Raw genomic sequence first — 144,179 nt, forward strand, 5'->3', positions numbered from 1 at the left:
CTGTGATGGATGAAATCTGTGCCAGTTATCAAGTGCCCAAGTCACAATCATGTGACTGTGGTGGTACTGCGATATCTGGAACTTCTAAGGACCAGTTGTAACTCCTATTCAGCAGTGTTGTAATTTTGAATGGCTACTGAATGAGTCTTGTTAAATGAGAACCATCTTTGTTCAAATGTTCTAAAGTGGGTCGCCAATCTTTTGGACATCAGGGACACCAAACTCATTATTTTAAATCCCGCATACCACTAATACGAATTTTGACTGACGGTGGCTTGCTGACGTTGGTGGGAAAGTCGGTTCCATATTCCAGAGCTGCAGTAGTTACAGGACTGGCCCTTTGGTCATCTGGGAGCAGCTGCTCCTCCACACGGGTGCACCGGCCTGACATGGACTGGAGGAGCTGCTCCGGGATGACCAAAGGGCCAGTCCTGTGACTACTGCAGTTCTGGAATATGGAACTGACTTTCCCACCAACGTCAGCAAGCCACCCCGGGACAGATTTCCCTTCCCTGCCATTGGTCTTACTTCCAGTTCCAGCTCATGTGGCTCTACTCAAGGTAAGGTTTGTGCTCGGCCAAAGGGTGGGGCCAGCGGGTGGGCAGGCCATGTGGGTAGCGTAGCCTTGTGTTCCTGTGCAGCCTGGATTAATTGCTTTGGGAGGACTGCTTTGGGGGGGGGGGGGACATTTCTCTGCAGACCACCAAAATTTTCTTGCGGACCACCAGTGGTCCCCGGCCCACTGGTTGGCGACCACTGTTCCAAAATACACTCTTTTCAATGGAGCTATCATAAAACAAGCAGCATTTAGTCAGGGACAATTCATGTTTATTTTCACTGACTTGCTCCTGGAGTTAAGTCAACATTGGTATTTGGAATGACATGAGGTCCTTTGCCATTTAAAAGAGGATTCCATTGGTTAAAACCTTTAGAGAGACCTAGATAAGATGAATTCAAATCAGATGGCACATATAAATACATGAAAATATTCAGTTGTATTCAGAGAAATTATGAACGTTTCTAAGTTACAATATATTAAAATTAAGCTTGTTTTGATGTTCTAAAACTGACATTCTGAAAAAAGAAAAGTCATAGTGATAAATCTAAACAGCATATTGTAAGTCTATTCATTTATAAAATCTGGAAAGACCCCCTTTTTAAACTGAGTTGCAAGGTCAATATAATTTAAAGCATGTTTACTTGAAAAATATATTCCACCTTTCAATAAAACTTCCAGAGGAGGTAGAAACTTATATACAATATAAAAAATACATATTAAAAACATTAGGAGAAATAGCTAAATGCCTGGCACTAAAAAGTTAACCGCTAGCAATGTTCACATCTTCAGGGAAGAAATTGTACAGGTAAGGTTCTGCTGTTGACAAGGTAATCTGTAATAAAGGGGTTACTTGGAGGAAAGCCTCTAAATATATTTCAGTACATAACCAGTTTGATTTAAATCATTCAGGTATCTCGGTCCCAAGCCAACTGGTGCGCCATCTATTTGCTTTCTCATATGTCTCAGTGGCTTAGATTTACTCTAATTTACTCTCTAGTCAGTGAATACAGACATGTAGGTTACATGATGTAACCTAAACCTTTATATATATATTAAAAATGCTCATGCTAAAGAAGTGTATTAATATGATTGGTTCTTTAGTTCAGCTTTAAAAGAAACACTATTTTTGTTCTTGTAGTATTTAAAAGATTCAGATGCTTGGGAGATTAATCTGAATGGTATAGACCAGTGTTGGCAAACCTATAAGACATGTTTCAAAGGTGACACCACAACATTTGGATGACACACCAGCATTCACTGACACCCAACAGCAATTATTCTTGAAAGCACATCCCATTATCATGTGATTTTCGAAGGTTGCATAGACTATGTGAGAATTTGGGTGTCCAGACTCTTAAATTGGTGTGTGAGATGTATGCTCTTGCACGGCTTCTGGAGTCTGTGAAAATCACATGAGAACAGGTTGTGCTTTTGCAGTGTTTTCAGAGGCCGTAGAATAGCATTCTCTGAAGCCACTTAAATGCCTTGTGCGAGCAAAGTTGCTTCAGGTGGGCTGCAGAGGTCTGTCAAAAAGAGAAAGAGCCTAAAGGTAAGTGGAATACAGCAGGTCTTAGAGATCACACACATGATTGGACTGCATTCTCTTTTTTTTCGGTGTGTGTGTGTGTATAGGACAAACATCCACAGAGTCAAGTTAGGCATTTTCTGATTTTTTTTTAAATGCCGAGCCCAAAAGATTTGCCATCGCTGCGATAAACCGCCCATCTTCCCTTAAGCTCTCAGAGCAGACACAGATGGTGTATGACTTCCATTCCCCATACTCTTCTTGAAGTATGGTATTTTCAGTTACACTGATCACCAGGAGGGTGTAACCAGTTGGAAGTCATGCTAAACTGCATACTTGAAGTATGACAATTTAACAATTGCCATTCTTTGCTCTGACAGCTTAAGGGAAGTTGGACTGTATATATACCATTCTGACAGTCTTTAAATACAACTTATTGCAACCACTGAGTATTAGAATCTGCGTAGTCTCTAAAGTTAGTGCACTGTATATAGTAGTCATCTAAAGCTCATTTTCCAAGAGAGGGTTCCAACCCCATAGAAAAACTACCTGTGTCTCAGGAGTTCCAATAAGGATGAAACTAATCATCTGATGCCTTCTGGTAGTCAATGTAATTGGAGGATACACCACACTTTTGGGATCCTTTGAGTCAGTTTTTGATTCCTGATGACTGACTGGGCAAGTCCCTGCAATTTTCTTGCCAAGATTTCATAAATGGTTTGCCATTGCCCATGTCCCAGGGCTGAGAGAAGGTGACTGGCTCAAGGTCACCCAGTTGGCTTTTTGCTTAAAAAATAGGATTCACGGTCTCCTGATTTTTAGTCTTAACCCCTACACCAAAACTTTCTGTCTGTGTGTCTCTCTCCTCTCTCTGAACATGTAACATGTTCCAATTTTATATGCATGTATGCATTATATTTTCAGGTAGCTTTAGTGATCAAAACACTAAAGTTGCATCAAATTTTGTGATCCATAGGTGGAAAGATGTTGTCTTTAACATATCACCTTATCAACATGTAGTGATGCAGGTTGTTAAAAAAGTTAAATATAAACACAATACAGCAACTTACGCAAATGTTTCTGTAAGAAGGCCAGTGAAGCTTGGTTGGTAATATCAATAGCTGTTTGGGGATCTATACTTCCTTTCAGTTCAAAATACTTCGCAACTGTGTTTCCGCTAAGGAATGTGAAGTCAGGAAAACTCTGATGTACTGATCCTCTGAAAACAGCAAAAATGCAAAAGGATAAGATTAACAAGTAACCAAACAAGTCTGCCTACAAGAGGGAATATTTACAAACGCTGCTGAAGCACATGGAACCTAATTCAATATTTTTGGTTCTGAAAATTTTTGTTTTCTTCTTTATATCTCCACATGTTTGTTCCAGACATGATATTTTTCCGATTAAAATCGGAATTCCGATTTTTTTGGGAATCGCCTGGGCGGTGCGAGCGGAGCCCGGGCGAGCGGGCGGGCGGGCGAGCGGCGGGCGGGGTGAGCGGCGAGCGGGCAGGCGGGGCGAGCGGCGGGTGGGGCGGGCGGGCGAGCGGCGTGCGCGGCGGGCGGTGCGTGCGGCGGGCGGGCGGGCGGGCGATTTCTTGGCGCGCAGTGGGGGGTCTCTTTTGGCCGGCCCCGATTTTTTTTTCAGAGGGGAATATCATGCCTGTTGTTCCAAGGGTTTTGGTGATGGTGGTAATGTTCTATGTCTTTATTCATTTTTTTCTCAGTGGTAATAAGAATAAGTTAGAATTGTTTTATTATCATCATAATAAAATACATTCAAAAACCTTTTCTTTGGAGATCAAAGGAAGGCAACTACAATTAAAACATGAGTTAGAACTCAGTCCCTGTTGTACAATTACTATTCATGTTTGATTATTGAAATTAGATCAAACAGATTATTCTAGTCACGTATATAGTAAAGATACAATAGTTAAGAGCTGTCCTACACAATCTCTGTATTTTGCTAAACTACCTACTGATCACTCAGTAATACTGTAAATGAACAGAGGGAGGGAGGGAGAGAAATATGTCCACCTTTAAAACAGTGCAAAAGGAAAATTTGATCTCATTTAGAAAGGATGCCTTTGTAGGTCCATGGATGTGATTTTATTCCAATGGAAGTGCTAAAGGAAAATACTAATTGGTGGTTATTAATCCCAACCTCCTACTCATATCACTGACCGAACAGCAAACATCCCAAAGGTCTGGGATTTAGTTATAATAATCCCCCTTTTTAGAAAAGGGAATAAAGAAGCCTCTGCCATAATAAATTGCCCTTAATCTGGTTTAAATAAGGAAGAACTGCAGAAAAGCAAGCAGGTTTTAGGAAAACATGCTCTATGGGTGATAAAGCATTATAGGTACAGCATGTTGCTGAAATGTCTTCATGTAGACCTATTAAGTTTGCATTTGACTCAGCCCCACAGAGTAATCTTTCAAGAAAGCCATCGGCAGGCTTAACCAATTGTGTATTGTATATTAACTGCTGTTTTTCATTTGGAATAGAACACGGAATGTTGGAACATTGGCAGAGGCTTCAGTTATGACATAGTGGCTTGCAGGCCCTAGTTATATTAGTTTATTTATTAAATTTATATGCTACCCATCTCACAATCGAGTGACTCTAGCTGCTTAGGGAGCAGTGTTGTCAGCCCTTCAAAGTAGGAAAAGAAACAGAACCAGCAAGGATTCCACGAAGTGACCTGATTTATTTTAAAAAAAATAAATTTAATGTTTTAAAACATTTCTATGCCACCCATCTCTCCTAAAAGGTGACTCTCACTCTTTGTTGTAGGGTAGGAAACCAGAATCTTGAAAATCTGTCCGAAATTCTTTGTTTTACACTTCCCTTTTCTCAAAATGATTTTTTTTTCCTGAAAGTTGTCCCATTATGGTTCAATAATTCCTTTCCTCTTTCCAAGACCAGCTCTACATTCTTTTCCAACAGCCAAAATTACCCAAATATGAAAATTGTGTAATTAATGGTGCAGTTAGATATGACCAATACGTTGCCTAGTATATGAGGGCTGTATAAAGCACTATAAAGCGGTATATAAATCTAAGTCCTGTTGCTATTTAACAGAGGATCCGGAGATTAACCTATACAGAATAATAGAGTTGGAAGGGATCTTGGAGGTCTTCTAGCCCAACCCCTGCTCAAGCAGGAGACATAGGTATTATAGCTATAGGAGCCCCCATACCATTACATACACACATATTTCTGATCAGTAAGAACACAGAATATTTAGACCTTGAAAGAGAAGTACTCTAACAATATTTTCAGGATGGAAAATTAATCCCAGGAAAAGAATCTCAGGCAGCCTGAGGAAAACGAATTACTGTTTTGAATTACTTGAATTACTTCACTGCTCAATCTTGGATGACAGGTTATGTAATCCAGGCTCCCTGTGGGATAACTAAAATTTAGAGAGACCAATAACAATGTTGTGGGATTATCAAATCTTGCTTTTGTCAATATCATACCTGGGATTTTGTCATATTTTAGCCTTATGAGATTTTTACCATTTAAGATTTAAAAATAATAATTTGGACACCACTTGCAGGTAATATGGGTGCTTATCTCAGCTATATCCGATTAGTTTTAAACTATATAAATTTAACACTCTATAATCCCATACCTCTAAACCCCATTCTAAAGAAACTAAGGCTACTGATATTCGCCACTCACATAATAGTTATCATTTTTCTTTCTCTGCCTTCCATGTTAAGTTTCTTCATCTCTAGGATATTCGAGGCCCATTGGTATTTTTCTGAGTTAATAAACAGCAATGGCTGGTGCACTTTGGGATATACTTCATCAGATAGGGGAAGCATCCAAGCATCAAGAGCAACTCCACATCTATTGAGAAAAACATGTTCTATAACATGTCAGTACCAGTTTGCACATCCTAATCTTGGACATCCTAAAAGTACACATAGATGCTATAAATCACACATAGATACATTTTATTGGGTTCCATTAGGAGAAATTTTCTGTAAGATATGTTCAATGTTAAGAGGCAGTGGGCTCTTGTAACAATAAATTGTTTAATAACGATTGAAAAGCAAAAGGAATTTGTCATGGAATACTCTAGGGCTATCCTGAGTTACAGACCTTTCCGTGAACACTGGGCTGTGGATTTCAAGATGAATCCTTGGAAAGGAGCGTACTATAAAGCTGACATCACTTTAGTGGAAGTGCTCAGAACTGGCCAATATAATAGTGTGTAATATTTTTTTTTTACTGTCATTGTATGTTTATATTTATCGTTCTATGAGGCAAGCTACCTTGAATCTATAGAAAGTAGCATACACATCTATTTACCAATCAGTCCTACACCTATGCATTTATACGCCTTTATTAAGGAAACATTCACACATTGGTAGAATGTTCCACTCTTCGGTACAAAAACAATTTATACCCATTACAATGGAGGATTTCCTACTTTTAATTCAGATTAAAGAGGGATTATCTCTCTTTAGTCTCAGATTAGTTTACTCTATTTAGTCTCAGATTATATGTAGAATATTATTTCCTACCAATAGTCAATCCAAGAGTAGATCAGTAGTCAAACCAACAAATAGTAATTAGAAAAGTGAATCTATAAGCAAATAAAAAGAACCATACAATTAGATGAGGGCCTCTAATTCGGAAGTCTTAAGAGAAATATAACAAAAACAATTCACTTGACTCTTGTTTGGCTAGCAAAGCCACAGTGTCACAAAAAATGATCAGAATTGAGCAATAATTATTCAATAATAATATTCAATACATACTCATACACTTTAAAATTTGCCAGAAATCATTGTGCATTGTTCACCTGTTCCATGAATTTATGTAACAATTATGGAGGGAGGGAGGGAGGGACACAGAGAGAGAGAGAGAGAGAGAGAATGCCTTCTAGTCAGTGTTGACCCCTGCAGTTTTCTTGTCAAGATTTCAAGGACAGTTTAAGATTGTCTGCTTTCTAGAGCTGAGTGAGAGAGGAACTGGCCCAAGGTCACTCATCTGGCTTCATGACTAAAGTGGAACTAGAATCCATAGACTCCTGGGTTCTAGCCTGGCACCTTAACCACTATACCAAACTGGATCTTTATGGAGATACCACTTCAGAAATGAAGCCTTTAAAATTATTTATATTTATCTGGTAAGAACAATATATGGTTTTATAAAATTCCTATGGCCATTAGATGTCAGCTGAAAGCCAGAGATTATTTTATTTTCTCTCTCTTTTAACTATTTAATGGCTGTATGAATCTTTGCAGTCCCAAAAAGGTATCCCTACCTGTATATCTATAGGCTTACTATCAAATAGATGTGCATACAGTATAAAAGGAAAATGGAATGGAGAAGAAGAACAAAGCAAGAAATTTCAGGTGCCAATTATTAAAGTTAAACAAGGTTTTAATGCAAGCTTTATCACATGCTCCTACTTTGGACATATTAATGGAAGATCTAGCTCTCTCATGAGAAGATTCTAATGCTGGGAAAGGTGGAAAGAAAGAGAAGAAGAGGACGGCCAGGATCAAGGTGGATAGTTACAGAAGTGATTACTACACGGCTGAAGAACCAGGTTAGGGACAGGTCGTAATGGAAAAAAATAAATCTGTATTTAAAACTGTCAATGACTTGATGGCATATAATCAAGCAATTAAGCAATCAATGTAATTCAGTTGACAGAATTCTTCTCTTGATATTATGCATAAACCCCAACTTCCTTAACCTTTACAAATTCAGATAGTCCTCAACTTAAGACCATAATTGGGACTGGAATTTCCACTGATGAGCAATATGATCATGAAGAGTGATTTATGTGACTGGATTGCTTAGCAATGGCAATCCCAACAGTCCCAGTTGCCATTATAACTCCAGATGTACAGGTCGCTAAGCGGAGAGAGTCTAAGGTAAGGGGCATGGGGCAGGAGGATAGTGGAGTGGACAGAGGTGGGTAGTGGAGATCCTAGAAGCCTTGCGCAGGTAGAGTTGGGGGGTGCGGCAGTGTAAAGATGCCTGTAATGAGCAAGGGGAATTGAAGCACCCCAACAGTTGTACAGGTAAGCTGCCAAGTGCCCAACTCTTGATCATGTGACTATTGGAGGAGGAGTCTGAAATGGTCATACCTTTGGGGATGGATTGTTGAAGTACCATTGTTTAGGGCCACCATAATTCAAAGAGTCTGAACAAATCGCCATAACTCAAGGACTATCTGTAAAACAAATGTTACTGCAAAGAAAAACAACAATTAAGGTTTTTGTTTACTAGTTCTTACTTGAATCGTGGATCTTTGCTAAGCGTTTCTATGACTGTGGCACCACCAAAAGAATGTCCCATTATTGCTATCTTCTGTAAGTAAATAGAATTCTGAAAAGAAAATGATATTGAATGATATTTCCTTTTGTTTTCAATCTGATGGTTCTATTTTAATTCATCCTATACTGAGGATCCTGATTCCTCTAAATCAAGAATTGATTTAATGCCCTCCGACTATTTTAGAAATCAATCATTACAGCTTTTCTTAAAATTAAACTGCTGCAGGTGATTAGCATGAAGGGAAGTCCATCACAATTTCATAACCATGTCCAGCACATCCTTTAACACAGGGGTCTCCAACCATGGCAACTTGATGACTTGTGGACTTCAACTCGCAGAATTCCTTAGCCAGCCTGCTGAGGAATTCTGGGAGTTGAAGTCCACCAGTCGTAAAATTGCCAAGATTGGAGACCCCTGCTTTAACATTAAATCTACAACGTGACACTATTTCTGGATAACATTCACAGGAATAAAAATATCACAAATAATCTTTGTCTTAAACAGTGCTCAGCTCTAATTAGAAATGGTGAATATTCATAACAGCCTTATTAAAGAGCTTCATAGGGTAAAACACATACAGATCAGTACCAGGGACATAACAGATCTGCTGCAAAGAATTAGATGAGCAGCTGTAAGATCTAGGACCTAGATCTATGTTCAGGTTTGTCTATGTTCAGATGATTCTGCTTCAGGGCTGCACTTGAACACAGAATTCATTGGGTGTCTCGGGAGATTCTCAGATAAATTAATATGTTTTAACATGTAAGAAATCAGATGACACAGGAAGATTGATGTCATGTGAGAAACCCCAGCTGTGGTGAAAGTAAAAACATACAAAAAAGCAGGCTAGTCAATGAAGTGTTAAAGCCAATGCTTTTCATCTAATCAGTCTCTCTCAAGGAAACTCCTGAATGATGCACTTTGCCTAGAAAGATACTGCACTATTTTAGAAGCAATCAGGGATTTTATATTGCTTAACTATAAAATAACAAGTCTGGGCACTATTCAGTTGCCTCAAAAGAAATATATGTTAAAAGGGCAATTATTATATTAATCTATTTGATTTTCTGGTACCATTTGAACCTTTAGAGAAACACAAAATCAGATTCATCCAATATCACAATGGGATAAAAATGAAAGTTTAACTGTTTTACAACAGCACTTCAGTAAACAAAGTGCCAGTCTGAAATACATAATACAACATACCAAATTGTGAATTTCCACTTAACTAGGGGAATCTTCTACTTCATTTACCTTTAATAATTTCCAGTTGAAAATTAAAGGCAAAATGTTCTTATCGGGCTTTCCATAATTAATTTCGAGCAAAAGGTCAAGAGCTCTAATGCATTCATCTGCCCTCTGCTGTACCTACATGAAGAAGAGACAAAAAACCACTTTCAGTGTATAATTTAGCAATCTGAAAAAAATGCCTGTGTATCTATGGCTTCTATCTATATCATAAAATGTGTGATTAGGATTTTTCTAAGCTAGGGGTTTACCTTTAAAGGGGGCACTAATTAGGCCATATGGTTTCATTTTGGAATGAAAAATTCCTTGGTCACCTTATGCTGAGAGAATGTGGAAAATATAACCATGTTCCTTCCCTTAGATTTTTCAATGCTTTTTTAATACCACCAACCTCCGGGGTGCATAAGATTTTGGGTTACATGGCTCTGCTCCTATGCTGACAGTCAATTCCAGAAGCATATGCTGGGGGAGATTTAGTTCAATCCTCTACTATTATGCTACATCATTCCTCAAGATTCATGCCATAGTAATTATCGAGGTCTGAGTCATCAGCCACTGGATTCTAAAAGATTCACAAGAAGAGTTCTCCACTCCTCTACTTGTTGCAGAATACCTGATGCCACCAGACTTGAAATTCTAGACCTAGAAAACCTAGAACCATGCCACCTTTGGTCCGATCTAAGTATAGTATATAAAATTATACATTGTAATGTACTGCCTGTCAATGAATACTTCAGCTTCAACCATAACAACACAAGAGCAAACAATAGATACAAACTCAAGGTTAATCGCACCAAACTTAATTGCAAGAAATTCAGTAACAGAGTGGTCAATGTCTGGAATACTCTACCTGACTCTGTGGTTTCTTCCCCAAACCCCAAAAACTTTAACCTTAGACTGTCTACTATTGACCTCACCCCTTTCCTAAGAGGGGTGTGCATAAGCGCACCAACGTGCCTACCATCCCTGTCCTATTGTTTCTCTTATTTTTTCTTTTATTTTTCTTATATGTATCCATTTCATATATTCATAACTATGTTTATACTTATACCTGTTATCTTATAATCGCTTGAATGAATGAATGAATGAATAAATAAATAATAAATAAATAAATAAATAAATTGGATGACATTATTATATCTACTTTAGCTATAGAGTGTATGACTAGGCACATTGATTTAAAATATAGGGGCTCCTGAGACTGAATCGATGATGCTTCTGTAATGCATTAGGATTTAGAAGATTTGCATGAATACCTGTTGCCGCCTCAGCAAATGTTCATTTTCATTTGGTTTTAATTTTCTATAGAATATCCACTCCTCTTGTAATGCTGGGGGTTTTCCTTTGTCTCCTATGGTGGGTTTTTCTTTATAGTAATATGTAGCTGAAGAGGACTCGTCTCTAATGGAAAAAAACAACAACATCTGTGCTTTGAGACAGCAACACTTTCCCCCCTCAAAGCTCATACAATGCCTTATGAATGTTTAAAATAAATGTTGTATTAATGTGTACATTAGAACTCTTTCCTAATTTAGTACCAGAATATAACATTGAAGAAAACTTGGTATGTAAATGGCAAAGATCACTAAGATTATATGTACAGATGGCGAAATAATGAGTTTACATCTAAAAAAAAAACCCCTTCCTTTTTACAACCCTGTAATTGCTTAATTTAGAGGAGAGTTGAGGCAACTGGATGGAGCTAACTGTTTACAGGCCGGATGCCCTTCCTGATGCCACTCTGAATTCACAGCAGATTTTTTTTTCTTTGCACTCTAGAGCAGGGGTGTCCAACCTTGGCAACTTTAAGACTTGTGGACTTCAACTCCCAGAATTCCTCAGCCAGCTTTGCTGAGGAATTCTGGGAGTTGAAGTCCACAAGTCTTAAAGTTGCCAAGGTTGGACACCCCTGCTCTAGAGAGAAACATCTGCCACTTCAACTCTCAAACTTCCAAACGGGAGGCAAGCGTCTTCACCATTAGACCACCATGCCACTCAAGTTTACATCTAAAACATTACCGTTTTAATTAATAGACTGATTTAGTAATTGATAAAAGGAGTTGAGAATTTCTGAACGTGTGAAAGACTTTTGATAGTGAATTTTGGGGGGAAATTTATAATCAATTCTTTATTTTAGGGTTATGATTTGGTAAATAAACACAATAATTCTAATTTTGGAGAGCATTCAGTTCTTTGCCTAGTGATGATACAGTATTTATCTCCACAGGAAAATCAACTGTGATCATAAATATTATAACTTGCCCATCATCCCTAAGCATTGTAAAAGCCTGTCTGTCTAATGGCTAAGGCAGCTAGAAAGAAAGAGACCTTGAGTTCTAGTTCCATCACCCAGCTGGATGACTTCAGGCCATTCAGTCTCTCTCAGTCCAAACTACCTCACAGGGTTGTTGTTAAGGAGAAAATGGGGGAAGAAGGAGTATTAGATATGCTTGCTATCTTGAGTTATTTATAAAAATAATAAAGGCAAAATATAAACAAATAAACAAACAAATAAAAATTAGTTAAGTGGCTCAGCATCAGCCCATAGGCAACTGAATCCCTACAGTTATTCCATAGTGGATCTCAGTGATTGGTTGAGTGAAATTCTTTGGTATTTTCAATTTATAGTAAGTACAAAGTCCTTTATTAGATTCTATGTACAAATTTCTACCTCAGTCAATTAAAAATTGAGAAATGAGCATACCTATGTTCCACAGAAGCAACAATAAACCCCCGAGATGCCATTTCAATGCAAATTGCAGAATACATTGTCCTAGTAAAATAAATACAAGTTTGGAAATTAAGTCAGTCTTTTAAATCATTTGCATGCTACATTTCCTTTGTTACCATTGACATAGGTCATTAAACAATCTCGATTCCTAGATTTTTAAAAAGGTTAAACATGTCCTCATCAACATATTTATAGGGTAAAATGTATAAATATAAAAAAATGAAAGAGAATGGATCTGGGAAATATACACATCCTATGTTGAAGAACATTCTGCTAGTTTTCCAGTTCCCTTTCCGCATTGTGGGAAATATTTCTTGGTTGTGCCCATAGTCACAAAACCCAAAAGAGACCAAGGTAGCTTTAAGGCTGTTTGTTTCCCTTCCCCAGATTCTATTTACATCTGTAAACAATTAGGGGCATGGAAAATATACTGCAAAACGTTTTAGCCGTCCTCCCTAACCATCTTTTTTTTTTTTTTTTTTTTTTTTTTATTTTTTTTTTTTTTTTTCATGCCATACATAGTGTCTCTTTACGCGCCCTCCCTCTTAGACATTCGTAGACAGTCTAAGATGATACTGAGGTAAAAAGGTTATAAGAAAGGAGGAGCCCCTTTTGGATAACTGCTAACTGGGAAAAGAGCACAGCTCAGGACAGGGAAAATGCAGCTATGAGAAGCTAGAGAAGCAGCTGGGTCAGCAGGTAATTAGAAAATGTGCAGGGCAGATAGAATGAACAGAGACAATAAGGTGGAGTGTGTTGAATGGTAAAGATTGGGGGAGGAGCTGGATGATGGGGAAAAAAAGCTGCCCAGAGTCAAATTGTAGGGGAGATAGATGACATAAAAGTTTAATAAATAAATAAAATAAAATATATAAGGCTGTTATGAAGAAAATGCAACATGGGAATTGTACAAATAGGCAGGCCTGAGAGAATTCCATTTTAACAATCAGAAAAACAAAGGCTAAATGAATTGCCCCTAGTTATAGGTGCATGAATGAACATGGGACAGCTCACACCTGGCCAAAAATTAGAAGCTCTAGTTTCATCTGGGTTCCTCCAGGTATGTCTGACCACAGCTAATGTAGTCAGCATGGCCCAAGGTGGCTCTTGGTATGGAACTATGTTAGTTTTTATTATAACCATCTTCATCATCAATTATCATCTTCCAAACTATAATATAGCAGTTATGAAATGGTTAAATAATAATGGAACTTATTTCCGGATATATTTTTGCCCATTTTGCCATAATTCTGACTGATGACATATATAGGGTGAAACCACGCCCAGGAAAAAAAAAATGAGGATATCATATTGGACTGTCTTGAATGAATGCAAACATTCATGGTAAACCAGACTTGCTTTTTCAGAGATATCAGATATGTAAAAAGGCAGTATTACCTAAATCCTCCAAGTCCATGGGAAAAAATAATGAGGGGATATTTTTCTCCAGTCTTGAATTCAGCATTCCACTTTGCAGGAGACGTAGCTTTGTCTGGAAAGAAGAAAACAAATCTTGTTACTTTTTCTGTTTTTTTAAATGGTTTCACTAAACTGAAGTTAAACTCATTTTTAAAAACTGTGCTGCATCCTTAAACTAGCTTTTAAAGAATAACACAAGAAACACTTAATGCAAAATATTAATTTTTTAAATCCTGAATGGTACTGTCCCTATATAAATATATTTTAGAAAGTTATTTTCAGAATTCTGGTAGTACAAATTGTTCTTATGCTGTGGGCTAACTAATCAGGAGATAACCATTTTAGTGTTCGCACAATGTTTGTAATCATTGAAATTGAACACAATAAAGCAAGGGTCTTCAAACTTGGCAAGTTTAAGACTTGTGGACTTCAACTCTCAGAATTCCTGAGCTAATATGACTGGAGGAGGAATTCTGGGATTTGAAGTCCACAAGTCTTAAAGCTTTCAAGTTTGCAGACCCCTGCAATAAAGCAATCTAAGCTCAACTTCCTCAGTGGGACATAATTGGAACTGAACAAAAAATATTGCCACTTTGCACCCAGAATTCATATGTAAGCTTCAGCAATTTGTCTTGATGATGATGATGATGATGATGATGATGATGATGATGATGATGATGATTATTATTATTATTATTATTATTATTATTATTATTATTATTATTATTATTATTATTATTACCTTTATTGTCAGAGTACAACATGTGTACAATGAGATTGGCTGAGCCTCCCTTCGTGCACCCCCCCCCAACACAACTCACAGTGAGGGCAGAAGTCCCTAACCCAGTCCCAAACTTATTACACTATGTGACCTTGTTGCACAACGCAAGTCTATCATACTATGTTGACAGGCCCAGAAATACTGAAAGTGATGAAACAGGCCCATTTTTCAGCCTCCAAAGGCTTCTCTCAAGCCTCTGGGAGGCCGAAAAAGGCCTCAAACGGGCCAAAAATCAGCTGGGAGGTGCGCGCATGCACAGTGCAGGTAAAGGGGCGGCAGAGAGGAACTACCCGCATGCACAGGAGGTGTGGGGGGGGGGGGCTACGTGCATTGCCTTCTGGGTGCTGGCACACGCATGCAATTTTCCGCACAGGAGCCCAAAAAGGTTAGCCACCACTGCCTTAAATTATTGTACTTTGGAATAGTTTTTGGAATTTGTTTCTATCTTTCAGTGTATATTTTTCTATCCAAATTAACTTTGGATGGGACTAGGACAGGGGTCGGCAACCTTAAACACTCAAACAGCCATTTGGACCCGTTTCCTACAGAAAAGAAAACACTGGGAGCCACAAAACCCTTTTGACATCTAAAATGAAGATAACACTGCAAATATCTTTTTTTTTATCTTTATGCTATGTATAAAAAAACTATAGTGTGTTGGACAGGGGGTCGAAAAGCTCAATAAATCACGTGCCAGTGGATGTCACACAGACAGTTGTGATGCATATTCTGAGTGACAGGGAGCTGCAGCAGAGGGATGAAAGAGCCACATGCAGCTCCAGCTGACTCCTGGACTAAGATAAAAGTGATTTACATTCCTTTCATAGTGTAGTCCTCGATTTATAGCAACAATTGAGCCCAAAAATGTCTGTTGCTAAGTGAGACAGTATTTAGGTGAATTTTCCCCATTTTACAACCTTTCTTGCCACAGCTGTTAAGTGAATCACTGCAGTTAAGTTAGTAACATGGTTGCCAAGTAAATCTGCCTTCCCCATTGACTTTGCTTGATAGTAGTTCGTATAAATATTGTCATAAATATGTGTCTGAATTTGTTCACGTGACCATGGGGATGCTGCAACTGTCATAAGTGTGAAAAATAGCCATAAGTCACTTTTTTCAGTGCCATTGTAACTTTGAACTGTTGTTAGTTGAGGACTACCTGTAATAAGTAACAAGCAGTAACAAACAAGTCTCATTATCTCAACGTATAAGAATCTATTTCTCTAATAGCATTAATCAGAATATTGCTGATATCTACATAATTACTTTTCTAAGAATCAGATTTAGAAAATGCACACACTTGAGAGCTGAAAACGTATCTGCAAAGAACATGCTCATAATGGGCTGGTGCTATAATTCATAACCCCTCTGAAACTTACCAAAAAATTGTGGTAGAATGAACTTTCCAACTATCCAAGAAATGTTAAGAAAACTAGAGAGTCCTTTATAATATTCTTTATTGGGAATCCATTTTGTTTTTTCATAATTCATATAATTTTGGGAAGGATAATACAGACGCAAAAAAGTCCCCTGGTATAAAATAATAAAATTAATTATTGAAAGCTGTTTCTAAATGTTAAGTTTTTTTTAAAAAAAGCATGAATTAATAAGAACTGTTCTTACCCTTAATCCAAAGTTATTTTAAACATTGCCAGTGACAAACATTTGCTTAAAAGTAGTGTTTCAAATTGAACTAGTTTAAAAAATATCCATGTTGGTCATAACCAAAGTAGAATCTGGATGGTATCATTATCTGCATCTGCTGAGTTATGGCATCAGCAAAGTCAAATGGTGAAACTTTGCACTTCATTGCAGTCTGCAATTCTATATCTACTCTATACACAGAAATTTCTTTTATCACAAAACAACTTGAAATCTCTTTTTATATCCCACTATTATAGTGTGTATATAAAATTGCCTTAAAATTGGCTTGAATAGAATGAACACCTTCCTTATTTCTCACAAAATGAATGAGAGTTTGTGAATGAATCCAAAACATGGATTTGTTATGGAGGTTTTCCATAAAAGCTTTTTAAATAAAAGCCAAGTTGTTTTTACAATTATAAAAAGAAAAGAGAATAGCAACAATAAGCCACCAAGGGGCGTCTCAGCAAGATGGGCGACATAGAAATTTAATAAATAAATAAAGCTAAGTATTCGTGTAACAAGTTAGACTTCTGAATGGGACAATAGTAGGATTGTATCATGAGTGGTTCAAAATACATAATGCATAACTGACGGGAAGAATGGAGAAAGTGATTGGCTCAGGTACCTTGATGACACTCGCTTTGTTTGGAAGTGACATTCTGCCAGTTATCTGACTGCAGTAACTAATAAAACTTCTACCCTGAAAACAATAATGTTAGATGGATAATAGGCTAAACTATTTTATATTTTGGATTGGTTTTGTTTTCATGCAAGCTATTTGGCATTCTTACTAATGTAAAATTGGCTGTATTAATAATAGCAGTTATATGTACCTGAATACCATAATCAGTCATGAGGTCTGTACTTCCCACGGAATAAGGGCCTTTCCCTTCAGGAATTTCCATGCCCATTTTCTTTAACTTTTGCACACAAATCTGAAAAACAAGGAAATGGATAAAAGTATGGGAAGTATACTAAGTTAAACAATGCAACAACAAAGTTAAATATTACAATGGGTTTGTCCAGATGAGAAACACACTGAAAATTCAACAGAGAAAAATGAGACTTAAAGTTAAACTTAGATTAATTATTAATTAATGCCAACTACTTTATACATTTCTTATCTCTTCCTATTATGATTACTGATATTACTGATATAATATTATTACTGATGCAGAAAACCTTTGTAAGGAACTATTATAATATGCATATAATTATTACTTCCTTCCCTTCCTTTGTGACTGTAGAAATTAGCTGGGGAAAGATGTTTAACAACATCCATTTATGAATTAACTGCTACTGAAAGAACTCAAAAGGGGACTGTCCAGTACAAATAACATTGTAGATTATGGTTTTTCATAAATGTTTCCCATAAAACAGACACAAACACACACACAAACACACACACACAAAATAAATGTACATTGTTTACACAGTGGTATTTCAAAAGCTAGTAGAAGCCCGAGATGTAGAATTAAATGAAGGGAGCACAATTCTATCACAGATTAATTCATAAAGTTGTGTGAAACACATAGTTATAGTTTAGCAATAATGACCAAATCTGGCTACATTTGTTTTTCAAAAGGTTCCATTATTGTTGTATTAATTTTTCAGCCATATTTTCACATACTTTGAGGTATTATTGATTTTAGGTATTTCAAGGATTGTTTAGAAAATGGGAAGTTTTAGCAAGCTGGATATGTTAGAAACCTGAAATCTATATGTATCTGTATAATAGAATAGAATAGAATAGAATAGAATAGAATAGAATAGAATAGAATAGAATAGAATAGAATAGAATAGAATAGAATAGAATTCTTTATTGGCCAAGTGTGATTGGACACACAAGGAATTTGTCTTGGTGTAAATACTCTCATAAAAGAAAACATACATTCGTCAAGAGTCAAGAATCATAAGGTACGACACTTAATGATAGTCATAGGGTACAATAAGCAATCGAATCATACTAGGAAACAGTCAATATAAATCATAAGTATACAAGCAACAGTTATAGTCATACAGTCACAAGTGGGAGGGGATGGATGATAAGGAGTGATGAGAAGATTAACAGTAATAGTACTGCAGACTTTGTAATAGTTGAACAGGGTTGAGGGAATTACTTGTTTAGCAGAGTGATGGCTTTTGGGAAAAAACTGTTCTTGTATCTAGTTCTGGTGTGCAGTGCTCTATAGCAGGGGTCCCCAACCGCCGGTCCGTGGACCGGTACCGGGCCGCGGAACAACCCTTACCGGGCCGCTGGTTGCTGGGCGCCGCCATCTTTTTGGTAAAAAGCGCTTCTGGTGAGCTTTTCCGGTAGAAAGCTCACCAGAAGCGCTGTTTCGTCATAAAAGATGGCGGCGCCAGCGCTCGTGAGCTTTTCCGGGTAGAAAGCCATTTCTACCCGAAAAAGCTCACCAGAAGCGCTGGCACCGCCATCTTTTTATGACGAAACAGCGCTTCCGTGACGCCACCGGAAGCGCCTTCATAAAAGATGGCGGCGCCCAGTTGACGCCGGTACCGGGCCGCGGCACCCAGCTGATGTCGGAACCGGGCCGCGGCGTCAAAAAGGTTGGGGATCCCTGCTCTATAGAGTTGTTTTGAGGGTAGCAGTTGAAAGTTTATGTCAAGGATGTGAGGGGTCTGTAAATATTTTCACAGCCCTCTTTTTGACTTGTGCAGTATACAGGTCCTCGATGGAAGGCAGGTTGGTAGTAATTGTTTTTTCTGCAGTCCTAATTACTCTCTGAAGTCTGTGTCTGTATTGTTGGGTTGCAGAACAACCAGACAGTTATAGAGGTGCAGATGATAGACTCAACAATTCCTCTGTAGTACTGTATCAGCAGCTCTTTGGGCGGTTTGAGATTTCTGAGTTGGCACAGAAAGAACATTCTTTGTTGTGCTTTTTTTGATGACGTTTTTGATGTTAGGTGTCCATTTTAGGTCATGTGATGTAGTAGAATCTAGAAATTTGAAGGTCTCTACTGTTAATCTATTTGCCATTAGTACAATTAATTAAGTCTTGTGCATATCTTGTTATTTAGTTGGGGAACTCACAACAGTGACTCACAATCTCACTATTATTTGGCTAGATTACTGCAATTTGTTCTGCCTAGATCTGCTCTGCCTTTGAAAATCATCCAGAACTCTCAACTAGTCTAAAATACAATGATCTAGCTATTAGCTGATACGTACTGGTACAAGCCTATGAAACCACAGTGATTTAGCCTTGCACTGTCTCCCTAAATGAAATCCAAAATGTGGGGTCCTTGGTGGTCTCTGAACTTGGTTGTTTTCTTGCAGAAGTTTTATTATCCAATTGGTAATATGATTAGTCGTAGCACTGATGATGTTGCTGATCATAAAATTAATAAAATGTCTGTTAAAAAAACCAACAACAACCAAGCACAGAAGTTCAACTCTGAGCTACAAATATTTTTTTCTTTTGGCAGTTCAAAATGCTGTTTTTTACCCTTAAAGCCCTTGATGGCTTGACTTCAGGAACAACTTTCCAAATCAGTTTTGGCTTCTTAATTAAACCTGTATGCTAGCCATCACACTAGAGATGACTCTATATATATTCCAGGAGAATTTGCTACCTACACTATTGCATTGAGGCTCACGGGCACTGGTTTTGCAGATTTGGAATATCTGCTAAATCTCTAAATATCCCTAAAATTTGATTGGAAGTGACCATAGAATGGGTCAAGCTAAAGTGAAAATAAACTGTCGAAAAGAGCATATGAAAATAATAAAAATGTCACAAAAATGAAAATTAGGAGTGATAAGCTGCTAGAGAAGAGCAGCAATTTTGAGATTAATTTATCAAACTATTTCACTCTATTTGCAAGATTTGGAAGAGATAAATATTACGGACCAAAATGAACAAATAGTCAAAAATGTTCTTGATGTACTATATCTATAGTACCACTGGAAAAACACTTCGTACAATCAAAAATCTCTAATAAAATTATTGATTTAATGAAAAAATAGACAATGAAGAATACTCTTAAGTTTTACTAATAAAATGGAATATGTTGAGTTTTACAAGACCATTAGAAAACATCCAAGAAGAAACATGTCCGTTTAACATGAAACTTGTGAAAAAGGCAATTGAAGAAAACAAAGGAATTAATCAAGCAAAATGCAAGCCTATATAAATACAACAAAAGAAGCTTTTTGCATTAAAACATGAAGAGGGCTCTGGGTATAAAACAAAACAGGAAATGTTAGAAGTAATTGGAAAATTCTATTCAGAGCTATATAAAGATCAAGATCACTCAAAAGTAATAACACCCATGAAAGAGGAAATGTCAGACATCTAGTACACAAAGTATCAAGTGCCATAAAATCAATGAGAAATGACAAATCTTCAGGAAATGACTGTTACGGTTGAAATGCAGAAAACAAGATACCAGCAAAACTATACTCAAGATACCTCAGAGAAGAAATAATACCCAATGCATGGAAAAATGCTGAAGTGATTCTTATGCACAAGAAAGTGGCCCAAGAAGATTTAAAGAACTATTACCCAATAAGCCTTTAAAGTCATCAACAAGATTTTCACCAAGATAATAGCAAAAAGAATATTGAGAACATTAAATGATGCCCAGCCAAAGGAACAGGCAGGGTTCAGAAATGGTTACAGTACAATGGATAATATCCAGGTTGTTCAGCAAGTCATTGAAAGGCACAATGAGTACATCATGCCTCTGTGCATGGTTTCTATTGACTAAAAAAAGGTGTTTGATTCAGTATTCCAGCAAGCAATAACCAATGCATTGCTTAATCAAAGCATAAACATTGTTTAAATAAACTTGCTACAATCAATATATGAAAAAGCAATGGTGACAATTTGCTTTAATTTATCCTATCACCTATCCTTTTCTCAGTCTGTCTTGAAGTAATATTTTGAAAACTCGACTGGGCAAAAGATAGAACAAAAATCAATGACACCTATTTAAGTAACTTAAGATTTGCAGATGATGTTGTTCTCTTCTCACAAGAAAGAGTTACAAAGATACATACAAGAGCTGCACAAAGCAGGAGAACCATTTGGCTTAAAATAAACCTGAAAAAGAGCCAGGTCATGTTTAATAAATTCCCCAAAGAATGAAAAAAAAATTGTATCTGGAGAAGAACAAGATGTAGTAGACCACTATAAATACCTTAGTCAACAGATCTCAATGGAAGGTGGTACAATAAAGGAAATTGAATAGTGTGTTAAATGTGGTTAGCAGGCGTTCGGCAATCTAAGTGTAATTTTCAAGAACAACCTCAGATTATACACTGCTCAAAAAAAATAAAGGGAACACAAAAATAAGACATCCTTCAATGAATGAAATATTCTTATTAAATACTTTGTTCATTACATAGTTGAATGTGCTGACAACAAAATCACACAAAAATTATCAATGGAAATCAAATTTAGCAACCCATGGAGGTCTGGATTTGGAGTTACACTCAAAATTAAAGTGGAAAAAAACACTACAGGCTGATCCAACTTTGATGTAATGTCCTTAAAACAAGTCAAAATGAGGCTCAGTAGTGTGTGTGGCCTCCACGTGCCTGTACGATCTCCCTACAATGCCTGGGCATGCTCCTGATGAGGTGGCGGATGGTCTCCTGAGGGATCTCATCCCACACCTGGACTAAAGCATCCCCCAACTCCTGGATAGTCTGTGGTGCAACGTGGCATTGGTGAATGGGGCGAGACATGATGTCCCAGATGTGCTCAATTGGATTCAGGTCTGGGGAACGGGCGGGCCAGTCGATAGCATCAATGCCTTCGTCTTCCAGGAACTGCTGACACACTCCAGCCACATGAGGTGTGGCATTGTCGTGCATTAGGAGGAACCCAGGGCCAACCGCACCAGCATATGGTCTCACATAGGTTCTGAGGATCTCATCTCGGTACCTAATGGCAGTTAGGCTACCTCTGGCAAGCACATGGAGGGTGTTAGTGTTTGGGGATTAACCCCTAGAAGAGTATTGCAGCAGTAGTCAAGCCAGGAAGGGCCCCAGAGTATACACACACTGAACACAAACACTGTTTGTAGTTTAAATAGTTTTTAATCCATTTAGAGCTTAAAGCATTGTCATTCAGTCCAATAGTCATTCACTATATTTCCATCCAGTAAGACTCACTATTACAGTCCAAGTTAAGAGTCCTTACAATATCTTTATCAGCCGATAAAGATATCTTCTCATCCTCCGGTGCCTCTCTCCAGAGGAACTAACGCTGGATATTCAGCAAGACGCTCAAACAGTAGAACAGTTGAATTCAGCAGTAAATCAGCAAACAGTAGCAGACAGGATCATCTCAGTAGTCACAGTACAATCAGTATTCACAGTTAGTCACAGTAAGACACAGTTAGTCGCAGTAAGCTTTCCAGCTTCTAATGCTTCCTTATATTGTAACTTCTAACCGCACCCTTAATCGGCTAATTGCCTGCAGCATTGTGCTTAAAGTGATAAGCACTTAAACCATGATATCTAAGTTTTATATATTTATTCACCCAAACCATATTTGGTATCAATGTTATACCTAACAGAGGGCTCTGTGGCCCTCTAAAGAAACGCCACCCCACACCATTACTGACCCACTGCCAAACCGGTCATGCTGGAGGATGTTGCAGGTAGCAGAACGTTCTCCACGGCGTCTCCAGACCCTGTCATGTCTGTCACATGTGCTCAGTGTGAACCTGCTTTCATCTGTGAAGAGCACAGGGCACCAGTGGCGAGTTTGCCAATCTTGGTGTTCTCTGGCAAATGCCAAACGTCCTGCATGGTGTTGGGCTGTAAGCACAACCCCCACCTGTGGACGTCAGGCCCTCATACCACCCTCATGGAGTCTGTTTCTGACCGTTTGAGCAGCCACATGCACATTTGTGGCCTGCTGGAGGTCATTTTGCAGGGCTCTGGCAGTGCTCCTCCTGTCCCTCCTTGCACAAAGGCGGAGGTAGCGGTCCTGATGCTGGGCTGTTGCCCTCCTACGGCCTCCTCCACGTCTCCTGATGTACTGGCCTGTCTCCTGGTAGTGCCTCCATGCTCTGGACACTACGCTGACAGACACAGCAAACCTTGCCACAGCTCGCATTGATGTGCCATCCTGGAGGAGCTGCACTACCCGAGCCACTTGTGTGGGTTGTAGACTCCGTCTCATGCTACCACTAGAGTGAAAGCACCACCAGCATTCAAAAGTGACCAAACCATCAGCCAGAAAGCATAGGAACTGAGAAGTGGCCTGTGGTCACCACCTGCAGAACCACTCCTTTATTGGGGATGTCTTGCTAACTGCCTATGCTTTCCACCTGTTGTCTATTCCATTTGCACAATAGCATGTGAAATTGATTGTCCATCAGTGTTGCTACCTAAGTGGACAGTTTGATTTCACAGAAGTGTGATTGACTTGGAGTTACATTGTGTTGTTTAAGTGTTCCCTTTATTTTTTTGAGCAGTGTATATAATCTATATACAGTATAATCACCTCTATGCCTGAAAAGTTTTCTTTTTTCTTTTAATAGAAAAAACCTTTATTAAACATTAAAAAAGAATATATACAAAAGACAATACAACTCATTAAAACGGAAAATACTATCAAAACATTATAAACATTACAAATTATTTTGACTGTGCTTACATCCTTATTATTGTTCCAATACATATTTCTATCCTTTTTAGACTATTCCTTCCTTATTTATTTGTTCACTTATTTCTGTCATTTATCCATTTGTACCAGTTTTCCCAAACTGTATAGTATTTTAAGTCTTCCTTTTCTTTTAATTTTAGAGTAAATTTATCCATTTCAGCACAGTCTTGCTGCAGTGACTATGTGCAAAATTAAATATTTTATCTCCTTTGTGTAGTTTCCTTTTGTTATTCCCAGTAGAAAGACTTCTGGTTTGAATTCTATTTGGAGGGTCGTAATTTCTTTTATCTATGTTCATATTTTTATCCAATATTTCTTAATTTTCGGGCAAAGCCACCAGACGTGGAAGAAGATGCCCTGTGTCTGCTTACATTTCCAGTAGACTGGGCTTAAATTGGGGTATATTTTAGCTAATCTCGAAGGGGCCAGATACCACAGATAACACATTTTGTACTGATTCTCTTTATTTATCACCGATTTTGTTATCTTGTAATTCCTTTTCCAAATTCTTTCCCAGTCCTCCAAATTGATATTATGTCCCACGTTTCTTGCCCATGCTATCATTGGGCCTTTCACTAATTCCTCTGCCAAATCGAACTCCAATAAACAATTATAAATCTTTGAAATTAATTACTCTTCTATAACCCCAAGGAGTTTATCTAATTGATTCTGTTCTAATTCAATTCCATACTCCTCCTGATCTTTTTCATATCTTGTTTTTAACTGGAAATATGGCCACCAATCTATATTCAAACCTTGGTCTCTAAGTTCTTGATTTGTTTTTAATACTTTCCCTGGGGATCTAAAACTTCATGATATCGAACTATTTTTCTGATTTCCAAGGTATTGGGGTATATCAATGCCTCCATGGAGGATACCCATCCTGGAATTTTTATGTAGTGTTTATTTTTAATTTCTCTCCATATTCGTATTAATGAGTCTCTCATTATATGTTTATGGAAGTAAGCTTGGGTCTTACTTCCTGGGTTCCACATGAAGGCATGCCAACCTGCATGTAAATTGTGCCCCTCTAAAGTTAAAGTTCTTTTATTTCTTAAATTGGCCCAATCTTTAATCCATGTTAAACCTGCTGCTTTGTAATATGTTTCCCAGGCAGGGAGTCCAAATCCAATTCTGCTCCTATTGTCCTGCAATGAACTTAGTTTAATCCTTGCTCTTTTACCTGCTCAAATGAATCTCGTATTCATTTTGTTTAAATCTGAAAAAAACTTTGTATCCAATATTACCGGGATTATTTGAAAGAGGTAATCTCAGTAAAATATTCATTTTAACGACCGCGATCCTTCCTAACAGAGATAGTTGTATCTTCTCCCACTTTTCTAGGTCTTTCTTTATTTGTTGTACTAAGTTTATGTAATTGTCCTCTTTTATTGTTGAGCATCTTGCTGTAAGCCAGATGCCTAACTACTTCACTTTCTTTGCAATTTGTAGTCCTATTTCTTCCACTAATTTTTTTTCTGGTTATCTGTTAAATTTTTTTGTTATCAATTTAGTTTTATCTTTATTAATTGTTAGACCAGCTACTTCCTCAAATTTCTCTATCTCCTGTATTAATTTTGGTCCCGATTCTATTGGTTCTTCCATAAAGAATACAAGGTCATCAGCAAATGCTTGAACCTTATATTCTTCCTTTTTAATTTTTAAGCCTTTTATTTCCTGACTTTATCTAATTCTTATCAACAAAATTTCTAGTGTCAGGATAGAGAGCAGAGATGAAAGTGGGCATGCCTGCCGTGCTCCTTTCCTTATTTCAAATACATTTGTAGACTCTCCGCTAATTATTATACGTGCTTTCTAAACCGAGTAAATCTACCCTATCATTTTTTTGAATTTAAATCCAAACTTCAATTTTTTTATCTCCTGACTCATAAATTGCCAGTTTACCCTATCAAAAGCTTTTGGGGCATCCAGAAAAAATAGCGCAGCTTGTTTTCCTGGATGGGCCTCATAGTACTCCAGTATATTGATTACTCTTATGTTGTTTTTTATTTGTCTTGTCGGTAAAAAGCTATTTTGATCAGAGTGTATTTTACTATTCAACATTTTTTTCATTCCTTCTGCCATGATATTCATGAAAATTTTGTAATCGGCGTTCAATAAAGAGATTGGCCTGTAATTTTTTATCTGTATGGTATCTGTGCCTTCCTTCAGTATTAGGGGAATATAGGCTTCTCTCCACAATTCTGGTAACCTTGCTTCCATTAATACCTCATTGCAAACTTCCAAAAGTATCGGATCAATTATTTCTCCTAAGCTTTTATAGATTTTCCCTGGCAATCCATCCATTCCAGGCGTTTTATTATTTTTTTGTTTCTGGATTGCCTCCCTTAATTCTTCTATTGTGATATCTCTATTTAACCTTACCCTTTCCTCTTCCATTAGTATTGACTTGGTCTCCCTTTTAAGTAGTGATTTTTTCCTCTGTAGTATCCTCTTGTTTATAGAGTTCTTTGAAGAAGTCTTGTGCAATCTCTTTTTTCTTTTCCATATTATATTGTATATTCCCCTCTTTATCCTGTAATTGTTGAATCATTCTTTTTTCTCTTTCTTTTCTTAATCTATAAGCAAGCCACCTGCCTGGCTTGTTGGCGTGCTCAAAGTAGTTTTGTTTAACAAATTTCAATGCCCTTAGATTCTTTTCCTGTTCCAATATATTCATGTTTGGCCAATACTCGATTACTTATAATTTGCTCATTCCCTGGTTTATTTTGTAGTTGGGTTTCCAGATCTTTAATCTCATCCTGTAATGCATTGTATTCTTTTTCTCTTTCTCTTTTCCTTTTTGCATTGTAAACTAACGTTAACCCTCTTATGTATGCTTTCGTTGTGTCCCACAAATTCTGTAAAGATGTGTGATATTTTGCATTGTCTTTAAAAAATAGTTCTAATTCTTTTGTTATTCGTCCAATATATTCCTTTTCTTTCAGAATTTGTGGGTCCAGCATCCATCTCCCTCTTTGCCTTTGTAGTCCCTTCCATATTAATGTTAGGGGGCTATGGTCTACCCATACATTTGGTGCAATTTCTATAGTTTCTATATCTTTCACTAATGTTTTGCTTGTCCAGGCCATGTCAATTCTTGACCAGGATTTATGGGGGCTAGAGTAAAAGGTAAACTTACTCTCTTCTAGGTTATGGATTCTCCAAATATCTATCAAATTTAGTTCTTCTGCCATGTCAAAAAAGGATTTAGAGAGGGTATTCTTTCTTTCTTTTTGGTCACTGCTATAATCCTTCTGTGTATCTACAATTGTGTTGAAATCACCTATCATACATAGGTACACCTATCATACAAAGATACACCTATCTTTGCCTGTCTCTATTATTTTCTCATGTACTTTCCTATCAAAAATCCCCTTGTCCACTATTAGGTGTATATATATAGCCACTATCAGTATACTTTTCTGTTCCAATGTTACTTCTATCATCAATAATCTCCCTTCTGCTTTTATTCCTTCTCTAATATACACTGCCACCCCTCTTTTTTTCCATTTGCCAAAGATGTGTAAAGTTATCCTAAATTTTTGCATTGTAAATATTTTTTATCCTCATTTTTAATGTGTACTTCTTGAAGGCACACAATGTCCATTCTTTGCTTTGCCAATTTTCTAAAAATTTGGTTCCGTTTAGCTGAAGAATTAAGTCTGTTTTATGTTTAAGGATAATAATTTCATCTTGCTTTCCAATCCCTTACTTTTATGCTACTCTTTGTTTTCTGTTGCTTTTTGTCTCTCTTTGGGCTCTTGTTCTCACTCCTCCTTCTTCTTGCAGTTCTCCTTCCTTCTTTTCTTCTTCTTCCTGGACTTTGTCTTTCTTCTCCTGTCACTGATCCTCTTGACTTATTTGCTCCAATTCCTCCCTGCTACTACCTGTTTCTTCTGAACCGATAAGTTGGTCATAGAGATCTTGCGCCTTGTCTAAATGTATTGACTTTAATCTTTTTACCTTGCCACAACACCAACATTCCTTCTGGTGTTATCCAACAGAATAGCATATGACTCTTATTAAGTAGGGCTGCTAAAAATGATAGTCTTTTCTTTGCTCTCAGACTCTCTTTGGGATTTGTTTTAAGGTAGTTATTTCCTTGTCTTTGTATACCATCGGCTCATCCCTAGTTATTTTATATATGAAGTTTCTCACTTTTTTCTGGACAAAGGGTATGTGGACTTCTTTTGGCAATCTATAGCATCTGGCATAATTCGTATAAACTCTGTAAACCTCATCCAGTTCATTAATTATTTCTTGTTTGTCACACTGGAGAGCCTCAGCTATTATTTCTATCATTACTATTGCCAGGTCTTCCTCCTTAAGCCTCCACAACATTTTGAAACCTCAGATAGAACGAGGCCCACTCCATTTCAAGTTGGATCAATGAGTCTTCTACTTCCTTATTATGTTCTCTCATTCTTTGGTCCGCCAGGTCTAATTTTTCCTCTGTTTGTTCTGGTCTTTTCTTAATTGTTTTTATTTGTTGGTCATTCTTCTTTATTGGGTCTTGTGTTGAGCCTACCTTTTCATCCAGTTTCTGAATATCACTCTTGACTTCTCTCTTTACTTCCTCCATTTCCATCATAAAGATGGTTTTTAGTCATATTCTCCATGGTTTTTAGTCATATTCTCTTGCAATTTCACCATGGTTTCATGGATTGCTAGTAGTGTAGCCTGCATCATTTGCATATTCAGTGTGGGATTTGATTTTTCTGATGCAAATATTCCATCTATTGATCTCTGATTTGCTGGGGATGCAATCACTGCAGTTGTTGGTGTGGTCTTCTTCCTGGTTTTCAGGGTGGTAGTAATAATGCTTGTCATTTCCTTTAGAATTCTATATTGCTCTTCTAATATCTTGTCTATTTTTTTCCCAAATCAACATCCAATATTCTCTTTACTTTCTTTTCTTTAGCTCTATTCTTTTATGCTATAATATGATATACTATGATATATACTGTGTTATATTTTCAGTACTAACCTTAGATGCTAACTAAACAGTACAATCTTCTAATTTAATATGCTCTGTGTAGGTCAATACCAATAGCAGTAACAACTATCTTATTAAAGGTACAATCACTTCAATACAATGTATTCATTAATTAATTGGTTGATTAATTAGTAATAGGGTTAGATACCAAAAAATAGCAATCAATAAGAATATAAATATAAATAAATATCAATAACTTTTAGTCAATATATGTCTATAAAAATATATTCTATATTATTAAATGACAATAAATAACTATCAATAAAAATATAAATATATAACTATCAATAAGTTTCAATCAATGTATATCTATATAAAATAAATGTAACTATATCTTTAAATAACAATAAATGACAATCAACAAGCCTATGAATATATAACTATCACTAAGTTTCAGTCAATGTATATCTATATAAGGGATAGATGTAAATATAAGTAAAGATCTAAGTATAAATATAGGTGTCAATATGAAAATTAGCTAAAGGAAAAGTTGATTTACATAGAAAAATTTCCATTAGGTTATATAGGTTATAAAGTTCAGAGGTAGGCAGTTCCTTAAATCTTACTGTAGGGCTAAAGAAATTGACAGTCAGCTGTTTATGTCTTTAAGATGGCAGTCTTATTAAACTTGCACTGTCATGCTCCTGCAACTTCCTTTCACCTTGGTTCTCTCTTCTTCTGCTGTTGGAGCACCAAATGCTAGGGGAAGAGATTTCAGGACCTTTGTTCCAGTCACACCGTCTTTCCGTCTAGCAGAGCATTTTCTGTTTCTTCTATTTTACTCGCCTCTTCCTCTCTGTGTCTTTGCCGTTGGTCTCTGGTCTCGTATTTCGCCCTCCTCCTGGTCTGCTCTCCTCCTTCGTTTTGCTGCCCGTTACCACTCGCAGCTGTCACCGTCATTTTGTTGCTCCCTTCGCACATCAATCCAAAACTCCAGACTCAAAAATTTATTCTGCTCCCACTTTTACTGCACCGCTCGCACTCTCCACTTCCTTCTTCTGTATTGTGGGACGTCAAGCCTCCAGTTCAGCCATGAAGGCTGGCCTCTTTGGCGCCGGGATTGAAGGTCTCTTCCTAGCACGGCAGGGGATCGCACTTTCCTGCGTCGCCTCCAAAGCTTCCCTTCTTTTTTCCCAGTCCCCCCAGAACCGGCCTTGCCTCAAAAGGCCACCGATCGCCCAAATTTTGGCAACTGGGAACAGCGCTGATTCCCCGTGTTGCTCCAACTCCACATCACCACCGGAAGTCTAAAAGTTTTCAATCAGTGTGTGCTACCTGTTCTAACATATGCCAGTGAAACATGGACACCAACTTCATAATTGATACAACTACGAGTGGCACAAAAAGCGATGGAAAGAAATATGTTCAGCATTACAAGACAAGATAGAAAGACCTGCCCATGAATTAGAGAAAAAATGAAAGTTTGCGATACCATCAAGAGAGTAAGAGAATTGAAATGGAAATGGGCTGGTCACATAGCAAGAAGAACTGATTGCAGGTGGACCAAGGCAGCCATAGAATGGATCCCACTTGATAAAAAGCGTTCATGAAAGAGACCTAAAACAAGATGGATTGACGACAAGTATTGTGGGCCCAACTGGCAAAGAGAAGCTCAAGTTATAAACATGCGGAAGAGGCCTTCATCCTGCAGTGGAGAGACAATGGCTAGAATGAAAAGGGGAGAAAAGATAGACAAAGCAAATATAATGTACCTGAAAAAAGGAAAGAGGGGAAAAAAGCAATAATAATAAAAGAATCGCTCCTGATAGCACAAATGGTGTTATTTATTTATGATAAAATTCTGGTGACTAACAGAAAAATTCATAGCTTAAAATCCTTGATAGATTGTTTAAATTTAAACTTTCAGATGGATTCCCTGACAATAAATGACTAAACATTAACCATAATGGACAGAAGATCTCATAATCCATTGGGGGAGAGGACAGCATAATCATATGAAGGTTGTTTCCTTAAGCTTCCCACACACACACACAAAATTCAAAGATGGCAACGGGCAAGTTCTTCTGCCAGACAGGAAAATAATTTTAATTGAGAAATATAATGCCAAACATGACAGATGGCATTCAGGTGGGTTATTAATCAGTCACTGATACAGTTGGTGTATTGTCTCATTTCTCACAGTGATCCTGTCAGTATTGAATTGCTACCCAGATTACTTAGCCATACTAGAGTGGTTCTAACTTTCAGATATACAAGAATTCCATCAATAATGCTGAAGGTAACTATTTAAGGAGATTTCATATTATACCCTTCCAAGTCTTGCATGATAACAGCTGTCCTGCTGACAGCTTAGAGAAATAAAATGTCCTTAGGAAGTTTTCTCAAGATGAAAGTGGACAGACCAGTCACGTTGCTAGGCAGCAGCAAAGACCAAATAATTCTCAGTCTTACCCAAAGCCAATCTCCATCATCCAAGAGTATCCTGATCAAGTTAGAGCTGAGATGCATTTCTCCTGATGGGGATGAGTATGCAAACTACTTAAATCATACGGAAATGCGCCATTGCAAGACAACTTGCCAAATAAAACCTTAAGTTCATTCTCTGTGTACTACTTTCCTAGATGGGGATCAGAGTGACTTGCTATGTTCAGAACCCTCATAGCTTAACAATAGCCTAACTTTTCTGACTGAGAAGAACATCAGTTCCATCCCAGCAATCTCTGGGCAACTATCTGCATTCATTCACCAAAGGTGAATGTTCCTGTCTCCTGGGTTTGGAGTCAAATCTCACACAAATGACTTAGTTCTATTCCCAAAATCATTTCATGCAATACCACATAGTTTGACTCTATCATTGACCAAAGTCGACAGCCAAATTCACAATGATGGCCCCTCAAGAATACATTCACCTTCCTATGAAAATTGCACTTGACTAAAGCACCTCTAATGCATTGGCCCCTTTAGTAAATGAAGGGGAACCATTTCTCTGACATATAAGCTCCAGGAACCTGCAGACATTCGTCTCCTGGAATAGTGCTAGGTGATGTGCCAGATGCAAACATTACAGCTTTATGAGCTTCATTATCAAATATTAAATTCTTTTATCTCTAGAATGTTGGGAGGCCAATGATCACTACATAAAGGATTACAACTTTTTTTCCTTTATGCCGTGCATTTCCAAATCAACCATGGTATGATCACTAACATTAGAAATGAACTCATCAATTGTTTCAGAAAACACAGAGAAGACCTCTTCAATAGGAAAAGGCAATACAAGAGGAAGATGCAACAAAAGAAGAAGCACTTTACAGATTTACAACTTTACAACTCTGTTGTTGGAAGAGACCTTGTAGGTCATCTAGTCCAACCACTCACCCAAGCAGTCCCTACACCATTTTTGACAGATGGTGGTCCAGTCTCTTCTTGAAAGCTTCCAGTGATGAAGCTCCCATAACTTCTGAAGGCAAACTGTTCCATTGGTTAATTGCTCTCACTGTCAGAAAATTTCTCCTTATTTCCAGGTTGAATCTCTCCTTGTTCAGCTTCCATCCATTATTCCATGTCTGGCCCCCTCTGCTCTGTGGCAGCCCCTCAAATATTGAAACACTGCTATAATGTCTCCCTTGGTCCTTTTATTCACTAGACTAGCCTTGCCCAGTTCCTGCAACCATTCATATGTTTTAGACTCCAGTCCCCTAATCATCTTGGTTGCTCTTCTTTGCACTAAAGAGTCTCAACATCTTTTTTATAGTTGGTGACCAAAACTGGATGCAGTACTCTAGGTGTGGTCTTACTAAGGCTTCATAGAGTGGTATTAGTACCTTACTTGATCTTGATTGTATTCCTCTGTTAATGCAACTTAGGATTGTATTGTATGGCTCATATTTAATTAGTTGTCCACTAAGACTCCAAGATCCCTCTCACCTACTCAAAGACAGCTAGCAGCTACTTATAGGCATGTCACATATAAAGAATACAACTATGTTTTGTCATCAAATTACTCCCACATTCTAACAGACTCAACTTTCTTGTTTTAATACTAACTACTGAATGGGAAGACCATTTCTAGACTTTACACAGATGATACACCCTTGATAAACACAGATCCCAATGGAACTGACCATTCAGACCCTCAGTACCTTCCCCTATTCCCTGGCACAGATGCTGATTTCACAGATTTAATAACAGTTGATGTTCTCACAGCTAAGTACTGCCTCATCGGTATCTAGGACAGATATCTAACCATAAAGTTTCAGGGCAGGCTAGATCTGGAGGATATACAATATTAACCAAGGAACAAGCTGGATTCATAAGTGGCTGTTCTATTTTCACTCTCATCATACTCTTGTCATGCTCTTATTCTGCAATATTTGACAGAGAAATATGTCTCAAAACCTTGTGAAAAACTATAGGCTCCCTTCATTGATTTCAAAGCAATCTTTAATTTCCAGGTGAAATCGTTGGCAGAAGGCTCCATTTACTCATTTATAAACTATATGCAGTGCTGGTCTACAATTTTTTTAACAACCGGTTCTCTGGCTGGGTAGGCATGGACAATTGCTCATGTGACTGGGTGGGTGATGTCACTCATCACATCCAGCCCCGCTTCCCAGTCACTCGCCTCAAAGGAACAGGTAGGATTCAGGGCTAATTCCATCACTGGCAGTCCCTTCCCCCGCCTGTTTTTTGGCCTGTTTTAGGTCTATTTTCAGGCCGATTTTGGCTGGAAAAACATCCAGAAAACATCCTGAAAAACAGGCCCTTTTTTCCAGCCAAAATTGGCCTGAAAATGCCCCCAAAATGGCCTGAAAAACAGGCAGGAATGGGGCCAGCCAGTGGTCCGATTTGCCAGTTCCCTGAACAATGCAGAATCGGAACAAGGGGTTCAGGCGAACCTGTCCGAACCTGCAGCAGCCCACCTCTGACTATATGACACTTCTACTTTAAAGGTCAAATGCAGTCCTTAAAGTCCATTATTCTAACAAAATCCTAACCAACAGTGCAGTCCAGTAAGGTTACATTCTGGCACCATTACTATTGAACTATTACAACAATTCTATAGTCATCAGGATGAATAACCTCTCACATCATCTCACAAAACTGCCAGACAAGCATATAACAAGTTTATATCCAGACAGTGAAGTATTCCTCTCCCAGACATACAGTGGCCTATAAAACTTTAGCTGAACAATCTGCCACAGCCCTCCAAATCACTTCCATACCAAAGGGGCCTTGTATTCAGCCCAGGTCTGGTCACAATTATTCTTTAGTATACATACAAGTTTTTCTCACTTGGAAAGGGTTCAGACTAAGTTTCCTAGGACCTTATCCCAAATACCCTATTGTGTTTCAAATGTGATCTTATATCATGAGACTGGCATTAGCAAGATAACGTAAATCCTGGATTTTCACATACTGGAACTAAACCGCTGTTTTCCCCAATGCCTAATCTCCTAAGGTTCTCTCCCTGCAAATCCTTTTCTTCCTATGACATGGCAATATATAACTATAGCTTCTTTAACCCCAGTGTGTGCTGGGGCAAGAACATAAGTAGAGGCTATCAAAGCAGAATTTCAGGGACACCAACATTCAAACAGATTTGATGTCCCTCCCCAAATAAAATTTTTTAAATAGCCCTCATGATTGCTACAGACCTGCTACAACACTTTAAAAAAATCACTGTTCTTTACAATGAGAGCCTGAAGTCTAGTAAGATTTAACACAATTCCATCAGCTGTTTTAGAAAAGCGATACAAGGGATACCATTAACATTCAGGTTCTGCCTATGTGGTGAAGGAGGCATAAAAGCCATCAAACTTGCCTTATAATAAATGTCTGTGGAGATTCTCAGTCATCCAGGTCATGGTATCCCAAAGGTACTTTTTAAAGAGGCAACTAGATTTTCTTGTTTTTCTTTGAAGATGTTTCACTTCTCATCCAAGAAGCTTCTTCAGCTTTGACTGGATGGGGAATGAAAAGGTTTATATTCCTTTCAGACAGCTAGTCATTTGCATTCTGGAAAATCCAGTTGCCTCTTGAAAAAGTACCTTTGGGACACCATGACCTGGATGACTGAGAATCTCCAGACATTTAATTATGCACTTTGGGTTGAATCCCTTTCAAATGATGTGGGAGTATGAACAGATTTCCAGAAAAATTGCAAATTACAGGAACCATTTGCACTTCAAGTCTGTAGAGATTCTCTGGTCATCCAGGTCATGGTTGTCCCAAAGGCGCTTTTTCAGGAACAACCATGACCTGGATGACTGAGAATCTCTACAGACTTTTAGCTATACATTTGGGATGAACACCCTTTGAATGGTGTGAGAGTAGGAATAGATTTCCAGAGAAAAAATTGCAGACTACAGGAACTAGGAGCACTACTGTGCCCCTGATGACACAGATAAACCTCCAAGTGCTTCAACTGCTCTCTAAAAGAATGCAAATGACAAGCTGTCTGGAAGAAATATAAATCCTTCTATTCCCCACTATCCTGTCAGAGCTGAAGAAGCTTCTTGGATGAGAAGCGAAACGTCTTCAGAAAAAAAAACAAGGAAATCCAGTTGCCTCCTGAAAAAACACCTTTGGGACATTTGTGCTTCAGTGTGAGATGCATTCCCAACAGCCTGAACCTGTGTTCAACTGTGAAGGGACACAGGGCAGAAAGTGTCCTGCATCCAACTTCTTAATAACAACAGTCCTTTCAGCAGTTCCAAAAAGGCACCACATCCATTTGCACTATTCAGATGACCCTGAGGACACAGATAAACCTCCAAGTGGCCTCTAAAAGGATGCAAATGACCAGCTGTCTGGAAGGAATATAAATCCTTCCATTCCCCACCATTCAGTCAGAGCTGAAGAAGTTTCTTGAATGAGAAGTGAAACGTCTTCAAAGAAAGCACAAGAAAGTCCAGGTACCTCTTGAAAAAGCACCTTTGGGTTGCCTTATTATACTGTGTATTTTATGCCAACACTTGCTATCAGCTATTAATCCCAACCTAAACTATGTATCATGGCCACCCTGATCAGTTCTATTTAAAAATCACTCTCAAATAATTCTAAGTATGGCCAAATTCTTTAATATGATATGCAAGATGTGCAGCAGCCTGACAGAGCTGTTACATTAACTAATTAATCAATATTCATAAAATACTAGTGTTTTATGTGCTGGTCATTGACTCCAATAAATATTCTATTCTCTTCATTTAAAAGGTAATTCTAAGAGCTTAAAAAGACTAATAATACAGAGATTGGAACTTCTCAAGTAAAGCCCAGAAATACTTAGGATTTGGAATGTCCATACTTACCTTGGTCAGAAAGGTATTTATTGTGAAATTGTCCTGTCATTTTACCGGCAGATGTCTTTTGATATATCCTTAACAAACGATAGAATTCTTTGGAGAAGGATAATGCTCTTTTTGTACAGTGTTAACATGCTTCCCTCACTATCTCGAATCTTACAGCAATGTGTTCTAAAATTTGATTTTTAATTGGTTAGCACTTCTACTAGATAGGCACTGAAACTGGGCAAAACTTGAACCTTAAACTGTCTACGGTGGACCTCACTCCATTCCTAAGAGGTCTGTAAAGGGATGTGCATAAGCGCACCAGCATGCCTACCGTCCCTGTCCTACTGTTCCCATTCATCCATTTATTCGTACTCATTTATTATGTATATACTTATACCTGTTTATACTTATATGTTGTGTTCATACTTATACTTGTTTTCTCATACATGCTTGACAAACTAAACGAAATAAATAAATAAAAATAAAATAAATAAATAGAAATCACTCACAACGTTTCCAGAGAAACTAAACAGAACAGGCTCAAGGATAGAAATAATGACGCTCCTCCAATACATTTTGGAAGCAAACCGCCCTAGAGGAAACGGCGTGAATTGCGGAGAAGGAGAAAAACGCGAGAATATAAGTCAATTGAAGCATCCCCGTTAGACAAGCGGAGAAAGATTAATTCCCCAAGAAGGCACCAACCTCCCCTTGCACTGCGGAGACAGAAGCGAACGCCGCTTCAATAGGATACCCTCCCCGAATCAGCTGCCGCCTCTTCCCTCAGAGCCTCCGCGTCGGACTTGCGCGCTGCCTGCTGCGAGATGCTGACGGGGAGCGCGAGCTCTTTTAAGAACGACGACCTCCGCAGTCCCGTCCCCCTCCTTGGCTTTCCCCCGGCCTTCCTTGTCCCCCCCGCCCTATTGCTGTTGCAACGCCCTCTCGTAGCACGCCGGGAAAGGCGGGAAAGGAGCGGGGGAGGGGAGGAAAGCTGAGCTCCTGCGTCGCCACTGGAGGAAGACGGCTTCTCCGGGCTGGACGTACCGCGGTTGAGGGAACTCTCCTGTTCCCGCTGGAGACGGGTTGCACCATTCTCCGGTAACCCAGCTCTCGCACCAAAGAGGGCCACCGCGCAATTAGGGCGCATCTGTTGTCGTTGCACAAATTCCTTAATCTCAGGACTCTGCTTGCTTCTCCCTATTGCATTGACTTTCCCTCTCTCCCCCCAGCCACATTTAAGCATTGCACCAGTTTAAAACAACGTGAAAAGAAAAGCAGGGAGGCATCTCCCAGTTATAGAAGCGGGTCTAAAAAAAAACCGTTTAAAATACCAAAATGTTTCTAATTTGGACAAGTGTAATTAACACACTCAGAAGATAGAAATTGCGGGGTGGGGGAGGAAGGAGCCAGTCCCCGCCCTGGTAGTTAGGCTGGTTTGACTAACAGCTTTGACCAGTTGGGTGAGCTCGTCTCTTTTACTGCAGGGAGCTGGGGAATCCGTAAAAATTAGGAGTATAGAGAAACAGGCCAGTCATGAAATCCCACTTCATCATTTCTTGTTATTTTCAGAAGGCTGCAATGAGGAAGAGCAGGCTGGGCGAGTGTTCAGAATTACACAGAATTGCACAAATATGCTTAGTTTCTGTCGAGCAAAACAAGAAGTTTAAATACAAATGTATGGCCTGCAGTCTTTTCTATCTGCTTGGAAGCCTAGAGATAAATTAATTTGAAAAACCAGAATGGGAAAAAAAATAGGAAGCATAATACCAATTGAGAGGCCAAATAGGGTGGATATGAACATTGCTCTCTGGTCCTACCCTAACAAGGTCCCTGACCTCACCTTTACAATAATAACTCATCAGTTTTATATACCTTAAAGCCATGTCAGACTGAAGATAGGATTGGGGGCAAGATGAGCTCAGCATTGCAAAGGGGAAAGTTTGGACCTTTTAAGCATTGTGAAGCCATTCTAAAGTCAGAAGGGGGCCAAAGATGTACTGGAGGAAATGGAATGGATGTCTCCACCATTCACAATGATGGGTAAAGGAGAATCAGGAGCTGGTCCTTTCCATGAGTAACATTCTCAACCAGATAGTCATAGAGGGTGTTTTTTGTTTGTTTGTTTGTTTGTTCTGTTTAAAATAATACTTCTTTTACATCGGTTCCAGGATTTTAAATATTACCAGCAGAAAAACTAAAACCAGATGTAAGAAGAAAAATCTGTCTGGTTCAGTTCCAAGCAGGGAGAAAGGTGCTGAAAATAAAATGTAGGCTGGTTGGGAAGAAAGATTCTGTTTATTGTTGAGCAGAACCAGCATGTGGTTCTGGGACAGCTAAGAAATTAGCTTGATGAGCCACAGTGGCACAGTGGTTAGAGTGCAGTACTGCAGGCTGCTGCTTTCTGCTGACTGCTGGCTGACTGCAATTTGGCAGTTCAAATCTCATCAGGCTCAAGGTTGACTCAGCCTTCTATCCTTCCAAGGTTGGTAAAATGAGGACCCAGATTGTTAGGTGCAATATGTTGACTCTGTAAACCAGGGGTCCCCAACCACCGGTCCGCGGACCGGCACCGTCCGCGAACAAGTCTTACCGGGCCGCTGGTTGCTGGCGCCGCCATCTTTTTGATAAAAAGTGCTTCCGGTGAGCTTTCCGGGTAGAAAGCTCACCGGAAGCACTTTTTCATCAAAAAGATGGCGGCGCCAGCGCTCCGTGAGCTTTTCCGGGAGAAAGCTTACCGGAAGCACTTTTTCATCAAAAAAGATGGCGGCGCAGCGCTTCGGTGAGCTTTTCCGGGTAGAAAGCCATTTCTACCCAAAAGCTCACCGGAAGCTGCTACCATCTTTTTGATGAAAAGTGCTTCCGTGATGTCACCGGAAGCACTTTTCATCAAAAGATGGCGGCGCCCAGTTGATGCCGTACCGGCCGGCATAAAAAAGGTTGGGGATCACTGCTGTAAACCACTTAGAGAGGGCTGTAAATCACTGTAAAGCAGTATATAAGTCCAAGTGCTATTGCTATTGATGAGTGCAAGGATTTTTATATAGTTTCTGAAATGCTGCTGGGGGTTGTGCAATGTAGTGAGCCTTGTGTCTTTTGATATTCTAGTGGTGGTGGATTAATCCTATTATGTCCTAAAAGATCATGCCCTGTCCTTAGAATTTGAGTGGGGGGGGGTGTAAATTTTAATCCCATCGCTGGAGATGGCGGTGTTTTATTTGTGAATAGGATGGCCTGGATTTCTTAATGGGCACAAAATATCTATCTCTTAAGGATTTCAGGCAATTTAAATTGGGGTTGCTTTCTGCCTCTAAGAGCATTTTTCTTCATTTGGGAAAATACAATATTCTGCCTCTTTTAATATTCCCTAAAATATTTCATTCTTCTGGAATGGGGGGGGGCTTTCAACAGAGAGAAAACTGAAAAATCTGGACAATATTTAAAATGCCTAGGTCATATTGTTTATTACCAAGGCTTTGTGTCTAGATAAAAGTGTGGCTAGTTATAAAGTACCGTATTTATCGGGCGTATAACACGCACTTTTTCCCCCTGAAAATAGGGGGCAAATGATGTATGCGTGTTATGCCCGATATAATGTTAAGAAGCCTTCGGTGAATGCTGCTGGGATCGGGGATCAAGGACACAAATGAAAGAAGGGGAGGGAGGAAGCAACCAAGCCTGTCCTTCTCTCTGGGTCAGCTCTCTCAGTTGCTCTCTCGCTCCTCCACCAGCACAGGAAGAAACTGCTTCAAAGAAGCGGGGGGCTTTCCTGTCGCCTCTCCCCACCCCCACCCCGTCCGCCCGCCCGCCCGCCCGCAGTGCTCCGTTCTGCCTGCCTGCCTGCCTTCGTTAATGGTTGAATCGGAACAGCTTCGGCTGAGTAAAAGAGGCGAATAGTTATTATTCTCAGCGAAGCTGCTCCCAAACAACCAGAAACTAAGGCAGGCAGGCAGAATTTTTTTAAATTTTTTTCCTGAAATTTCCCCCTTAAAATGAAGATGCGTGTTATACGCCTGTGCGTGTTATACGCCGATAAATACGGTATATGCTAACATTATCTCCTTACAAATTGTGTTTATCAAGAGGGAGACATCCAACCATGATTTTGCTTCTACTTTTTGGCAACTCTACCCCATTGAGGAAACTTCTGTGAAATGAGCTTGCTTTAAGCATTTAAGTCTATAGATATTTATTCTTTCTATCTCAAATTGCTACTGTCAGATCAATTTGATCCTACTTTGAAGATTGCTGCCAAATATTTTTTCATAGTTTGCACAATACATATTAATATGTCTTATACATATTAAAATGTCTCCTAGACATTTTCTGTTTGAAAATATTTCAAATGCAGTTGCACATTTAGTCACTACTTTATATCAATACTTTGTCAACTGATTCTCATTTTTCTATTTTCATTAGCTGTCAGAGTAATTTTAAAAATATAGTCATTATTATTAGATTCTGTCATCTTTAGCAAATCAAGCAAATTACATACATCTTTTTAATAAAAAGAGCTATCACCTTAATGTCAGACTCATTTTTTAAAAAAAAAATTTTTTAATGGTTTTTAAAACAAACATAAACAAACAAAACATGAAAACATCAAGTCATCTTCCATATATGTACGTACAGTGTGCCGGTTGGTTTACAAATTGTTTTGTGCTTCCATTTCATAGTCTTCAATTATAATTACATTGTATATAATCTCATATTTTCAATCAAATATTAAATACATTAATATCATTATTAATCAATCATTTGACTATACTTGATACCTTTGATAATGTGAATTGGCGATTCATGTTATTACTGCTGGAACAGATGGGCTTTGCTAGAAAATTTATTCAAGCAATAGAAGCTATATATCATAAGCAAACGGCAAAGGTAATGATAGAGGGAGAACTGACAGACTCTTATCGATATAAGAAAAGGAACAAGACAAGGGTGCCCACTATCACCTCTGTTGTTTGTGTTAACTTTGGAAGTGCTAAATAGAAATATTAGAGATGAAAAGAATATAAAAGGGATGAAAATTAAAAAGGAAGAATTTATGTTGCAAGCATAGATCTGGTTTTCATCTTAGAAGACCCACTAGAAACAGCATCAAAATTGATAGAAAAGATAGAGACATATGGAAAGGTGGATGGTTTGAAAATAAATAAAGATAAGACAAAGATCTTGACAAAGAATATGCTATCAAAACAAAAGGAAGAACTGGCAGACCTATTGAAAATTCAGGTCACGAATAAGATCAAGTACTTGGGGACATACTTGACAGCAAGATGTAGTACACTAAAAGAGAATAACTATATTAAACTTAAGCAGCAGATAGCTCTAGATTTGGCGAAATGGGAAAATTTACAACTGTCATTAATAGGGAGAATATCAACAATCAAGATGAATATATTACCCAGAATTTTATATTTGTTTCAAACAATTTCAATTAGGCTTGGAAAAGACTACTTTGAAGATTTAAATAAAATTGTGTTGAAATATATATGGCAAGGTAAGAAAGCGAGAATAAAGTTAAAACTTTTGCAAGATGCTAGAATAAGAGGAGGATTTGGTTTGCCTAATTGGGAGTTGTATTACCAAGCTACAAATTTGATGTGGGTTAAGGAATGGATAACATTAAGAAATACTAGATTGTTGACATTAGAAGGACAAGATCTGTTGTTGGGGTGGCATGCTTTTCTATGGTATAAAGGAACTAAAACACAGGGGTATTTTAGAAGACATTATATATGGGAGTCTCTGTGGTTAAACTGGGAGAAGATTAAAAGACAATGTTATTTGAAAATTCCAGTCTGGCTATCAACTATTGAAGCATTTTCTTATCCTATAATATACAAAAAGGAACAAACAGTTAGATATGGTGAAATATTGAATGAAAAAGGTGAACTTAAATCTATACAAAAACTAGAGGAACAAGGTATAAAGATGAATTGGTTTTCATATGCGCAAATACATTCAAGGTATGATAAAGATTCTAAAACAGAAGGTTTCCATGATAAACTGACTGACAGATAAGATTTTGACAGGTACTGATTAAAAGGTGATTAAAAAATTGTATGGATATTTATTAGAAATTAGAAGAACAAGTTAAAGAAACTATGATTGCTTGGGGGAAGAATTTTGAATATGGGATTGATTTAGAGAAATGGCAATAATTGTGGTCTCAAAATTATAAAATGGCAATGTCAACAGCATATAAAGAAAATTTGTATAAGATGTTTTACAGGTGGCATTTTTCCTCAACAAGAATAGCAAGAATGTTCAAGAATAAATCCGAAAAATGTTGGAAATGTCATCAGACACCTGGCTCATATTACCATATGTGGTGGACTTGTGCGGATGCTAAAAAATACTGGACTAAAATCCACACGTGGTTGGAAAAAATGACAAAAAAACATATAGATTTGAAACCAGAGATATTTTTATTGGGAATTTTACCTGAAATATATAGTAAAGAATTGAAATATCTGATTGTAAATGTATTAACAGCGGCTAGGATTGTATTTGCCAAAAACTGGAAAAACGAGAAAATATCATCACAGGAGGAAATCATTAAGAAAATATTGGAATGTGCAGAAATGAGTAGAATGACATTTGAAATTAGAGAACAAGATGATAAACAATTTTATAAAATTTGGGATCTTTTCTATCAATGGTTAGACAATAAAATATAGTAATAAAATATGTAGACTTTTAGAAAATATATAAAGATGTATTCTTTTCTTATTATATCTACAAAATGATTCTAGGATAGATCTGGGATGATAATATGAATTGTCATAAAACAAATTAAGTAAAATATGATCATTTTGTAAAACAATGTCAGACTCATTTTTGTTAGTGCATATTGTTCATCTCTGTAAATTTGTGCAAGGTACCTTCAAAAGAAAGCCTTTGTAATCAGTGGTGAGAATCAATTTTTTTTTACTACCAGTTCTATGGTTGTGGGTTGGTGGGTGTGGCAGAGAAAGGATACTGTAAAATCTCCAGTCAGAGGTGGTATTTGCCGGTTCTCCGAACTACTCAAAATTTCTGCTACCAATTCTCCAGAACTGGTCAGAACCTGCTGAATACCACCTCTGCTTTGTAACAATTGCATTTAATTTTAGAATTTTCTAGGTATTGTGTAATGATAACCATATCTGGCCTAGATGGCTATTAGGTGGCAGCAAAAATAGAATTCTACTATTGTATAGTTTTGCTGCCATCTACTGGTCATCTGAACTTCTGCTGCTCAGCTATGGTGGCTCTATTCTAGGAGTTGATGTAGTTCACGGGTGTCAAACTCACCATGTCATGTTGCTGACACATGATGTATCCTGACATTTTTCCCTTTGTGGAGCTGGGGAGAGTGTGGCCTACATGTGATGCATCTGGCCCACAGCCGCCAGTTTGACACCCCTGATTATTTCTAGTTGAAAACAAATGCCACAAGAAATGACATCTTTGCTGCCATCTAGTGGGAGCAAGTAGAAAAATTAATACGGGACCTCCTTGGAAGAGTAATATACTATACAAAAAGCTGTTGCCAGAAGTCAAGTGTGATTCAGTGGCACCTAACCTACTAATATTTTTCTAGTCAGATTTTAAATTCAGAAAGCTGCTTAAATCTCCAAGAAAACTAAGATGTCTAGCAAAGTTTTCATATAAATAAAACAAGATATGAAAATTAGGAGAGCTGTGGCACCATTTACTTAAAACTAAGTTGTAAAAGGGACTTTGTTCTTCATGGCAAAGTTCACAAGTATTGGTGAAGATTTTTAATATTGCATTTTGTTGAACAAAAAATAGTGGTCTACAAAAAAAAAAAAATTAATTTTAAAGGGTTAAAATAAAAATTTAATAACACCCTTTCCTATAAATTAAAAAAAAAAAAAATATAAAATATAAAAAAAATTTGTTTTTTTTTTTTTTTTTTTTTTCATTTTACTTTAAAAAAAAAATTTTTTTAGTTTCAAACTAATTTTTGTAATTGAAAAAACCAGCAGGCAAAAGATCTATTTATTTGGGTCAACTGGTCTTGTATATGATACCAGTGCCTATTCTGCTTGAAGACAGAGCAATCCAACTCTGCAAGTGAACAAGTTACTAGGGGATTTTAAAGACCCCATAACTCAGGGATGTGACAGATACAGCTGCAGCTCCACATGGGTTCGCTTCGTTTGCTTGGGAGACGTTTGATGCTGGTACAGGAGCGTTGGTGGGGGCGGGAGTGCTGGCAACGCCCTGTTGATAGGGGTTACAGTTTGCTCCCGTGTGATCTTGGCATGTTGCAGGAGAGTCAATGGAGATTACTTGTAAGATAAATGTTTCAGGGTTTTGAGCAGGAGTTTTCCCACTTCCTTGACATTGTTCATTTTGCACCAATTGCGCTGCCACTTGTACGGTTGTGTCAGTCAATTTTTTTTTCTGCTGCTCAGTTGCACGTCTCATAACTTCTTCTATAGAGAGAGAAAGTAACATCTTGAAATAATTAGCATTTGAGAGCCAGCAATATTTGTAAAAGTGCATAGAATGTGTTGTGATTGTCACTGCAGATGCTATTTTGATTTTTAAAAATTATGATTCCCGAGTGCTATGAAAATGATACATAGCTGGTCACATGACATAGTTTCATATTCTTTCACATTTTTTCTCAAGTTTATGTGTACTAATCAGAGCTTCTCTATGAAGTAACAAGTTTCTAATTATATGCATCTTTCTAATATATATTCTCCCTGTAGAAAATGTAGTATTTTATGAATAAGTCATAGAATTTTTAGAAGATGGCAGCACCTTTTTGACACTGCTTCATCTTGGAAATAAAAAGCATTGCTTCTAGTTGCTACTGGATTTTCTAGGAATGTGATATGCTAGGCCTGAAGGTTGCAAAAATAAATAAATCTGGATGTAAACATGGCAAGTCACTTCCATGGCATTGACAAGAAAAAAGTATATATATAAGATGATCCACATGTCCTGCTCTCCTGGCAGAAGGATGGTCCTCCGATGGTTTCTCAAGGGGCACACCGTTTTGGTCACCACACTATAAAAAAGATGTTGAGACTCTAGAAAGTGCAGAGAAAAACAACCAAGATGATTAGGGGACTGGAGGCTAAAACATACAATGAACTTTGCAGGAACTAGACATGGCTAGTCTAGTGAAGAGAAGGACCAGGGGAGACATGATAGCAGTCTTCCAATATTTGAGGGGCTGCCACAGAGAGGAGGGGGTCAAGCTATTTTCCAAAGCACCTGAAGGCCCAACAAGGAATAATGGATGGAAACTGAACAAGGAGTGATTCAACCTGGAAATAAGGATAAATTTTCTGACAGTGAGAACAATCAACCAATGGAGCAACTTGCCCTCGGAAGTTGTAGGAGCTTCACCACTAGAAGCTTTCAAGAAGAGACTGGATTGCCATTTGTCAGAAATGGTGTAGGGTCTCCTGGTTGGACTAGATGACCTATAAGATCCCTTCTAACTCTTTTAATCTGATATTGTCTTCAACTCACCTCCAGCTCACCATGAAGGCAATTTCCACCCGTATTTTCTTGTTCTACATCGAAAGTAGTTCTTTGTGATGTATGCCAACTTCAGTTTTTAATCCTAGGCAATTGCCTCAGCTCCAGTTGGCTCCTGGGTGTTTTGACTGGAGGGCTCCCCTTTTTACCTGTTTCACACTAAGCGACTGGGTTTTTGGCCCCCTTCTGAAAGACCCTCTTCCTCCTCCTTTTTTCACGATGGACCAATGAAAGGCTAGGTTTTCTTTTTGTTTTATGAAATAGAGTACATGTTTTAAACAGAAGAAACTGCCAAAATTTTTACCAGTTTTTTGTAAATAGAGAAATCTGCCAATTAGACGCAGAGACTATGATAACTGCCTTCTGGACAGAGGCCCTGACTAGATTGCCAAGTAAAAAACAAATTGGATCTGGGCAGCAATTTTTTTAAACTTGTCTTTATTTCCAGCTGGCTACAGCAAGGACACAAACAGTTTAAAACTGCCATGCAAAATAGGCTATCCCCCAAAACTGGTCTTAACTGGGGGAGATATCCACCTTTTTAATGCAATAAGAATAGCACCTTAGTATTCTGAAATATTACCTAGTGTCTGTACTCAGTCTAGGAACTCTAAAGTGATGTATCAGTAGAAATGCTTCCTTTTTCATGATTGCTCATTGGTTCTGGTTCTAGTTGTTTGCATTTTCACATTTGCCCATTTCAAAGGCAAAAGTAACAAAACTGATGCCTTACAGTAACTTTTTCAGTGCTTTACCATTTGGAAATCAAATTCTAAAATAATTAGTTGCATGGTTTTCTCACTATTTCTCATTTTGTTACAATTGAAATTGGATTGTCCTAGTTAAGATTTTGTAAAGTTCATACACAATGTGTATATTTATTGTGATATTTCCTGATTTCTGGTTTCTGTATGTAATTTTTCCTGGCTAATAGATTTCACAAACGATTATCCCAATTTCCCCAGGTATTATCCACAAAGCAGCAGATTACCATTCCACAGTGAAAAAATTTCCAGGTCACTTTTGGTTAAATTTGTCCTTAAAAATCCAAGGTTAGGTAATTGCTGGAAATCCATTGGAGTAATGTCATCAGGTGGTTTAGTAGTTTTGGGAGGCTCTGGATCATTTGGTACAAATTCCTCAATGACGACATCATCACTTTCATCAGGATGCAGAGGTTTTGTTTTGGGAATCATGTTTCTCATCTCTTGTATGCTTTCATCTATATTCTGATTTGCAGTTTTCCTCCAAGAACTTTCTTTATCTACTAGTTCCTCTAGAAAATAATGCATAAAAAGAAATACTCAATTAAGTCATTTTGTATGAAAAGTAATGCTGTATCTTATATTAGAAAAAAAATGAAGGTCAATTTTTGATCAAAAATTGTAAGCTTATATTTATAAAATGTATCATTAGGACAATTTTACAAAAGAATTTAAAAGCAATCCAGCAAAAAGGTACTAATGGATTAGCAATATGCAGACAGCTAGATGCAAGTTATAGTAATTATTATACTGATCAAGATGAAAATATACATGTATATCCAGAGATGATTTATGCTTAAAACGTACATTTTGTTAGAATTTAGAAAGTTAGAATAAGCCACTTCATTTTCTTATAGTGATCCCCATTAACTAAACATTAGCTGAATTCATAATCTGAATTAGCTGATGTAATCAAGATGTGAAAATATAATATATCTGGCATTCAGTGATGGAATGTTTAGAACAGGGGTCCCCAAACTTAGCAACTTTAAGAAATTTAGCTGACTGGAGAATTCTGGGAGTTGAAGTCCACAAGTCTTAAAGTTGCCAAGTTTGGAGACCTCTGGTTTAGAAAGATTAATTATCTGAAGGAAGTTACAGATGATAGACAAAGTCCGCATCAACTCAAATTTACAGCTGAGCATTCAGCAACAGAAAATTGCCTAATTATTAATAAAAATATTTAATTTGATAGAGCAAGGTAGGATTTGTCAAATGTGGTAACTCATGTTTGGAATGGCTCTGACAGCAGGGAAAAGATGCAAAGAGAATTTGGTGAAGTGGAAGTTTCAATTGGACTCATCATGAAGCAATAGGCATCTACAGAGAAGAAACATCTCATACCCTGTTAACAGAAATTTCTATTGGATTTCTAATGCTTGGAAGACACAACCACTTGGAGTTTGCTTGAATTTTGCAGGTATATCTTTACATATATTTTTTAAATATTGCAAAAGTAGAATTCTGGATTTGTTACAGTATTATGTATTTTCATTTGCATCATATAGATTTGCTGGTGTGTAAGGGACGCGGTGGCTCAGTGGCTGTTTGTCGATCAGAAAGGTTGGCAGTTTGGCGGTTCGAATTCCTAGCGCTGCGTAACGGAGTGACCTCCCGTTACTTGTCCCAGCTTCTGCCAACCTAGCAGTTCGAAAGCATGTAAAAATGCAAGTGGAAAAATAGGGACCACTTTGGTGGGAAGGTAACAGTGTTCCATGTGCCTTCGGCGTTTAATCATGCCGGCCACATGACCACGGAGATGTCTTCAGACAGCACTGGCTCTTCGGCTGCTAGAGCCAGAAACAACTAGCACGTATGTGCGAGGGGAACCTTTACCTTTTAAATCTATTTTATCTATAGTTTTCTAGAACAATGGGTAAAAAAAACCTATGTATATGAATAAAAAAGGTTTTTCCCTCCTTACCTGAATTCATAATGAACTGCATTTTGCATGACAAAAAGAATGACTCTACAAAGGCAACAATTGAGATAGAAGAGAGCTTTTCATACCATATGATTCCGTGACATCCATGACTTCAGTATCCTGCTGTGGTTGTGACAATTCTGATGAGTTTGCATTGTAAACTATGAAGCTGACCTCCATTGGTTCAAATGCTTTGCTGATACAAAGTTGACAGCGGCAAGTTGAGGGATTTTGTGCTGCAGTACAGTAATCCTTTGGGCTAGAAAGTGGGGGTGTTTCCTTCGTTGTTTTCTGAGATTTTCCTTTCTGTCCTTTAGATTTAATTGTGACTTGTTTTTTAGCCCTATTGCTTTCCTTATCTAGTGGTTCTCCTGAAAAGTGAATGTTCAAACAGTGTTAAAAAGTTTTTTTTTTTTAAAAAAAAAAAAAACCTCTAAGCTTATAGGAAGAAAGACTTTTAAATAATCTATTATGCAGCACTTGTGAATTTTCCTAGAATGCTTTTTCTTTTTCATTGAATTTGTTCTTACAATTTTCCTATCTCGGTTGTACATTTTTCTCATTTTAGTGTATTTTTGCATATGCAGAAAGCTAAGAAATAGCACAGAGCTCCCACTTACAAAGGAGAAATAAGCTGCAAGTATAGACATAAGGATGGACAACCTTTTTTAAATCAGGAGCTCCAATTAAAGACTGTTCAGTTTGTCACAATAATACTACTTCTTTATACTTTTCAAAATACTTTTTTTATACTAATTGGTTAAACTCCCTAGTCTCCGTTCTGGAAAATTTAATGTCAGGCAAAGGATTGCCCTACAATTTCTGCAGTGAAAAAGCCGACACCAAGAATTCTTTCAGCATTTTGATCCTGGAAACAGGCTACTATTGAGTGGCTCTTTTTCCTTGCCTGCATCTCTTTTATGGAAGCTTGCTTTATTTTTTGTTCTATTTTGGAAAAGACCCATTTGCGGATGAAGCCTTTCTTTCCTTCTAGAATCTTGCTTGACAATGCTTATTAACCATTTTTTTTTTACTTCTTGGGTTTAGTGGCGTTTTTCCTGATAACGTGATATATTCCAGGGGAATTTTTAATATAATGGCTTGAGTAATCTCAAAGGTATACGAAGAATTTGCTCTTTTTATTTTCCCTGTCAGTTTGATTTTTTTTTTTAAATCAGAACCCTTATTTTGGAGCTACATATTTTAGACTTCCATAGCAATTTTTCCACCTGAATATAAATTAAATTTGAACATTCATCTTCTTTTATGTCCTAGGCACCAACTAGAACTACGACCACTTTCTTTCTCTCTCTCTCCATAATCAATTCTTTGTAGGTAGAATAATTTGGGGTATTTAAATGGTTACCTATGTTTATTTTAGTCATATTTTTTTTAAAAAAAAACGCTTATGTTTATATCTCATGAGTTTAGACTGACACTCATATAAAAATTTCCTTGTTTAATTCTCACATTTTATTGATATATTTATTTGCATTCTCAAGAGATCCAATGATTTCAACCAAATAGCATATGCAGATTCAGAACAGAACTGACTAACAGAGTTGGAAGGGACCTTGGAGGTCTTCTAGTCCAACCCCTTGCTCAAGCAGGAGTCCCTATGCCATTCTAAACAAATGGCTGTCCAATCAAACTGAATCAAACTGTTGCAATGCAAGTTTTGCTTCTTTCATATGTCACAAGAATGGGACTTTTAGTACAACAGCACAAAGCTCTTTTGTCATCTGAAAGCCCGCTCATCCCATCAAAGATCCCTCTATCACCCCTGCATGCTGTTTATTTTTATTCCAATATTGTATCATGTTTATTTAGTTTCCAGCTACTCTCAGGAAGTTTATGGCTCAGCAGTAAAGAAAATAAATTTGTTTTTGCTTGGTTTTCTGTTTTGAATTGATTGGTACAAGTCAAAAATACCTTTAAAAACTGATTTCTGCTTTGAGAATCTGATCATTACAGCTCTACCCACAATATTTACTGTCTGACCTTTGCAGCTATTGGACAACATATTAGTCCCCCAAATTATTAAGAAAATGAAGGAGGAACTCTGCACTCAGGAAAGAAGGAAGGAGAAGAAAGTGTCCATTTCTGTAGAGTCATGAATTTTCAGGGGAGGTTGTTTTGTAAACAGTATAGATTTTATACTGATTTTATAAACCACAGTATAGAAAGTATAGAAATTTTTATTGGTACTCCATCTCAAATTATCTCTCAGATAGGTAGGTAGGTAAGTAGGTAGGTAGATATAGATAGATACACATACATATATATATAAATACACACACACACACACACACACATATATAATTTTGTTTCTATGAATATCTGCATTAAGATCAAACCCAAGTATGTCAGTATATACTATCCGTACCTTTGTTAACAGCTTCTTTACTATCCTTCCATTTGTTTCTATTTGCTTCAATATTCTGCAGAATTTGGTCCCTCAAGTTTAATAGGCTTAATTTCTGTTTTTCTGAGCAAATCACATAATCTTTAGGGACACAGTTTCCACTGGGATTTACTTCATTATTCTCCATGGGTTGTTCTTTGCAAGGAAGGCTGTCACACAAGCAAGCAGGCAGGCAGGCAAGAAGGAAGGAATTGTTAACATGATTGTTTTAATCATATAATTCTATTTTGTCATTGGATTAATGTGGACTGTATTTAAATGCAAATTACATTTTAAAGTGAACCTGAAACAGCAAATTAACAGAGGAGACAGTAGGTTTGTGATTAATACAAGTATTTCTTGACTTAACAACCACAATTGATCCCAAAATTTCCATTGCCAAGGAAGACAGTTGTTAAGTGAATTTTGTCAGATTGTATGACCTTTCTTGCCATAGTTGTTAAGGGAGTCACTGCAGTTAAGTTAGTAAAACGGTTGTTAAATAAATCTGGCTTCCCCACTGGCTTTATTTGTCAGGTCACAAAAGGTGATCATATGACCTTACTGCAGCCATCATAAATACAAGCCCATTGCCAAGTGTCCGGATTTTGAGCATATGACTACAGGGTGCTGCAACAGTGTAGAAAATGGTCAGAATCAGAGGTGGTATTCAGCAGGTTCTGACCAGTTCTGGATAACCGGTAGTGGAAATTTTGAGTAGTTCGGAGAACTGGCAAATACCCTCTCTGACTGGCCCCACCCCTATCTATTTTCTGCCTCCCGAGTCCTAGTTGATCGGGTGGGTTTTCTTTTGTTGCCCTGGACAGGAGAACCGAGCTGGAAAGCAGGTTAGTGGGGTGGGGAGGGAATGGGATTTTGCAGTGGGGAGGGAATGGCGATTTTACAGTATCCTTTCCCTGCCACGCCCACAGAACCGGTAGTAAAAAAATTTGAATCCCACCACTGGTCATAAGCCACTTTTTTCATTGTAACTTTGAACAGTCCACCAAATGAATGGTTGTAAGTTAAGGACTACCTGTAATAAACAGGATAGTTCTACAATTAGAAATGATTACAGTGAATCACTTTCTCAGTCCAACAGGAGAAGGAAGTATTATGCATATTTGCTGCCTTGAGTTATTTATAAAGTAATAAAGGTGGGATAAAAATCCAATAAATAATACACTTAAGGAAGACCTTGTAATAACACTTAGTACTGTAGTTCATTGACTGTATGCTATGCACTTAATAAACAACTTTTATGGGAGATGAAAACCACAAAAATCAGGAGTCCCTGTTCTTCACCCTAAGTTTAATTTCGTTATCGTTTTACTTGGATGGATCTTTTTCATGCGTATGTTTATAACTATTCCATTCCATTTCCTCTTATAGCTATCACTTACTCTTTTACAATCAAGCAATATGCTACAATGCTGAGCATGCGCACTCCCACTTAGGCTGCTTTGAGGTTCTCCAATATGGGGCATTTCTGGAGGTTGAGATGAGTTGCTGACTGTATGTTTCTCCTGCGTGTGGGTACTATTTTGCTTTAGATACTGTCTTCTGAAGTTCAGTATTCCATTCCACCTGTGATAACCCAGGGCGTGGCACAAAAATAACAAAGTCACAAAAATAGGTAAAGTCCCTTTAATACCTCCAACTTGGCCCCCAATGTCCTCGACTGGAGATCAAACTCTTCCAAAAACAGTCTACAAAGGGAAGAAATGCAGTCCGAACCCAAAGTACAGATAAAGTAGAAATAAAAAAAACCAAACACAAACCTCACTGAAGTAATTAACATGACAGGTCAGGATAATAAATTGCAGGCTTCCAAAAGATAACAAAGCACCCACAGTTGGGAGGACACCAAAACCCAGATAAGCCTCCAGAAAGAATGCACGCAAGGTGCTGTGTGCAAACTCCCTTCTTATATCCTGTTCTCCCAGCTGCAACTAATGAAAGGGATCAGGCCTTTTCCTCTCCCGTAAGCCACATTGCTCCCTTCTCCACAGCCACCGGAACCGTTATGAACTAATAAAAACTATTTAATAAAAACTTGTCAACCTTACGAGAAAAGCAGGCTCGTAATCCTGCACCTTTGATTGGCCCATGGATAGCGAGCTGGGATTAGTCCTTGCGGAGCAGCCTGATTGGCTATTAGCTGAACATCTCTCATTGGGTACAATTTAAACGTTTGAACGCAAATCATTGGTTAACGGTCAGCAGCCAGCTCTATAAAAGAGCTGCTGCTGCCCAGGGTTTTGCTCTGTTCTTAATCGTTAATATAGAGTTGAAGTTCACTAGTTCTCTGCCTCGTCTCCGTTCCTTGCGCCCATGCTCAGAACTTAACACTGGCGACGAGGATGGGATGCGGAGACAACAGAGCTGACTGAACACTACAGAGCGCCAAACAGAGCACGTGGCTGAAGGCGCACCAACAACGGCAATATGGCCAGCGGTGCTATACCGCCCGCTCCATTGACCCGGCAAACGAAGACTGGGACTCGTATATGGATCGGTTCCAGATGTTTCTGGAGACCAATAACTTAAAGGACGCTACGACCGGCAAGAAGCGAGCAATATTCTTGACCCATTGCGGGCCTGCCGTATTTAAGATGGCAAAATCACTTGCAAAACCGGCTGAGGTGAAAAGCGATGGATTGGGACACCCTCGCGCCCCTTCTACAGGCCCACTATGCACCCGCAGTGCCAACACTTGTCCGTAGGCACGAGTTTTACCAGAGGGACCAACGGAAAGCGAAAGTCTTGCAGACTTCATCGCTGACCTCCGAACTCGGGTGGCCTCTGGGTTTTCAAACCTCGAAGAAGCCTTGCGAGACCACATAGTTCTGGGATTAGATGACCACACGGTGCAGAGCAAGATCATGGCCAAAGGGGACATCGATCTTGCCGATGCCATCGCAGATGCTACCGCAGCAGAAGCAGACATGATATTCTTCCGATTAAAATCGAATTCCGATTTTTTGGGAATCACCGCGAGCGGAGCCCGGCGGGCGGGCGGGCGGGCGCGGTGCGGCGGAGCCCGGGCGGGCGGCAGGCGGTGCGGCGGAGCCAGGCGGGCGGCAGGCAGTGCGAGTGGAGCCCGGGCGGGCGGTGCGAGCGGCGGGCGGTGCGAGCGGAGGCCGCTGAGCAGCAGGAAAAGGGAGCTGGGCAGTGATTTCTTGGCGCGGTGGGGGTCTCTTTTAGCTGGCCCCGATTTTTTTTTTTCAGAGGGGAATATCATGCCTGAGAAGCAACCAGGAAGTTGGCCGCCGAATGCGCTGCACCAACGCACCGCTCCGTCAACTAGCGAATGATACCTCGCCTCGCCCGAGAGGCACTCAACAACGGCGCACCATGAGGACCTGGAATCCCCATCAGAAAGTGATGAGGAAGAGGTCAGCCGACTCGGTCCGAGCGAGACCAACAAAACCAACGATTCCCACGACAATGCGCGGGTTGTGGGGCAAACCACTCACGATCCGATTGCAAATTCCTCGACGCGCTCTGCCGTTCCTGTGGAAAAAGAGGCCGCATTGCAAAGGTCTGTAGAAACAAGCGAGGTCCAGCCCAAAGCGCAGGGAGAATAACTGCAGCCAGTCTACAGGATATCCTCCTGCGAATCGAAACCACCAGAACCACCAATGGAACAACCACTCCTACAGAAATAAAGCACCTGCCACTTCAACGAGACGAGAAGAGGCACACCAAACCATTACCATCGGCCACGCTTCATCCTTAGATGCAAGAAAGATCCGAGTGAGGGTCGCCATTGAGAATCAACCTTGCGTGATGGAAGTCGACTGGGGTCGTCTCTCGATGGTTTCCTGGAAGACCCTCAAACAACTAATCCCAGCCATCCGTCGTCAGGACCTCAGCCCCCAAAGGATCATACTCAAGGATTACCAGGGCAACAGAATCCCGGCCATCGGTTCCAGCCAAGTCCAAGTCTCCTTCAAAATCATACCGCATCACTACCGCTGACCGTCAAGCGACCGTGACCGGCCTAGCTTATTAGGCCTACAATGGTTCGCCCGCTCGGGATCGAGGTAGCCGGCGTCCACCGAGCCGAGAGCAGCGACTGGGAGGAGTCTCTCGTCCAAGAATTCCAGGATGTTTTTTCAGAAGAGCTAGGCAAGTACAAGGGACCCCAATATCGTTTAACCTTAATCCTGAAGTAGCTCCCATCCGCCTTAAGCCTCGTCGGGTGCCTTTTGCATTAAAACCAAAGATTGACGAGCAGCTCGATAAATTAATAGCCCAGGGTGTTTTAGAACCAACCGACCACACCCGTTGGGAAACCCAATTGTAACACCCATTAAACCAGATGGATCGTTAAGAATTTGTGGGGATTATCGGGCCACCTTGAACCACGCACTTCAGCAGAGTGCTTACCCGGTGCCGGTGGTTCAACACCTTCTCCACTCCTGGGTGGTGGGATGATATTCGCTAAATTGGATTTAGCAAGTGTACCAACAGTTGCCCGTAGATGCGGAAACTGCGGAAGCACAAACTATCGTTACGCATAGAGGCGCTTTTAAGTGCAATAGACTACAATTCGGAGTGAGCGTAGCTCCGGGAATTTTTCAAAGTTTGATGGAGAGACTTTTACAAGGCATAAAAGGGGTCGTGCCATATTTTGATGATGTTTTAATCTGCCCCTAATAGAGATATCTTAGAAAAGCGTCTCAGAATGGTTCTACGGAAATTTAAAGACGCCAGCCTGAAGGTTAAAAAAATAAATGTCAACTGTGTACTGAGAGGGTGGAGTTCCTTGGATACCTTCTCGATAGTCAAGAATCCATCCCACTGATAACAAGCTAAAAGCAATTAAAAACGCCCCAACACCTAAAAATAGAACAGACCTCCAAGCCTTCCTGGGGCTCATTAACTTACAACATCTTCTTGCCCCAGAAGGCGACCGTAGCTGAGCCCCTACACAGACTTCTCGATAAAAGAGCAACCTGGGTCTGGGGACACGAGAGGAACGCACCTTCCAACAAGTGAAAGACTTACTAACCCCGACACTGTATTGATGCAGTACAACGAGACTTTACCCTTAACTATTACATGCGACGCTTCACCGTTTGGAGTGGGAGCAATCTTAAGCCATGTACTACCAAACGGAAATGAAGCACCTATTGCGTTTTCTCACGAACATTATCAAGGGCTGAAAGGAACTATAGCCAACTCGTTAAAGAGGCCCTTGCTGTTGTATCTGCTGTGAAGCGCTTTCACGAATACGCGTATGGACGAGCATTTACGATAATCACGGATCACAAACCATTGCTTGGTATTATAGCGGGAGACAAGCCAATCCCTATATATTATCGCCAAGAATGACTCGTTGGTCTGAGTTCCTAGTTGCCTACAATTATCTGTTGCAACATCGCCCGGGGAAAGCCATTCCCACGCTGACGCTTTGCCGTTCCCCACTTCCGAAACCGTCACGACCCAGCTCCAACCCTCACGACACTCCAAATCGAAACGCTGCACTCACCGCCACTAACAGCGAGAACATCGCCATCGAGACAAAACGGGATCCTGTCCTGGCACGAGTTCTCAGCTGGGTCGAACGAGGATGGCCAGCCGACCAACTCCACGACGATTTTGCGCCATTCAAGAATCGGCAGACAGAACTTTTATCCCAGAAAGGCCTGCGTTCTCTGGGGGATAGAGTCGTCGTCCCAGAAGGCTACAACAGACTGTTCTAAAAGTATTGCGATGGACATCCGGGCATCGTGCGCCAAAGGCACTCGCATGAAGCTACGGCGTGGTGGCCGGGCATCGATAAGCAGATCGCAGCCTGGGTAACCATGTGTCGGAAGTGCCAAGACGTTAGCAACGCCCACCTAAAGCGGCGCCAACCGACTGGGAAACCCCTCAGGGTCCGTGGTCCCGCATCCACGTTGATTTTGCGGGACCCACCAAAGGACACTGCGTTTTTATTAACAGTTGACCCTATTCAAACTGGCTAGAAATCCAGAAGATGAAGACAACCACAACGGAGTCAGTCATTAACAAACTGAATCAATTATTCAATGCATGGGTTACCAGACGTTTTAGTTTCTGATAACGGGCCCCAGTTCACTGCCCTGGCATTTGAACAGTACCTAGCGGACCGGGCATCCGCCATGCGCTAACCTTGCCAGCGCACCCTGCGGCCAACGGAAGGGTGGAGCGAATGGTACAATTAAGTCAAAAAACCCTACATAAAATGGACTATGGGGACATCGACGACAAGCTCAACCGAATACTCCTGCTTCAACACATCACCCCACACAGCATCACGAATAAGATGCCTGCCGAACTGCTAATGGGCGGAGACTTCGCTCCCACCTCGACCGTCTCCATCCTTCTTATTCACCAGAAAAACCTTTCGGATCTAGCGGGAAGTGCCGCGAATTCAAGGTAGGCGACTTGGTGTTTGCTAAAAAAATTCTGGCGACCCATTATGGGTCCCTGCAACCATTACCCAACCCACCAGCCCCAGATCCTACCGCCTACAGACTAATGACGGGAGAGCATGGAAACGCCATATAGATCAGCTTGATCCAGATTGCCACCCACCTCCCGCGACTCCCTAATTCGCAAACTGAGGGGAGGGGATATCGAGGAGGCCGAAAATGAAATAGATGACGACGTAATCAAGGGGACCCAGCAACCCAACCAAAGAAATGCGCAATCTGAAGAAGAATCAGGAAGCGGGTGGCATCACCGCGGGAAATAGCACGAGGGAGGCAAGCCCACGGGACCCGGAAGTAAGCCTAGGAGATTGGGATAACAACGATAGCCGCGCCGAGTCCTCCCGCACAGAAACGGAACTAGCCGTACCAGAAAACCTTGAAAGCGCTCCACCGGAATCGGACTGCAGACAAAAACCGGTGGAGCAGCGAAAATCAAACAGGCAGGTAAAACGACCTGCATATCTACGCAGTATGTTACCGCACCCTCAAACGGAACCTATGGGGGAGGGGTGTTATGAACTAATAAAAACTATTTAATAAAAACTTGTCAACCTTACGAGAAAGCAGGCTCGTAATCCTGCACCTTTGATTGGCCCATGGATAGCGAGCTGGGATTGGTCTTACGGAGCAGCCTGATTGGCTATTAGCTGAACATCTCTCATTGGGTACAATTTAAGCGCTTGAACGCAAATCATTGGTTAACGGTCAGCAGCCAGCTCTATAAAAGAGCTGCTGCTGCCCAGGGTTTTGCTCTGTTCTTAATCGTTAATAAAGAGTTGAAGTTCACTAGTTCTCTGCCTCGTCTCCGTTCCTTTTATTTATTTATTTATTTATTTATTTGATTTGCCAATTGTTTACAAGATAATAAGTATAAGTGTATACATAGTTGTGAATACATTAAATGGGTACATATAAGAAAAATAAAAGAATAAGAGAAACAATAGGACAGGGACGGTAGGCACGTTGGTGCGCTTATGCACGCCCCTACAGACCTCTTAGGAAAGGGGTGAGGTCAATAGTAGACAGTCTAAGGTTAAAGTTTTTGGGGTTTGGGGAAGAGACTACAGAGTCGGGTAGAGTATTCCAGACATTGACCACTCTATTGCTGAAGTCGTATTTCCTGCAATCAAGTTTGGTGCGGTTTACTTTGAGTTTGTATCTATTGTGTGCTCTTGTGTTGTTATGGTTGAAGCTGAAGTATTCATTGACAGGTAGGACATTGCAATGTATGATTTTATATACCATGCTTAAGTCAGACCGAAGACGGCGTAATTCAAGGTTTTCTAGTTCTAGAATTTCAAGTCTGGTGGCATAAGGTATTCTACAACGAGTAGAAGAGTGGAGAACTCTTCTTGTGAAATATGCTCAGAACTTAACAGGAACCACACTCCCATTCCCTGTCAGCTGCTCAATCTCCCCTTCAGAATCAGACTCCAACAAGGGCATGACACCACCCAGTACAGAAACAGTCACTCGGGAAGTAAAAGTGGCCAATCAAAAGATTATTAAAATGTTGACCTTAAGTCCTGATCCATACTGTAATAGCATGGGCAAAGTAAAAGTTAAAAGAAATAACTTAATCATAGCAAAGACAATCCCATATTAGCAATATGTGAATTTTTTATTTAATTCCATTTTGAGTTGATTAGTAGAAAGTAATATTTAGGTTCTGTAATTGGAGTTTCTGAATCAAGAAATTAAGGTATTTTATTACATCTCTATAAGATGCAACATGGAGATTTCGGACAGATAATTGTCTCAAGTTTACCAGTTCTTCTATACCTCCCAAAAAGAATATGTTTGTTTGAAAAGCATTAAAAAGAACTAATTTCAGTTTACATAGTGTTGTTTATATTTCTGTATAAATCATTTAATAAATATTTACGGCAACATGGACTTGTTATCATAAATTCTGCTTTTCAGATAAGCAATTTCTTTGGGAGATTTATATTATTCAAATTGTACAGCTCCTAAAGCAGAATGTTGTAAGCTGCCTTGAGTCGCCATGGTAAATAGGCAGCAATACAAATCTAATAAATAAATAAATATTCATCTTGAAAAAGAAAAAAAAGATAAAGCTGTAAAACTCCCAAAACAAAGCAAGCATCACATCTTAAATATGGAGCAAGCACTGAAATAATTATAGGAAAAGCAATGAACTGAAAAATAATATGACCTAGAGATCTGGTTATGAAATGAATCCTATTCAGATGTGCAAATTATATGAAAAGAATTGGATGTGTCTGTACTGTAGTCCTCTGCTCCAACCTTTGATTAACATTCCACCCCACTCTCCACGAGAAAGTCTGAACATGACTGTATACATGTGGGAGCAAATGTGGGGACAGTTCTTCAGACTGTTGCACTTAATTTGTGGAAACTGGAGAGAATAAGTGCTGGAATAAATGAGACAGAATACATGACACAAAGATCAGGGGATACTACATAATCTTATATCTGCTCACCAGGCTTCAAAGAACAGGCACTAACCCAGTGGTGGGATTCAATTTTTTTTACTACCAGTTCTGGGGTGTGTGGCTTGGTGGGCGTGGCAGGATACTGTAAAATCTCCAGTCAGAGGTGGTATTTGGCAGTTCTCCAAACTACTCAAAATTTCCGCTACCGTTTCTCTAGAACTGGTTAGAACCTGCTGAATACCACCTCTGCACTAACCTGTTGTTATTTCTCAATTCAATGACATAGATAATATATGTTTTATGCATACAGTATGTTATAGAGGTATTATGAGATTCAACTAATTACTGCCATGACTCAGCAAACAAAACAGTACTATGAGATACTACTATTATCTTATAATGTAAACTTAATGTGGAAGCCACTTTTGCATGACTTGCAAAAAAAGAATTCAGAAGATAGATATACCTGTGAAAGTAAATTCTTATTTAGTTTCTTCCCAAACCTAAGTGGAAAAGCAAAACTATCACCTCCACCCACATCAATAACAACTTCTTCCCTTAATGCCATTGAGAAAGGCTGGCACAGAATACTGCAGAGAGTCCTTGACTTACAACAGTTCATTTAGTGACCGTTCAAATTTACAATGGCCCTGAAAAAAGTGTCTTACGACTGTTTTCCACGCTTATGACCATTGCAGCATCCCCAGGGTCAAATGATCAAAATTCAGGTGCTTGGCAAGTGGTTCATATTTATGATGGTTGCAGTGTCCTAGAGTCATGTGATCAGCTTTTGAGACCTGACAAGCAAAGTCAATGGGGAATCCAGAGTCACTTAACAAATGTGTTGTTAACAAATGCAATGGCTCACTTAACAACTGTGGCAAGAAAAGTCGTAAAATGGGGCAAACCCACTGAACAAATGTTTCAACATAAATTTTGGGCTCAGTTGTGGTCATCACTTGAAGGCTACCTATAAAATATGCCTTACAGTGTGTCACCATTGTTGCAAGAGTTGCTAACTGATGGAGTTAAAACTTTTAACTTCCCCAGTTGTGAAACTGCCCCAAACCTTCTGTGCATTTCTTCAGTCTCTTTTCTTCCTCTGCCAAATTTTCTAGAGACTCACAAATATATTAAAATTAACTGGAAAAGAATATTTGGAAGAGTAGAAAGAAAATGTATGTGCATGTTCCCAGGGCTGGAAACAATGAATGGAAAGAAGAGTTGCTGTTTGCCTTACCTATGAAGTGTTTAGAACATGACATTATAATTTCTATAATTTCTAGCTTGGTAAAGTTATTTCAAGAAATTTCTTAAAGGAGAGCTGAAACAGAATTTTGGAGTCAAAGATAACCGAAATAAACAAGGATGTTCACACCTAAGTTTTTCAAATGGAGAATTAGCAGTTTCAGATGTAACAGGAGTAGATGATTTGTCCACAGTTTCAAATAGAAGACCAAATGCTGGTTTTACTATAACATCAATAAAACCTAAAAGAACAAAGAAAGAAAAACGTCAAAACACAATTACTGGTTTAAAACTGAACAAATAAGCTTTACTCAAGTTCAGCTGAGGGTATCAATGGCCAAAAGTCTGATAAAATGCTCTCTTTAACTGTCACTTAGTAGCTCCTTAGACAAAGCTGCCCCAAAATTATTAGTTCTACACTCCAAAACTGTTAGCCTTATAAGGTAGACCAGACAGGAAGCACAACCAAGCACTTAATTATACACTATTGTAAGGTTACACTAACAGAATCTTGCAAATCCAGCAGTACTTCTCTTCCCCCATTCCTTTTACAGAGCCAAAACTAGAATCTCTTCTGAGCCTGTGACTCCACCCACAGTATTGCTGTGGGCTTTTATTTGGTTGTGTCACTTTGCCCTGTTTCCCAAGGTTATTCCCACATACCCTTACCAAATCAGCTTTGCAGGCTAGAATTTAGGGCAGTTGTAGTCTAACACATCTGGAGGAGACCATGTTTGGGAAGGCTGTTCATGACAAAGAGCAGGTCATTAATTTATGAAATGCATAGCATTATTACAGGGTTCTTTATTTGTATCCTGCCTTTATTATTTTACAAATAACCCAAGGCAGTGAATATATCCAATAGATCTTCCGCCTCCTATTTTCCCCACAACAACAAACCTGTGAGGTGGTTTGAGCTGAGAGGAGTAACTGGCCTAAAGTCACGCAGGTGGCTTACATGGCTAAGGCAGGACTTGAACTCACAATGTCCCACTTGCTAACCTGGTGGGGTTTTCTGCAGCAAAACATTGCTTGGTTATACATATTGTGTGCAGAAGCATTACTTTTAATTCTTTGATCTCTTTCCAAAAAAGCAGATGGAAGCAGAATTTCTTTCCACCGAAAGGCATGTTTAGTTTACATATAACATTAAGCTGGAAACAATTTTCCAGCTTAATGTTATATGTAAACTATATCAGTGTGATTCAACAAAACATCAGTGTAGCTCTCTGGTGCTCTGTGGGCTTGGTTGTTTCCTTGCAGATGTTTCATTACTCATACTAGGTAACAGCATCATGTTACCTAGTTTGGGTAATGATACGTCTTCAAAAAAAGAGCCAAGCTCAGGGAGCACCAAAGACCCCTCATTTCAGCCCTGAGCTACAAATACTGTCCTTTATCGAAACCGTTGCTTCATGTGATGTATGCATTGCATTACCTAAGGAAAAGGGAATCATTCTTTGTTCTGATAGTTGTTTTGCTACACTTAAAAGAATTACCCCCAATGTGACTGATGAGGGAAAAATCTGCACTAAAAGAGGAAAATATGACATTGTAATTTAATTAAATCATAATTGCAATCTGACTTGTTACCAAGACCCCTCTCTGTATACTAGTTGTTACTGCCAAGGGAAGCTTAAAAAAAAAAGAAGCTTTACATAAAGAACAATCATTGTTTGGAGGATAGTTAGGAAGAAGAATCAACAATGTCAGAAGTAAAAAGAGTGGGGGAAAACAAAGATTGCCTCCCTCCTTTTAAATGAGCTTCACCTATTTGGGATTCTGCAATATTGGTTGTCTTGCGATCACAGAGCGGAGAAATTGGAAGTCCCATTTCAGCCTCTTTGTCTCCCTAGCATTGGAGGAAGGAATTCACACAAGCATGAGCTATTCTGAACAGGTGATGCTTTAAAGATGCTACACTATGAAAACAGTTAAAAACAGTATTTTGAAAATGCGCTTTCTAAAACAGGAAGAAAGAAACATACATTTTAGCAAAAATACCTAGAGCCACACAAGGTATCAGAAGATTTTAGCCTGAAATTTCTTTCCATCAGTACAATTGACACTGTAAATATGCTGAACTATCCCCCTCCCCTGCCTTTTTTCCATATGCTCCATTGCAAAGTTGGGGAGTGCTGAAGGAAGGCAGGGATGAGGAAGAGACCAAAAAGTCCTTAAAGACATATAAGAAGCTGCAGACAGGTACTAAATTTGCATTCTGTATGCTCTGAAACAGCCTTTTGCCTTTGAATCTGAATTGTTGCACAGACTTATAATATATGCTTAGACTTTTAAATTCTGCACCTGTTCAAAGAATTCTTCCAGTAATGCTTCTGACCATTGATGGTGCAGTTCCCAAGGCTTTGCTGGATGGCTGATATCAGCTATGTGTACCAGAAAAGACATGATTTTATCCTTGTGTGTCCTGTCAAATTAAGATTCTGATCATCAGACAAAAAAAGAACCACTTTTTTTTTTAGCCAGAAAATCTTTAGAACTCTTAGCCACGCTCCATGTCCCCCTCCTGCTCCCTATTCAGAGTGAGGACAGCTTCTCTTTTCAATACAACTAACCTGTCAGCTAGCTGGAGACACTGGGAAATATGTTTTATGATTTTCAACTGCTGGAAATGATGTGACATATCTGTAGATAAAACTACATTAATAACCATGCGACGCAGTTCCCTGAAAGCAGACAGAAACATTTTATTCTAGGTGTTGTCAAAATAAGAATGTCCAAATATTACCAAGCCCTAAAAGCAGGGGTGGGATGCTACTGGTTCTGCCTGGCTCTATAGAACTGGTAGCTCTGAAGAGCAGCAGACATAGAACCGGTTCTATGTCTGCTGCTGTTTTGGCCCACCCGCCCGCCCGGGCTTTTACCTGATCTTTATTTCCTGCTTTTTCAACCTCAGCTGCCGTGCGAGGCACAACTGTGGTTGAAAAAGCAGGGAAAAAGTGCTTTTTCAAATGCTGCTTCCCTGCATGCAGCGCTGCTCAGCTGTCCAGGCAGCAAGCTGACGAAGATTTACATACGTGCGCAGCGTGCAGAGAAGCACATCATAAATCACCGAACCGGTAGTTGACCCTGTCGGATCCCACCCCTGCCTAAAAGGCACTTTATCATATCTTCTACTTGGGAAAAACAATTTGCAGGCACTTGCTCCAAAGTATGGCTTCGGGATTTTTTTTATCTATTTCCATCTGTATAAGCCATTCACTGCATGCCTTCACTACTTGTTCTAAACTGTTCTGCTTCAGTGAGGTTTGCATGGAAAGAAGTCCCTTGGGCCATCTCCAAATGTGAACAAATTAACTTCCACATTTGGACATCTGAGAAATTTTTCAAGTAGTCATTCACATTCCCAACATGAAAGAAGCAGGGAAACAACTTTAGGGTAAATTCAAAGAGTTATGGAAAACCATTGCTATTTTACACTGTAACAACTTACACGATTTGACTACAGGTAGTCCTCAACTTGCAAGCTTAAAATTTCTGTTGCTAAGTGAGACAGTTGTTAAACGAATTTTGCTCCATTTTACAACCTTCCTTGCCACAGTTGTTCAGTGAATCACTGCAATTAGTTCAGTTAGCAACATGGTTTTTAAGTGAATCTGACTTTCCCATTTATTTTGCTTGTCAGAAAAAGGGGATCCTATGACCCCAGGACACTGCAACTGTCATAAATATGAGTCAGTTGCCACGCATCTGAATGTTGATCACGTGACCATGGGAATACTGCAATGGTTGAAAGGGTGAAAATAGTCATAAGTCACTTTTCAGTGTCGTTGTAACTTCGAGCATTTAACTGTTGTAAGTCGAGGACTACCTGTACTTCACTTTTTTTGCAAGTGCTTCCCTAAGAAACAAGGGTGCCCCACTCTTGTGGCCTTCTGAAAATAGGTAGAAAAATAGCTCTTCCTGAAGGCCTTCAGAAATTAATGGCAACTAATGCTGCCGTATCAAATGCCAAATTATTTCATTTTAATTAATAGTTAAATTATTTTAAATATTAACCTTAGCATTTAAACTGTGCATTAGGTGATGGATCTTATGATTTAATCAATTTTCTGATTTACTATGATAGTTGTAAATCTGAAAACAAGAAGTAAATAAAATGGTAAAACCTTCATAGCCGCTTTGCAAGTGAATGCAAAGCTATTAGCCTACATTTGCTTGGCCACCTACCTGTCTAATGTACAGGCTATAGCTGTCATATATGACAAGGAGACATATGTGGAAGTTTTAATATAGTTCCTTAAAGACAATTCTGAAAGCAAAAGAAAGAACACCAAATCCAAAAGTAATTGGCAATTAATATATTTTGAAACAGCTTAGCTACGTATCAATATTTAGATAGCCTCACCTCCACTCATCTTTGGTTAAGTTGCCTAAGATATTTGTATCTTTGTCTTGTAGCAGGCGGAAAGCAGCACTCAGGTGATGGTTTTCAAGAACTGATCTATCATTATACAAAAGAGCAGCTTTTGACCTAGTGGAGAAGTCCAAAGAATGTTTGTGTTAAATTGATGGAGATAGATAGATAGATAGATAGATAGATAGATAGATAGATAGATAGATAGACAGATTAGATAGACAGATTAGATAAACGGACAGACAGACAGACCCTTTAAGTTTACTTTTTAGAATAACAGTTTCATAAATGTCTATCTGAATAGAGGTTATTTAGCAGCAACTTTATGGTTGGCTGAGAGAGAACTATGTATCTTGGTCCCCTTGCTCAATGTTTTAAAGAGAAATTTAAAAATTGAGTCTTTGCAAGCAAATGAAGTAGATTATATTGTATTTTCATTTAAAAAAATTATTAGTGGAAACGTCAAACAGTTGAGAAATTTGTATTGTCATGAACAGCAAAGTTCACTGTCATGAAATACAGGGGTAGTGGAATGAATGCTTTGGGCTTCAGCTACTCTACAACTACCGTTAATGGGAAATAAATCAAACACTAAATAACATTAGCTCCCACACTTCTATGGCTGGATGATATTGTTCCGAACTAGCAGGCTCGTAAGCCTGCAAACCTTACTGGCCCATCCACAGCAGGCTCGTAATCCTGCATACTTGATTGGTCCATAAATAGCGGGTCATGATTGGTCGCTCCGGGCTGATCCGATTGGCTAGTTAACGGGCTGCCGCGATTGGATGCTCCAAGCGCGGCAAGCTTAAATCATTGTCATTGGACGCTTTGACAGCAGCCAGCTCTATAAAAGGAGCTGCTGCTGCCAGGCTTATTTCGCTCTGTTCTGAAGTCACTAATAAAGAGTTGGAGTCACTATTCGATGCCTCGTCTCCGTTATTAAGCCCATCCTCCAGAATACAACAGATATCAACTGTAGGAACTGGGGAGTGAAAGATTAATCTCAAGCTCTGAGTCATCGTACAACTACTTGTTTGCCAGTCCTTGTCTCAGAAGGAGTAATAATTCCCTATCTCAGAGGAAGGCACAGGCAGGGACTGCTTGATTTGCTGAACTTAAGTACACATATTGTGTATCAGCCATAATTCATTAAACCACTCAATCTTTCCATTTTGGCAACAGGTTGAATAGGACAGATGATTTACCTTGTCTCTATGTGGAAATGGTTTGTGGTCAAATGTTCCTGGTGTGCTCATAATCATGGATGCTGCTGCTAAAAAACATGCTAAGATCTCCAGGTCAGTGAACCATTGCTAGTGGCAAAGGCACTTGCAAAATCGGCTGAAGTCAAAACGATGGACTGGGATACCGTTGCTCCCATCCTTCGGGCCCATTACGCTCCAGCAGTTCCAACCCTCATTAGAAGACACGAATTTTACCAGAGGGACCAACGCGAAGGTGAGAACATCGGGGACTTTGTAGCTGACCTAAGAAATTTGGGTGGACTATTTGGCTTCGTAAATCTAGAAGAAGCCATGAGAGATCGGATTGTCCTAGGTCTAAGAGACCCCACTGTCCAAAGCAAAATTATGGCAAAGGGAGACATCACCCTCGCAGATGCCATAGCAGATGCCACTGCAGCAGAAGCTACCCGCAAGTCAGCAGCCCGAATGCGTCGAGCGAATGGAGCCAACCGCCAACCCACCAGCGACACAACAATATCCTCAGAAAGACACACAACAGCCGCCCACCATGAGGACATCGAGTCCTCATCAGACAGTGAGGAGGAAGAAGTCAACAGACTCAGGTCAGAGCGCGAGCAGCGAGACCAGCGAGGTCGTAAATCCAATTTCCAATGCGCTGGATGCGGGGGAAACCACCCACGATCAGACTGCAGGTTCCTAGACGCCATCTGTCGTTCCTGTGATAAAAGGGGCCACATTGCTAAAGTGTGTAGGAACAAATGAGGATCCAGCCCCAAGAGGAAAGAAAATAGTTTCCGGCAAGCATCAGGCACCCCACCAACAAACCGGGACCGCCCCAAACAACCAGTGGAGCCAGTACAACAGAAACCGAATGTTTGCTGGCGCTACCAGACGGGAAGAGGCACATCAGACCATCACCATCGGCCACGCTTCATCATTGGACGCAAAAAAAAATCCGGGTAAAGGTCACCATTGAAAATCGACCGTGCATCATGGAAGTCGACTCCGGGTCTTCCCTATCCATGGTCTCCTGGAAAACCCTCAAGCAGCTGATCCCTGACATCCGCCGCCAGGATCTCAGCACTCAGAGACTTATATTAAAGGACTACCAGGGCAATCGAATCCCGGTTGCTGGTTCCAGTCACGTCCAGGTCTCATTTAAAGACCACACCGCAATACTACCTCTCACCATCGTTGACAGAGACCGGCCCAGCTTATTGGGGTTGCAGTGGTTCACGCCATTAGGAATCGAAATGGCAGGCATCAACCAGACTGTAGATGAAGACTGGGAGGCGGCCCTCGTCTGGGACTTTCAAGAAGTCTTCACTGAGCAATTAGGCAAGTACAAGGGGTCCCCCATCTCGTTTAATCTCTGCCCTGATATCGCACCCATTCGCCTAAAGCCACGCCGAGTTCCCTTTGCTCTCAAACCAAAAATTGATGAGCAATTGGACAAATTAATAGCACAAGGCGTGTTAGAGCCCATCGACCACGCCCGATGGGAGACCCCAGTGTAACCCCCATAAAACCTGACGGATCCTTGAGAATCTGTGGGGATTACAAGGCCACCTAAACCACGTGTTACAGCAGAGCGCCTATCCAGTGCCCGTGGTCCAACACCTTCTTCACTCGCTTGGGGGCGGAAAGGTATTCGCGAAAACTTGACCTGGCCCAAAGCGTATCAACAACTGCCATTAGACGCAGAAACCGCAGAAGCCCAAACCATAGTCACGCACAGGGTGCGTTCAAATGTAATAGACTCCAGTTTGGAGTAAGTGTAGCACCTGGCATTTTTCAAGCTTGATGGAAAGGTTGCTGCAGGGCATAAAAGGGTTGTGCCCTACTTCGATGATGTATTGATAGCCGCCCCTACAAGAAGTCAGTTAGAAAAATGCCTGAGAACTGTTCTACAAAGGTTCAAAGACGCAGGCCTCAAGGTTAAGAAGGAAAAGTGACAGTTATGCACTGAGAGGGTTGAATTTCTTGGTTACCTTCTTGACAAACAGGGAATTCACCCTACTGAAAAGAAATTGGCTGCCATTAAAAATGCCCCAAGACCAAAGAACAAAACAGACCTCCAAGCCTTCCTGGGACTCATTAACTTTTATAACATCTTCCTACCCCAGAAGGCAACTGTTGCTGAACCCCTGCATAGGCTCCTTGACAAGAAGGCTTCCTGGTTTTGGGGACGTCGAGAGGAGCAGGCTTTCCAACAAGTAAAAGACCTTTTAACGTCAGATGCAGTGTTAATCCAATATAACGAGACACTACCATTGACTGTGACTTGTGATGCCTCACCTTTTGGGGTAGGAGCCATCCTGAGCCACGTCCTACCAAACGGTACAGAGGCGCCTATTGCATTCTTTTCAAGAACTTTGTCTAAAACAGAGAAACTATAGTCATTTAGATAAAGAAGCCCTCGCTATTGTATCTGCGATTGAAAGGTTCCACGAATACGTGTATGGAAGATCCTTTTCCATAATCACAGATCACAAGCCATTGCTTGGCATTCTGGCAGGGGACAAACCAACTCCCCACATTCTATCGCCAAGGATGACACGATGGTCGGAGTTCTTAGCCGCCTACGACTACCAGTTGAGACATCGACCAGGGAAAACCATTCCCCATGCTGACGCTTAAAGCCGTTCTCCACTACCTGAGTTCCTAGACAACCCGGCTCCCACACTATCCACGCTACAAATTGAGATGCTTCCCTCACCTCCACTAACTGCACAAGATATCGCACTGGAAACAAAAAAGGACTCTTGCTTGGCACGGGTCCTCAGCTGGGTGGAGAGGGGATGGCCGGAAATCGAACCCAACGACACTTTTAAACCCTTCAAGAACAGACAAACAGAACTTTTCTCCCAAAAAGGGTGCGTTTTGTGGGGAGACCGAGTAGTTATTCCAGAAAAACTACAAAAGAAAGTCTTAAAATTGCTACATGATGGACACCCGGGCATCGTACGAATGAAAGCACTGGCAAGGAGCTACGCCTGGTGGCCAGGTATGGACAGACAAATTGAAGCCTGGGTTGCCACCTGTAGCAAATGCCAAGAAACACATTCGGCCCCACCAAAGCACCACCAACGGAATGGGAAACGCCTAGGGGTCCATGGTCCCACATCCACATCGATTTTGCGAGACCTACAAAAGGACATACTTTCCTGATAACAGTAGACGCCTACTCGAACTGGCTCGAGGTTAACAAGATGAAGGCCACCACCACAGAAGTGGTCATCAAAAATTGAACAGACTGTTTGCAACGCACGGGTTACCAGATGTCTTGGTTTCCGACAATGGCCCGCAATTTACCGCCTTGGCGTTTGAACAATACCTAGCAGACTGGGGAATACGCCACGCCTTGACATCACCTGCTCACCCGGCGGCCAATGGCAGGGCTGAACGAATGGTTCAGTTCACCAAAAAAACTTTGCACAAAATGGAACAAGGAAACATCCACGACAAAGTCACCAGGATGCTCCTCCTCCAGTATATTACACCAAACAGCACCACAAACAAAAGCCCAGCCGAACTCCTGATGGGCAGAAAACTCAGATCGCATCTAGACCGCCTACACCCTGCATACACCCCAGAAAAGCCCCTGGGTTCCAGCAGCAAACACCGCATATTTAAGGTAGGAGACCCCGTATTTGCAAAGAACTTTACAGGTGACCCATTGTGGATCCCTGCCAAAATAACACAAATTACGGGCCCCGCTCCTACCGGTTAGAAACCACAGATGGGAGACTGTGGAAACGCCACATCGACCAGCTGCGCTCAAGGTTGACCACAACCCCATCACAAACCCCGAACTCGAAACCAGAGGGGGAAGGGAAACCGAGGGTTTTGAAAATGAACTAACACCTGGTTCAGTAAACACAACCCCACAACCAGTACAGCAAAGTCCAGCATATTCACCAGCTGAAGAGGAACCGTGGCAGATGGTCATCTCTCCAGGTAACAGCAGCCGAACAGGGTCAGCGAGTCCAGAGAACCCAGATGACAGGAATGAAGGAAGCGTTGAAGGTATCCCCGAATCACCTCCAAGGATACCCAGCGTAGAAGCCAGGTCACCTCTACAGCCAAGCCCAGCAAGCAGTCCATCAGAACCAGAATCCGAGCAAAGACATTTTGAACAACGCAAATCAGGTAGACAGGTGCGTAGGCCTGCCTACCTGCGCGAATACATCACCCCACCCCTGAGACGGAACCTAGAGGGGAGGGGTGTTCTGAACTAGCAGGCTCATAAGCCTGCAAACCTTACTGGCCCATCCACAGCAGGCTCGTAATCCTGCATACTTGATTGGTCCATAAACAGCGGGTCGTGATTGGTCGCTCCGGGCTGATCCGATTGGCTAGTTAGCGGGCTGCCGCGATTGGATGCTCCAAGCGCGGCAAGCTTAAATCATTGTCATTGGAAGCTTTGACAGCAGCCAGCTCTATAAAAGGAACTGCTGCTGCCAGGCTTATTTCACTCTGTTCTGAAGTCACTAATAAAGAGTTGGAGTCACTATTCGATGCCTCGTCTCCGTTATTAAGCCCATCCTCCAGAATACAACAGATATCAACTGTAGGAACTGGGGAGTGAAAGATTAATCTCAAGCTCTGAGTCATCATACAACTACTTGTTTGCCAGTCCTTGTCTCAGAAGGAGTAATAATTCCCTATCTCAGAGGAAGGCACAGGCAGGGACTGCTTGATTTGCTGAACTTAAGTACACATATTGTGTATCAGCTTAAGTACACATATTGTGTATTTAATTCATTAAACCACTCAATCTTTCCATTTTGGCAACAGGTTGAATAGGACAGATGATTTACCTTGTCTCTATGTGGAAATGGTTTGTGGTCCCGGTGTGCTCATAATCATGGATGCTGCTGCTAAAAAAAATAGCTAAGATCTCCAGGTCAGTGAACCATTGCTAGTGGAAAGAATTAGAAGCTCATGATGTTCCTTAATGCAATAAAATACGAAGTGTACAGTAAATATATGTAAATACTATCTCTTGGTTTACAAAATAGATGGGGAATGGGAGGAAAGGATTTTTACTAAAACAAATGTCCTCTCATAGGCAATAAATGGCAGGTTCAGGTGGATATTAAGTGGGTTATCAAGTACTTTAGCTTGTGCCAGGATCCAGTGACTTCCTCCTCCTGCATCTCCATATGTAAGATTCTCTGATAAACATAGACACACCAGCACAAACTACAGTAACTCAAAAATCATTGCAAAGTGCACCATGATGTCAGTGGTGGTGAATGTTGGAAACTGTGTTAGCAACATCTGTCGAACCACATGCTTTTCTCATTTTTATGCAAATAAAAGTAAATGGCTTGTTGTACATTTGGTTAGAATATCCATCCTGACAACTTTAGCCAATTTATTGGTTCACAACTTTCTCTGGGAGGCACAGGGAAAATCAAAAGACAGTAAATCAGAAGTCCCTCTGGCAGGTTCCAGATGACATTTACCCCGCCGATGAAGGTTTCATCTGAAATTTCTTCCTTTTATGCCAGGCATCCAAGATACTCTTGAGATCTAGAAATATGGGCTTCCACACCAGAAACAGGTGGAGAACTTACAGTTTGGAAGAAACATGAAGGAAAATACTGGACATGACTGAAATAAAGTGTCCAGCAGCTATAGGAACTGGAAAGGGGAACATAAAATCAATAAGAGCACTAAAAGCAAATTTCCAATTTTATCTGAAGGATCAAAGTATCACAGATTTGCTTGTCTTTATAGCACTCCAATGGTGCTTCATTGTCCATGCGTAAAATGCAATTTGATTCCATTATTTTTCTGTACCTGTAGTATTACTGAGTTGGTTTGGGTTTTTTGTCCCAGTGAGAGTACAGTGTAAATATTATCAAGGAATTCATCACAGGGAGAGAATGGGAAGATAATAATAACAACAACTGGAGGGACAATAGAATCTGGGTTACATTTTGTGGAACGTTGGTCTGCACCATTAGGTTGTTTATTATCTATTATTTCATAGAGACAGATACAACCTTATAGGTGCATCCAGACCTGCTTCTTTACTTCACTGATGAGGAAGCAGAGAAGGCAAATAGACTTTAAACCAGCAGAGCTTTTTCTGCCACTGGAAATCTCATGAGTAAAAACTTTACTTTTCCACTGAGTACACAAAGTACATTATTAATTTATGGGTAGTAGGTAGTTGCCAGGTGTGGCATACAACTATCATATGTGACTTATGTCCAAGACCTCTTAAAGAGAGAATTTATCTCTCTGGGGTATTGTGTCATTTCTTACCAGCATTCCAGTATGAATCATAATGGCATGCACAGTTTGAGTAACATCTGCAGCATGGATTGAATTGTGATATGGATTTTTGTGTTTACTGTAACCAGCTTCCAAAGCTTTTGCAAAGGAGATTAGAGTGGTAATTGGTATCTGTGGAGACAAGAATTGAGTGCACAATAGCTATTAACAAGATCAAACAAGATATCATTCTTTCAACTACTGATTTTCAGTATTCAATGTCACTGGAGGGTTTTAATTATACATGGATTAGAACCAAAACAATGCTAATACTGGGGCACCATGAAAAGACCTTTTTTTTTTTTTTTTTTAGAAAGTCAAGAGGAGCAGCTCAATTCTTCATCTGTTCAGAAATTTGCTAATTTTTTCTCTTAAGTCCTAAGGGTGAGATATACCAAAGCATCTTATTTTGCTCCTCATGAACTTTACAGACTAAGTTAACTTGATGATCATGTCTTAATACTGTTTGTGCTTTGTATTAAGCCTGTTAAGAATTTGGACTTCTGTATTTCCTGATACACACACATATTTAACATATTATGGTTTTGTTTGATATTTAGCTCCTGACCTGGAAACGTTTCAAAAGATCATATTTGGCGAATATTTCGCACATCATAAATTTTAAGCAGTGTCCTTCAGCAGCTTCATCTAAGGTAAACACATTAAAATCCCATTTATCGATTGTCTGTCAATAATAAAAACATATGTAAATAAGCAAATATTTTTAGCCAGAATTGGCCACAACAAGAACTGTAAAATTTAAGCTAAAACATACATACAAGTATTTTAGTTTTCCAAAACTGGTCACATTTCATACTAACAGGGTCAGAACAGAATTCAAGAACATGTGCAAGTTTCATTTGAGTAATTTGAATAAAATCCATAGTACCACTCTACTGTATATACTCTCAAAGTCCTAGATGTGACCCAGACAGACAGAGCAGTTCTTAAATATATAGACGTAAAAAACAGGACTTGTGGCATAAAATGACCCCTTATAGAAAGACCTATCATGTTAATATACTGTAATTTCATGCCATCCAAGTTGGATGTGAGTTTTTCATAAATTCAAATTGATGGTCCTGGAATCGTTCCAGCACAACCTGATAATAGAGCCAACCACAGACTTGCCAGCAAAGTTCTTTTGCAGCAGCATCTGTCTGATGCTGGCCCGACAAGGGGAAGAGGACGAAAGAGGAGCCAGGCTGAAAGTTGAGCCCACTATGCAAGTATCAAAGTCACTGCTGAACCTGGCACCAATCCTAACACTCTTCTATGTAAGGGTGTGTCTGTCTGTCTGTCTGCTAATTATATATCAACATCAAGCTAAGGCAATCAATAATCTAAAATATGGTCAAAATGTTCAGTGGTGCATATGCATTTTGGAGAAGGGAGGAGGAAGAAGCCCCAGCTCTGATATGAAAAACAAAAGAAAGGAGTATGTTTTTTAAATTAAGAATCCTGCTCATGTTTTACTGCATTGCAAGAGAATTTAGAGTGAACTGTCACTTAAATACAGGAAATGCATCCAGGCCAGGCTATCTGAATGAATAGATTTTTCAGGGTCAGAAATGGGAAAGGCAGATTTTTGCACAAAAATCAGCTGGGCAAAGTATTAATTAATTGGCAAGCATGAAAGCATTATCCACCGCCATGCCAAAATTTATTTGAACATCTGAAAATACTGATTTAAAAAAATGAGACAGGGAAAAAGCTTTTGATTGTGTAAACATACAAGCAACATTTTCAGAAAGAAAATGCTGGAGAAAAGGAATATATGATACGTCAGGATTCCTGCCAAGCACATCTGTCGATTGCCTGGGGAAAGCAAGAAGTAGCTAATGTCAGCCCATAGGAAACAGCTATCACTATTTTGGTGCATATGCATGCATATGTTATGGAGACTTTCATACAGCATTCTTATGGAGATTTTTATAAGGAAAAGGGAGAAATGATGAACTCTGTGTAAGTCTGTGTCTGTGACAATACTGTACTGCAGTTTCCCCTGTATATTAGCAAGATGCTTTTTTTATTCTTTATAATCATAAATATTTTGGTAAAGATATCCTCATACCACCAGTTAAAAATCTAAGCAAAGCATATGTTATGTCTTTCGACAACAGCAGTAAGGAACAATAAGGTGCAGGAGGTGCTCCTTCATCCACAATATTATACCAAACCATAATTCCTAATATCCCCCACTATTGGTCATAATGGTCATGGAATTTACCATATAGTTTTCTAATCATGTAACCTAAGTAGATTCTATTTCAGTCGTCCTCTTTAAAACTGCTGTTTCTGAAACATTTATCCTATTATTTTATTGAAAGACAACAATAATAAAGATTTCACCTTCATAGCTTGTATTACTTCCAATTTGTAAGCCATGCCCATTGAAGTAGTGGCTGTACGGAACTCCCTAGGAGAACAAATTAAATACATGTAAACCAGCTTATTTACTAAGGCTACAATCCCATATACACAGTTGGCCAAATTCAGTTATGAAGCTGCTATACCAGATGGTTTAGGGGTTAGTGTTGGACCAGGAAAAGCTTTTTTTTCCAGAACACAAAATTTGGACTTTATACATCTATCTATCTCTATTCTGAAAGTCATGACTCTAATTTTATATGTTGCCCTAGATTCTCATAGGGCACTAATGTTAATATCAATTCTTCCCAATATTGATGGAGGAAATTATTAAACAGTGTGCAAGTTTTAAGAAGCTTGTTAATGCACAGCTCCTTCAAAAGTTTTGCCAGCCTTTTTCTTACTGAAAAACAACTAACTAGTGTATGTATGATCTGTATCATCCACTCTGTATACGTATGTATTTTACAAGTAATGCAACACTGGATGCAAATAAGCTTATAGCCTACATAAAAATTCCCTTTTAGCTCATCATACAAAGAGCACTGCAACATTAATGTTGAGAGCATGTTGACTCATCCAAGTCCATGATAATATTTCAATCTTTCATCCAGGTAATAGGCAAATCATCAACTCATTCCATTATAGCTCACCCGAGCAGAAAAATACACATTTTCATAAATATTGATTTTAAAGTCACAGAGACAACAAGAGTACCATAACGGATTAAGTTCAGTGAGGTTAACCCAATGATTAACCCAGTGAGGTTTCAATGAGAGAGATTTTTTCCAGAAGTTTAAAAAAAATTAAGACAAGAATTTTCTTGATAAATTTATAAAATACAAAATCACTGTAATGAAATTTCAATACTAACTGAAATCAAAACAGATCTCTTTCACAATGCAAAGTTGCCGTACCTGCCATGCAGAAGAGATAGAACTGGTTTATGGTAGCTATTATAACCATGAAAAGAACATTAAAAAACTACTTTAAAATCTAAAAATTGAAACAGCAGTCAACCTGTAGGTTAACATTTAAAAGTAGACATAAAAAAACCATATCAAAATGTACAGTTAAAATTTATGCATTCTTCAAAGCAGACAGTGGAAAGGAAAAAGGAGACTTGGCTTTCTGACCAGTCCCACCTAGAATTGTTATCTTCTAAGTCTTTTTCTCAGGTAGACCATGGTCATCCAAGAGTCATCTTAAGTCATTCCTAGTAGCTTCAGTTCATAACCATGGAACTTGCTGTCAAAAAGCCAATGTTAGTAGTGAAACCAGCTGTCTGTCATCAAGAGAGAAAAAAATCCTGCTGATACTCACCATCTTGGTAAATACTAGGTTCATTTTATTTCACTTAGTTTTTTAGTTAAAGAGTTGATCCATGACAGGGGAATTTGTAATGAAGTAAATATGAGAATTCAGTTGAAAAAGAAATTGTATAGAGGTTAATTTTAACAACAATTAAAAATTATGTAAAAAGTATCTGGATTTTCATTTCCTACAGGATGAAAGCTAAGGTGCTGTATTTTGGACAGTTTCAGTTAGGCCTGTTCACCAAGAGTGTCATCTTTTAATTATGCATCTTGAAGAAATCCACTGCCGGACCTGACATAGTAATGTTTACTGGAGAAAATGTGGTTCAATCTACAGTCCAGCACTAGGAATCTTCTCTACTTTCCTCCTCCTTTTCCTTCCATCAGCTATAAATTTCTTAGGCAAAACAAAAATATAATGGCAAAACAATGCACTGGGAAAGACAAAGAAACTGGAACGCAACTGAAGTTCTGAAGCGAGACAATTCCTGGCCTAATTGAACTTGAACAAGTATTTCTTTGCTGTCCTCTTCACTTCCAGCCACATCAGGGTATTTTTCCCTGCTTTGACTCCTTCTTCATTTCAGTATAAGTTTTGTCTGCTGTCAGCTTCTGGTTTTATATACATATGTATAGGAAGGGAGGGAGGGAGGATATATAGTATATATAGTTTCCTTCCTTCGTTCCTTCCTTCATTCGTTCCTTCCTTCCTTCTTCTGAAAAATTCTCATCAATTTCCTTTTGAGTAAAGAATCACCCATCCTCCATGAGTTGGATGGTCCAGAATGGTTTTGTTCCACATGGAACCTTCAGATCCTCTCATTTTTCTTCCCTTTCTCTCTTTCTGACTGATGTCTCTCTGTTTCTTGGTCTTCTTGAAATGATCTATACACATTCTCTTTTGACATGTGAGAAAAATTAACTGGTACCATAGCACTGCATTTTATTATTTGTGATGTTTTACACAGCCAACTATAATGGTTAAGTAAATATCCTAAAAACTAATTTGTTCTGCCATGCTTGGATGACAGACAACAGAATATACCAAAGAAATTAGTCAGACTTTTATAAATACACTTAACAGGAATCAATGGATGGTTACACACAATCATATTCTGTAAATTTCTAGTAGTTTTATAAATTACCCAGAGTGAATGTATAAAACCTGCTCCTAAGATTTTCCAATAATACAGAGCTTTGTCCCAGGATTACATGCAGGCCATTCAAGATCTTACATTGTTTTCCTGCAATATCCCTTTTCTCCCCTCCTGCTTTGATGATTTTTAAGGGGAGATTGTGTCAATGCTGAACCAGATGTTTTCCAATACTGCAGCTTTATTACAGGTAGTCCTTGACTTATGACCATAATTGAATCCAAAATTTTCATTGCTAAGCAAGGCAGTTGTTAAGTGAGTTGTGCCTCATGACCTTTTCTGCCATGGTTGTGAAGCGAATCTGGCTTCCCCCATTGACTTTGTTGTTGGAAGCCAGCTGGGAAGGTCACAAAGGGTGATCAAATGACCCCAGGATGCTGCAACCATCATAAATATATGCCAGTTTCCAAGCAGAGGTGGTATTCAGCAGGTTCTGACCAGTTCTGGAGAACCGGTAGCTGATATTTTGAGTAGTTCAGAGAACCGGAAAATCCCACCTCTGACTGGAGTTTTTACAGTGTCCTTCCCCTGCCACGCCCACCAAGCCATGCCCACAGAACCGGTAGTAAAAAATTTTTGAATCCCATCACTGTTTCCAAGTGCCCAAATTTTGATCACACGACCATGGGGATGTTGCAATGGTCGTAAATGTGAAAACAGTAGTGTCACTTTTTTCAGTGCCGTTGTAACTTTGAACAATCACTAAATGAATGGTCGTAAGTCAAGGACTACCTGCAGTCTTCTTAATGGAAGTGATGAATGGCTCAAGGGATACAACACACCCTGAAATTGGAGCTGAGCATGACATTGGTAAGAGAGATTATGTCACGTGCCCAGAAAATCAGGAAATCCAGGCAGTTCAAATGAATATAAAGATTTATTGCAAGGTAAAGCTCTCTACAAGAACCTGAACTACTAATAGTCAAGGGAAATTGGCGGTAGATAAGAATCAAAGGAATTCAAAGAAGTGAGACAAAAATGTTAATTGAAACAACCCTTAAGAAAGTAAAATAAAATTTTGTAAACTATATAAAGATATAAGAATAGTAATTATAGCTAAAGATATTATTTAATAGTAGATAAATGCAATATAATGTATTATGATATTTAAACCAAAATCTTGTATAGATGCCAAGAGCGTTGTTGATACCATGATGTTTTACGATGTAAAAAAAAATTAATAAAAATATATTTAAAAAAAAGAATCAAAGGAATTCAAGGTGGGCTGGACTTAGATCTCTTGTGGGTGCGAAGGGGTTCATGACTAAGGATGCATTAGTCCCCTCTCTCGGGTTCAGCCTGATCATCTTCTACATCATACAACAGAAAAACAAAGAGATTGCTTTACCCAGCACAAGGGCCACCATAAATTTCTTGCCAAACAAAAATATAGAAAGAAAGGAATAGCAAGCAAGAACACGTTAGTTTTTATATACTTCAAAGACACACATATAAGGAGCTAGACTTGCATTTTCATTTTGAATTTTCTGTTCACAAGGTTCACAGTTGCAGGAATTACATGGCCCCAGTGATTATTATAGCCTATATTTATAGTGCCATAGGTATAAAAACGTGACCAACCATTTTTGGGATCTAGTCCCTAACACTCCTACCTAAAGCAGAAATAGTTTATTAATCTCTGTACTAGATGATCTTTATTTTTATTTCTTTGTTACTGTAGATTTATTTATTAGACTGTGGACATTCTTAGACTCCTTCCTGCTCTTTTCCCATAACAACAACTTTGGTCAATTCTAGCTCTGATTCTGGAATTCATTTTTCTAATTATCAACTACATCATTTAGGTCATATTCTGAAAAGCTCATAATTTGCTATGCGATCTATTCTTGCCTTTCTACCACAACGCCATTCTCTAAAGCATATGAAATACTCCGAAAGCTTGTTATTTCATCAGGCTGCAGTCTGTATGCCTCTTTTTTCCTTGCAAAAGTGCCTGTTAACCACTCCTTTACGTCCATAGGTACTGAATCCCACCGGATACTAGAAAGTTCATCCTCAGTGTCCAAAAGGCTCCTGCAAAAATCCAAGTTTTTATATATGTATCTTTCTATTCATTCATTCATTTAAATTATGTACATCTCAAGTGGCTAAGAGAAAGAAATAGCCTTTGCAAATAGCAACCACATGGATGCATAAATGACTACCATGAACAATGGGGAGTTCAGCCTTTTAAATCCTTGCCATGGTTCCAGAGAAAATTTTCACTCTCCCAAAAGTTGCTACATAAACTGAGATTGTTTTCCAAATGCAAGCAGAAGTTCAGGGTAAGATGATCTTTGCAACAGCATGGGACACCAGAGCAAACTCCTTGTCTGCCTATTGTGTTTTCTAAGCATGTGAACATATATTGTATTTTCCAAGCATGTGAGCCCTAATTTAATAACATCCTTCAATCTGGGTTGCAGTGAAAGGAGATGGGGCTTCCTTTAGGCCCCCCTACTGAATTAGATGCAGTCTCAAATTGGCAAATGCCCAAGAAAGGTGAACTCCAACAGTAACCAGGGATGCTTCCCTCTCCTTGGGTCAATGTAATGATATACTTACAAAAGAGTGGTAGAAAGTTTCTTTTTGGTCCTTTGATCACAGGTTTTTGTTTTAGCTTGGTTACTATTAGTTTTGATGCCAATCTTCTCTTTTTTATCCTGTGTCATATCTGCAGCTGTTTTTGTTTTGTCTACAACCCTTATTGAAGTAATTTCCTACATTTATAGCTAATAAAGTACCTTCCTACTCCTATATGCATATCATTATTATACATTCTCAATGGATATAAGTTCAAGAAAAATGTCATGCTTTCCTACAGAAGCATTGTGACATCATTCTAATGTAACCATTAACAACGATTGTGCAACCCCTGTGAAGCAACTGCACAGGATTTCTTCCCCATGGAAAGTGATATGAAGAGTATAATCTGGTGTTTTTTAGTCCCACTTTTTCACTTAGTTTAAATGTCCTGTGCAAGAATTTAGGGCAAAAACAGCCATAGCAATGAACACATCAAGACTAGTGAATGGGTGATGGTGATAGCAATGATGAGATACTGCACTCAGTATTTCCGATAATGGATTTACAGTCATTAAAGCCACATGCTCATCTATGGCGCTAGCCGAAAACTAGGAAAAAACAGGTTTTTTAAAAGAAATGTTTGTACTTTCATTGGTCTTTACATTATGCTTAGTTATGAAGCTAGAATATATAGTATATAGAATATATAGTATATATAGGAAGGCAACCTGTAATTTAAACTGACCTCCCCTCTTCCATAAAGTTAGAATAGAGAAAATAATTACCAACATTTATTTATTTGTCAACCGCTTACAAGATAATAGGTATAGGTATAAACATAGTTATGAGTACATGAAATGGATACATATAAGAAAAATAAAAAGAAACAATAGGACAGGGACGGTAGGCACATTGGTGCGCTTATGCTGAATATATTACCTAGTCTGGTAAAGAAATACCTGCAGATAAACAAGGAAGCAAAGTCAGAGAGTATCTAAGACTCAACTATAGAGCTACAAATAATCTACTGTCTTAATTATCAATACAGTCCAAAGTCTTGTGCACAGCTAGCTTTTCTATCTTATCAACCAAAGGAGGCCAACACCAGCTAAAACCAATCCTGAAATCCTCAGCCCCTCAATTAATGTGTGCATATTGCAGTTATATGTGCGTATATATCTGCCAGAAGACCCCTCCCACCAAAAAATAAAGTTGAAATGTTTACTCATTTTTAACTTACCTGCAAATGACTATGCTGAGCACAAGATGTTCACAGCTCACTTGAGAAGATTTTAAGGCTGGGAAAAATGAAATGGAAGAGGATAATCAGCAGACTGGATGGACTCAATTACAGTGACAACGGGTGCACCATTGGAAGCCTTGAAAAGTCAAGTTGGGGGATTAATTGCCTATAAATAAAGTATCCCAGAGTTCATTTAATATGTCATTTTATGAAGAATTCTATGTAATAAAATGTTCTATGAAATTTGCTAAATTTCAATTCCACTGAAGTCAGAGGTCCCAGATTTGGGATACATTATGTAAGTTAGCCCATTTGAGGTACCTGAGTTGAAAACGCCTTGCTCTATGATGCACCACTTCACCTTGTTAAAGGTTAAAGGAACAAGAGTTTTAGTAGCAAACAGATTTTGCAGAATTGTTGCTATATGACAACAATGACAGCTGAGGTGATTTAAAATACCTTAATGTATTGTGTAAGTAGGGAGAAAATGTCTAAGAAAAAAAATTGTCCAGGGCTGAAAATTTAAACTGTAAAGCTGGAAGGAAAAAAAATTGTCTTTTTGAAATTCCTAACAAAATGGGAGTATGTGGGGGGGGGGGGAGGTGTAAGAGCAGAATTTGACTTTGCCCCCAGCACCAAAAAGCCGCCCTGTATATGTATTTCATTTTCAGGATTCAATGGTTTATTTGAGAAGACAAAGTAATCGATTTATCCAGTGGGTTTTTTTCCCCTGAATTTTATGGAAGTACTTTTTTACTGGATAGCACCTGTCTTTGTGGACTTTATTTAAGAGAGGTAAATGCAACCTTGCAATACAACTTCTGTCCCTTCAAAACTAAAATGTTTGCGTTGAGTTAAGAAAGGTACAGGCGGTGAACTCTGTACGGAAGCAACTAAGAAGCCTGGTTCGGATGCCCGGTATTTAGGGGCAGAAAAGAGAAGGTTGTCCCGCCAGCCCATTATTATAAATCGAAAGGAGATTCGACACCGCCATTTGGTAGGACCAGAAGCACCAAAAAAAAACAAACACGAGAGAGAGAGAAGGGCTGGCGGACCCTAGCCGGATGTCTGGGAGGATCAGCGGCTGTTTGGGGAGGCAGAGCTCGTGCCCGAAGCAGCAGGTGCCGAAACTTTGCCCGGTTTCTGCAAAGCGACCCCCGCTTTTTCCAGCAGAGACCAACTGGCCGCTTTGAAGGGCAGCTTTGCCCCTTCGCTGCCCTTCAACCAGGGCTTCCTCCCGCTCAAGCAACGCCCGGCCACCAGAAAACACCAACACTTCACAATATTCCTGCTGTCGGCGTCGCCCTCCTGCCCACAGCTGTGAATGGAGGGCTGCCGCGGGCATCTCGATGGCTTCCCAGCAGGAGGAGTCCGGTTCTCTACGAAACAAGCAGCAACAGGCGGGAGGCCGCTCGGTCCTAATCGCAGGAAGGGGGAGGGGAATGGGAACTCTTTTGTTTATGTTGCCCTTAGCAGCCCTTGGAGTGATTGGGGAGCATGGCGGCGGCGGCAGCAGAAAGGAACAATCTCTTCGCGTATCTGACACGTCTCTCTTGAAGACAGAAACCGGGTCTGTGAGAGGTTTTGCCTGAAGCCTTAGCTGCGGGTTCAAGTCAAGAGCTTGGCCAAAGGCAGCATGACGGAGCTGCACGAAGCGGTGGCTTTGGGTAACTACGACCTAGCGGAAGAAATCCTCCAGAGGGAGCTCGCGGACCCAAATTGCAAAGATGCGGACTGGAGCGACCGGACGCCCCTCCACTGGGCGGCAGCAAACGGTAAGCCGTCGCCTGGGGGGACGCGCATGCGCCAGGAGGACACTGGAGGACGGGCGTAATGCGAGTGGCCGTGGAGGCAAGTTACAAGCGACCGGGTTGCAGCTGGCATATATCCCCAAGCCCTTCTCCGCGTCCTGATCGGAGCAAGCAGGCAAGCCGCTCCGATCGGTGAGCAAACATAGATATTTCCCCGGTGTAACAGTAATCAAAAGCGGGGTAAAAGTTCGGCAAAAGCAGAGGTCGAGACGGTCAGGAGTTTTCCTCTTTGCTCTGCATCAGTAAAGCAACTGATTTGACGGGCGCGATTGCACGTGCAATCCAACGTTGCACGAGGCAGAAGAATGAGAGCGGGAGCTATCTTTTCACATCCATTTTCACCACTGATTTTTTATGAGTTTTCCCTGGATTCAAATGAGGTGCCTTAGAAGTGCTTCCCTCCCACGGCAGCGAGAAGTGCATCCTATATTTGGGTTTGAGAGGACATGGTTTGCAGCAGAACGTGCATGGAAGAAGTGGCTGGATGTGCTCCAAAGCGTTAGCCAGATATTAAAAATACAGATTTGGGGGGAAGGAAGGTAGCCAGTAGGAAATGTCACTATGCTATCTCCTTCCATTCCCCTGCTAAGAATTTACCTATTTTACACACCTATTTAAATTCACAAGAAGAAAATATTCATCACAAATAACTTGGATATTTATTAGTAAATAATACCTCCATTGTGTTTTCATGAAACCAATAAGTAAAAGATTTCAAAAGGGGGAATAGGTCAGCTCTCCGGAAGGACAACCACCCCCCCACCCCCAGATCCTGGGATGTGGATGTAGTTCCTTCAAAGGAGCTGTATTAATAGGTGTTGGAAGAAATGGCCATCTGGGTTCAGTTCCAAGTGGAAAAAAGACACTGGAAACATGGAGGTTGCTTGGAAGGATGGTTTAATAGTGAAGCAGAACCAATAGTGTGATTCTGGGTAGCAGACCGCAAGAGGAGAGAGATATATACCTATACCCTCTCTTTCTTTCTCTTGTGAAAGAAATGCATTCTGGTTGTCAAACTCCCATGGGACCATGCAGGGGTAACTTTGAAGGTTGTCTTGAGTCCCAGGCCTGGTTGAATCTTGCTGGATGATGCAATCTTCCCAGGTGCCATGTGGTGAGAGGGCTAATCCTATTATGTCCTGAGGGTGAAAGTCTTTTGTGTTGCAGATAAGCTGGCCCAGCTTTTTGTCCTGTAGATAGATGGCCCAGTCTTTCTGGGGCTATTAACAAAGGTGGGGGTTGCTTTCCAAGAGTGTATCTCCTTTTCTCATCCAGGAAGGTATAATATTCTGCCTTTTTAATATTTCCTAGGATATTTCATTCTTCCAGGAGGGTGCCAACTTTCTACATATAGAAACAGGTGTGTTTTCCTGCAGATTGTTTTTTAATGTTTTTATTTATTTTGATCAATTTTTATTAGTTACATTTCTTAGTGCTTAATAAACATTGTGTTGTCTAGGTATTTAATTTGCTTAACAATACATATTACATTCTTAATCTCCACCCTTTTTTCCTTTTTTAAATTATTATTTTTACTAAATATAAAAAGAGCAAAAATTTCAATGTCTGTATAAAGAGTGTTGTCTGGGTATAGTTATTTTGAACAATAATCATCCTCATAATAACAATAGCATCCATAACACTACTAATCATATAGTAACAATGATGTCTCATCGTAATATTCATAACAATCCCTTTATTATCTTTTTCTGGTATACCCAACAGAAATATTTCCAGTTTTAAGTCTATGTGTTCTTTTATCATTTTTTCTATTCAAGTGTGTATTTTTGTCCAGTATTTTTTTGCCTTTGCCTCCCCTCCTTTTTTCCAACCACTGATAAAATAGTTTCCGTGTTTGATAATATTATGTATCTTCTTTCTGTTTCATTTTTAATGTCAGTCTATCCCTTTCTGCACACTCTAATATCTTAATTATTTCTTCATCTCGTGGTGTTTCTTCATTTTTCCAGCATTGCGCAAATACAAAGCTCTATTACTAGAAACGAATCTGCAACTAACAACAACAAAAAAATTACTAGGGAATAGAGTGTGTTTCCCTGCAGATTATTTTTTAATGTTTTAAATTAAAACATAATGGTTGCTCTGTGTTCATTTAACTTCGTGTACTATTCAGATAAGTATATAAATAAATTAGACCATGTGAATCATGAATCTCCAATATGTTGTGGTTGCAAGGTAATGCAAAGTAACATGTAACTTTATACCATGTATTTGTATGAATAGACATTTTTTTAAAAATGGAGTACCTGATATCCACCAGGTAATTCAGAAAAATTTCAGCCAATGTGAAAAATGCAATGTTTGTATTTGCAACAGGCCACACAAAGATAGTAAAGCTGCTTGTGGAACACAGTGCTCGCCTGGTTTTGCGAACAGAGGCAGGTTGGACTCCAGCTCATTTTGCTGCAGAATCAGGGCAACTGGGCATGTTGAGAACACTGCACTCCTTGCACGCACCGATGGATGCCCCAGATCTCTATGGAGATGTCCCAAGAAGAATTGCAGAAATCTATGGGCACAAAGCCTGCGTCAAATTCTTAGAAATGTAAGCATGAAAAAGAATTAAGGCAGGTGACCTTGTTCTATTCTTAATGCTAATTTGTGATCGAGCAAAGGGGCTTACTACAGTCCAGGGGAAAATTTTCTCAGTGCCATGGTAACTTGGAACAGTCATTAAACAAATGGTTGGAAGTGGAGGAGTACCTGTATGCCTTTTTATGTCATTCTCTCCCCTCCCCCACCAAGCCCCCTCTTCCTCATGTTTGACACCTTCCTGTCTGATGCATCCTCTCCACATACTCTGTTCTACAAGGAACTCTGCACAGCTGTAAAATCCACAACTCTGTTCAAGGAAGTAAAATATAATCCAGTTGGATTGAGGATAGTAATCGTACTAGCAAATCTTTATAAGAGTGACTTGCCTCCTGCTTTCTCTCTGCCTAAATAAGCATTTGGTGAAGTTGCCTTCATTGGTGTTAAAACGCTATTTCTCTGTAGAGCTGAACTGCAGTCATACTAAAGCATCTATATGTATTTAAGGAATGTCCCCATATTTTGTTGCATTAGTATCCTGTAGGCCCGTGATGGCAAACCTATGGCATGCGTGCCACAGGTGGCACACACAGCCATTTGTGCCGACACACGAGCCACAGACAGAGTTACCTCACTGCACATGCGCGTGCCTCACAGCTGATTTTCTGCTGGTTTGAGGCCTTTTTCAGCCTTCCAGAGGCTTGAAAAAAGCCTCTGGCAGGCCGAATAGGCCCGTTTCGTCACTTCCTGGAATTTCACGTGCATGCGCAGGGGGCATGAGGGGGCGCTCATTGCCTTCTGGGTGCTGGCATGCGAGCCCCAGCGCACACACAATTTTTGGCACAGGAGCCCAAAAAGGTTAGCCACCAAAGTTACCTCACTGTGCATGCGCGTGCCTCACAGCTGATTTTCTGCTGGTTTGAGGCCTTTTCAGCCTTCCAGAGGCTTGAAAAAAGCCTCTGGCAGGCGAATAGGCCCGTTTCGTCACTTCCTGAATTTCACGTGCATGCGCAGGGGGCATGAGGGGCGCTCATTGCCTTCTGGGTGCTGGCATGCGAGCGCCAGCGCACACACAATTTTTGGCACAGGAGCCCAAAAAGGATAGCCACCACTGCTCTAGGCTTTGAGAAAGCAAAGCCAAAGCTGTTTTGCTTTTAATTAATTTTAGAACTTAGGTCAACGTGGATGCAATATCCCCCAGCTTTCCAAATGGAAATACTCCCTTTCAAGTCGTGATCCGCCATTGATAGCAGCTTATCCAAAACGGTTTCCTCTTTCCTTTTGATCTAGAGCTGAAATGGAATACAGGGCATATTGCCAGGCGGCAAAATCAAAGGGAATCCAACTGGATGAGGAGGATGAAGCTTGGGAGCTTAAGAAGGAAGAACTTTTGAAAAGTAAACCCTTCTCTCCAAAGAAACATACGAAGCACAAGATGCACAGAATGGATGGTGTGCTACTTCCTTCTAGAAAACAGTGAGAAGAATGGTATAATACAGATAAGGTAGAACAGAGGGTCACAGCTACCTTAACTTTGTGGTCATTGCAACTCATCTATTTCATTTACTATTTTTCTTATTTTGAACTACTTCAGGGGTGTCAAACTCATGTCATCACAGCAGCGTCATGTGACATATCAGGCATAGGCGTAGCCAGGATGTGACACATCCAGCCTGCGGGCCAGGAGTTTGACAGTGCTGAACTAGTCACCATCTCAGTTTAAGAAATTTTTTAATACATGCATGAAAAATACTATTTTTATATACATTTTGCCTGATAAACTAATTTTGTGCACTTTTGTATAATATATTGATATTTTTAAGCTTTTCTCTAATTTAATAAAGGTTTGTGCTTTATGTATATGTATATCTTTTCTGTAATATTCTCTTAATATTTTTATTAACATTAGGGGGAATATTAATATTCATTATTTTTATTTTATTAGGTATTTTGCCATGTTTTAATTGGAAGATGCTGCCACAATAGCCAAAGTGTGAATCAAAGTTGCACTAAATGCAGATGAAAATTCTTTTTCGTACACTTTATAATGTATATGTGTGTGTGTATATATGTGTGTGTGTATGTGTGTAGTGTGTGTGTATGTGTATGTATGTATGTGTGTGTGTGTATATGTATGTATGTATGTATGTATGTATGTATGTGTATATATATATATATATATATATATATATATATATATATATATATATATATATATATATATTCATTGTTAACAAATTGAAGATAAACATGAGAAAATGCATAGTTGGAATATTGTACTTTAACAACATGCTAGGTTAGGGTTTCAAAATATTTAAATTAGGAATATTAGATTATTTCGATAACATATTCTCTATTTTTTTTTAGTATATAGGATACGTTACAGTGAAGATAGCAAGGGCTGGGTTACTGCATGTTGGAAATTAATACTTCAGAAGGATGATAGGTCTGCTCTGTGTTGATGTCATATTGCTTTAATACTTACCGCCTTATAAACAAAGTGCTTGGGTAAGAAATAAGGGTCCATCATAATAAGGTAAAGTTTAATTATATTCAGGGGTGGGATTCAACTGGTGTTACTACAGGTCTGGTGATTATGTTTTGTGCAACAAAATTAATGAATTCTGTGATCATCAGAAATGAGTACGCCTCCACAGAGAAAAAAAAAGGGGGGAAAGTGTGGTGGATGCTTTAACTATAAAGGTTGTCACCGACTGTTGCAGAATAGATAGAAATTGAACAGGCTTATACATCAGCAGGGTTTTTCTGACACCTGAAGGCCACAGTGGCTTCCCTAGACATTCCCATGCATATAGGAGCAGGCAGAACATGTAACTGAAGATTCTGGTCCTGGGTGCTGTCAGTTAGTCTTGGTACAGTAGAGTATTCTTGGGAAGCAGATAAGTTCTAAGCCACACATTAGAGGCTGGATTGACAGTTTTCTATGTTTGACGTAAATGAATGAAAGGTTTAGCTGGAGGGAATGGGGTGGTGGTGGAGGGTACCAAGCATCAGTTTATAGGAAGCAATGCCTTGTCACCAGCTAAGAAATCCAAGCATCTTATGGTTAACCATAAAGGACTGGTTGTTGTTGGAACTTTGCTTCTTTGCCTGCCTTTTTGGTGGGGTGGGGTGGGGTGGGGGTATTATTTATTATAATAACAGGTTTCACAGCCTTAACCACTAGACCAATGACAACCTCACCAGCTAAGAAATCCAAGCATCTTATGGTTAACCATAAAGGACTGGTTGTTGTTGGAACTTTGCTTCTTTGCCTGCCTTTTTGGTGGGGTGGGGTGGGGTGGGGGGTATTATTTATTATAATAACAGGTTTCACACAATCTTGCTTTTTTCACTATGGAAATAAATTGTTGCATTACATATTACCTTATATTTTCTTAACTGCCTAAGCATATATGTATTCAATTTACAGGATTTTGCCCAACTCAGTTTGGCATCCATCACACTCATTTCTCCCATTTCCCCCTCCATCTAGTGAAATGCACCAAATAAAGGAATGGCTGAGCCAAAGTTACCTAGTAGATTTCAGATGAGGTCTTTCCAATTCCATTCCAACAGCTCATCCAAAACCTAGAAATATTCACCCACTTGTGGGTTAACAATTAAGTAAGAATTGCCACTTCATAACATTCTTCTGGCATTCACTGACTATTGATTTAATTGCTTTTTCTTTTCATTACTAAATGAAACAGAGAATAAACTTTATTTTAAGAGAAGTTGCCTCAAGTGAACATCAGCTTTGGATGACTGTACATTTCTCCCTTCTTGCTTTTGTAAACTCAACCAAGTCTTCATTCTTTGTCCTGATCCTACATTTCAACACGATTCTTCTGAGCTTGAGTTTGATTTGGTGTCTCAGATTAGATCAGATAGAGGGGATATATATTGGGTAGATTGCTTACACATAGAGTTGTGAAAGAAATCCACCATGAGTCTGTGGATAGTAACTGGTTATTTTGCTCTCACCAAAGACATGGTCTGCTAACCATGAGCATCCAGGTTGCACTTAGTTTCCTCTTACGAATGTGAATGGCCAAGATTAAAGGTAAATTACACAATACAGAAGGTGACTGAGGGGTCCTCCATCGCCTGTCATCAAATGAGTTCTACATATCATGGAACTCTGCATCCAGTTTTGATCAACACGATACAAAAAAAGGTGTTGAGATTCTAAAAGAGTGAAGAGAACAGCAACAAAGATGATTATAGGACTGGAAGTTAAATCATACGATGAACAGTTGCAGGAATTTGGTATTTCTAATCTAATGAAGAGAAACACTAGAGGTCACATGATATCAGTCTTTTAATATTTGAAAGGCTGTCACAGAGAATAAGGGATTGACTTATTCTCCAAAGCACCTGAGGGCAAGACAAGATGTAATGGACGAAAGCTTAACAAAGAGATCCAACCTAAAACTAAGGAGTTGTTTGACAGTGGGAACAATTAAACAGTGGAATAGAATAGAATAGAATTCTTTATTGGCCAAGTGTGATTGGATACCCAAGGAATTTGTCTTGGTGCAAATGCTTTCAGTGTACATAAAATAAAATATATATTTGTCAAGAGTCAAGAATCATCAGGTACCACACTTAATAATTGTTATAGGGTACAATAATCAAATCATACTAGGAAACAGTCAATATAGATCACAAGGATACAAGCGCCAAAGTTAGTCATACAGTCACAAGTGGGAGGGGATGGGTGATAAGGAGTGATGAGAAGATTAATAGTAATAGTAATGCAGACTTTGTAAATAGTTGGACAGTGTTGAGGGAATTATTTGTTTAGCAGAGTGATGACGTTCAGGGAAAACCTGTCCTTGTGTCTGGTTGTTCTGGTGTGCAGTGCTTTATAGCATCATTTTGAGGGTAGGAGTTAAAACAGTTTATGTCCAGGATGTGAGGGGTCTGTAAATATTTTCACAGCCCTCTGTTTGACTTGACAGGTCGCTTCTAGAATTTGTGGGTGCTCACTGGAGCTTATAAAGAAGATATTTTATTTATCTTATTTGTTTGTCAAACATGTACAAGATAACAAGTATAAGTATGAACATGAACAAGAACAAAGGAAGTAAATACACATAAAGACGGGACAGTATGACAGGGACAGTAGGCATGCTGGTGTGCTTATGCACGCCCCCTTTAAAGACCTCTTAAGAATGGGGTGAGGTCCATGGTAGAAAGTTCGAAGTTGAAGTTGTGAGGGGTTGAGGCTGTAACAACGGAGTCGGGTAAGGCATTCCAGGCGTTGACCACTCAGTTGCTGAAGCCGTATTTTCTGCAATGGAGTTTGGAGTGGTTTGGATAGTCATTTGTCCGGAATTGTATAGGGTCTCTTGCTTGACAAGAGGGTTGAACTAGAAAACCTCCAAGGTCTCTTCCATCTGTTTTTCCATATTCTATTTCTCCTGTGCTACCAGGAAAGCTGTTGTGATTTGGCATAATAACATAGTCAAGCCTTTGCAATGTCTTTTTTAAAAAAACGTGTCAACTTTTAAGATGCGTGGACTTCATGTCCTAGAATCTTAATTGGGAATTCTGGGACTTGAAGACCACACATCCTAAGATTGTCAAGTCTGAGGAAAGCTGCTCTGTTGATAAAAGAACCATATCACATGGCTGACTCATATTCAATTTTAATTAATTACTGTCTCAATAACTTTTTACACATTCTTGCCAAGCCAGATAAGTTCCATTCTATATCCATATCATTCTATAATCATTTGAATTCTGTTTCCTGCTTGTATACAATATATTTGCTTTAATCATTGTTCAATTTATCATAATTGTCTAACCTATCAAGATTGTTTTGAATCTTATTTCTGTCTTCGGGGATATAGGGAATAGTATCCCATCTGTTTTGTGTCATCAACAAGACTGATAAATCTTCTCATGGAGCATTAATGAAAATGTTGAAAAATGCAAGTCTGTGGAGATTCTCAATCATCCAGGTCCTGGTTGTCTCAAAGGTGCTTTTCAGAAGGCAACTGGACTTTCTTGGGTCTTGTTTTTTTTCCCCTTGAAAGCATTTCACTTCTCATCCAAGAAACTTTTTCAGAGAACTGAATTGAAGAAGCTTCTTGGATGAAAAGTGACATGTTTTTAAGGAAAAAACCCAAGAAAGTCCACTTGCCTTTTGAAAAGCACCTTTGGGAGTGCAAGATTAAAACTAAATTCAACATTCCTTTCCAATTTGGTGAAGAATCATTGATAAACCTAGCTTTTAGGACAGTTTAATGATCATTTGAATCCAGCTCATAGTTAGCTTCTTTTTTAACCAAGAATGTCACTGGATACTTTGTCAAATAAAATACAGTATATTATGACTGCAACATTCCTTCAATCTATGAAATAAGTTATCTGGTCAAAATATGGGATAGTTAATCTGGAAAGATATGTTCACTTCTGGTAATTGTTATATAATTTTCAATATGGCTGCCTTTATGATCTGTTCTGGAATTGCCACAAATATAGCTATTAGATTGAATGGCTTACAGTTCCCTAGTTCTTATTTCCTTCTCTTTTGAAAGATAGGGATATTTGCCTATTCCATTCATTTGGCCCTTCATCAATTCTCTAGGAGTTCCCAGAGATAATGTATAAAGACCACATTCTCATTTATTAATACTTCAATGGTTCCATATACCTGGATCTTCTTATACTGTATATTTCATTGCCAAAATGAAACAATTTAGGTGAAACTTGGCTCAATAGCAGTAACTGGAATTGGAGTCCTAGTGGACAAGTACTTCAATATGAGCCACCTGTGTGCTGCAGCCACAAAAAGAACCAATGAAATCCTAAACTGGATTAACAGAGTGATAGAATCAAAATCAATGAAGTGTTAGTAGAAGTTATAAGGACTTGATAAGACCACACTTGGAATACTGCATCCAGTTTTGGTCACCACAATATAAAAAAGTTGTTGAGACTCTGGAAAGAGTGCAGAGAAGAGCAACAAAGATGATTAGGGGACTGGAGGCTAAAACATACGAAGAATGATTGCAGGAATTGGGTATGTCTATTCAACTGAAAAGAAGGACTAGGGGCAACATAACTGCAGTGTTCTAATAGTTGAGGGGCTGCCACAAAGAAGAGGGGGCCAACCTATTTTCCAAAGCACCATAAGGCAAGACAATAAGCAATGGTTGGAAACTAACCAAGGAGAGAAGCAACCCAGAATTAAGGAGAAATTTCCTGACAGTGAGAACAATAAACCAGTGGAATATCTTGCCTTCAGAAGTTGTGGGTTAGTTGCTCCATCACTGCAGACTTAAAACGAGACTGGACAGCCATTTGTCTGAAATGATATAGGGTCACCTGCTTGAGCAGGGTGTTGGACTAGGAGATCTCCGAGGTCCCTTCCAAAGTCCCATTATTCTGTTAAATGAACAAAACCCTAATCAAGGAACTACCAAACAATCTAACAGTAAAGAAGAGCCTAGTCAAGAAACCACCAAAAACATTTCCACCACCAACAGAACAAGTCAGTAGTATATAAAAAGAGAGAAAACCCCACTGCCTCCTAGCATTGATTATGTCACCTAACTTGGTAATGAAAGGTCTGCAAGAAAAAGCACCAAGTTCAGAGAACACCAAGGTTCCCACAGTTCAACCCTGTGCTACAAATATCTCTTCTTTCAATTTCAGAATTCCCAGGTAGAGGTATTTATAGAGAAAGCGAATCTTTGTATAAATGTGTTTTGAAGTATTTATTTTCTACAATTGTACAACTATGAGATAGAGATGCCTCAACAAAATCTTTCACGTTATCTTTAGATATATGTGTACATGTAGGCATCTTCTGTGTTCTTAAAGCCCCAAAATCTTAAAGGGTTTGTCTGGTTCCCCATTCTTTCAGAGGAATGCCCTTTGTGAGTTTCAGCCTGGCTCTTACAGTAACTGACTGACATGTTCATGGGCTCTTCGTTAATTATTCTGTCTTATCCATTGTTTCTCTGAGCTATTGACAAGTTACATTTTATTGATTCAAGAAGTTGACAGGGAGTATATAAATAAAATAATTGTTTAAATTGTTTTTCTTCTCAAGAGTAAAAACAGGAAACAATAAGATGAATTAAATATTGGCCTATAGCTGCTTAATTCTTAAAAATTTTCTCTGACACTGCATAAAAAGGCCGGAAATTTACATGTTATTTATGACGTGCCCTCAATCATTCACAGGCACTCCAAAATGTCTTCACCTCGGCTCCTGTGCCTGGCAGCACTCCTGACTGTCTCTTCCACCTTTACGGTATGATACTTTCCTAGATGTTTCTAGATTTGATACAACACTAATTTATTTTCTTTGCTTCAGTTTCTAAAATTGTCCAATTGCCATTGCAGATCAGGAGGACAGCAGAACATGAAGGTAAATCAAAACAAACTCAAAATGAAATCAGTATCTTTTTCTAAGATGGGAAGCATATAGTCTGAAGTAATTATCTGTAAAGAAGTACATATTTGATACTAATGTATATATTTATTCATCCCGAAGGGTACTCCTTAGATGAAGGAAAACCTAGGCAAGGCATCCCTGAAATCAATGCAGGTAAGCAAATCCATTGGAGAGAAATATTGTATTGTATATTCATGAATATAAATTGAAAAAAGATATTTACTTGGGATCCACTGATATCAATAGAAAAGAGTAGGACTACAGAACATCAAAACAAAGAACCAATCAAGATAGCATGTTGGCTTCAGGCATTCTCAATGGTGAGGTCTGGAAAGATTATCTGATTTGATTGGAAGCTTTGAGTACTACAGTACTGAATCTGAGTAAGTTCCGCTACTGCCAAAAAAATAAAATAAAATAGAAGCAGTATAAGAGAATGAGAATATTGGAAATGTTTAGTTTGGAGAAGAAAACTTTGAAAGACCTATGACTGCATTCTTCAAGTTTATGAAGGGATGTCACATAGATGAAGACCTGATTTGTTCTTTGAGGACAATTTTGGAGAAACAAAAAAACCTTGGCTTGCTTCTTTTATTTCTTCTCTCTCTTCTCCACTGATCATATCTCCCTCATAATCACAATTATTTTACTTCATACCCACTAAGGTAGTAGGTATGAAGGAAAATAAGGACTGTTTAGAATAAAGGACCTACATCGGTGTACATCTAATGACATCCAATACATGCTATTCATTCTGTTGTGTCCAGTAAAAAAAATATTCAAGCTAAATGTGTATAACAATGCAGCAAAAATCCAGACTGACTCCCAGACCTTGATATGGCCATGTTAAATAGTAAACAGGAAAAAATTCTATTAAATGCTATTTTTTATCTATGCGTCTAAGATTTTGAGGACAAAAACCTATAATAATTTCTTAAATAATACTTTGCCCTTAACTATTGTTCATTCCAAATTTAGCAACTGGAAAGAAGTTCTTTGAAGGTGACATTATTATGCTGGTATGTAAAGTGAATCTACTTTTTATAAAGAGATTAGAAATAAACTTTTTAAAAAAACAGAGTTTAATTTTCTTAACAGCTTGACAGAAATGCACTGAGGAATGAATCCTATAGATGGAAGCTGCCAATTCCATACAAAATGGGCGCCAGTATAGGTAACAAGACATTTTCTGCTCTAGAACACTAGTTTGATGGATACAATGGATTAAGCAGTAAATTCCAGTAGAAGGCAAATTGAGTGGATCATCTGCCCCCTTCCCCTTTCAACTCCCTAAAAATGTTCCTGCAGAGTTCCCTTCTTTAACTTGAGTGCTCACTTCCTCTTGGGCTTCAGTTTCAATGTTTCCAGGCAGCTCTTCCAGATTTCAGGCTTTTTAATAGATGAAGACAAACTCTCCTTGAGTTTGACCCATTAGCTCCCTCCATGTAACCTTCCTGACCCAATATGAAAGTGGTTTGCTTTCTTCCAGGATGTTTCTAATCAAGCCCTGATAGAGAGGAAGGAGCACTGAGTGAGAAAGAGGGTTCTAGCAATGAAAGATGCAATATCCCCAAGTTGCTTTTTCAGGAGGCAACTGAACTTCCTTGTTTTTTTCTTTTGAAGATATTTTGTTTCTCACCCAAGAAGCTTCTTCAGCTCTGACAGGAGAGTGGGGAATGGAAGGATTTATATTCCTTGCAGACAGCTGGTCATTTGCCTCATTTAGAGAGTCATTAAAGCACTTGGAGGTTTATTAGTGTCCTCGGGGTCACCTGAGTAATGCTCCTGGTTCCAGTAGTCTGCAATTGCCCTCTAAAAGATGCAAATGATGAGCTGTCTGCAAGGAATATAAATCCTTCCATTCCCACTATACTGTCAGAGCTGAAGAAGCTTGCTTTGATGACCCTCTAAAACGTTGCAAATTACCAGCTGTCTGCAAGGAATATAAATCATTCCCCACTATCCTGTCAGAGCTGAAGAAGCTTTTGGGATGAGAACCAAAACATCTTCAAAAGAAGAAACAAGAAAATCCAGTTGCTTCCTAAAAAAGCACTTTTGGGACAACCATGACCTGGATGAATGAGAATCTCTACAGAAAGATGCAATATTTCTAGATAACAGTCATCTCATTTGTCTACAGACTGGATAAGAATATAAAATACGCATTCTTTTCTTTCAGACCTGAATACCAAGGGTGTCATATTGCAAGCATTTGAGATGTTTCGACTCAAATCTTGCATTGACTTTAAACCCTATGAAGGAGAGAAGTCCTACCTCCAATTTGAAAAGCTGGATGGGTAAATTTATTCAAACAGACAAGCTAACACTATGATAGAAAACTGTAGCATTTAAATAATTATTGCTCATAGTTAAAGTAAACAAAATGATACTGTATTCTTTCCCTCGTTTTTTATTGAAACCTAGTATAAAGCACAAACTAGGCTTTTGCCTCTTACTACCATATTTCAAGGCTGGATCAGGTTGTGTTTCCTTGATTTCTCTGACATGGTTTATTACCAGCAAGAGGGGGTAGCCCTTGCATGCCCTTCTTGTCCTCTGGATATTCTCCACTTATTATTTGCATCTCCTGGCATGTTTCCCTTTGAAGTGTCATTTAGTTTGCAGCACAGCCTTTTGAGAAGTCAGTGTATTCAAGGAAATGTATTCCCTGCTTGTTGCCAGAAGGAATGATAGATTTCCTCTTCATCTTCCCCAGCTTGCATATTGCAGCTCCAGTTGAGATCACTAGACCCACAGTTAGCTTACTGCACACAGAATCTCTAATTTGGAGCTGCACACTGCTTTATTAGGAAAATATGTAAGTAAATCCTAAGTATCGTGGACGAATTTCTAGAATTCCTAACATACTAGCATTCTATAAGGTTTTATCCCTGTATAAGACACACAGGTTGCTTATAGTCTGAAGTAAAGGATTACCATATCACCTTGGTGAGCATACAGCAATTTCTCTCATCCACCCTCCCTCTCTCTCTCTGTAGATTTTCTGTATATGTCTGCAATCTGTTTTCTATACATTTTTTAATGATTATTCAGTAAAAATGCAGTGCTCTGGGAAATTCTTTTCTGTTCAGTGATAATGCAGCCTAGGTTGCTTAGCATAAATAATTCATCACACCCCCAAGTAAATATGATAACTCCATCTGCAAACAAGCTGCAATGTTTGTTTTTATAAACAAACTCAGGCCTTCTGCAAGATCATGATTTAGGGACATGCAATAAATAGTCCTTTCCCATCCCCTGCCACTGGATCACATGGATTATTAATAAACATGAATATATATGTTAGTAAACCTGTTTATCTTGATACCTGAATGAGAAGGGATCCAAGTTAGAAACTCCTGTTGACCAATTCTGTTCACATGACATCACATCATCCTTCCTTGGTAGACATTAGTCCCATCTATATGAGACTAATGTCTAACAGCAAAGAAGTCTTTGAATACAGACATTTCTGCAAAACTTGTGATTGTTCGCTATAAGTCCTGTTTATTAAGACCTGAATAGACCTATGATTTTCTGACTGTTAAGAGCTATACGAATAGGCACTGCCCAGGGTTTGCATTTGGTTGATATAAAGCAGTATCAGTTTATTTATTTATTTTAATGGATAACTTAGAAAAATAAGATGGTATCCTATGTGGTAGATGGGGAGCTCTCTGCTATCATTTGGCTCTTTTAAGCTACGTGGCTTTGTGTTTATAATAGTTGTCGTATTAAATCAGATGTTTTGAATGAATAAATATATCATGGTATAACAGATGCTGGTCTTATGTGGGAAATCTTCAGACCGGCCAGGTCGTTTCTATTGGACCAGGCTGTGAACATAAAGACATTGTGGAGCATGAAGTCTTGCATGCCCTTGGATTTTTTCATGAACAGTCACGCACTGATCGAGATGACTATGTTAAGATTTGGTGGAATGAAATCACTGAAGGTAAGTGGAAGGGACCGAAAAGATACTAGGAAGATTTGGCGCCTTTCAAATCTTTTGTGCCCATTTTGGATTCTTATTATTTCAGATAAATTTGACCTAGAAATCATCTCACTCAATTTGACTTTAGAAAGTGTTACTTACCTTATTATTATTAAAAAAGATATTAATCCTATCATAATGCAGTAATGCCACATGTCTCAGGCAAGGAAAAAAACAGACTGACTTGTGTATTTTGGGCCTCCTACTTGCTTTAAGACAAGATGAACAAATCTGTGTTTTTCTTATCTAAAAGACAACTCCTAAATATGAAAGATAGATTTATCAATCTCTGTTTCAATTAATAGGGAGAACAAGAAAGCCACAGGGCCACAGGACTAATGATGCACAAAAAGCAGATTTAAGTAAAGTCCCAAACAGCAGTAATATAATGCAACAATGTCATGCGTTAAAAATGCATTAAGTATAGACCAATCTACAAATCTATGTTATGTATATGATTTTTTTTGCCACTTAATAATTCAAGAAAAAAATATCCTGCATATTGAGGACTATTTCCAAATTTTAAATCTTATTTTCTAAGAGATATATAAAATCATGCATGGCATAATGGTAAACTCAACATATTTAACTGCTCCAGCTTTCAGTTATTAAACAAAAAACCAACCCATTACTGAACTCTGTCTGTTCTTTGGAACTTAAAATGCAACAACAAATTAATTCATTCAAAATTGCAAAGCAATTTCTAGTGGATTCTTATAAATATTAAATAAAATATAAGGGATGTGATGAAATCAACTGTTAAATAATGTATTAGGGATGAAGTTGTACAAGTTATATCTGTTATAAATGATTGCTTCCTCTAATTGTTTAATAAAATATTAAAGCATTAATTGTCAAACTTGCCTGACAGCTTTGGTATTTTATTTCCTAGGTCAGGCATATAATTTTGAGAAATATAATGAGAGTTTAATTTCTGATTTAAACACTCCATATGATTATGAATCTGTCATGCATTATGGACCTTATTCATTCAGTAAGAACAATTCAGTAAGAACAATTACAACAAAAATTCCAGAATTCAACAACGTCATTGGGCAAAGCCAGGACATGAGCAAGATAGATGTAGAAAGGCTTAACCGCATGTACCATTGTGGTAAGTTTATTCTATTTTACTCCACTTTCTAATGCTACAGTAATGGTGAAACCTTACATCTGAAATATTCCTTAACAACGAAGAATAGTTAATCACTAAGTCTATCCCCTTAGATTAGGAACATGTCTCTAGAAACTACAGAATTATGCACAAATGTGTTTTGGGGGTTTGTCTGAATGCAGACACACCCATTGCAATTTCTTAACCCTTACATGTTATCTCCCAAGATTATACAACATCATACAACATGTCTTTTCCCAGGGAATCTTTCAAAAGCTTCTAAGCATGAATTATCCTAACCAAACTATCACCTCTGAAAAGGACCAGTGCAATGAGGAAATTAAATTAACCAAGGAAGTAACATTCACATTGTTTCATTCAACAACCACCAACCTTACATAATACACAACCTGTGGCCTAAGACTGCCTGTGACCCTGAAGCAGAAGGGATCAAACTACTATTAGTCCCCATTAATTGTCTTCAGCACCCTCTGATCATTTATGGCCTCCCAGCTACTTCATTGCATTGCTTGGTCTGTGAAATATTGTGTAAAATTGACTCAACTATTCTATTCAGAACACTTATAGCACATCATGCTATACTAATAATCACTCATATGGAGCTGGGAATGGTCCTCAAACTGTCCTAGGTTGCCTTAACAAGGTAGTTTTGACGATGTTTTAATTCTCCAAAGGAGCACAACATTAATTTGGGAAGAGAGCAGCACCTGTCATTAATTTAGGAAGAGACCTGTCTAATTTCTGTTTAGATTACTTTAATCTGAAATGTTGGGGTGGGGTATTTCCTGCAGCTTCCAGTCTTACTATCCTTGACCAATGTTCATTTGAGTCCATCAATATCTGTGGCATGGTGCAAAATGGAAAAGACGACAAGGACTGGGAACATACCTTGACTACAACCAGGGATAACAACAACCACTGCTTAGGTAACATACAAATGTGTAATTTAAATGGACGAGAAAATGGCTGTACAACTGGAAATCATTTAGTAATCAAAGATATAGCATATGAAAAAAAGAGAATTAAAAACATTAAATTATATCCAAAGTGTCAATTGTGAAAAAATAATCCTCAATGAAAATCTCCTTTATATATGTTCCTCTTACAAAGATATGGGCATTAACAGATTATATGCTGTGGGCGGAAGGAAAAACCTTGAAGATCAGGAGCAAGACCCACAACCAAGGCAATAGTCAAACAAAAGAAATCTGGTCTGTGGCACAAAAGTAATTTGAGAAAGTGTCTCAGAATTGACACTTCCCAGGTTTCAGAAAGATAATGGGAAGAGGGAAGGAGAGGGAAGCATATCCAGACCTGCAAAACTGATGCCAGCCCTTTGAAGTAGACAGGGCTAGAAAACCAGTTATGAATGCTAATATTACTTTTATTATAAGATTACAGTAGCACATTTTCATGATTACCTCAGTTTAAGCCCAGTGAAATCCTGAAACAATTGTCCCAAGTGAATCATGCTTCATAGGACATTAAATCATCTTCATCTACTTTACAGAGAAAGGATACGTTATGAGCTTCGATACCACCAAAGGCCTTTCAGGTGAAACAGCCATTTTGGAGTCCCGCATTCTTTATCCAAGAAGAAATGAGAAGTGCCTACAATTTTTTTACAAATTTGATGGCAGTCCAAAAGATGAGCTGATTGTGTGACTTAAAACTGATGATGGTACTGGAAACATTAGGAAGTCAATAAAAGTGAAGAGCATCCATGGTGAGTTCTCAAGTAACCCTTGAGGATTTAATTACAATGAGGCATGCAGGATTATACTTTATCTCCTAAAGAGAGCATCAGATATCTTTGCCTTCTCATATCCAATACCTAATTGGGGTGTGTAATAAACCCAGAAAAACTTTGCGGCCTTTTGTATAGAGGGAATAAGAATCGCCCTGGTTTCTCCTTTCATGCCACGCTGAAAGCCTATTGGTGCAGCATCTGTGAGCTTCCACATTTTAAGACAAGGGAGAAGCCTTCCCCCTCGTCCAGCTAACTAACTCAGAAGCTATCTCCTGAGGCAGACCAAGCCACACAGCTCTCCCTTTCGGGGATTCTGTTAAGGCTGTGGGTGTGTATGGGTGTGTGGACTTTTAAGATGTGTAGAATTCAGTTCCCAGAATTCCCCAGTCAGAGAGCCACTCCAATTCTGGGACTGAAGTCGACATAACTGAAAGTTACCAAAGTTGAGAAATCCTGTTTTGTTATAATACAAGTCAGGTTAGTCTTTCATATATGTGACCAGCTGATATCAGAAAGATTACATCTAAAGAATGAGCACAAACCAGTCTTCTTTCAAAAGACATTCAGGTTTTATCTTTACTATTAAGCAAAGTTTGGAACACACCTTGACAAAACTGTTGCTTCTCTGTGGTCACATAAAGGGCCTCAAACATTATTCATGGGATCGGTGGAATGCAATCCTATGGCAGAGGGCTTTCCAGCTTTTTAAAATGCAGTTGTTTCATTAATTCTTTTAAGTCATAGTTATTTTGTCCTCATATCTTCCTCACTTAGCGTCTGCTAAATATAGCTTTGAGATCATCTCAGGGAAAGCGGCATAAAATGGGTTGAATATGTAAATGAATCAAATATTAGATTTCTCCCTCTCCCCTTTCAGGTGATGGAGAGAAGCAGTGGAACTTTGCAAACATTCCTTTCAACACCCGGACCAAATTCCGCTATGTTTTTCATGGCCTTAAAGGAGACCCACAGAATTCCAAAGGAGGAATTCACCTTGATGATATCACTCTGACTGAAACGCAATGTCCTACCAGTGTTTGGCAGATAAGAAACTTCACTTCCATTTTAAAGAGTTCCTCAAAAGGAGATTATCTGGCAAGCCCTATCTTTTATAACTCTGAAGGCTACTGCTTTGTGCTCAGGCTCTACCCCTGGAGTCTAGCCAACTCAAATGGAGATTACCTAGGAATCATGTTTTCTTTATGTAGTAGCCAGAATGATGGAGCATTAGAATGGCCAGCTGCGAACAGGCAAGTGACATTCACCATAGTGGATCAAGATCCTGACATCACCCAAAGGATGTCAGCAAGCCAAAGTTTTGTTACAAACCCCAACCAGCGTTACAGTAAGTCTAACAGGTGTTTGGATTGTGCAGAATTGACTGCTTTCTTTTTTAGCAGCATAATTCTAAGGCTCCTTAGCGGATTCTTTTTCAAGTGTGATGCAGAGATGCTATTGGTAAGTGAGATCATCTAAAATAATTCTGTTAACAAGCAACTGAAGATCAAATCTGGACAATTTCACAAGTAGCTCCATCAATGAATCAGGCAACCTTACTAAATCTTCAAGGTTATGATTAATAATTAGAATATATCTAAGACAATGTATTCAAACTGTCTTCCAATATTCTATACTATTTTTGAACCGAAATGACAGTTTTATCAAACAATGCCTGCTGTGCCAGAGTTTGAAACAATCCCTATGATTGGGTAGATTAAAATATGTTGGGAATCACAGATTTATTTAAGATACTGTAGCATTAATGGGACACAACATAAGTTTTAAGACAGAGGTGGTATTCAGCAGGTTCTGACCAGTTCTGGAGAACCAGTAGTGGAAATTTTGAGTAGTCCGGAGAACCAGCAAATCCCACCTCTGACTGGAGATTTTATAGTATCCTTCCTCTGCCATGCCCACCAAGCCACGCCCACAGAACCAGTAGTAAAAACAATTTGAATCCCATCACTGTTTTAAGGTTAGCCTAAGAAGCAAGTCTAATTTTGTGTAGAATAGAACACAGTTTTTATGTTCTATACCTCTTACTCCATTTCTAATTTACTGAATGAAATCCAATCTGGAAATGCCACAAATTCTTGGGTTGGTGGTAAATGTGAGACAACCACTAGAACATATGACAAATTCAGGTGACAATAAGTGTAAAAAATATTAGGCATAAAAGTAGTTGGCACCTGATATGAAAAGAAAATGTTAGGCACCTGAAAATGTATCTACTAATAGTATTTCAGGCTACTTTATTAATTCCCTCATCTCCTTCATTTGGAAAAAGTAGGTCATTCAGACCATATCAATAATTTTGTATACCATCATTTGACTCTTTAAGGTTGATCAGTAGCATTTTAAATGTCTCTGAAAATAAATTAGCATCTTGCCACATCTATATTCACCGGCAAAATATAATGCAGACACAGTCATAAACAAGATACTATGTCTGAGCTATGTTGTGCCTGGTTGTTTGAATCATATATAGCCTACTAAAAATATTGGAAGTTGTATATTTAAAATATTGATCCATTTCAGTTTATTTATGGTTGCTTGTTTATTTTGCTTGACAGATGGGAAACTTCTTTGGGATAAGGCCGACATTACTGGAGTTTTCGATCCTTTCTATAACACCCACATAAGCCCATGGTATGGATGGCGTTACTTCTTACCACACAGAGAATTGTGCCGGAGGAATTTTCTTAAAAATGGCAATCTCATCATTTTGGTAAATTTTGAAAGTAGGTTCAAAATATTTATTTTATTTTAATGAAGTCTTTGAAAAGTTAGCTCTACACAGGAGGATTTACCGTACACCGAGACTCTCAGCCACAAAGCGGCGGGAATCGGGAGAAGTCCCCCAGGTTAAAGTGCTGCACCGATTTAAAAATATTTGAACCAGAGTTGTTTCACATGAGTTTGAATTGTCGCTGGTTTGCCTACTTCTCCCACCCTCATTTAAGAGGTAGTTTTTATTGAGATATCATTTGAAAAGGGTGTACACCTTTTTAATGTGTGGTTTGCTTTTTAAGGCTGGAAGATAATTGATTCATTTTAAAGGACTTAACCCAGTTAGAGAAGATAGCTAAGGCTACATTTACCAGGTAAAAGAAACAGGTTTTGGGACCGCACAAGGCCAGCCACATATCAAGACAGAACAATCGGGATGGGGCAGAACAATAACTCAGATAGATATCAGATGTGAAGGAGCAAATCGGAGCAAGAGGCAGAATAGGAGGATGAATTGCATATACTTTTGATGGAACTAATATGAGGGGTGAAGCAGGGGTGGGATTCAATTTTTTTAACAACCAGTTCTGTGGGCGTGGCTTAGTTGGTGGGCGTGGCCAACTCAACATCACTCACATCAAGGCACGCATCTCCTCACCTGGCCTCATGAGTGTGGGGATGCTGCAACAGTCATAAGTGTGAAAAATGGTCATAAGTCACTTTTTTCAGTGCCACTGTAACTTTGAATGGTCACTCCACACAAGCAAAGTACCAGCGAAGGAGGGGAAAAAAACTCCAGAGATTTTCCTAAGACAGGAATTCTAGTCCTGCCAAGAATGTAATAAGGGTTAATGGAGAGGCAGTTTCTGTAAGCAACACCAGAATGTTTCCTTCCTGCCTGCCTTACAGGATTAGGCCAGTAATTTCTTCTAACCATCGGTTCTAGCGAATAGGTGCGAACTGGTAGAATCCCACCCCCGGGGTGAAGGGAATCTCACAAAGAACTGTGTTCTTAATAAAGACAAGCTCAAAAAGTGCTCAGTACAATGTGTGAAGTCCTCAATGCAAAAACCAAAGATCAAATGAAATGCTAGGGTGAGAGGACAAGAAACTTAGGATAGCTTGCCAGTCTGACTATTAAATCAACAACAACAGGAAGAGTGGATGAAATGTCATAGTTGCCATGACCAAGTGAGATGCATACAGGAACTATATAAGATATGCTGGCCTTGTGATGACCACACACATTTAAACTTAGTTATTTTATTTGGATGCATGCAGAAAAAAAATCTGAGAATTATTTGGGCTTCATTGTAAGATAAAATATAGACTATGGTAACCTTGTAGCTCTCTGGGTGTACATCTGCATCTGGGTCAGTTGCATGATTAAACTTCTATTTTTACATGAAAGTTCCTCCTATTGGGCAGAAAAACTTTATCAGCTTTATTTCTCAAGTTCAAAGATTATGTAATTTATCTTTCTGCTTCTTGCTGACAATTATAATTAAAAGCTTTATCTTTTTCTTTCCCCCCGCCCTTTCTGGTCATATCTGCAGTTATTCATGATCCAGGTAGTGTTTTATAAATCCTTGGAATTTTTGACAAAGAAATGTACGTCTCCTCTGCTTCCACCAGCTATCCCGAATAATTTCTGACACAATTTCCTGTGGATTCACATTTACCAGCCCTGTTCCCTTGAAAACCGAGGTGGAAAATATAATAATAAAAAATAAAATGCACTGTTTCATGCGTTGGTCTGAATATCTTTTGTCAAAAGAAGACAAGGATATATCTCAGCCTACAATTCTTCAAATTTTGTTTATAATTGTGGCATAGTTCACATGTGGTATTTGCCCCCCAAAATGACTTTTTAACTCATAAAAAATGTAAAATCCAGTCATGTCTGACTCTAGGACGTGGTGCTCATCTCTGTTTCTTAGCAGCGGGAGCCGGTGTTGTTTGAAGATATTTCTGTGGTCATGTGGCCAGCATGACTATATGCCGAAGCACACGGAACTCTGTTATCTTCTCACCGAAGTGGTACCTATTTATCTGCTCACATTTGCATGCTTTCAAACTCCTACCTGGACAGGAGCTGGGCCAAGTATCTGAAGCTCACTCCGTCATGGCTTGGATCTTGAACTCTTACCTTCCAGCTGACAAGTCCAACATCTTAATCACACCATATAAACAGTTGAAATATCCAATAGTGAAAATTATTTATAACATATCAGAAGACAGTATAGATTTATATTTGAATAAAAGTAGGTTTTATTTGGGAATCCAGCTGTTTGAATCAAAGTAAGTTGGATGTAGTTAAACTTGAGGTGGCAAAATTAAACACCAACATCTTTAGAATTAGAGAGCTAAAGTTGACAGGAATAAACCAAGTTAATTCTGATGACCATTATACCTACTACTGTGGACAAGAATCTCTTAGAAGAAATGCAGTAGCCCTCATAGTCAATAAAACAGTGGGAAAAGCAGTACTGGGGTACACTCTTAAGAATGACATAATGTTCTTGGTTTGAAACCAAGGCAAACCATTCAATATCACAGTAATCTAAGTCTATGCCCCAACAACTGACTCTAAAGAGACTAAAGTTGACCAGTTCTATAAAGATCTACACCACCTTCTAGAACACCCCCCCAAAAAAAGTCCTTTTCATCATAGGGGATTGGAATGCTAAAGTAGGAAGTCAACAGGCAACCTGAATTAATTGGTTTAGAAAAGTAGGAAGTCAACAGGCAACCTGAATTAATTGGTTTAGCAGCTTTTGATGTTTGAGAGCTACTAAAAGATAGGAATTGTAGAATCTTATTTTGAAGGGAATTACTAAAGATACCGCAATAGATAGAACTTAACAATTCAAAAGCAAGGTGTATTTTGCAGATTCAATAGAATGGAAGTTAAAGGAACTAGGAATATTTTGTCTGAAGAAAAAAATCACAGATGGGAGATATGGCGACTATTCCCAGATACTGTGATAGATGGGAGACATGGACTTAATCTCTGTCACTGTCTATAGGGCAGGACAAGAATCAGAGGGTTAATGCTACAAGGAAAGTAGACAAGGAATTTCCTGACAATATCAGCTGTCAAATGGTGGAACAGACTGTTTCATGAAGTGGTATGTTCTCTTCATTAGAGATTTTCATACTGAAAACCAAATACTGAATAGGCATTTTGTCCAAAATTCCATAGCTACCGTGCTTCTCCAACAATATGCCCCCCCCCCCCAATAGGAAGACCCAGAATGTTTTCTAGGAATAAAATGAAATTAAGCCCCTCCCCCCAAATTTAGGCTTAGTTTAAAACATGGGAAATTGGGGGGGGAAGGCGGGGGAGAACTTGCCATTAGGAGTGCTCTGCGGGCAGCTACGCCTCACCATCGGCCGCTCCTAACACCATGGTGGAGCACGGAGGGCTCCCTTACCTGGGTCAGCAAGCAGGTGGCGTTGGCATGGATGTCCGGCAGCATTTCAGCGGCTTCTCAGGCCTCCGTAGCTTCTACGGTTCCCACCAGTGCTGGTGCCTCTCTCGCCAATGCCGTCTCCAACAACAGCATCTGAGTCGCTCCCGCTTTTCCCCCGTCCCCGTAACAACAGGAAAAAAAAACAAAACATTTTGAGGTACCTGGGAGCGTCACGTGCTGCCTTTTGGTTTAATCCCAAGCAGCTAGGTGGGCATGAGAAGAGTCGAGCATCTCTGCTGCTGCTACCCTTGGTGCTCCAGCCTCGGGCTCTGCAAATTTGCAAAAGTCCTGGTGCGCAGCCTGTTCCTGCGTTCCAAGCGCCCAGGCCGAGCTGCAGCCATCCCTCTCTCGCCAGCACCCTCTCCAATAACAGCGGCAGCAGCAGCGGGAACCGTGGAAGTTACGGAGGCGGCTCCCCCACCCAAGAAGCAGCCAAAACGCTTCCACAGTTCCTGCCGCTGCTGCCGCTGTTATTGGAGACGGTGCTGGTGAGAGAGGGACAGCTGCAGCTCGGCCTGGGCGCTTGGAATGTAGGAATGGACTGCGCACTGGGACTTTTGCAAACTTGCAGAGCCCGAGGCTGGAGCACCAAGGGTAGCAGCAGCAGAGACGCCGCTCGGCTCTTCTCATGTCCACCCAGCCACTTGGGATTAAACCAAAACGCAGCGCACGGCACTCCCAGGTACCTCAAAATCTTTTTTTTCCTGTTGTTACGGGGAAAAAGCGGGAGCAACTCAGATGCTGTTGTTGGAGACTGGCGCTGGTGCGCGGGGGGGGGGGAGGGAAGAAATTAATTCACCCCCGAAAAGACATCCTAGCCATTTTTGGGGGGCTCAAAAAAAATAAGGCCCAGCCTTATTTTGTGAGAAACACGGTACTATCATTTGCCAAGTCAAGTTGGTCTAGATCAGCGGTCACTAACCGGTGGGCCGCGAGAAAATTTTGGTGGGCCTCAGAGAAATCTCATCCCCAGAACACCTCCCCCAAAGCAATTAATCCAGGCTGCACAGAAACACAAGGCTGTGCTGCCCACATGGCCCGCGGGAACCCTCCCCGCCCACTCACTCCTTACCTGGCAAACTTTCCTTTTTCTGACCATCAGCTGTTCTGCTGTGCCAGGAGATTTAGATTAGCTAGTAAACAGAAAATGGTTGGATTTCTTGCTTTCTAGCTAGTCTTTAGATCTTTGACTCTTCTTTTAAGCACAGCCAAACCTCCCTTAGGACTGAAAATTCTATTATTCAGTGCAGACTCACATGTGACAGACTGAGCTAGCCAATGCTAATAGAATAGATCACTGAATGATTCTGTGAGCAATTCAATCTCTTAGAAGAAATGCAGTAGCCCTCATAGTCAATAAAACAGTGGAAAAAGCAGTACTGGGGTACACTCTCAAGAATGACATAATGTTCTTGGTTTGAAACCAAGGCAAACCATTCAGTATCACAATAATCTAAGTCTATGCCCCAACAACTGACTCTAAAGAGACTAAAGTTGACCAGTTCTATAAAGATCTACACCACCTTCTAGAACACCCCCAAATCAGCTTTGCCTGATTTTGGGTAAAAATTGCTCTTTTTTAATAAAAAATTCAATATTTACATACATGGTGTGTGTTGTGAGTTAATTTTGTGAGTTTGCTTGCTAGCAAATTTTATGAGTTTGCTTGCAAGCAAATTTTATGTGTCAGACTGAGCTAGCCAATGGCAGATAGATCTCTGAATGAATCTGTGATTCTGTGAGCAACTCAATCTGCCTGCCTGCTTTGCCTAATTTTGGGTAAAAGTTGCTCTTTTATAAAAAATTCAATATTTATTTAAATATTTATATTTATATACAAGCCATACCCAGCCAGTCACATGACCACCAAGTCATACCCACAAATTAGGCCACGCCCACAGAACTGGTTAGTGGTCCCTGGGATTTAAAATTATGAGTTTGGTGATCCCTGAGGCCCAAAAGGTTGGTGATCCCTGGTCTAGATGACTTCTGAGTTTTCTCCCATTCTGTGATTCTAATCAATTTGTCATATAATATCCAACACTTCTCAGACTGATGGACTATAAACTTCAGTGCAACAGATTAACATGATAATCATTCTTACAAATTTTCCTAGTAGAATATGAGAACCCAAACATAGAGACAGTTTTGAATCCGAGATTTATGTAGGAAAATTGCAAAACTGCCTGCAAAGTGTTTCCATGATTTGTGTCCCTACTTGGCCACTCAAAAAAGAGGAAAATCACATAGTTTTCAGATGTTTCATTTGCATTTGTTTTCTATATGTTGCTTATTCTTGCTTTGTATAAAAAGCAAAGATTTTAGGCACAAGTGGTGAATAAGCAGATGTCGGAATGAGAAATTTGAAGTCAAGAATTACAACTATCTCCATCAAGCATCTAACTTGAAGTCTTGCTACACCTAACTGTGGCTGTGATACATGACACAGAAGGGATTGAGTTCTACATGTTCTTCTAAAGAGGTTCAGACTACATACAGCATGAAAACTAATATTTAAATAGAAACACAGCAAAATGCTTAACAATTTATGAATATTTCTACCAACAGAACACTGAAGTTAAATGAAGTTGGGCTGAAAAAAGAGATCCAGATTTATAAGACTGAAGGCTTCCTGAAATACTCTTCTAGACTAGCTAGAGAAATCATCCGTTATGTGGAAACAGACAAACAGCTGTCCGAGGGATCTATCAGAAAAAGTATCAGAAAAAAACTATCAGAAAAAGTAGCAAATAGCTATTTCTTAATATATTGTTATCAGAATTTTTTACTGCCAAAGAAGCAAGAGGCAAATATTTATAAGATTTACAAAGACAAATTATTGCTCTGGTTGTGGTTGCTGGGTCCCTAGATATTGGTGGACAGCGCCATTTGCTTGGGTAGCCAACACTGGCCCTGTTTAACAGCCAGATCAGACCTAGGTCTTTGTGCCATTAACTTCCTGTATTGCATTAAATTTAAGTCAGTAGATTTATTTATTTACGTACTTATTACTAATTAATACTACTTTCCCGATTTCTCAATTCCTGCTTAGAATCCTGATTAAGTAATTTTACTGTAAGGTTATATTAACAGAAATCTTACAAGTCTGGAAGTCCATTCTCCCCATAGATTTTACAGCCAAGAAGATTGAAATGGTAAGCCCAAAAATTCTCTGAAACCTCCTTGGCAAAATATGTTGCTTTTTCTCGCTTTCTTGGGGATTCAGAATGAAGAAATTTGTACTTCAGTTCTAGAAATGCACTACTGTTGGTTATATTAATTAGATGCTGCTGCTGGTGAGCCGAGAGATGACATCCCATAAAAAAAAAAATTCAAGTGAATTGTAAGAAAATTAATACTCAGCGATTTTTCCTCCCTGTTCCTATTTCCCCCAATGCATTTTTTAAGTCGCTATGAAGAAAGTTCTGACCTTTAAAACTAAAATGTTTGCGTTGAGTAAGAAAGGTACAGGCGGTGAACTGGAAAACGTTAAGCATAAGGAAGCAACTAAGAAAAGCCTGGTTCGGATGCCCGATTTTTAGGGGCAGAAAAGAGAAGATTGTCCTGCCGATCCATTTATTATAAATCGAAAGGGTATTCGAATCCGACATTTGGTAGGACCAGAAGCACAAAACAATGAGAGAGAGAGAGAGAGAAAGAAGGGCTGGCGGACACTGCCCAGATGCCTGGGAAGATCAGCGGCTGTTTGGGGAGGCAGAGCTCGTGCCCGAAGCAGGTGCAGAAACTAACCCCCCCCCCCAAATATCTTTCCCCGGTTTATTATTTATTTTGATTTGTCAATCGCTTACGATATACAGGTATAAGAATAAACATAGTTTTGAATACATGAAATGGGTACATATAAGAAAAAAAAGAAACAATAGGACAGGGACGGTAGGCATGTTGGTGCGCTTATGCACGCCCCCTACAGACCTCTTAGGAAAGGGGTGAGGTCAATAGTAGACAGTCTAAGGTTAAAGTGTTTGGGGAAGAAACTACAGAGTCAGGTAGAGTATTCCAAACATTGACCACTCTGTTGCTGAAGTCGTATTTCCTTGCAATCAAGTTTGGTGCGGTTTACCTTGAGTTTGTATCTATTGTGTGCAATATTTCTGCAAAGCGATCCCCGCTTTTTCCAGCAGAGACCAACTCTGCCCCTTCATCCAGGGCTTCCTCCCGCTCAAGCAACGCCCGGCCACTGGAAAACACCAACACTTCACAATATTCCTGCTGTCGGAGTCGCCCTCCTGCCCACAGCTGTGAATGGAGGGCTGCCGGGGGCATCTCGAAGGCTTCCCAGCAGGAGGAGCCCGGTTCTCTACGCAACAGGCGGGAGGCCGCTCGGTCCTAATCGCAGGAAGGAGGGGTGAGGGGAATGGGAACTCTTTTGTTTATGTTGCCCTTAGCAGCCCTTGGAGTGATTGGGGCGCATGGCGGCGGCGGCGGCGGCAGCAGAAAGGAACAATCTCTTCGCGTATCTGACACGCCTCTCTTGAAGACAGAAACCGGGTCTGTGAGAGGTTTTGCCTGAAGCCTTAGCTGCGGGTTCAAGTCAAGAGCTTGGCCAAAGGCAGCATGACGGAGCTGCACGAAGCGGTGGCTTTGGGTAACTACGACTTAGCGGAAGAAATCCTCCAGAGGGAGCTCGCGGACCCAAATTGCAAAGATGCGGACTGGAGCGACCGGACGCCCCTCCACTGGGCGGCAGCAAACGGTAAGCCGTCGCTTGGGGGACGCGCATGCGCCAGGAGGACACTGGAGGACGGGCGTAATGCGAGTGGCCGTGGAGGCAAGTTACAAGCCTTCGGGTTGCAGCTGGCATATATCCCCAAGCCCTTCTCCGCGTCCTGATCGGAGCAAGCACGGAAGCCGCTCCGATCGGTGAGCAAACATAGATATTTCCCCGGTGTAACAGTAATCAAAAGCGGGGTAAAAGTTCGGCAAAAGCAGAGGTCGAGACGGTCAGGAGCAACAGGCAAGAAGGCTGCCTCCCTTTTAAGATTCTGGAATCGGTGCTGTGGCTGATTAGCATATGGAGGGTTATTAGCGAGGCCTTTGGCTATCCCAGTTTAGGTACCCAGTTGCAGAATAAAATTGGAAGGAGCGGCGCCCGGCGATCCTTCCTTTGCTCTGCGTCAGTAAAGGAACAATTTGACGGGGACGATCTATTAAATAGGCGGTGGGAAGAACGGAGGCAACGCAGAGCAACATTCAGCAGAAACTTTATTTAAAAATAAAGGGTTGCCGCGGCTGCCGCAAGCTAACAGGGCAGCCGGCTGACAGGCAACAGCTGATGCCGTTTGACAGCTCCCTTTTATAGTCCGCTGTCAAACGGCATCAGCCAATAGGAGCGGTCCATGGTCCGGCTGGAAATGCGGACCTGAGTGAGAACGGCTCAGCAAAGTCTCAGAACGCAATACGATGTATGCATTCCACGTTGCACGAGGCAGAAGAATGAGAGCAGGAACCCCGCCGGAGCTGTCTTCCTTTTCACTCCCATTTTCACCACTGATCTTTCATGAATTGTCCAAATGTGGTACTGTTGTGTTCCTTACAAGTGCTTCCCCTGGCAGCGAGAAGGACAGAAACTATATTTGGGTATGAGAGGACATGGTCAGGAGCAGAACCTACATAGAAGAAGCGGCTGGATGGGGATCCTGTGTTCCAAGCATGTCCCGCTCACTCCTGGCCTAAGTCCTCAATGGAAACGACCTTGGGATCCTGGGAATGGGTTCTTGCTTTGGTCTTCTTTTTAAAAATAGTTCTTAGCCACCCAGAATCGTGTTTTTGAGATAGACTGCCATCCAGATTAAAATAAAATAACAAAAAAGAATATTGACTTAATTGAAATTAAAGTTTGTGAAGGGCAAAAGTGGTTTTGGTCTTAAAATCTACCTTTGATTTGAAAAACAAAATGCTGCGCTATAGAGTGCTTAGCATACAGTGTTGGGCATAAAGCAGCGTAAAGGCGCTAACACATGAGAACGCCTCTGATGACAAGACACTAAGATTTGAACGCAAAATACACTGGCTTGTGTGTGGGACGAAGGCACAGCTTGCCCTTTACAAGGAATTGTTAGGACAAAAGAGATGGCATCGATCTGTGGCATCCATCACATCTATGAATTTTTATACCGAGTCAGAAGGTATTTCCATAACAAGTTTGTGCTTCATTTATTTGCCATATAAACAGTGTGGCGAGTAATGGTAGAGTAATGGTCTTGGCCATCAGCAACCGAGTGTAGCTATAAGGCAACTGGGTTCATAGACTTAATAACAAATGCAAGGCATTAGCCAGATATTAAAAATACAGATTTTGGGGGAGGGAAGGTAGCCAATAGGGTATGTCACTATGCTATCTCCTTACACATGTTCCCCTACTAAGAATCTGCATATTTTAGACACCTATTTAAATTTACGAAAAGAATATACCCATCAAAAATAACCTAGATATACATATTGATAAATAATACCTTCATTATGTTGTTCATGAAACCAGTAAGTATAAAGATTTCAAAAGGAGGAATACATGTCAGCCCTCCAGAAGGACAATAAAACCCGGAAATCCTGGGATGTGAGTGTAGTGCCTGCAAAGGAGCTGTATTAATATGGAAATGGAGTGAGTTTTCCTGCAGATTACTTTTTAATGTTTTTAAATTGTCTTTACAATGGTTGTTCTGTGGTTTTTGGGGAGTGTTGTTTTTTGTGTTCTTTTAACTTTGTATACCATTCAGATAAGTTAAAAATAAATAAATTAGAATATGTGAACCATGAATGTCCAATATGGTGTTACAAGGTAATGCCAAGTGATATTTTACTTTATATACCGTGCAATTATGGTATAAATCAAGGGTGTCAAACTCAGGGCCCGCAGGCCGTATCCGGCCAGCTGGATGCTTAGATCTGGCCACAGGGCTGGCCTGGAAACAGCAGAGGACTAGCCCATGGTGTTGCAGGAAGCTGTTGAGGCCGAAAATGGGACATGGGGGGCATAGCTCCATTTTCGCTGGCAGAGGGCTATCAAAGCAAACTAAGCAAGGAAGCAACAATAAGGAAAGAGGGGAAGGAAGAAGAAAGGAGAATGAAGAGGGAAGGCAAAAGAAGGAAGGAAGGAAGGGAAGGAAGGGAAGGAAGGAAGGAAGGAAGGAAGGAAGGAAGGAAGGAAGGAAGGAAGGAAGGAAGGAAAGGAAAGGAAAGGAAAGGAAAGGAAAGGAAAGGAGAAGGAAGGAAGGAAGGAAGGAAGGAAGGAAGGAAGGAAGGAGATTATAAGGAGGGTGAGGGAGGGTCTCAGGGAAGTCCTGCCTTAGCACTTGGCCACCACAAGTGCCCCCAACATGAGTCCCATGTCACTCCCACCATAGCCACCCCCACCCCCAGCCATGCCCACCATGTCCATGCATCCCCAGCCTCACCCGATACTCCCCGGCCCTCCCAAGTCAAACATACCCTGATGTGGCCTTCAATGAAACCGAGTTTGACACTACTGGTATAAATAGACATTTTTTTAAAAAATGGAGTACCTGATATCCACCTAGATAATTCAGAAAAATTTCAGCCAATGCAGAATGTGAAAAAGTTCTCCAATTAATAGTTTGAAGAGTCACAATAAGACCGAATTCTCAGAATTAAAAACCACTTCCCTAAACAAGAGATTCCAGAGGCTGGTCTTACTTCTCTGTTAATGGGAAAGTTTTGTCGTCGTCCTTGTCGTTCTAACCTTCTGTTGTATTTGCAACAGGCCACACAAAGATAGTAAAGCTGCTTGTGGAACACGGTGCTCGCCTGGTTTTGCGAACGGAGGCAGGTTGGACTCCAGCTCATTTTGCTGCAGAATCAGGGCAACTGGGCGTGTTGAGAACTCTGCACTCCTTGCACGCACCGATGGACGCCCCAGATCTCTATGGAGATGTCCCAAGAAGAATTGCAGAAATCTATGGGCACAAAGCCTGCGTCAAATTCTTAGAAATGTAAGCATGAAAAAGAATTATGGCAGGTGACCTTGTACTATTCTTAATGCTAATTTGTGATCGAGCAAAGGGGCTTACTACAGTCCAGGGGAAAATGTTCTCAGTGCTCAGTCATTAAACGAAATGGTTGGAAGTGGAGGAGTACCTGTATGCCTTTTTATGTCATTCTCTCCCCTCCCCCACCAAGCCCCCTCTTCCTCATGTTTGATACCTTCCTGTCTGATGCATCCTCTCCACATACTCTGTTCTACAAGGAACTCTGCACAGCTGTTAATACTGGAAATGATGAAATGGGCCTATTTGGCCTGCAGAGGCTTTTTTCAAGCCTCTGGCAGGCCGAAAAAGGCCTCAAACCAACCGAAAATCAGCTGTGAGGCACAGTGCAGTTGAGGCGGGGGGATTGCACGTGCATGCGCAGGGGGCATGAGAGGGCGCGCATTGCCTTCTGGGTGCTGGCATGTGAATGCACGAGCGCCAGCGCACACACAATTTTTGGCACAGGAGCCCAAAAAGGTTAGCCACCAAAGTTACCTCACTGCGCATGCGCGTGCCTCACAGCTGATTTTCTGCTGGTTTGAGGCCTTTTTCAGCCTTCCAGAGGCTTGAAAAAAGCCTCTGCAGGCCGAATAGGCCCGTTTCGTCACTTCCTGGAATTTCACGTGCATGCGCAGGGGGCATGAGGGGGGGGGGGTTCATTGCCTTCTGGGTGCTGGCATGCGAGCGCCAGCGCACACACAATTTTTGGCACAGGAGCCCAAAAAGGTTAGCCACCACTGCTCTAGGCTTTGAGAAAGCAAAGCCAAAGGTGTTTTGCTTTAAATTAATTTTGGAACTTAGGTCAACGTGGATGCAATATCCCCCAGCTTTCCAAATGGAAATACTCCCTTTCAAGTCGTGATCCGCCATTGATAGCAGCTTATCCAAAACCGTTTCCTCTTTCCTTTTGATCTAGAGCTGAAATGGAATACAGGACATATTGCCAGACGGCAAAATCAAAGGGAATCCAACTGGATGAGAAGGATGAAGCTTGGGAGCTTAAGAAGGAAGAACTTTTGAAAAGTAAACCCTTCTCTCCAAAGAAACATACGAAGCACAAGATGCACGGAAAGGGTGGAGTGAAAGTTCCTTCTAGAAAACAGTGAGAAGAATGGTATATTACAGATAAGGTAGAACAGAGGGTCACAGCTACCTTAACTTTGTAGTCATTGCAACTCATCTATTTCATTTACTATTTTTCTTATTTTGAACTAATTAGTCACCATCTAACTTTAAAAAATTTTTAAAAACATACCTGAAAAATACTATTTTTATATGCATTTTACCTGATAAACTACTTTTGCACACAGTTTTGTATAATATATTCATATTTTTAGGCTTTCCTCCAATTTAATAAAGTTTTGTGCTTTATGACTACACTATGTATAGCTTTGCTGTAATATTTTCTTAATATTTTATTAACATTAAGGGGAATATTAATATTCATTATTTTATTTTATTAATGTTTTGACCATGTTTTAATTAGAAGATGCTGCCACAATAGCCAAAGTGTGAAACAAAGGTACACTAAATGCAGATAAAAATTCTTTCTCTTGCTTTTTAATGTATATAAAGAAACCTTACAGTTATATTCACTGTTAACAAATTGTTTGAAGATAAACATGAGAAAGATGCAGATAGTTTGGAATGTTGTGCATTAACAAGGTGCTAGGTTAGGGTTTTAAAAATTTTAAATTAGGGATATTACCATTATATTATATTGATAACATATTCTCTCTTTTTCATATATTTTACATATAGGATTACTGACAGTGAAGATGGCAAGGGCTGGGTTACTGCATGTTGGAAGTTAATATGATAGGGTCTGATCTGTGTAGATGTCATATTGCTTTTATAACTTACAGCCTTATAAACAAGGTGCTTGGATAAAAAATGTCTATGATAATAAGGTAAAGTTGAATTATATTCCAAACATTTGAAACCTACTGAAGTATGAAGAACTTGGGTTTTACTGTGTGGATAGCAATTAAGAAGATGGCTCTATACCAATGGAAAAAGCTAGCATGAAGGACATGTTCCAATGTTCTACAGATTTATCAACTTTGTATAGTCACTGTGGAAAGCCTTGAGTGCTGTCAGTTAGTCTTGGCACAATAGAGTTCATGGGAAGGCAGAGAAGTTCTAAAGTACACATTAGAAGCTGGATTGACAGCTTTCTGTGTTTGACATAAATGCATGAAAGCTGTGACTAGGGGTGTGGGGGGAGGCACTAGTTTTTATGAGAGAATGCCTTGGGAAAATCACCCTGTCCGGTTTGAATTTCAGCATTTTCATTGGTGGCTCTGCCTTATGGAACATATTTAGTAGGAGTGGGCCTGATCTTAATTTTTAGGAAGGTAAATCCAAGTTTGCTTGTGAGCTTCACAGTTCTGTTTTGAAGACCATCACACATCACCGGAGAAACTATTTTTTATTGCTCTGGAGAGAAAAAAATAGCATTAATAAGTGGATGACACCATATAGAAGAAAAAACTAGAGATCCTAGTGCTATCAAGAATTAATAAATGGATTTCAATTTCCTGTGTCACTTCAGTATAACTATGAAAACATTCGGGGACTTTATTTATTTCCCACTTTTATTTTTATAAATAATTCAAGGTGATTAACATATCCAACACACCTTTCTCCTCCCGTTTTCCCTACCACAACAACCCTATGGGCTGAGAGAGAGTGACTGGCTCAAAGTCACCCAACTGGCTTTCATGGCTAAGGTGGGACTAGAAATCACAGTCTCTCCGTTCCGAACCTGGTACCTTAATCACTAGACCAATAACAACCTCAACAGCTAAGAAATCCAAGCTTCTTATGGCTAACCATGAAAGCCTAGCCATTCTTGGAACTTTGCCTCTTTGCTTACTGTTCTTTTGGGGTATTATTTATGATGTTAACAGATTTCACATAGCCTTGCTTTTTTTAGTATGGAAATAAATGATTGCATTACATATTTCCTTAATTGCACATCCCCACATGCATATATGTATGTATGTATTCAATTTACAGTATATTGTCCAACTCAGTTTGGCATCCATCGCACTCATTTCTCCCATTTCCCCCTCCATCTAGTGAAATGCACCAAATAAAGGAATGGCAGAGCCAAAGTTACCTAGTAGATTTCAGCTGAGGTTGGATTAGAGCATGGGTCTTTTCAATTCCATTCCAACAGCTCATCTGAAACCTAGAACTATTCACCCACTTGTGGGTTAACAATCAAGTAAGAATTGCCACTTCATAACATTCTTTTAGCATTCAATGACTCTTGGTTTAATTGCTTTTCCTTTTCATTACTAAACAAAACAGACAATGATTTTTTTTTCTTAAGGTAAATTGCCTTGAATGAACATCAGCTTTATCATGAGCTTTGGATGACTGTACGTTTCTCCCTTCTTGCTTTTGTAAACTCAACCAAATCTTCATTATCAATCCTGATCCTGCATTTCAATATGGTTCTTCTAAGATGGAGTTTGATTTGGTGTATCAGATCAGATCAGGTAGAGGGGATATACGTATATTGGATAGATTGCTTACACATGGAGTCATAAGACAAATCCACCATGAGTCTGTGGAGAATAATTCTGGTTATTTTACTGTCGCCCAAAGCCATGATGTGCTAACCACAAGCATCCAGCTGGCATTTAGTTTCCTCTTAAGAATGTGATTGGATCAAGTCAAAGGTAAATTACACAATACAGAAGGTGACTGAGGGGTCATCCATGTCCTGTTATAGAATGAGTTGCTATGTAACAAGACTTCTGTGCTACGTGGAAATATGTATAGTGGTATAAAATGTCCTGCTTAACCAAGAGGTTAGACTAGAAGACCTCCTAGGTCCCATTCTATCTGCTAATCTAAATAATTCTTTTGTAGTTTTGCATAGTAACATAGGCAAGTTAGGACAGTCTGTTGCATTTTTTTTAACTTGACAACTTTAAGATGTATGGACTTCAACTCCCAGAATTCCCAACCAGGATTCTTGGAGCTAAAGTCCACATGTCTTAAAGTTGCCAAGTTTGAAGAACACTGCACTATTGGTAAAGGAACTCTGTGCAGTAGAAAAACTGACAGCATTGTAGAATAATTCACGGGGTGCAGTTATTAAAAATAAGTAGAACTCCTGTTAAAATTCACTCCTTTTAAATACACTTTGTGTTTTTATATAAAAGAACCCCCACTGGACTGGAAAACCACACTAGCAAAGGGATCATAAAGCACATTTTCTTCTTGTACATTTTGTATAATTTTTCATGAATATAGATCACAATAATGGATTTACTGATTAAAATGCTACTGTAGCTTTAGTTTAAATGAGAGTTAGCATTTTTATGTTGCTTCTAACTCTATTATAAAATTGTAGGTCAGCAATTTAGTTGTTTGCTGGGCAGTAAAAGAGGTAGATTGTGGATCATATACTGTTTCTAGGACATTGCTATCTGCTACTGCACAGAATATGTCAGCAGTTATAGGTGATATATGTAGCAAAGTCCCTCTTGTGTCCAAATGACACCTTTGCTCCTAATTTTCCACATTAATATGAAAAAGTAGCAATTTGGAGTATTTTAACTCTATCAAAATCTATCAGCATGCTCCACAATTTTAAGGGAGTTTATTTGCCAAGGACAGAGTCACAAAAAATAGAATCCAAGTAAAATAACACTTCCGATTGACTTCATGGTAAAGATCACTCACGGCTGGGTGCATAAGACATGTGTGAACCAAACATGACTGTCCTAAATACAGGAGTTTACTATTAGTAGATGCCATAATGACTATATGTTCCAGAGTACATTCTAGTGATGCCATGTAAAGTTAAATATTACCAGTAAAATTTTGGGACTAGTTTTTAACTTAATCTTTGCAACAGACTAAAAATAAATGTAGTCAAAATATTGCTGTCCTATGTAATGAGTGGCAGATGATATTGTCCTAATTGAGGAAGATGGTATAAAAATACAAGTGACGACTGCCTTAGATGAAGAAGCAAAACCAAAACTGACCCCAGGATAAGTGTGGAGGAATCATGTTGATCATGTATGTGAGCTCCACCGCACAGATACAGGGAATCACACTTGGATCACAACCATTTGAGGAAGTAGAAAGGTTTACCTATTTGGGCAGTGTAATCACTTGAAATGGCGATAGAGAGGTGGATATCAAGGGCTGCATTGGAAAAACAACAGCCGTTTTCCAGAGAATGAATAAAACCTGGTCCTCTTCATCTATATCACTGAAATTTAAAAAGTCCATTTGCTCACTTCTATAGCAATCCCATTTGTGTCGGTAAGACTTGGAAGGCATCGGCAAGTATTAACAGGAGACTTGATGTCTTCCAACAAAGATGCCTAAAGATTCATTATTACTAATGAAGAAGTGCTCTAAAACTCTGGAAAAATATGCAACATTGTTCCATGCAGAAGATTCCAACTTCCATCTTCCAAAATGGCAATGAAGATGGAACTCCCCCCAATGCCAAATGAGCAAGTGGATGCCCTCAAAATACTAGCAAAGAACATTGATGGAAGACTTAGAGATTCTAAATAATGGTGAAATACTTGCCCAAGGCCAAAAGTGCTGGAGATCCCTTGCTGACATAGTAAGGGAGGATCTTATGCTAATGTAATGAGTGAAGATTTTCTTAAAAGTAGGAGAATTGCATTTTTTTAAATATACACGGTACAAAAAGCATGATGATACTTCATCTCTGGAAAGCCAGGGTATTATTTTGGAGAGTAAGATGGCTTTAAATACAGGTAGTCCTTGATTTAGTGACAGCTCAAAGTTACAGTGGTTCTGGAAAAAGTGACTTACGACCTTTTTTCACACTTGCAACCATTGCAGCATTCCCATGGTCAAGTGTTCAAAATTCTGATGCTTGGCCACTGGCATGTATTTATAATAACTGCAGTGATTTAGTGTAGCAAAAAAGTTGTAAAATGGGACAAAAGTCACTCAATAAATGTCTTGCTTAGGAACAGGCATTTGGGGTCATAAGTCGAGGATGAACTATAATATGAAAAGTGAGTTTTATTTTTCATTTAAAACAGTCTTAACCTCTCAAAATTCCCAGCTGGTGTACAGAGATGTGTATTACCATGTATTACCATCTTATATGTTTAAAATATATATTATGGAGGGAAATACAGCAGCAAAAGTCACTTTATATAGATGGTCCTGAACCTATGACCAAGAGAGGGACCAGAATTTCTGTTGCTAAGTAAGGTAGTTGTTAAATGAATCAATGCAATTGTTAAGTGAATTGTGAGATTGTTAAGCTTCCCCCCGCCCCAATTAATTTTGCTTGTTTGGAGCTGGCTGGGAAGGTCACAAATGGTGATCACATGATCCTAGGATGCTGCAGCCACTGTACATACATGCTGGTTGCCAGGTGCCTGAATTTTGATCATGTGACTGTGAGGACACTGCAACACTTGATAGTGCAAGAACCAGTTTTAAGTCACTTTTTTCAGTGCTGTTCAATGGTCGCTAAATGAATAAGTCAAGGAGTCTCTGTGTTGCCAAAGCCTATTGTTATGCTTTTGCCAATTTGTGATTAGATACTTTGCAAGATTAGCAGGTTAAGAAGAGGAAGAAAATAAATGCTCTGCAAAGCCCTGAGTCAGACACTTCTGGCACTCCCTCCAACTATTTTCTAATTAGAAGCCATTAAGTTACACTATCTATGCTATTGCTGTTTCTGCGCTCATAAAAAAAAAGATTATTTCAAGGTCTTGTGGTTAAACTTGTTTTTTTCTACCCTCCTCTGCATGATACACAATACAGTAAAAAAAAAATTTCCACAATGTAGCAATCATATTCCTATTGAAGCAACTTATAATTCCTTTTGCCGTTTTTGGCAGCTATATCACATAGCTGACTTATATTCACTTTTAATTAATAATTGTCCCAGTATCTTAATACTTGCCAAGCCAGGTAACCTCCATTCTATATCCATATCCATTCTATAATTAGTCTTAATCTTTCAGTTGGTCCGACTTTTGATGACTTTATAGGCAAGTACTTTCCATGCTACCTGGTCAAGCACAGCTTCTTTTGGTAGTTGGGTGTTCAATCTTTGTATCAGCTTTAATGATATCAAGCCAGAAAATTATTTGTTTGCCCATTCTTTTTGATCCACTAATCATTCCTAGCATCATTGCCTTTCCAATGAATTTGTACACATGACATGGCCAAAGAAAATCAAATGTAGTCTTGTGATTTTTGGCTTCTAGTGGTGTTTCTGGTTTTATAGGATTCAGTGCCTCTCTTTTGGTTGTTTTGGCTATCCATTTAGCTATCCACAATAATTTATGCCAGCACCACAGTTCAAAGGCATGAATTCTTCTTTGAACAGCCATTGAACAGTGTCGAACTCTCACACCAATACATCATTATAAGGAACACTATTGCTCTAAGTAATTTTCCTATATTTATATCAATACCTCTGCTTTTTCAGATCTTATTCATGTTAACCATTGCCTAAAATTATCCCGTGTTTGATTTCAGAGTAAAATTGCCATCTTGAACAATTCTTGATCCATTGATAAATTCTCAAACTACTTCAATTTTCTCCTTGCTGATTTTAAACATCTCATGTCCATATGCAGCTGTTGCCAAAAAACTTCAAGATGTTTTTCAGGATCTTCCTTATTTTTCAGCCAAAGTATATCATCTACTTTGAATTATTTATGGTTCTTCCTCCAATCTTCTGAAAAGCTGGATCGCATCATTTTCACTAAGGCAAACGTGACCTTGGTATGTCCTGTCCTGTTAGCTTCTTCCAGTTGTTGACATTACTTGTCCCACTGCCTCTTTTTGTCTTTCCTGGCATTATATTGGAAAATCACATTCAGCCTGTTAACTTCATCCTTCTTAGCTTTGGCTTTGGCTGCCCTATACTGATAAGCTATTTTGATGGTTTCATCAGATAGCCACTTGTCTGTTCTCTTTGGTTTTTGGCCGGACACATACGTTCCAGCAATTTCCAGACTAGCTAGTTTGTTAATGTCACTGGATACTTTGTCAAATCAAATACAATATATCATCAATCTACTAAATAAATTATCTGGTCAAAAATGGGGTACAGTTAATCTGGAAATATATGTTCTTGACAAATTCATGTTCACTTCTGGTAATTGTCATATTATTTTCAAGGTGCTTACTGATGGATATCTTTATGATTTGTTCTGGAATTGACACAAATATAACTGCTAGATTGACGGCCTATAATTCCTTAGTTCTTATTTCCTCCTCTTTTGAAAGGGATATTTCAAATCCCTAGGGCTATTTGCCTATTCCATTCATTTCATTCATTTGGTCTTTCAGCTGTTTTCTAGGGATAAATACCTAATTTATAAATAATACAAAAAATAATATGTATTATTTATTAATAAATGAGAGAATGGCCAGATCATTCTCTTATTTATTAATACTTACATGGTTTCATATACATGGGTGTTTTGTTCATGGAATTTATGAACTGTTCTTTGAGCATCTAAATAAGCAACAATGTCAATATCATTATTTCTGATCTCTCTAGAGAAAGAAGGGAAAACTATATAGAGAAAAAATGAGTTTATTGATCCTTAGGGTGTAATTAGGAAACAATAAGATGAATTAAATATTAGCTTGTGATTGCCTAATTATTAATAAATTTCTCTGACACTGAATACAAAGTCCAGAATGTTTACACTATTTATGTCATGCCATCACTCATTCACGGGCACTCCAAAATGTCTTCACCTCGGCTCCTGTGCCTGGCAGCACTCCTGACTGTCTCTTCCACCTTTACGGTATGATACTTTCCTAGATGTTTCTAGATTTGATACAACACTAATTTATTTTCTTTGCTTCAGTTTCTAAAATTGTCCAATTGCCATTGCAGATCAGGAGGACAGCACAACATGAAGGTAAATCAAAACAAACTCAAAATGAAAGAAGTATCTTTTTCTAAAGTGGGAAGCATATAGTCTGAAGTAATTATCTGTAAAGAAGTACATATTTGATACTAATGTATATATTTATTCATCCCGAAGGGTACTCCTTAGATGAAGGGAAACCTAGGCAAGGCATCCCTGAAATCAATGCAGGTAAGCAAATCCATTGGAGAACAATATTCTATTGTATATTTATGAATATAAATTGAAAAAAGATATTTACTTGAGATCCACTGATATCAATAGAAAAGAGTAGGGCTACAGAACATCAAAACAAAGAGCCAATCAAGATAGCATGTTGGCTTCAGGCATTCTCGATGGTGAGGCCTGGAAAGACTATCTGGTTTGATGTGAAGCTTTGAGTATTACAGTACTGAATCTGAGTAAGTTCTGCTACTGCCAAAAAAAGAAATTAGAAGCAGCATAAGAGAATGAGGAAATTGGAAATGTTTAGTTTGGAGAAGAAAACTTTGAAGGACCTATGACTGCATTCTTCAAGTTTATGAAGGGATGTCACATAGATGAAGACCTGATTTGTTCTCTGAGGACAATTTTGGAGAAACAAAAAAAAATTGACTTGCTTCCTTTATTTCTTCTCTCCCTTCTCCACTGATCATATCTCCCTCATAATCACAATTATTTTACTAAGGTAGTGGGCATGAAGGAAAACAAAGACTGTTTAAAATAAAGTACCTACATCGGTGTATATCTAATGACATCCAATACATGCTATTCACTCTGTTGTGTCCAGTAAAAAAAATGTTCAAGCTAAATGTGTATAACAATGCAGCAAAAATCCATACTGACTCCCAGACCTTGATATGGACATGTTAAATAGTAAACAGGAAAAAAATATATCAAATGTTGTTTTTTATCTATGTGTCTAAGATTTTGAGAACAAAAACCTATAATAATTTCTTAAATAATGCTTTGCCCTTAACTATTGTTCATTTCAAATTTAGCAACAGGAAAGAAGTTCTTTGAAGGCGACATTATCATGCCGGTATGTAAAGTTAATCTACTTCTTTATAAAGAAGTTACAAAATGAACTTTTTAAAAAACATAGTTTAATTTTTTTAACAGCATGAAAGGAACGCACTGAGAAATGACTCCTATAGATGGAAACTGCCAATTCCGTACAAAATGGGTGCCAGTATAGGTAAGAAGACATTTTCTGCTCTAGAACACTAGATTGATGATTAGTTTGATGGATACAATGGATTAAGCAGTAAATTCCAGTAGAAGGCAAATTGAGTGGATCATCTGCCCCCTTCCCCTTTCAACTCCCTTAAAATGTTCCTTCAGAGTTCCCTTCCTTAACTGAGTGCTCATTTCCTCTTGGGCTTCAGTTTCAATGTTTCCAGCCAGCTCTTCCAGATTTCAGGCTTTTTAATAGATGAAGACAAACTCTTCTTGAGTTTGACCCATTAGCTCCCTCCATGTAACCTTCCTGACGCAATATGAAAGTGGTTTGCTTTCTTCCAGGATGTTTCTAGTCAAGCCCTGATAGAGAGGAAGGAACACTGAGTCAGAACAAGGGTTCCGGTAATGAAACACATTTTTAGGAAGTCATTTTTAAAAATATCACTTCTGATTTAAAGAGATTTCCATAGGCTTCCTCCCCCCCCCCCTTCCCCACTGTAAGTTATGAGTCACAATGGAGTGCTAAATCATTGTCAAGAGGCATTACTGTTGAGAACCAAACACTTTTATTCAAGGACTAAGTAATATACTGCTCCAATAATAACTACTCAAGGAAGTAGCTTTGCAAGCCATTTTCTTTATCCCTGCTCCAAATCATTGGTTGATGCAGTGATGGGTAGAAAAAGCAAATGACTACTGGGAGAATCCTTCTAGTAGCACTCCATTTTTATCTAATTTATTACTTCTGATTTTGTTGACGAAGTATATAATGCTTTTGTAGGTGACTATGCTATGTCCTCATGTAGGTGACTATGCCTATGCCTCAAAGCCATGTAAAAATATCTGACATGCTTTATTTAAGAGCAAGTTGTGAATCTCTCATTTGTCTACAGACTGGATAAGAATATAAAATATGCATTCTTTTCTTTCAGACCTGAATACCAAGGGTGTCATATTTCAAGCATTTGAGATGTTTCGACTCAAATCTTGCATTGACTTTAAACCCTATGAAGGAGAGAAGTCCTACCTCCAATTTGAAAAGCTGGATGGGTAAATTTATTCAAACAGACAAGCTAACACTATGATAGAAAACTGTAGCATTTAAATAATTATTGCTCATAGTTAAAGTAAACAAAATGATACTGTATTCTTTCCTCGTTTTTATTGAAACCTAGTATAAAGCACAAACTAGGCTTTTGCCTCTTACTACCATATTTCAAGGCTGGATCAGGTTGTGTTTCCTTGATTTCTCTGACATGGTTTATTACCAGCAAGAGGAGGTAGCCCTATGAAGGAGAGAATTCCTACCTCCAATTTGAAAAGCTGGATGGGTAAATTTATTCAAACAGACAAGCTAACGCTATGATAGAAAGCTGTTGCATTTAGATAATTACTGCCCATAGTTCAAATGCACAAAACGATACTGTATTCCTTCCCTTGTTCTTTATTGAAGCCTTGTATAAAGCACAAAGTAGACAGTTTCTCCATCGACCGCCCTTCTTTCTGAAAAAATGTAGACAGATTTTCTGTACATGACTACATTTTCCCCTCTGTACGATTCCTATACATTCTTCAGTACCTTTGTGCATGTTTGCAAAATTCATGAACGTTTGATATAAGGCCTGTTTATTAAGATCTGAATAGCCCTATGATCTTTTGTCTATTAAGAAGTATGAGAATAGGTATCATCCAAGATTTGCATTTGGATGATATAAAGCAGCATCAGTGCGCGCGTGTGTGTGTGTGTGTGTGTGTGTGTGTGTGTGTTGGGTATTTTCCCACGTCATTATAGTTGTGCTTTTAAAGTTGTAGTGATGTTATATAATATAAATGGGTAGCTTAGAAAAATAAGATGGTATCCTATGTGTTAGATGGGAAGCTCTCATTCCGCTCTCATTTGGCTCTTCTAGCCTAAATGGTTATGTATTTATATTAGATGTGATATTAAATCATCTATCTTGAATGAATGAACATATCATGGTATAACAGATGCTGGTCTTATGTGGGAGATCTCCAGAATGGCCAGGTCGTTTCTATTGGATCACGTTGTGAATATAAAGATACTGTGGAGCATGAACTCTTGCATGCCCTTGGATTTTACCATGAACAGTCACGCACTGATCGAGATGACTATGTTAAGATTTGGTGGAATGCAATCATTGATGGTAAGTGGAAAGGACAGAAAATATATTACAAAGTAAATAATATATTAAGTAATGTATTAGGGACTATACAAACTGTACAAATTAGATCTGTTATAATTGATTGTCTTGTCTAATTGTTTAATAAAATATTAAACCATTCATTTTCAAATTTGCCTAAAAACTTGGGTATTTTCTTTCCTAGGTCAGGCATATAACTTTGACAAATATGATGACAGTTTCATTTCTGATTTAAACACCCCATATGATTATGAATCTGTCTTGCATTATGGACCTTATTCATTCAATAAGAACAGTTCCGTCCCTTCAATTACAACAAAAATTCCAGAGTTCAACAATGTCATTGGGCAAAGCCAGGACATGAGCAAGATAGATCTAGAAAGGCTTAACCGCATGTACCGTTGTGGTAAGTTTATTCTATTTTACTCAATTTTCATGCTATAGTAATAGTAACCTTACATCTTAAAATGTCTATGGAGAGTCTCAGTCATTCAGGTCACTGTTGTCCCAAAGGAGCTTTTTCAAGAGGCAACTGGACTTCCTTATTTTTTTTTTGAAGACATTTCAATTTTCATCCAAGAAGCTTCTTCAGCTCAACTTTGGGACTTACATCTTAAATATTCCTTAACAACTTAGTCTATCATTAGGAATATGTCTATGGAAACTACAGAACTGAAAGCACAAAGGTGTTTTGGGGGTCCATCAGAATGCACACTTACCCAATTGCAACTTCTTGAGCCTTGCATGTCTTGCATGTTTTTTCCCAAGACCATACAATAGGAGGGATCAATCCAAATCTGAGGCACACATGGAGCTACTAGTCCCCACTAATTGCTGTCAGCACCCTCTGATAATTTATGGCCTCCCAGCTACTTCATTGCATCCCTTGGTCTATAAAATATTGTGTAAAATTGACTCAACTATTCATTCAGAACACTTATAGCACATCATGCTACACTAATACTCACTCATATGGAGCTGGGAATGGTTCTCAAACTGTCTTTGCCTTAACAAGGTAGTTTTGATGATGTTTTAATTCTCCGAAGGAACACAACATTAATTTGGGAAGAGAGCAGCACCTGTCATTAATTTAGGAAGAGACCTGTCTAATTTCTATTTAGATTACTTTAATCTGAAATGTGTGGGGGGGTATTTCCTGCAGCTTCCAGTCTTACTATCCTTGACCAATGTTCATTTGAGTCCATCAACATCTGTGGCATGGTGCAAAATGGAAGAGACGACAAGGACTGGGAACATACCTTGACTACAACCAGGGATAACAACAACCACTGCTTAGGTAACATACTAACGTGTAATTTAAATGGTTGAGAAAGTGGCTATACAACTGGAAATCATTTAGTAATCAAAGCCAATAGGAAGGATATAGCATATGAAAAAAGAGAGAATTAATTGTAACGTTAATTGTATCCAAAGTGTCAATATGTGACAAATAATCAGCACTGAAAATCTCCTCATGATTATATCTATATCTATATAGTGTGTGTGTGTGTGTGTGTGTGTGGGCGGAAGGAAAAACCTTGAAGATCAGGAGGAAGACCCACAACCAAGGCAATGGTCAAACAAAAGAAATCTGGTCTGTGGCACAAAAGTAATTTGAGAAAGTGTCTCAGAATTGACACTTCCCAGATTTCAGAAAGATAATGGGAAGAGGGAAGGAGAGGGAAGCATATTCAGACCTGCAAAATAGATGCCAGCCCTTTGAAGTAGACAGGGCTAGAAAACCAGTTATGAATGCTAATATTACTTTCATTATAAGATTACAGTAGCACATTTTCATGAGTGCCCAGTGAAATCCTGCACAATTGTCCCAAATGAACCATGCTTCATAGGACATTAAATCATCTTCATCTACTTTACAGAGAAAGGATACGTTATGAGCTTCGATACCACCAAAGGCCGTTCAGGTGAAACAGCCATTTTGGAGTCCCGCATTCTTTATCCAAGAAGAAATGAGAAGTGTCTACAATTCTTTTACAAATTTGATGGCAGTCCAAAAGATGACCTGATTGTGTGGCTTAAAACTGATGATGGTACTGGAAACATTAGGAAGTCAATAAAAGTGAAGAGCATCCATGGTGAGTTCTCAAGTAACCCTCGAGGATTTAATTACAATGAGGCATGCAGGATTATACTTTATCTCCTAAACAGAGCATCAGATATCTTTGCCTTCTCATATCCAGTACCTAACTGGGGTGTGTAATAAACCCAGAAAAACTTTGCGGCCTTTTGTATAGAGGGAATAAGAATCGCCCTGGTTTCTCCTTTCATGCCACGCTGAAAGTCTATTGGTGCAGCATCTGTGAGCTTCCACATTTTGAGACAAGGGAGAAGCCTTCCCCCTCGTCCAGCTAACTAACTCAGAAGCTATCTCCTGAGGCAGACCAAGCCACACCGCTCTCCTCTTTCAGGGATTCTGTTAAGGCTGTGGGTGTGTATGGGTGTGTGGACTTTTAAGATGTGTAGAATTCAGTTCCCAGAATTCCCCAGTCAGAGAGCCACTCCAATTCTGGGATTGAAGCAGGGGTAAGATTCAAATTTTTTAACAACCGGTTCTGAAAGTGTGGCTAGATGGGCATGGCCATGTAGCTGGGTGGGCGTGACTTCTCTTTTTTTTTTTTCAGCAACCCCCCACCCGATTTTTGGGCCTCCTGGGCCTCTGGGGGGGGTGGCATTTTTGCTTCCAGGAAGCTTCCCTGGGGCTTAGGAAGGCAAAATACGGAGCGCAGGGGGTGCTCGCTCTGGGCCTCCTGGGCCTCAGAGAAGCCTCCTAAGTGAAGCAGTAAGACAATGAGGGGGATCCCGGCACAGCTGATCATATCTTAAGGAGTGACTGGGCCGGATAGAATGCAGTCAGCGATGTTGGACATGGGCGTGATGTCGTACATGACTGGGTGGGGAGGGGAGGGCCGGGCGGAGAGAGGTATGGCTAGCCATGGGCATGATTTGCCGGTTCTCCAAACTGTGCAGAATCATTACAACCGGTCCGGACCGGTAGAATCCCACCCCTGGATTGAAATCCACATAACTGACAGCTACCAAAGTTGAGAAATCCTGCTCTGTTAAAATACATGTCAGGTTAGTCTTTCATATATGAGATCAGAAAGACTAAATCTAAAGAATGAGCACAAGACAATCTTCTTTCAAAAGAAGTAATTTCGTCCTCATATCTTCCTCACTTAGCGCCTGCTAAATATAGCTTTCAGATCCTCGCAGGGAAAGCGGCATAAAATGGGTTGAATATGTAAATGAATCAAATATTAGATTTCTCCCTCTCCCCTTTCAGGTGATGGAGAGAAGCAGTGGAACTTTGCAAACATTCCTTTCAACGCCCGGACCAAATTCCGCTATGTTTTTCATGGCCTTAAAGGAGACCCACAGAATTCCAAAGGAGGAATTCACCTTGATGATATCACTCTGACTGAAACGGAATGTCCTACCAGTGTTTGGCAGATAAGAAACTTCACTTCCATTTTAAAGAGTTCCTCAAAAGGAGATTATCTGGCAAGCCCTATCTTTTATAACTCTGAAGGCTACTGCTTTGTGCTCAGTCTCTATCCCCGGGGTCCAGGCAACTCAAATGGAGATTACCTAGGAATCATGTTTTCTTTATGTAGTGGCCAGAATGATGGAGCATTAGAATGGCCAGCTGTGAACAGGCAAGTGACATTCACCATAGTGGATCAAGATCCTGACATCACCCAAAGGATGTCAGCAAGCCGAAGTTTTGTTACAGACCCCAACCAGCGTTACAGTAAGTCTAATGGGGGTTTGGATTGTGCAGAACTAACTGCTTCCTCTCTTGTTTAGAAGCATAATTCTACAGCTGCTAAAAAAATTGATCTGAAATACTCCCTATGACTGGATAGTTTAGAATCAAATTTTATATGTTAAAAATCATAGAATTGTTGAAGATAGTGTAGCATCAATAGGACAGAACTTTTAGTTTTGGAAGGTTGGGTTAGCATCAAGAAGCAGGTCTAATTTTTTGCAGAATTGAATTAAATATTTATTTTATACCTTTCCCTCCATTTCTAAGTGACTTAGTGAAATCCAATCTTCACAACAGGAAGTGCTAAAAATTCTTGGTTTGAGACAATCTCTAGAACCTAAGACAAATTCAGGTGATAATAAAGTATAAACAAAAATCAGGTATAAAAGTATTTGTAGTTTGCAGCTGAAAAGAAAACAAAATGTTAGGGACCTGGAAATGTATCTACAAATAATATTCCAGAAGTCAAGGCTACTTGGATAATTCCCCCAGCTGCCCCATGTGGAAGAGCAGGTGCATTCATAACATGATTCTCTAAAGTTTATCAGTAGCATTTTAAATTACAGTATGTCTCTGAAAGCATCTAACTACATCTGTATTCACTGGCAAAATAGAATGCAGAAACAGTCATAAACAAGATGTATCTAAGCCAAGTCTCCATTTTTTAGAAGTAGCCATACTCTGCAACATGTGAAGATAATTATAATGAAAGTTATGTTAATTAGATTTTTTTTGCAGGAATTCTCCTGGAGAATGGGAAAGCTTATTAACACAGATTTTATAAAATAATGTAGGGAGCACAACATTCCCTCCCCCAACCATTCTCACTACCAAGGCAAAATTATCTTATATTCTAAATACTTTTTCTGTAAAAAATGTTGGATGGAAATGTTGTCTGATTATTTGAATCTTATATAGCTACTAAAAATGTTGGCAGTTGTACATATAAAATGTTGATCCACATCATTTTTTAATGGTTATTTTTTTATTTTGCTTGACAGATGGGAAACCTTTTTGGGATAAGGCTGACATTACTGGAACTTTTGATCCTTTCTATAACACCCATATAGGCCCAGGATGGGGATGGCATTACATCTTGCCATATAGTGAATTGTACCGGAGAAATTTTGTTAAAAATGACAATCTCATCATTTTTTCAAATTTTGAAGGTAAGTTCCTGTGGTGGTTTGGCAGGTGTTTTAAGCAGAAAAAGTAGATAAGAACCCTGTTGTCATTTTTAGGTTTTATGTAATCAGACTGTTATATAACTCAGATACAGTAGGTATCAGATGAGAAGGAGCAAATCGGAACAAGAGGCAGAATAGGAGGAGGATGAATTGCATACATTTTTGATGTAACTAATATGAGGGGTGAAGGGAATCTCACAAAGAACTGTGTTCTTGCTAAAGACAAGCTCAAAAAGTGCTCAGCACAATGTGTGGAGTCCTCAATGCAAAATCAAAGATCAAAGGAAATGCTAGGGTGAGAGGACAAGAAAGTTAGTCAGGATAATTTGCCAGTCTGACTATTAACTCAACAACAAACAACAGACAATGTGGATAAAATGTCATAGTTGCCGTGATCAAGTGAGATGCATACAGGAACTATATATGTTATGCTGGCCTTGTGATGATCACACACATTTAAACTTAGTTATTTTATTTGGATGCATGCAGAAAAAAATCTGAGAACTATTTGGGCTTCATTATAAGATAAAATATAGATTATGGCAATCCTGTAGCTAGGTGTAAATCTGCATTGGTATCAGTTGCATGATTGAACTTCTATTTTTACATAAAAGCTCCTCTTATTGGGCAGAAAAACTTTTTCAGCTTTATTTCTCAAGTCTAAAAAGCATGTAATTTATCTTTCTGCTTCTTGCTGACAATTATAATTAAAAGCTTTGTTTCTTTTTCTTCCCCCCACCCTTCTGGTCATATCTACAGTTATTCATGATCCAGGTAATGTTTTATAAATCCTTGGAATTCTTGACAAAGAAATGTACATCTCCTCTGCTTCCATCAGTTATCCCGAATAATTTCTGACAGTTGGCCTGTGGATTCACATTTACTGGCCCTGCTCCCTTGAAAACAAAGGTGGAATAATAATAAAATGTACTGTTTCATGTGTTGGTCTTAATATCTTTTGTCAAAAGGAGACAAGGATTTATCGCAGTCTACAATTCTTCAAATTTTGTTTATAACTGTGGCCGAGTCCACATGTTGTATGTGTCAAAAATAGAATAGTGTCATTTTAAATCATATAACCTGCAAACAACTAACAGTTGAAATATCTAATAGAGAAAATTATTATAATTACGTCACATTAGCAATTCAGTTCTTCATTAAGTATTTCTGAAGATAGTATAGACTTATGTTGGAATCAAAATAAGTTTTATTTGGGGTCAGCTGTTTTTGCAGATCCATAAATAAAAATAAATTCAATGAACAAACATGCAGGCATGAAAGAAGGAGAAGTCTGAAGAAAAACAAAGGTACATCTAGAGATTTACTGAAGTAATGCCCTCCATTTAGTATCAAACATAAGATCAGGATTTTTGCCTGCTAGATGTTACCTCAGATGGCAGATTCTATGTTTCCATTGTAATTCTGTCGATCAGGTGTCTATGGAGATTCTTAGTCATCCAGGTCACAGTTGTCCCAAAGGTGCTTTTTCAAGAGGCAACTGGACTTTCTTGTTTTTCTTTGAAGGCATTTCAGCTTCTCATCCAAGATGCTTCTTCAGCTTGAGCTGAGAAAGCACCTTTAGGACTGTAGATCAGGATAGCCCACTGTTCTTGAACTCAGGATCACACTTAACATTTTAGCGGCATGTAAAACATAAACTTCGCTCTTAATTTAATTAATTAAACCCAGTTAATAAGTATCTAATACATTTTTTATAATCCATTAAATGCTGGTTCAAAAATATTTTGGAAGGTGCTTGGAAGATCTCCAGACATGTTGGGGATTAACTAAACCAAACCAATGCAAGATGTTCTAACACTGTCCCTGACAGAAATCTCTCCATCTCGTTAAGAATCTAGTTATTACCAATGCAGTCTATTACATCAACGACTTTTTTTAGCTTCTTCCAATGTCTACCCAGTTCTAGCTATACACTCTAGAACAGTGGCGCACAAACAGTTGCATGCATACCATAGATTGGATTTATAGTCCAGGTAAAGTATAGCATAGTCACTTCTAAATTTATTTAAATATTAGATATATTATACAAATGATATTTTTGTACTAGAGTAAGCTTTAGGTTCTTTGATAGAGTGGACTACTACTGCTATAATGCAATTGAGAATTGCTCTAGACCAGGGGTGTCAAACTCAAGGCCCACAGGCTGGATTTGGCCCGCATCCTGGTCTACCCAGTGTAAAGAGGAAAGATTGGTGCAGTGTAGCTTCGACCCAGTCTACCCAATGCAAAGAGGAAACATGCCAGCAGTTTTGGGAGTTGCATTAAGCTGGCCATGCCCATTCAGTGGGCCACACCCACCCAGCCCTCTGAAGTCAACCACAGCCCTGATCCTGCCCTCAATGAAATTGAGTTTGACACCCCTGTTCCAGATGCACGGGTATCAAACTGGCGACCTATGGGCCAGATGCATCATGTGCAGGTCATGCTCACCCCACCTCCACAAATGGGGAAAATGGCGCAAAATGGCGCAGTGAGTTTGTCACCCATGCTCTAGAGCAGTGATCCCCAACCTTTCTTATGCCGCGGCCCAGTATCCCCAACCTTTTTTATGGCGCGGCCCGGTACCGGCATTAGCTGGGCGCCGCCATCTTTTTTTGATGAAAAAGTGCTTCCGGTGAGCTTTCTACCCGGAAAAGCTCACCGGAAGCACTTTTTCATCAAAAAAAGATGGCGCCCAGCAAACCAGCGGCCCGGTAGGACTTGTTCCACGGACCGGTACCGGTCCGTGGACCGGTGGTTGGGGACCCCTGCTCTAGAGCAACAGAGAAGCTTACTTCATATTAACTTTTGTTTATTCAGTCTCTTCTTCAGACTAAAGAACATTTTCTTAATGTTATTATTATTTTTCACAACCCAACCACTTGTTCAAAAATGGAAACTCAAACTCTTCAAAATATTTTATTTTCAGAGTGTTCTTCTCATTATTCAAGTATCCCAGGTCAATCACAATGCATCTTTGTCAGTGTAATATAGCTGACTCCATATGATGTAAGAATGGAGGTTTCAAACTTTCCCTCCCAGAAGCCTTCTGGGTCTTTAGATCTGGTTTTACCTCCTGTTGCTAATAGTTATAATAACAAAATAGTTGCAGCTATTTTGCCCCAAGGTGTCTTCCATGAGACGCCTTGGTATATGAGAGAGATGGTCACAAGAGGTGTTGCCTTTCTGACAATTAGGAAATCAGTATATGGAAGTTGAAAAAAAGCTCTATAAAGTTCTGTCTCACTTTATAGACATATGGGTAGAGGATTCAACCCTTCTTTTCCGTTTTGGAAGATTGATTTTATTTATTGCTTGTAAAAAATATTCCAACTATGGAGAAATTAAAAAGAAATAAAAATGGAAACCTTAATTTTAAGTAATCAAAAATCTTCTGTGTTGAAGGAGATAAATTGCAGGGCTATTCATATCAAAGTACCCCATGCACCTCTGCAAATTAGTTGAAAGGAAATCCAAAATAAAAATGCAGTGTTTTGTTAAAACCACAAGATGGCAATGATCTGCTGCACTATTTTGTCCATAATGTCTATAAAGAGATTGCAGCAGAGTTCAAATTATTTCAGATCACAAAAATAAAAATAAAAAATATCTTCAAGTCTAGCCTTAGGTTTGGATAGAGTTAGATATATTCCTAGTTCACCAGAACAATATAGAATACACAGAATATAAAATACACAGAATATAAAAATGAAACTCTATGATTCCTAGTTAATTGCCCTACCTAATTTTAAAGAAATATCATGTTTTGAACAAATGTTCTATGGTTCAGTTAACTGTCTCAGCGTCTTAGAACTGAATATTATTCAGATGATATAAGGAACATGGCCGTGTCCCCTGCTTTATAGTACAACTTCTCTTAAGTTTCTAGTTTTGAAAGGACCAGGCCTTTTCTTTTTTCCTGCTGAGAGAGCAGCTGTGGTATATTATTCCACATGTGTCTGAAAAAGGCATATTTTCTTCAGGAGGGTGCTGCATCTAGCCAGCAGTCTGCAGTACTGTGTAATACAGGGGTCTCAAACACAATTTACCTGGGGGGCGCTGGAGGCAGAGTCTGGGTGAGGCTGGGCCGCATAATATTATACTTTATATTATACTTTATATTTATATTATACACTAATATTATACTTTCATATCACGGTGGGGGCCACAGGATATCGTCCTGCGGGCCACAATTGGCCCGTGGGCCACGAGAATGAGACCTCTGTAATAGGATTAACTAATCTGCTATAATATAGAGAGCAAGAATTAACTTTGTTTTCAAACATTTTTGGAAAATAAACATATGCCGGTGACAGATTGTACTGGAGCAAGTCTTAGACAGGGCAACACCTAATAGTGGTCAAGCCCACATGTTTCTCTTTCAGGAATCCTTCTCCTTTCCTTTTTGCCCTCTTAAAATACTTCCTTTCCCTTCTCTCTTTCCCCTCTCCTTCTACTAGATTGGGACAAGCTGTTCTTTCAGAAATGTAATTTGGAATTTCAGGAAGGTATTATAATGAGTGTTCCCCTTGAATTCATGATGGCTTGTGGAATTAAAAAAAAACTCAAAACCATTATATAGTCCAGAGTTGCTGAGAAGGGGGATGAAATAAGAATTCAATAAATAACATATCCAATTATCTCAGCAGCAGATGCACCAATATCCCTGGTTTATTCAAATAGTTGGAATCTCCTTTTTAAGTCACTTGTTGAAACAATACCACTTGGTTTATTCGTTTTAGAAATGCTGAGAATTCTGTTGAAATTGAGATTATACTTATTTTAGTCACTTTATAACTGAGCAAATGTTTAAATAAAAGTGGCATATATATGGATATTCAGTTCCTTCTGATCAGAAGGTATTCATGGGAACTAGAGGGAGACAATGAGAAAAACTAAGTTGAAAGAGAGGGAACTATTTATCATTGATCACTATTCCTTATATCCCATCTTTCAGGACACTAATAATACCATGGCAGCTTGCAAGTAACATCAATCATTATGAAACCTAAAGCTATTTTGGGCAGTAAGGGTGCGAAGGAACAGCACCAACAGCTAGAAACTTTTTAATAAGGCAGTGGGTGGAAATGGTCATAGAGGTAGTAGAGGGAAGACTCAAGGCTTTAAGTGTGGTTTTTCCCCCCAGCTTTGACTTTGTCACCATATACACTCTTCCCAGAAAGCAGCCAGTGGCACGGGTTTTATGAGGGGCGAGGAAAGACGCCACCTGAACAGACCAATTCAATTCAGCAAACAGTTACCTAAGGTTTCATAGCTGTGCTTGTAGTCCTAGCATAGCTCTGCTATTCTATGGTCCCAACTCAATTGCTTATCACTTGCCTCCTGTAGCCCCATTAGGTAGACCAGAGCAAGAAATCAAGTCCACATGAAATCTAATCCACATGAAATAAAATCTTTCTGTCCTTCAAAGCAACCTTGATTATGTGTCTCAATGGTCAAACAATTGGCAATTCCAAATCTCAACTAACAAATGTTCTGTCCTACGCATTGGTAAAAAAAAAACAGTACACCAAATACAAACTAGGCAGATATGACCTCGTTGACGATCCTCACTCTGTCAAGGACCTTGGAGTACTCATATCAACCGAACTAAGCACCAGAGCTCACTGTAACAGTATTGCCAAAGAGGCATTAAGAGTTGTAAATCTAAACTTACGAAGCTTCTCCTCTAGTAATACTGAATTGCTAACTAGGGCATACAAAAGCTTTGCTAGACCAATACTTGAATACAGCTCATCTGTCTGGAATCCGCACTGAATATCAGACATTAATACAATTGAGCGAGTCCAGCAGTATTTCACGAGAAAAGTACTACACTCTTCTGCTTGCAACAGAATACCCTATATCACCAGGCTTGAGATTTTGGGCTTGGACAATCTTGAACTATGCCACCTAAAGTTGGACTTAAGCGTAGCACCCAAAATTATCTGCTACACTGTCCTACCAGTCAATGACTACTTCAGCTTCAACCACAACAATACAAGAGCACACAACAGATACAAACTCAATGTAAACAGCTTCAAACTTGATTGCAGAAAGTATGACTTCAGCAACAGTGCTCAATGCCTGGAATGTTATTGTTATATCCTTTAACCTCAAACACTATTGACCTCACCCCATTCCTAAAAGGTCTGTAAGGGGCGTGCATAAGTGCACAATCATGCCTACCGTCCCTGTCCTATTGTCCCCATTTATTCATACCTATTTCCTGTATTCTTACTCATGTTTATACTTATACCTATTATCTTGTAAGCGATTGACAAACAAATAAAATAAATAAAAATAAAATAAATAATTTTATTGAAACTGGCCAAAATACCAGAACCTTTGCAAGTCTGATTGTGCTTTCCCTCCTCCTCCTTATAGTTCAGTGAATTAGGGAGGCATTTGCCTTAGTCACTTTCAAATGTTATATATCATTCTGTATTTAAACTTCAGTCCCTTTTGCCTAAGTAACATTTCCTGCATATTTCTGTAAGATCATCTTTCTCTGTCTCTATACCTCTGTCCCTTCAATGTTAGCATAAGCTATGAAGTCCCATCTTTTGAACAGCCGTGAATACATTCAGCAAGTAAAAGAAAGCCTAGCCCCTTGGGTGCCTGGCATGCCAGCCGCTGCACAGTTGACTGTCTGGCTAAAGAGAGAAAAACAATGAGGAAGGAAGACCCTGGCCACGGCTGCCTTTCCTAATTCTGCCCCGGTTTAAAAACGAAAAAAGGGCCAGTGTCCTAGCCTTTCAGAGCTTTCTGCAAAGCTCTCCTGCCTCTTGCTAGAGGCTAGCCGACACTTGCCTAAAAGGTGGCAGCTTCAATTAGCGCCAATGAAGCACTAAAACTAAACCCTCCAATCTCTACCCCTTTTTAAAAACCTTGCCCTAACTACAGGCTGAAGAGTAGAGGGATAGGAGCAAGAAGGAATGAAAATCTCTGCAGTTTTTTCCCTTGAACTGGAAAGAAAATCACCTTCAAAAGTTAGTCCACTGCTATACAAACTTCTGCAACAACATGGAGGAAGCTGGGTCTTTGCAAGCTTTAGCTGCCCAACTGCCTGCCTGTAGAATCTACAGTCTAGTCCAGTGGTTCCCAAAGTGGGCGGTACCGCCCCCTGGGGGGGCGGTGGGATGCCTTAAGGGGGCGCTAAGAGGCAAGGGCGCTGGCAGGGGGGTGCTAAAAGGCGGCAGGGGGGCGTTCGAGGCACCGGCCCTGCAGGTTCACTCATTGACTGTAGCACTGCTCCAGAGCCGCTGCCTCCAATGCGGAAGCGGTGGCACGTGACGTGCCGCCTCAGCCGTGTTCGATGTGCCGTCCCCTGCCTCCTCTTAGCATCCCTCTGCTGGCCCCCTTGGGAATGCTAAGAGGTGGCAGGGGGGCGTTCGAGGCGCCGGTCATTGCAAATTCACCCATTGACTGTAGCACTGCTCCAAAGCCGGCGCCTCCAATGTGGAAGTGGTGACATGTTATGTGCCGCCGCAGCAGCGTTCAATGTACCGTCCCCCTGCCACCTCTTAGTGTCCCCAAGGGGGCCAGCAGAGGGGTGCTAAGAGGCGGCAGGGGGGCGTTCGAGGCGCCGGTCCTGCAGATTCACCCATTGACTGTAGCACTGCTCCAGAGCCGGCGCCTCCAATGTGGAAGCGGTGGCATGTTATGTGCTGCCGCAGCAGCATTCAATGTACCGTCCCCCTGCCACCTCTTAGTGTCCCCAAGGGAGCCGGCAGAGGGGTGCTAAGAGGCGGCAGGGGGGCATTCGAGGTGCCAGCCGGCCCTGCAGTTTCACCCATTGAGGAGGTGGCTCTGGAGCGGTGCTACAGTCAATGGGTGAACCTGCAGGGCCGGCGCCTCGAACGTCCCCCTGCCACCTCTTAGCATCCCCAAGGGGGCCAACAGAAGGGTGCTAAGAGGCAGCATGGGGGCAGCACATCAAACGCAGCCGTGGCGGCATGTAACATGCCACCACTTACACATTGGAGGCACCGGCTCTGGAGCAGTGCTAGTCAATGGGTGAAACTGCAGGGCTGGCCGGCGCTTCAAACGCCCCCCTGCTGCCTCTTAGCCCCCCTCTGCCGGCCCCCTTGGGGACGCTAAGAGGCGGCAGGGGGGCGTTTGAGGTGCCGGCCCTGCAGGTTCACACATTGACTGTAGTAATGCTCCAGAACCGGTGCCTTGAATGCGGCAGCACATTGAGAAAAGCTGCTGCCACCACTTTCCCAAAGTGCCACCCCTGTCCGCATTCTGTCTATCTGTCTGTCTGTCCATCCATCCATCCATCCAAAAGGTCTGTCTGTTTGCCTGCCTGCCTTCCTGCCTACCTACTTGCCTGCCTGCCTGCCTGTCTGTCTGTCTGTCTCTCTCCATCCATCCATTCATCCATGTTCGAAGCACTGGCCCCGCAGGCACATCGGGAAAGTAGAGCAAAGCCAGTCTGAGAGGGAGGGAGGGAGAGAGAGAGGGAGAGAGAGAGAGGGAGAGACCTGATGCATAAGATTGAATGAGGCCTAGCTTAGACTGAGGCCCTTTTCCACATTGAAACATCTTTGCCAGCACATTGAAACCTCTTTGGCTTCTATTAAAGGTTTTGTGGACGAAACATGGTCAAGACTATCAAGAGGCTCTCACATTTTGTTGAGGCTTTAAACATTGGACCAGATCTCTACCCTAAAAATTACTTTTCCCCAATGTATTACAGTGCCAATTCTGAAGAAGGCAAAACCAAAATGTACTGGTAAATTACAAGGAAAACACACACACACACACACATACACAGACTCCCTTCTAACCCTGCTGGAGCAGGTGATTGGACTAGAATAGATATCTCATTATCTTTCTCCTCCCTCCCTCCCTCCCTCCTTCTTTATTTCTTTTTCTTTCTGTCCCTTCCTTCCATCCCCCCTCTTTCTTTGTCCCTTTTTCTTTCTTTCCCTTTTCTCTTTATTTTCTTCCTCTCTTTCTCTCTTTCTTTTCTCTCTCTCTTTCCCTCTCTCAGGCTCATCCCTTTGGATCAGAGGTCGCCAAACTTTTGGACTTCAGGGACCACCAAACTCATAATTTTAAATCCCAGAGACCACTAATATGGATTTTGACTGACGGTGGCTTTCTGGCGTTGGTGGGAGAGAGAGAGAGAGATCTGATCCAACCTCTCTCTCTCCCTCTCTCTCACACACACAGGCAGGGATGGGATTTAGACCCCTGATCTAAAGCTGTCAAAACTCCAAAAACTGGTCAAGTAGCTCTGGGGAGGCCAGTCATAAATTAGAACACTTGCTAAACAACCGGTCGTTAAGTGAGGACCACTTGTATTTGGTTTGCCAGTCACCAGGCCATGCCCACCCAGTCACATGACCAGCAAGCCATGCCCACCCAGTCATGTGACCAGCAAACCACACCCTCAAATTAGGCCACACCCACCAAAATTTGAATCCCACCCCTGCAGCAAGGATGAGTTTGTAGCACCAAGGGGGCAGTGAACCGAAAAAGTTTGGGAACCACTGGTCTAGTCTTTTAATCCTAGTTGGGCTTAAATCAGAGAGCTAAAGCTTGCAAAGACCCAGCCTCCTCCATTTTGTTGCAAGGGTTTCTACAGGACAAGCTGTACAGTATCATGCTCATCTATCATACAGTATCGGTATCATGGCATATAATTGGTAGATTGGTAGATCTCTTTAAATGTTTAAATGCCTGTTTTCCAATTCTACCTATTTCCTCATCTGTAATAATATGCCATTTTGCTCAATTAAAGTTAATTTTAGCATTTATTGCACATGCATTAGTATTATTACTGAAACAATATGCTGAATATTTTGGGTTACTTTGGTGTATCTAATAGTATAGTTGGACTAATTATGCTATAGCATACAGCATGGTTTTTCAAACTTGGAAACTTTAAGAATTCCCCAGCCAGCATGGGTTGAAAGTAACTTGACATTCTTGCAATGTTTTCAAAATTAAATATGATCAAATTGTGATTTTGGATCCCTGAAAAAGATTACACTAGAAATATGAAATGTCTAAATGATTTAGGAAAGAAGTGTATAGAAGGACTCCCACCTGATGTGTAGTATCTCACAAACATTAATCTTGTCTCTATTGCTGTTCAATATCATTATGAAAGTATAGTGGCAGTTAAGCTAAGAAAGACATGGTAAAATAATTCAGAGATTTGGAGGGCATTGACAATAGCTTGTAAGTAACATACAGTAACTTACTCTGTATTTCCTTTTTCAACAGACTTTGCAAAGAACATCGATGCTGTGATTCAGCATTGGAAGACAGGAATGAGCAAAGAATATATAAGTTTGGAAATTCTCCTGGGTCCATCTTTGCTTCTTGGTAATGGGTCTAACCATAATGACAAGTGTCTTATTCACACATTGGTTTGATTCATATCAAAAACCAAGCCTTTGTAGAACAGCTTGTTGAATCGAAGTGGACATTCTTGTCCCTCGTTATGGCTTAGAAGCTTGAGTCATGTGAACCATTGTTACAAATTATGGTGAAGAAAACCTGGATTTATCAAATGCATGGATTCAGTTATAGGTAGATGATTGAAAGGCATGGGACTTTGAAAAGTTTCCTGTCAGACAGATGCTACTCTCTTCTTTTTATAGTCCCAGGCAAAGCCAGAGAAGTACTGAGCTTTTGGTAAGTCAACCACAGCTACTGATATATCAGCCTCCTGGGAAATATGCTGTTTAAACTTTAGTTAATTTTAGCATTTATTGCACATGCATTAGTATTATTACTGAAACAATATGCTGAATATTTTGGGTTACTTTGGTGTATCTAATAGGATAGTTGGACTAATTATGCTATAGCATACAGCATGGTTTTTCAAACTTGGAAACTTTAAGAATTCCCCAGCCAGCATGGGAGTTGAAGTCTACACATCTTAAAGTTGCCAAGTTTGAAAAACACTGGCACAAATAATCTTGTGGCACTGTTCAAATCTTTCAGCTAAGGCCAATGTATAAAGCAGCAATACAAACTTGGAAAAGATGTGGCTGTTCTAATAATTTGAAAATATTTCATTAAAACATAAAGAAAGAGGGCTTTTTTTTTTAGCTCAGAAAGCATGGGCAACCAAAGAAGTTGCAGAATGAAGAGATATGTACAGAACAAGTAGACAAGAGACTTTTCAACTGCTTGTTTATTATTTGCCAATTCTCAAGAAGCAAATTATGACCCAGTGTAAGTTCTAATAAGTGGAGGAGGGCATATTAACACAAGAGGATTGGAGTGGGAGAATATATTGTAAGGAGAGATCATACAGCTTATATTTAGCTTGGCTAATATTTAGTTGAGATGAATGCCATTAAAAAAATGTTCAGTGTAGTTCAACATTTTACCAAGATTCAGCTTCAGGTTTATAGAACATTGGTAGAACACTGATGCCATTAGCTCTTATTTTCATATGTCATAAGAATGTATCTATTTTGGGAAAAGCCTAGCAAGAATGTAATAGAGGAAAGTGCCATTTCAGAGGGCGGAGCTGACGTCGCGACGATACGGTATGCAATCTCGGAGGTCTGAGATTGCAGCCGATATCTTTGCCTCTGGACGGTCCCAACGGACCTAAACCATCCCGAAGAGACAGTGATAGTGAAGGGCGCATCCTGTAGATCCCAAGGATATCGCAAAGTCCCTGGTTGATCCAGGAGAAGCCCTTCTTGCCGGTGGCAGAGAGGCAGCCATTAAAGCTGCTGAAGTTCGGACAGCTCC

At 39.5% G+C, this 144,179-nt stretch overlaps 6 protein-coding genes across 9 annotated transcripts; 4 read left to right on the plus strand and 2 right to left on the minus strand.

The window, feature by feature from the left end:
• Nucleotides 1-806: 806 nt before the first annotated feature.
• PLA2G7 (phospholipase A2 group VII) lies at nt 807-37,051 on the minus strand. 4 transcript variants are annotated; one of them, XM_087949203.1, is made up of 12 exons: nt 29,531-29,721; nt 28,402-28,668; nt 17,056-17,157; nt 15,955-16,105; nt 13,774-13,867; nt 12,349-12,417; nt 10,901-11,045; nt 9,651-9,764; nt 8,356-8,447; nt 5,775-5,945; nt 3,155-3,303; nt 807-938 (listed from the first exon to the last, which is right to left on the minus strand). In XM_087949203.1, the coding sequence occupies exons 2-12, from the start codon at nt 28,462-28,464 to the stop codon at nt 835-837; spliced, it is 1,254 nt and encodes a 417-aa protein (XP_087805329.1). In that variant the 5' UTR covers nt 28,465-28,668; nt 29,531-29,721; the 3' UTR covers nt 807-834. The 4 variants fall into 4 exon arrangements, with proteins under 4 accessions (XP_087805329.1, XP_087805331.1, XP_087805328.1 ...); XM_087949205.1 differs by lacking the exons at nt 28,402-28,668; nt 29,531-29,721 and adding an exon at nt 36,825-37,051; XM_087949202.1 differs by lacking the exons at nt 28,402-28,668; nt 29,531-29,721 and adding an exon at nt 36,629-36,784.
• Nucleotides 37,052-44,219: 7,168 nt separating this feature from the next.
• LOC113422635 (dual specificity calcium/calmodulin-dependent 3',5'-cyclic nucleotide phosphodiesterase 1A-like) lies at nt 44,220-80,248 on the minus strand. Its single transcript, XM_087953153.1, has 15 exons — nt 80,142-80,248; nt 79,428-79,610; nt 75,089-75,155; nt 73,305-73,421; nt 72,728-72,868; nt 71,269-71,369; nt 65,229-65,354; nt 63,436-63,546; nt 63,167-63,287; nt 62,630-62,711; nt 60,990-61,101; nt 50,710-50,897; nt 48,410-48,694; nt 46,627-46,911; nt 44,220-44,572 (listed from the first exon to the last, which is right to left on the minus strand). Exons 1-15 carry the CDS (start codon nt 80,246-80,248, stop codon nt 44,220-44,222), a joined length of 2,379 nt encoding a protein of 792 aa, XP_087809279.1.
• A 2,610-nt stretch (nt 80,249-82,858) lies between these two features.
• On the plus strand, nt 82,859-87,568 carry LOC148133071 (ankyrin repeat domain-containing protein 66-like). Its single transcript, XM_087949207.1, has 3 exons — nt 82,859-83,120; nt 85,494-85,722; nt 87,000-87,568. The coding sequence occupies exons 1-3, from the start codon at nt 82,982-82,984 to the stop codon at nt 87,187-87,189; spliced, it is 558 nt and encodes a 185-aa protein (XP_087805333.1). The 5' UTR covers nt 82,859-82,981; the 3' UTR covers nt 87,190-87,568.
• Nucleotides 87,569-93,740: 6,172 nt separating this feature from the next.
• On the plus strand, nt 93,741-105,485 carry LOC113432071 (meprin A subunit alpha-like). Its single transcript, XM_087949208.1, is given in 13 exon segments — nt 93,741-93,984; nt 94,077-94,101; nt 94,228-94,281; nt 95,107-95,147; nt 95,227-95,302; nt 96,308-96,425; nt 97,908-98,083; nt 99,015-99,236; nt 100,049-100,183; nt 100,768-100,983; nt 101,885-102,352; nt 103,581-103,748; nt 105,294-105,485. Coding segments are annotated over 13 exon segments (1,788 nt in total). The 5' UTR covers nt 93,741-93,924; the 3' UTR covers nt 105,323-105,485.
• Nucleotides 105,486-111,535: 6,050 nt separating this feature from the next.
• LOC148133072 (ankyrin repeat domain-containing protein 66-like) lies at nt 111,536-116,592 on the plus strand. Its single transcript, XM_087953164.1, has 3 exons — nt 111,536-111,927; nt 114,952-115,180; nt 116,133-116,592. The coding sequence occupies exons 1-3, from the start codon at nt 111,789-111,791 to the stop codon at nt 116,320-116,322; spliced, it is 558 nt and encodes a 185-aa protein (XP_087809290.1). The 5' UTR covers nt 111,536-111,788; the 3' UTR covers nt 116,323-116,592.
• A 7,111-nt stretch (nt 116,593-123,703) lies between these two features.
• MEP1A (meprin A subunit alpha) lies at nt 123,704-133,350 on the plus strand. The gene is made up of 13 exons (XM_087949209.1): nt 123,704-124,020; nt 124,113-124,137; nt 124,264-124,317; nt 125,127-125,167; nt 125,248-125,323; nt 126,240-126,357; nt 127,297-127,472; nt 127,654-127,875; nt 128,632-128,766; nt 129,350-129,565; nt 130,774-131,241; nt 132,261-132,428; nt 133,206-133,350. The coding sequence occupies exons 1-13, from the start codon at nt 123,931-123,933 to the stop codon at nt 133,232-133,234; spliced, it is 1,818 nt and encodes a 605-aa protein (XP_087805335.1). The 5' UTR covers nt 123,704-123,930; the 3' UTR covers nt 133,235-133,350.
• The last annotated feature ends 10,829 nt before the right edge of the window (nt 133,351-144,179 follow it).

Source organism: Notechis scutatus, chromosome 1 (genome assembly GCF_049901735.1).
Source record: "Notechis scutatus isolate UNSWTSFEM ecotype Mainland chromosome 1, rNotScu1.2, whole genome shotgun sequence".
NCBI classification, from domain to species: Eukaryota; Metazoa; Chordata; class Lepidosauria; order Squamata; family Elapidae; genus Notechis; species Notechis scutatus.

What these genes read in the sequence shown, in the direction of transcription:
- LOC148133071 (XM_087949207.1), top strand. Translation starts at nt 82,982, where the DNA reads ATGACGGAGCTGCACGAAGCGGTGGCTTTGGGTAACTACGACCTAGCG. An exon ending in CCACTGGGCGGCAGCAAACG is followed by an intron (nt 83,121 to 85,493) that starts GTAAGCCGTCGC and finishes TATTTGCAACAG; the next exon opens with GCCACACAAAGATAGTAAAG. An exon ending in TGCGTCAAATTCTTAGAAAT is followed by an intron (nt 85,723 to 86,999) that starts GTAAGCATGAAA and finishes CTTTTGATCTAG; the next exon opens with AGCTGAAATGGAATACAGGG.
- LOC113422635 (XM_087953153.1), bottom strand. Translation starts at nt 80,248, where the DNA reads ATGACACAGGATAAAAAAGAGAAGATTGGCATCAAAACTAATAGTAAC. An exon ending in ATCTTTTGAAACGTTTCCAG is followed by an intron (nt 72,869 to 73,304) that starts GTCAGGAGCTAA and finishes TTGTCTCCACAG; the next exon opens with ATACCAATTACCACTCTAAT. An exon ending in TGGAAGAATTCTTTGAACAG is followed by an intron (nt 62,712 to 63,166) that starts GTGCAGAATTTA and finishes CTCCAATGCTAG; the next exon opens with GGAGACAAAGAGGCTGAAAT.
- PLA2G7 (XM_087949202.1), bottom strand. Translation starts at nt 36,694, where the DNA reads ATGTATTGGAGGAGCGTCATTATTTCTATCCTTGAGCCTGTTCTGTTT. An exon ending in AGAAAAATGATAACTATTAT is followed by an intron (nt 3,304 to 5,774) that starts GTGAGTGGCGAA and finishes TGCTGTTTTCAG; the next exon opens with AGGATCAGTACATCAGAGTT. An exon ending in CTTCTTACAGAAACATTTGC is followed by an intron (nt 939 to 3,154) that starts GTAAGTTGCTGT and finishes CATCTTATCTAG; the next exon opens with GTCTCTCTAAAGGTTTTAAC.
- MEP1A (XM_087949209.1), top strand. Translation starts at nt 123,931, where the DNA reads ATGCCATCACTCATTCACGGGCACTCCAAAATGTCTTCACCTCGGCTC. An exon ending in AAAAGTGAAGAGCATCCATG is followed by an intron (nt 129,566 to 130,773) that starts GTGAGTTCTCAA and finishes CTCCCCTTTCAG; the next exon opens with GTGATGGAGAGAAGCAGTGG. An exon ending in CATTTTTTCAAATTTTGAAG is followed by an intron (nt 132,429 to 133,205) that starts GTAAGTTCCTGT and finishes TCATATCTACAG; the next exon opens with TTATTCATGATCCAGGTAAT.
- LOC148133072 (XM_087953164.1), top strand. Translation starts at nt 111,789, where the DNA reads ATGACGGAGCTGCACGAAGCGGTGGCTTTGGGTAACTACGACTTAGCG. An exon ending in CCACTGGGCGGCAGCAAACG is followed by an intron (nt 111,928 to 114,951) that starts GTAAGCCGTCGC and finishes TATTTGCAACAG; the next exon opens with GCCACACAAAGATAGTAAAG. An exon ending in TGCGTCAAATTCTTAGAAAT is followed by an intron (nt 115,181 to 116,132) that starts GTAAGCATGAAA and finishes CTTTTGATCTAG; the next exon opens with AGCTGAAATGGAATACAGGA.